Source organism: Schistocerca americana, chromosome 2 (genome assembly GCF_021461395.2).
Source record: "Schistocerca americana isolate TAMUIC-IGC-003095 chromosome 2, iqSchAmer2.1, whole genome shotgun sequence".
NCBI classification, from domain to species: Eukaryota; Metazoa; Arthropoda; class Insecta; order Orthoptera; family Acrididae; genus Schistocerca; species Schistocerca americana.
In genome coordinates this window covers 565,716,947-565,861,125 of record NC_060120.1, presented here as the reverse complement: position 1 = coordinate 565,861,125, position 144,179 = coordinate 565,716,947, and the positions used below count along the sequence as shown (strand labels likewise).

The following is a 144,179-nucleotide window of genomic DNA, read 5'->3' as shown; positions in this document are numbered from 1 at the left end:
CAGCGTCGTCGGCACAATTTACGGTAGCTACGAAGTGCTCATAGCATTGGTGGTGCCAGAACAAGTGGAGAGCATGCTCGTCACCCCGTCCTTGAGCTTCTCCGCATGCTGGCTGGTGCGACACGTGTTTGAGCTGTTGGCGCTGACACTCTCATGCTCGGCGTTGCAGGACCAGGAGGCACGGGCAGCGACTCTGTTACGCAGGGCTGCGGGTCTCACAGTGGGAGAGCCGGAGGTAAAGGCCTTTCTCAGCCAACTGGAGCGAGGGCCTACCGTGCGGTTCACTGCATCCGGTCTGCTGCCGATTGACAGAAGGCTGCTAGTGTCTGCCATCTCTGCCACCGTTACCCACCTCGTTCTGCTGGGCCAACTCGGACTTACTTCGTCTTCCAGGTACATTTATTCATTTATTCACAAATCGTGTTCCTTATATCTTATTCCATCCCCTTTAAGAAATGTGAAACAAGTTAGACTTTAACAGACACAAGCTGGTACTACAATTTATCACTGGCGCTAATCTAATCAGACGATAATTACGTATGTATTAGGGGAAACACTACAACTTCGAAAAAATGGCACTGATCATCCTCTCGCACTAGATAAGACTGTGAACAAAGCACATCAACAACCCTACACCGACTACTACCATCTGTCTACACAGGTTGAGTCACATAAGACGAGACACGCCTTTACCTACGAAACTAGAACGAAAACAATGGCCTTTATTGCTGGTTATTAAAGCTGTCATTAACTGTGGAAATATTTCAACATGCATATTTTTTTTTATTTTAACAGGTATGATGGTGCCTCAGCGATGCAGATCTGAGGGGTATCTGTTAAGAGGGCAGACAAACTTTTGGTTCGTCAAGAGGAGCAGCAGCTTTTTCAGTAGTTGCAGGGGCAATACTCTAGATGACTGACTGGTCTTGCCCTGTAACATCAACCAAAGTGATCTTGCTGTGCTGGTATTGCGAATGGCTGAAAGTAAGCCGAAACTTCAGCTATTATTTTTCCCGAGGGCATGCAGCTCTACTGTATGGTATCCTCTTGGGCCACATATTCCGGTGGTATAAACGTCGCCTCTCCAGATCTCCGGGTGGGGACAACTCAGCAGGATATCGTCGTCAGGGAAAACAAAACTGGTGTCCTACGTATCGGAGCGTGGAGTGTTAGATCTTTTAATCGGGCAGTTAGGTTACAAAATTTGAAGGGGGAAATGGGTAGATTGAAGATGGATATAATGAAAATTAGTAAAGTTCGGTGACAGCAGAAACTGAAGTTTTGCTCTGGTGGATTCAGGGGTATAAATACAAAATCAAATAAGGGTAATGCAGGGTTAGGTTTAATAATGAGTAAAAGAGTAGCAAAGCGGGTAAATATTTAAAATAAAAAATCATACCTGCTTCTAAACATCTGTTGATACAAAGAGCTACGATTATACAACAGGATTACATGCCACTTTGAGAACTACCATTTGCCGAATCCTCGTTTCGATATCTCGAACCATTTACAAAATAAAACGACTGTTGTGTCTCACGTGTTTCAACTTGTACACTGGCAAAGTCAAAAAATCTTTGACACTAACATTAAAGTTGTGTGGACTTTCCGTCACTGAGTTTCTGCTTTCTGAAATCAGGTACTCATTAACTCTGTCTTTGAATATCTGCGGACTCTCAATTTCCTGCCTGATGTCTCCTGCCAAGCTGTTAGTTTCTCACCAGAATATGAAATCCTATTTTATCACTGTGTTTCATTCATATTGTTCAAGGAGAACACACAGTTACCACAACAGGCATTTCTTTTGGATCTTTGTCCTAGGTACTGATCTGTCTGGTGATACGAAGTAAGCTGTGAAGCGGTACGTAAGTGCAGGTCACGCACAGTTACCATTGTGCATAGGATAGTATGCAAATGAAAAGTAGATCTCAGAAAGCAAATGTAGTGCATTCTTAATCTATTCAGTTAGGCAATCAGTATTCCGACTAATGGAACAAACGAATATAAAGCCACAAAGCACAATGGGCACCTTAAAATTTTCAAGTTATTCTTTGTTGTTAACAGAAGTTACACGACTAAGGATACCTGAAGAATCGTATGAGATACTTCCTGCAAGAAACGTGATTCAGTAATGATTTTGTAAGTGTACCATGGAAAGTGGTGTGAAAACCGCTTACCACTTGGTGTTTTTATTTGGGATCACTTTACAGATATTTGTGAGAAATTTTGAACTTTCAATGCATTTTCGCAGTACTTAAGGCTGGCACTGAAAAATAATCACTACTCTGTTAAGTAGAATCTTCACTGTCTCTATGGAAATAATAATTTCTAAGGATATAATATCAATTGCAGTGTTCCAGTTTTGGGTTAATAGAACACTTCGCCACACAGCGTTCTCACTTAACAGAAATCAGTAATTTTAATAGACTGAGGAATATCAAAGCATGCGGGAGGACGATCTATAAATATCACAGTAGTTGATGGATGACACCAATGGCACGCTCAGACGTGATTACATTCTAGCACGTCTTGTTAAAATCACAAAGAGGCATAACAGTTGAAAATGGACTGGAGAGTACAAGAGAGATACTCTGCATGTGGTACAACTGCTAGTAATGGTTGACTGAATGTATTTTCAAACATGTAGTTGAATTTTTTATGCACTGTGCAGTCACATTGATGTAACCACCTGTTAGAAGCCTGAATAACCACCTTTGGCACCGCGGACACCAGCGAGACGTGCAGGAAGAGAGCCAATGAAGACTGAAAGGTACAGACATTGCCAAGGCCACCTGTGCTTGCATTCTCGGATGGGGTGGTCCGACAGATTCTCGACTGGGTTTTGAATCCGAGGTGTTTGGTGGTCAGAGGAGTGCAGAATACTCATCCTGGTGCCCTTCGAACCTCTCACGTACACTGCGAGATGAGTGACACTTTTCATTATGCTGCTTGTAGATGTCATCGTGCCGAGGAGAAACTAACAGCATGTAGAGGCTAATGTGTTACCCAAGGATAGATGCGTACTTGCGTTGATCTGTTGTGCTTTCCAGAATGACGAGATCACCTAGGGAATGCTCCGAAAACATTCCCCAGACCGTAACGCTCCTTCATGGTTGCAGGGTGTTAGCTCTCAGATGTTTCACGCCGTACACAACAAGGGCCTTCGATGGGTTGGAGCATAACACGTGATTCATTTGAAAACACCATCTGTCAGCACACAATGTATGTCCAGTTGCAGTAATGACGTTCAAATTGCAGCCTACGTCGCCGATAAACAGCAGTCAGCGTTAGTGCATAAACAGGGCGCCTGCTGCATTAGCCCTAACGCAACAACTTTCGCTGAACGGTCGTTGAGGAGACGCTGTTGCTAGCCCCTTGGTTCATTACATACTTGGGCGTTCGCCGGCCGCTGTGGCAGAGCCGTTCTAGGCGCTTCAGTCAGGAACCGCGCGACCTCTACGGTCGCAGGTTCGAATCCTGCCTCGGGCATGGGTGTGTGTGCTGTCCTTAGGTTAGTTAGGTTTAAGTAGTTCTAAGTTCTAGGGGACTGATGACCACAGTTTTTACGTCCCACAGTGCTTAGAGCCATTTGAACCATTTTTTTTAGACTTTGGAATTTTGGAAATGCCCTCGGCCCGGAAGCCAATGATCATGCCCTCTCTTTTCGTTTCCTCTAATTTACGTCTATGGTCACAAACTTTTTGTTAACAGATACCGGTTTCGGTCTGTAATGACCGTCACCAGATCTGTTTTACAAAAACAAAGTCCTAATGTAGTGCAAGACTGCAGGACTTTGTTTTTGTAAAACAGATCTGATGATGGTCATTATAGACCAAAACCGGTAATGTGTTAACAAAAAGTTTGTGACCTTAGGTGTAAATTAAAGGAAAGTTATTGTATATAAGAGTCACTGTTTTATTCACGACAATGCTTGTGCCCTCTCTTTTTGATGTCATATAAATCGCCCCATTCCCGCATTACGATTAGGACTGCACTGTCTTCTGCGTCCCCCTGACGCACTTCATATACCTTCCAATGCTCGAGCTGCCACCTGCTGTCAGTGAGTGGTAATCACACGTAGACATCAAACATAGGCGTTGGTCGCACTGGCTTGACTGGATCATGTATAAGATTATAAGGAGACAGAATGCACAGCTACCACTCGTTTTCAGGAGTCGAAGCTGCCAATACCGTCAACAGACACAACAGTCCAAATCAGCATCCTAGCATGTGGAAACCTCACTCACATAGTAATCGAAGAAGATAATAAATCTACTTTCCAGTGAAATACTGTACGCTCTCCAAATTCTGTAAGTCCCTCCAGATCCTCGAGCGTCATGCACTGCACCTCGGCTTCCATATACGCCTCCTGTCCGCCACGCGGATCCTCTATAACCTCATTCCTTTCCCCCGTCTGCTCCTGTTCCTCAAACATATCCGCATACTCTACATCTCCCGCCGCCTTGATCCCCCTCACCCCCTGGTTGCTCCTCTCCTCTCCCATTACCGACCCCTGCCACGCCTTCACTGTTGTGTCCCCCCTACCCTCCATCCCTACACCCTTCATCTCCTTTCCCAAGGTGGCTTCCATCAACTCCCCCTCCCGGATGATTCCCTCTCTCCCTCCATTTATCCCTCCTATCAACTCTGGTCCTCACCGCCCTCCTTTCCTCTGTCCTTTTCCTGGGCTCCCTCTCCCCCCCTTCCATCCTTTTTTCCCCACCTACCCTCTCTCTTTCCCCCCTTCTCTCCCCGAAATCCTTTTGCATTTTCCTCCTCTGCCTTTTCCCATTCCCTCTCGTGTCTGCCCAGCCTTCCCCCCCCCCCCCTTATGAGTACACTCCCTCCTTTGGTTCCCCCCCTTTAGTTTTTCCTCTCCTCCCTCCTTGTTTCCCCCCCACCCCATCTGCCCAGGTCCCCCCCCATCTGCCCTCGGCTATGGTGGGTTATCTTTGTGCCGACATTTTAGTACAGTGTTTACAGTGAGTGTTCAGTGTTGTGTGTCTTGTCCAAAGTGTTGCGAACGGACATCATACTGTCGCTGGATGTGATTTTTATATCTCTTGCGAACAGAAACCAGACTGTCGCCCTGTTTTTTAATTGTTTGTCTACTATGTTCCCTGTCTGCTTTCTGTGTTTTTTTATTAGCTTTGCCAACCCTTTGCTTTATGTTTTAACTTTCCACAATTTTCCGCCGTTTTAGAATTTCAGTCGCCTGCTTTTATTGTTTCTTATCTTCTTTCTTGCGTTTTACAAAGTCTGTAGGCTGCAGAGCAGAGTAACAAACTGCAGGGGAATCGAAATACAATAAAGGAAAAGAAAATAAAATAAAAATACTGTACAGCTATACCGTTGTCTCTAGACATAATGTCACAGACATTGGAAAGTAATATTCTCAGTATCATAAACGCTGTAACCGAGGAAAATAATAAAACCAAATTTTACTTACTGTTGCGCACAAACTTAAGAGGAGCAATACGTGATTTACTTTTTGAATAGTTCAGGGGTGTACAGGGAGTAAACTTCAATGCACAGAGCTAACACTTTTGGCAGCAACGACGGCTCAGACCCGGTAGGGAGCTGAGTCGAACTGAGATTGAATGACATATAAATGTACGTCATTCTATGGTGCTTCCATTCTTTGCCAGGTCACCTCAACCGTATTGGGTGGCGGAAGGTATGCCAGTCTCTCGACAACCAACAACCAGATATTCTCAGTGGGTGAGAGATCTGGGGCAAATGATGGCAAAGATAACAATCGAATACACTGTCAGCACGGCATGGGTAACGTATAGTTTTGCGTTATCTTGTTGAAACATGGCAACACAAAGCACTCGAAGATAGCCGCTGGCCTTAACATTCAGCCATTTCTGCTCGTTACATGTTTTACATCTTCGTCTACTGGCGCAGTCCGTTTCTGTCTGGTCGCCGAGTGGCGCTTCGATCACCCGTTAGTTGAGTCTTTGTTGGTGATTTCTTGGATTGGCTTATTGACCACAAGAGCAGGCAATCGGTCGCAGTCAGGGAGGCAGAAATAAGAGGTACATGTGACGTACAGTGAGCTGTTCACGTAGCCTACGGACGCACGATTGTCCAAGCGGCCGGTGGTTGGTAGAGCTGTGTTGGTCGGTAATACCTGAGCACAATGTCTACGCAGCCGGTCTAGTCTGTATTAGCGAGTATTAAATTGCCTACGGCCTTAGTAAGCAGGCGCTAGCGAACCAATTAATCTCGGCTCATTTGGGTATTTAAGTCCCATAACTCTGGTGGGACTTTGCCCCTTTAAAAAAATTAATGTTCAGTGTTTTAAGTTTAATTACTATTGTATTTGTTTGAGCGCTAGCTCTCAATATATGCTGTACCTTTTAAGTCTCTTAGGATGCGCAGGGTAGCCGCGCATTCTAAGGCGTCTTGTCGCGCTCCGCGAGCCTCCCCCCGTCGGAAGTTCGAGTCCTCCTTCGGGCATGGGTGTGTGTGTCGTCCTTAGCGTAAGTTTAAGTTAGTTTAGATAGTTTGTAGGCTTAGGAACCGATGACCGTAGCAGTTTGGTCCTACAAGACCTTACCACATATTTCCTAATTTTTTAAGTCACTTAAATTAATGTGTTCGTGTACACTGTGATGTCTTGGATATTACATTAACTTGTTGCTATGTTTCATTGTAAGATCAACCGGTTAATCCTCTTAGTAATTCTTATTGTAATATTCTTGTTGTAATACGTAAGGTTTGGTTGTACTTGGGGCTACGCTCACATTGAGTTTCTTGTCTTGGTCTGAGCATTTTCATACATCCTATGATTATTACGCATGACCCATATGTTTTGTTGTTTGATCTCGGCCTTCCTAGCTGTTCGTAGCGTTTGGAGGCACTGGCGCGGTGTGTTAACTGTTACCCACCGATTCATCGGGAGTAGCCTGTCCGCGTAGGCTGTGCAAAGAAAGGCGCGTGGGAGGCCCGCCACTTCCCGTCTCACCGTAGCCTCTGAGACGTTGCGGCCTCCTGGTTTGCTATGGCATCCCTCGCAGCAACCGGACGTTAATTTAATCAGTAATTCTCGTTATTCTAAACAATCTTATTCAGACCTGGTTTGCCGTACCTGCCCCTTCCATGTTTTCCGTGTTTGAAGTTTAGTTATAACGTAATAGTTTCAATATTTGTTGTGTAATGCTCAATTTGATAAATAGTGTTCTATTGCTTCTTCACGTCAGTGTCTTGATTGTGCCCAAGGGGCCTGTCTGATTGCTGACCAGGGTGGCCGAGCGGTTCTAGGCGCTGCACTCTGGAACCGCGCGACCGCTACGGTCGCATGTTCGACTTCTGCCTCGGGCATGGATGTGTGTGATGTCCTTAGGTTAATTAGGTTTAAGGAGTTCTAAGTTCTAGGGGACTGATGACCTCAGAAGTTAAGTCCCATAGTGCTCAGGCCCATTTGAACCATCTGAACCTATCTGATTGATCAAATATTGGATACTAGTGTTGATAGCAGACTTGGGTAATTTTATGTTACTAAACTTGTTGTAAGTTATATTCATTAATGTCTAGCACCCCCTTTGGCTCATCAGATGTTGGAATTGCAATCTTTAGCATCACTGCTGTTACTGTTTGCCAGCGCTAAGCGCGTGCCTGAGTCATATTTAATTGTACTACTTGTTTGTCAGTTCTCCATAAATTGGTGCATTTTATTCGTTTAAATTAACTAATTAATAATCAATTGGTTCAATTAAAGAAATTTTGCAATTTTGTTAGTGTTTTTGATCTCTCGCAATAATAGACTGTTGGACTTTTGTGAAGTAACAAATGACTTGTAATAGATGGTCGGCACCTTTCCCATGGCTTTTTTTTCTGACACTGGGGCGTCCCTTGATATTTCAGTGGTAGCCCCAGAGCGTGGTCGTTGTTTTCTGACAAGTTTAACCTAAATATTGTGCCTAATACATTGCATTGTAATTGTCCCAGTTTTGAGTTGGCGTGTTGGAGAGCACGACTTATATTGCAACATCTTCGGCGCGAGCAACTTCAATACGAATTACGTCTAAGGAAACTAGATGATGGCGGCGGTGGGGGTGGGGATGGGGGAAGGGAGGACGGGGAAGGGTTGAGAAGGAAGGGGGGAGCGGTGTCCCAGAACTTGTGGCTCGTTTGCACGCAGGTTATCAAGATTTAAGTGAGTTAGAATGTGGTGTTATCATCGGCGAACGAGCGATTGGACACAGCGTCTCCGAGCTAGCAATGAAGTGGGGGATTTCCCGTACCATTTTATGAGTGTACCGTGATTATCAGGAATCCGGTAAAACATCCAATCTCCGACATCGATATGGCTGAAAAAAGATCTTGCAAGAACGGGACCAACGATGACTGAAGAGAATCGTTCAACGTGGCAGAAATTCAACCATTCTGCAAATTACTGCAGATTTCCACGATGGGCCATCAACAAGTGTCAGCGTGTGAACCATTAAAGGAAACATCATCGACATGGAATTTCGGCGCTGAAGGCCCACAAAGGTTTATGCCTCGCTTCGCCTCGCCTCGCCTCGCCTCGCCTCGCCTCGCCTCGGCCTGTCAACACCGACACTGAACCGTTGATGACTGAAAACATGTTGCCTGTTCGGACGACTCTCGATTTAAATTGTATCGAGTGCATGGACGTATACGGTTATGGAGACATCCTAATTAATCAATGGACCATGCATGTCAGCGGCGGACTATTCAAGCTGGTGGAGGCTCTGTAATGGTGTGGGAATTGTGCAGTTGGAGGATATGGGACCCCTGATACGACTAGATACGACTCTGACAGGTGACACGTACTTAAGCATCCTGTCTGATGGTCGGCATTCATTCTTCGGTCTTAGGCAATTCCAACAGGACAATGCGACACCCCATACGTCCAGAATTGCTACCGAGTGGCTCTAGGAAACCTATTCTGAGCTTAAACGCTTCCACTGGCCACCAGACTCCCACACACGAACATTATTGAGCATATCTGGGATGCCTTGCAACGTGCTGTTCAGAAGAGATTTCCACCCTCTCGTACTCTTAGGGATTTATGGACAGTCCTGCAGGATTCTTGGTGTCAATTCCGTCCAGCACTATTTCAGATATTATTTGAGCCGTGCCACGTCGTGTTGCGGTACTTCGGCGTGTTAGTTGGGGCCATACTCGATATTAGGCAGGTGTACTGGTTTCTTTGGCTCTCCACTGTACAAAGAAATGCCCTTACCATTACCCGGCGTACTCCAACGGTAGTATTCTCCCTAGATCAGCAGATGACGGAACACTGTGCTCGAGACTGTGGAAGCGGCATGAGTGTTGCGTGCCGGGCGCCAGTCTTTCGGGAAATTAGGTGTCCTTCCGCCTAAAGGCTCTTTTTGATGGCTTACGTTTCTCACAAAAAGACCTGAAACCTGGAAATCCCTGATTTTGTCTTTAAAATTATATAGCTTAAACACCTGACGTCATTATTCTTAAAGTTTATGGGATGACAGAGAAGGTAGTGGGAAATCTATGAAGATTATAACATGTTCTGAATATGCACCGCACTCATGCCTAATTAACTGCTTAAGGTCGTGCACTTAATCACACTGACGAAAGAAAATCACAACACCAAGAAGGAGGCGTGCGACATAGACGAATGTTGGTAGGCGTGTTTGTTCATCTGAAAGATGATGTCTATTCAAATGTCGCACCAGTAGCATAAGAGTGGCGCTAGTAGCGCCACTATGATGATACAAATCAGGTGTGCTTTAAATACCCGCCGTAACGATCGTGAGCGTTAATTATCTTTGAGACTAGAGGTGGTGAGTTGATGTTAGTCAAGAATGTCTTAAGGCTTCAAGAACAGCTCCGAGCCAGACGTCCTGTAGCTAGCATTCCATTAGCCCCAAACTACCGACATTTGAGGCTTCAGTAGTTTCAAGCAGGAGTTCATTAGAAGTCACATGGGAGTTCTGTTGTGTTTTCTTATGAAAGCCAGTTCTGACTCCGTGCCAGTGATGACTGTGTGTTAATTACGAAGACTGCAGTTGAAGGCCTGCAACCAACCTGTCTGCTTGCTAAACACACTTGACCTACACCTGGAGCTATGGTGTGGGATGCGATTTAGTATGACAGCATGCACCCTGACTACAAAATTGTACGTCAGTCTGGTGATTCGAGTTGTTATGCTGGTGATTCATGAACAGCATTCCAGCAGGTGCTTCCCAACATGATAGCACTCGCCCCCATACAGCTGTTGTAACCCAGCAAGCTCTACAGAGTGTCGACATGTTGCCTTGACCTACTCGATCATCAGACCTGTCTCCAGTCTAACACATAAGGGAAATTGTCGGATCACAGCTCCAGCGTCGGTCACAATGAGAATTAACCATCCCCGTATTCACCGAGGAAGTGCAACTGGTAAGGAACTTCATTTCTTCAAATTGGCATCCGGCATCTGTACAACACGATGCATGCACATTTGCATGCTTGCGTTACACCTTCTGTCGGTTACACCGGTTATTAACGTACCAGCATTTCGTATTTGCAATGGCTTATCTCGTGCTTACATTAACCTGTGATGTTGGCATGTTAATTACTTAAATAGGTTACCTAGACAAATATATTCCCGAAATTCCATTTGAGCCTGTTTACTGAATTCATGTCTCGGTCTCCCTCTAAAATTGTAGCCACTCACATTTTCCTATAATTCTAAAGTGACGATTCCTTGATGTCTCAGAATGGGTTCCATCCACTGATTCCTTCCTTTAGTCAAGTTAAGCCACAAATTTCTTTCGTTCCCAATGCCATTCTTTACCCCGCATTAGTTAAGCTTTCTACCCATCTAATTTTCAAAATTCTTCGGTAGCACTGCAGTTTATAATCTTATACTATCGTCTTGTCTGAACTGTTTATCGTCCACGTTTCACTTCCGCATAAGGTTACATTCCAGTCAAATGCCTTCAGGAAAGATTTCCTAATTCGTAGACATACATTCGATGTTAACAAGCTTCTCTTCTACAGGAATACTTTTCTTGGCAGTGTCAGTCTACATTTTGTATCCTCTCTACTTCGGCCATTGTCAGTTATTTTACTGCCCAAATAGCAAAACTCATCTAGTACCTTTGGTGTCTTATTTACTAACCCAAATCCCTCAGCATCGCCTGATTTAATTCGATTACTCTCCATTACCTTTATTTTTCTTCTTTTAGCATCCATCTGTCTCTTCTCCTTTCAAAACACTGTCCGACTCTATCGCCGTCTATGACTGAATTACATAGTCATCGGAAAACCGCAAAGTTTTTATTTCTCCTTCGTGAACTTCGGTTCCTTCTCCAATTTTTTCTTTGGCATCGTTTACTGCTTGTTCAATGCATAGGTTCAGTAACATCGGGTATAAGCTACAATCCTGTCTCACTTCCTTCTCAACCACTGCTTCCCGCTCATGCCCTTCGATTCTTATAACTGCTGTCTGGTTTCTGTACAGGTTATATACACTCCTGGAAATTGAAATAAGAACACCGTGAATTCATTGTCCCAGGAAGGGGAAACTTTATTGACACATTCCTGGGGTCAGATACATCACATGATCACACTGACAGAACCACAGGCACATAGACACAGGCAACAGAGCATGCACAATGTCGGCACTAGTACAGTGTATATCCACCTTTCGCAGCAATGCAGGCTGCTATTCTCCCGTGGAGACGATCGTAGAGATGCTGGATGTAGTCCTGTGGAACGGCTTGCCATGCCATTTACACCTGGCGCCTCAGTTGGACCAGCGTTCGTGCTGGACGTGCAGACCGCGTGAGACGACGCTTCATCCAGTCCCAAACATGCTCAATGGGGGACAGATCCGGAGATCTTGCTGGCCAGGGTAGTTGACTTACACCTTCTAGAGCACGTTGGGTGGCACGGGATACATGCGGACGTGCATTGTCCTGTTGGAACAGCAAGTTCCCTTGCCGGTCTAGGAATGGTAGAACGATGGGTTCGATGACGGTTTGGATGTACCGTGCACTATTCAGTGTCCCCTCGACGATCACCAGTGGTGTACGGCCAGTGTAGGAGATCGCTCCCCACACCATGAAGGCGGGTATTGGCCCTGTGTGCCTCGGTCGTATGCAGTCCTGATTGTGGCGCTCACCTGCACGGCGCCAAACACGCATACGACCATCATTGGCACCAAGGCAGTAGCGACTCTCATCGCTGAAGACGACACGTCTCCATTCGTCCCTCCATTCACGCCTGTCGCGACACCACTGGAGGCGGGCTGCACGATGTTGGAGCGTGAGTGGAAGACGGCCTAACGGTGTGCAGGACCGTAGCCCAGCTTCATGGAGACGGTTGCGAATGGTCCTCGCCGATACCCCAGGAGCAACAGTGTCCCTAATTTGCTGGGAAGTGGCGGTGCGGTCCCCTACGGCACTGCGTAGGATCCTACGGTCTTGGCGTGCATCCGTGCGTCGCTGCGGTCCGGTCCCAGGTCGACGGGCACGTGCACCTTCCGCCGACCACTGGCGACAACATCGATGTACTGTGGAGACCTCACGCCCCACGTGTTGAGCAATTCGGCGGTACGTCCACCCGGCCTCCCGCATGCCCACTATACGCCCTCGCTCAAAGTCCGTCAACTGCACATACGGTTCACGTCCACGCTGTCGCGGCATGCTACCAGTGTTAAAGACTGCGATGGAGCTCCGTATGCCACGGCAAACTGGCTGACACTGACGGCGGCGGTGCACAAATGCTGCGCAGCTAGCGCCATTCGACGGCCAACACCGCGGTTCCTGGTGTGTCCGCTGTGCCGTGCGTGTGATCATTGCTTGTACAGCCCTCTCGCAGTGTCCGGAGCAAGTATGGTGGGTCTGACACACCGGTGTCAATGTGTTCTTTTTTCCATTTCCAGGAGTGTATGTGTAAAAGTTGCATAAGTTGTAAGTCGTATAAACTGAGTTTATTCACATTAAAGGATACAGCATTCAACATTCATTCATCCTTCCTCGTCGTCTTAGAGTCGTAGTTTGCATACTGTGGTGATAAAAATGGTTCAAATGGATCTTCGCATTATGGGACTTAACTTCTGAGGTCATCAGTACCTTAGAACTTAGAACTACTTAAACCTAACTAACCTAAGGACATCACACACATCCATGCCCGAGGCAGGATTCGAACGTACGACCGTAGCGGTCGCGCGGTTCCAGACTGTAGCGCCTAGAACCTCTCCGCCACCCCGGCCGGCGACTCTTCCGAGCCGGCAACATGTTTCCAATCGTCAATAGTCCAATGTCGATATTGGCGGGCCCAGGCTCCGAAAGCCCCTATCGACGATGTTACGTTGATTCGTTCGCTCGCTGACACTTGTTGATGGCCCAGCACTGAATCTGCAGCAATTGGCGAAATGGTCACCCCGGCCGGCTAATGTGGTGATAGCACATAAAAAGTAGGAGGGCATCTACAGTATCTCAACGCACATCTCGGACGCTGTTCGCAGACTTTACTTTATGAACTTCCTCCCTCTGGATTGGTAGTGAATGCGTAAAGGTATTGTCCCACATTTTATCTGTTGTGTTTACGGTATGTAGCTAACCTGATGTTCACGAGGTTAATTCCTGTTTGTTTAAGTGCGTGCATACCTTGTCTTAGAGTTCCACTGCATTTCTTAGAGATATTAGTTCGTAATTTCAGATGCTGATTTGTGTGCTGAGGAATCACGGAAGAGTGTTCTGGCTGCCGAGAACTGACTCGCCCTGCGTCCTGTACACGTTCTGCTTCCGACGCCAAACGTGACGACGACAACAGGCGGCATGAAGCGCTCCCGCTATTGTTGCGGCTACAGCATCGGCAGCTACTGCAGACGACGGGGCGTCAGCTGACTGACGTGTCCAGCGGGTTGTTATCCGTACAGTCCGGTGACATCTAGTTACAGTTCACCGCTAACGCAAAAGCACCGGAAACACTGCTGTACCTGGAGCTTATGGTAAATCTGACTGGCCACGTAAACCGTCGTACGCGCTTTGCTTTGTCTTCGTTTAAGATAAAATTTAACATACAACAGATAGAGTGAAATTGAATGTGTCTGACTGCTGTGAGGTCCTAAAACCGAAAGGCACAATAAGGTGTCATCGATAGGCATGTTTATAACAGAGAATACAGTTAAATGCTGCGATTCATGTTATGACTTACGAGAATGCGGTTGGTCGCCTTCGGAAGTACATAGCAATTGTGCTTAATTCATTTTAGTTTCCACTCATTACAGACGAAACCAGCTGAGACGTATAAACGTCGTTGGAAGTGTACAGCATAGATGAGGTGTGGAAACTGAGGAGGGCAAAATTTCATTCTGCTTCACTATAGCTGGGAATAGTTACGATAGTACCAGGCAATACTGAGTCAACAGGATTGAGAATGAAGCGAAGAATGACCAATGTAGTACGAAGACAGTAGAAAGGTAAGGAAGAATTGTAGAATCAGTAGTGCAGTCGAATACTAGTTTCCCTTAAGCCTATGCTTAACGATTTCACTTAAAGCATATGCCAAGGTGCATGTGGTTGTAATGTTCTTTTAAACCACCCCCATAAAAATCACTGTTACTCTTTCACTGTTTTACAGTGTACGATGATTTGCACAAAAGATATTAACGTCTATTTGCAAAGAAGTACGCCATGCACACTGTTCTGAACAACCAAGTAACGACGATGTGGTAGAAGTATGTCCTACAGTTCTCGCTTTCTGAATCTTCAGCTCTTCTTTGCGAGACGTCCTGGGAATAACATCCATAATTAGAAAGACAATTACTTTCGCTTGAACGCTTCAAGCATCGCGACCACTGACCGAACTTGTGCGGCTTGTAATGTTATGTGAGCCTCACCGTGCCCTTTTTTTAACTAATTTGTGTCTGATTTTGTTCTGAGAAGCTCAGTAATGTATGTAAATACCGTAAATGTAAATTTGATTCAAAAAGTACTTGAAGTGAAGAGCTGCTGGACAGAAACAAATTCTTTACCGCGCATTCCCCCCAGCGATAGTAGTTGTGAATCTTTGAGTATGCACTCTGGAAAAAAAAGACAATTGATTTATTAAAAAAAAGGGAACTCTTAATTTGTATCTTGTGGAAAGAGGACGAGTTGCTAGGCCGTCGCTCAGAACGTATTGTTACATTTAATGATAATTGATATTTTAGTGGTAAAACCGAGTAAAGTATGTGTAAGATTTGCCAAACATCTATGTATACAAATTTTCTGGAAGTGAAGAATAAAAATATCTTGTTTTTGGAAAAGGAGGTGAACTTCATTGTCGTTGCCGTCTATCAATCGACAGAATTTAATTGGATTATGTTCTTGTACAATAGCATGGTGCTAAACTCCACTGACCAATTTTGATGTAGCAGGACGTGTAGTTTGAAGGAAGTTTGTGTGCTAAGCAATCTCCTTTTCTAACGTAAAACAGATTGCTGTTTGATCTTATTTACTTACAACAGTGGTCCTTTAGGTATGAAAAGCTACGAAAACTTGGTCTCAAAACTATCCACAATACGGCCAAGTAACTGACAGAGTCGTATTTTAAACCTTAAAGAACAATAACTTCCTCCAAATTGTAATACGTCACCAACTGGTGCAGAATCTGATCATTCAAGGAGGCTCTCGCACAGTCCGCCGAAATGCGACTGAATATTGCAGCAATCCCGTGAAAGTGTGCTAAGGCACAATATAGACTGGCGTGCAAAACTTAAGGACTAAAGTAATTTTTGCATGATGCGTGTCTGCCAATTGACATAGCTCGATGAAACTTGGACCATACATATGAAAAACTTCTACACGGTAGGACAGAAGTACGCAATGAGACGAACAAAATGTCACTTTTATGCAAGTATCCGCGCTTCGAAACGGTTCCCCGGATATTGCAAACGACGGGACATGGTGCTTAATAGTGTGTGCGATTACCAGGGACAGCAGTCTGCAACATGCTCCCATGCTGGTCACTAGGATAAGCAGTTCTTGTCGTGTGGCGTCCCATTCCTTCACTGATGCCCTTGACAACTGCTGGGCGCTCGTTGGTGCATGTGGACGTGCTGTATTAGGTCTCCACAAGGCTTTGCACACGAACCCGATGGGATTTAGGGCGGGGAAACGGGCAGGGCAGTCCTTTCGGCAAAAACCCTCTCGTTCCAAGAGCTCCCCCGCCTGAGCTGTCCGATGCGGTCGCGCACTGTCAACCATAAAAATGAACTCTGGGCCAAATACACTCGTGAAAAGACGTACATAGAGAAGAAGTACAGTGTCACAATAACACTGATCGTCGAGCGCACCGTGTTCAAAGGCGTGGATGTCACTACGCCCACGAAGGATTACACTTCCCTACAGCATAACACATGGACCACCAAATCGATCATATTCTATAATGCTGGACGTACACTTTTTTGGTGAGGGATAGGAACACTAAATCCACTCGGTAACACCGTCTGACACGATCATTTTGTGGTCCAGGTGTTGCGGTGTGGTGAGGAATAATGGTGTTGAACTGCAAATCTTGGAACACGGTGCTCTCACCGGTCATCGTTATTGTGACGCAGTAATCCTTCCAAATATCAATCTTCTCAGCGACTTCATTTTTTATCGATGACAACGCTTGACAGCATCGACAGCTCAGGTGATGCAGCTCTTGGGACGAGAGCATGTTCAGCGAATAGACTCGGCTGCCTGTTCCCCCAAGCGAAATCCTATAGAGAACGTGCATTCTGCGTTGGGGAGACACTTTTAATAAAAATTCAGAGGCAGTCTTCATCGCATATTGACATTTATTTAAAAACGGTGATCGCTTCCAATCTGTGTTACATTATTATCAACAAGAGTATAGTCAAAGACTTAGAGGGATGTCTAGACAATAACTGTAACTTAAATCTAAAAGTAAAAGCAGTAATTAATTACAAATGTACTTAAAAGTAGCAGGTGGAGGCGGTGATACAGGGCAGGAATCGTTTGTGCGAGAATGTCAATAGTTGGTTAGCATAAGGGAGCGATGGGCTGAATAGAGGAGGCTCTGCCTTCCCTCCCCTTCTACCGCCTGACTTCAATTACAGCCAGTGAGGTACAGTGTACAGAGAAGAATGACAAAATTACTGTGCCTTCGTGGTTATAATACACAATATGAATACCAACAGTATAATTTTTTATATAATGACAACAGAATTTACTTTTGTACAAAGCAGTTTACCAGAACTCTATAATTAATATCAACAGTGAACCAATGGCAACAGGTTTTACGAACAATAGCTGCCCTCATTGGGGACTTAATGTTATTACGCGAATCGGACGACCAGAGAGGATAATGTAGTTGAAGCCATTGGTATCAAAGGCGACGCCGACGTCTGTAAAATTTGGTTGCCATAAGCGGTGAATCGTGAGAAAATGTTGAAATGGCCTTACAAGCCGCGCCGTGACTGCATCGAAACGAAAGATCAGCCAAAGATCGTCGGACACCATGGAAGCACAAAGCTGGAAGCTTAAAACGTTGGAACAACCGAATGGGATAGGAATTAGCATAAAATGGTTGAACGTAATCAACTGTAGTCCATAAACATATAAAACGGTAATGAACAAGTAAAGCAATGGATAATACGCATTCAAAATTGGATAAAGGTGACCTACGCCAAAGCTAATTTAGCACACAATTGTGTGTGGTTGTGAAGTATATCGTGAAATATAAAAATTATCCAACACCGTAGCTTAGAGGAAAATACCTTCAAATTGTTGCATTGACGGTCAGAAGATAACCACATTAACAAGTAACATAAAACAATTACGTACAGTAGAATGTAATACTACAAAAAAAAGTCAGTGACAAAATCCAGATATAAGAATAGTGTAATACTGATTATCTGGTAGTTAACTTGCACCTTAGCATAAAGAAATCTTTGAACGAACATAGTAGTCGAAAGAATAAGAATGGCTGCTTACCAAGCATTTTGGTAGAATTTGTGAATAATGTACTTGTGAACTGAGTCACATAAGCGTTAAGAAGATAGCAAAGCAGCAGGTGAGTTCAGAATAACTCATCAAATAAGTAAAAAATCCAACTGTTCCTTCAGTAAAACCAAAGGCATGCTTTTACGTTGTACGAAAATTTCTGTGTCTTCTAAAGTATTCAACAGAAATCCTTTGGAGGTATTGTGAAAATGATTATCAATGATCTCAGGAGAATGATTACTTTGCATTATGTCCTGGCCAAATAATGATTTGCTACAGGTTTCCTTTTCAATTCTCATCCGACTCAAGAGGAAGTTTTCTATTTCTATGAATCACAGATTGGAAAACGCTTTTGTGCATCTGCAAGAATGACAAGAGTTGTCTCTAGCCTTTGGACTCCTATAAATTGCGAAGCGATGTTTCCAGTGACAGTTGGAATCTTAAGGTACAAAAAGTTGATGCTTCTATGATTTTCGTGTTCCACAGTGACTACACGCTTGTGATGCACGTTATTTAAAGCTCCTGATAATGAGTCAATCGCATCTTTGGAATCATTATAAATCAGCACGATGTCGTTAACACACATTTTGTAATGTAAAGACTTATTTGGAATTTCCGGATTATGTTCAAAAAATTTTTATTTCGACATTTATTATTGATTATTTTAAAAGGCAGCATTTTCCGTTGATCTGAGACGTAACATGTGGAACACATACTCTGGCTTTATGTTAAATCAACAATAACACAACTACTCAATTACAGAACGTAACGATTTAGAATAAAATACTGTACTCATACAATCGGGTTTGAAAGAAAAATGCAACATAATGTTTTCCACATTAAGATGATTCTCTTACATATTAGACTAGTGTGTTTCTCCTAAATTTTATGTTTGTATTTATCACTACACAGTGTAACCCCCCAAACAACCGTTGCAAAGAACATAAACTTGCAGTACATTTGCTATGTGAGGAGCGCTATTATGCAGTTCACCACACTCTCTAGGATTTTCTGTATTACACTTAACTTACAGCTTATAGCGAAAAATAAGCAAATAGATCACAACTATTGAGGCTAAAAATTCAACTCTCAAGACCCATAGCACCACCTGAACAAACATGCCACAGCGGCCACTATTTTCAATTACTCTTCTGCATATTTTTGTAAACAAATGTAATTAGATTTCATAGCTATTCCTGCATTCTTTTACAATGTGTTCTGAACACACGACCCCCCCCCCCCAAAAAAAAAGTTCTTTCGCTAGTAAGTGAGGTAGCCAGAATAAGATTGACACAGACCCATGAATTACATTAATGACACAGCGCGCAAATAGTTTAATAATAAAAGAAAGCAACTTAATTTGAGGTACATGCAAGTGCTAGAAATCATATTAATTTTATGTTTGGCTTTATCGTATGGTAGGACGATAGGTCTGCCGGAGAGCAGAACGGAAGTACAAAACATTCAGATACTTAGGAAATGGTGGCTGACCGCCAGAGAAGGTACAGTTGATCATCAGCTGCACAGACGGCTAACGGTTCGCGTCGGCAATGCTGTAAAGATAATTATTTAAACTATATTGAACGATCATTTTGTAATGATTGTGAAAATACTGGACAAAGAAAACAAGGAGTTGCGTTTACATCAAGTTTTTTTAAATTTTATTTTAGGCTTGTCATGTGCTAACTACAATGCAGAACACTCTGTTTATAGATTTAGAGTAAAATAAGACATTAGCAATTCATATGTAAATCTGAAGTATGAATACTTGACTTAAAGAACCTCTGAATTTTCGAGGAAAGTATGATTTTTGATGACACCTAAATAAAGGTCGAATCAGAAAAATGAACTACACTGACGGAAACAAAGTCGCATCACAAAAAGTTATTGTAGATTAACGAAATTTCGGGAATACATTTTTCTAGGTAGCATAATTAAGTGATTAACGTTGCGGCATAACAGATTAATGTAATCGCGAGATAATACATCGCAAATGTTAAATTCTGGTATATTAATAACTGTTGTAGCCGCCAGAATGTTGAATGCAAGCTTGCGACGTTCATGCATTGTGTTGTACCGGTGGCCGATATTGTGTTTCATGCCTGTTGCACTTGGTCGGTCACTAGAGAGACGGTTGATGCTATTGTGGATGACGCTAGAGTTGTCGACCAATGATGTCCCATATGTGCTCGATTGGAGACATATGTGGTGATCGAACAGGTCAAAGCAACTTCTTGACACTCTGTAGAGCATGCTGGGTTACAGCAGCGGCATGTGGGTGTTAGTCTGTTGGAAAACACCCTCAGGTGGGTTCACCAGATTGACATACAATTCTTGGGAAATTCACGACACTGCACCTGCTGACATATGAAATCGCACCCCAGACCATAACTTCAGATGTAGGTCCAGTGTGGTTGCAGGTCCTTAACTGCCCTCCTTCAGACCAACACATGGCCGTCGCTGGCACCGAGGCAGAACCACCTCTCATCAGAAAAACACAACAGACCTCTACACTGCCTTCCAATGTGCTCCCGCTTGACATCAAATGCTGCGGTTTGGTGTCAGTGGAATGCGCGCTACAGGACGTCTGCTCAGAGCTTTCCTTGAATTAACCGGTTTGTAATAGTTCGTTGTGTCACTGAGGTGCCAACTGCTGCTCGAAGTGCTGCTGTAGATGCAGTGCAATGCGCCGGAGTACGCTGCACACGATGGCCTTCCTCTCTGTAATGCCACGTGGCCGTCTGGACCCCGGTCTTCTTGTGATCGTGCATTCTAGTGACCACCGCTGCCAGCAGTCACGTACAGTGCCTCCATTCCTGTCTAGTCTTTTTGTAATATTGCAGAAGGAATATCCAACTTCTCGTAGCCTCTTTAGAGAAGGTGAGGTATTGATAACCACAACACTCATGACAGTTACAGGGTGTACTTAGAGCTTACCTGTTTTGCACCCTCATAGTCACCCTACTCCGCCACTCTCATGCGAATGGCATGAAATCTGAACAGACATCACCTTTCAGAAACACGGATACAAACTTTCGTTTATGTCGCGCAGCTCCGTCTTGCTTCAAGATGGTTCAAATGGCTCTGAGCACTATGTGACTTAACATCTGACGTCATCAGTCCCCTAGAACTTAGAACTACTTAAACCTAACTAACCCGAGGACATCACACACATCCATGCCCGAGGCAGGATTCGAACCTGCGACTGTAGCGGTCGCGTGGTTCCAGACTGAGGCGCCTAGAACCGCTCGGCCACAGCGGCCGGCTCCATCTTGGTGTTGCGACTTTTTCCCGTCAGTGTATGTTGGTTTTCAGTCCAAATTAAATTACGTCGTACATTGCATGGGCGTAGATATCAAGGGATACGTTTCTTTGTAGAGAATAATCAATGATCGATTCTATATCCTCCTCTGTCTAGATAAAACACCGAGTGACGTGAGACTGAGTGGACGTACAGACTCCTCCCATGGTCAGTAATGGCAGGGTTCACGAAGTAAACAGTTAGAAAAAAAGTCCACAGCTTAGGGAGAATTGTCGTAACTGTGCGCGAAACAGTTCAGGAAGCGACCTAGATCATAAAGTATAGACAATGTCAGCCAGTGTACTATTAAGTGGTGGAAACCATATGCTTCAGACAATTGTGAAAACCACTGTATGAGACCGAGGTCACGGTACTTTCACTTCAGTAGACGGGCTCGCGTACGTTGCCCAGAGCAGCGTCGTCCCCTATGGTAGTAAGTTGTGGCCGAACTATTGGCGGGGAGTTGAGTAAGGATGAACAGTAGTGCTGGAATTCTCGCCAAAGGCCCCCACGGCATTTCCTCGTCGTGATCGTCCGGAGGTCTCTGTGGGATTTCCGTCGATCGACGGCTCCTAGGTCGGTCCAAAGTCCTGCCTGCAAGGGAGTGAGTGCTGGCTATGTTTCAGGTGGAGACAATGGTTCGCATCCATGAACAGCTCCGGCTGGAACTGCTCATTCTCCAGTGATTGATTGGTGAGGGCTTATGGAAGCAGTTTCACCCACATTGGACATTGTCGATCTCTTCCTGGAATCTGCAATGAGGGCGGCGTTTATAGCGGTGGCAGACAGGCAGTTAGGCAGGATTGTCCCCGGTGTGGTTGCTGGTTGCTCATTCGGCTTCTGTGGACGATCAGTGGGGGGGGGGGGGGATGGGGGGCAGAGCTGCACGTTGTTGCGGCTGGACCTGAGTGTCAGTGCACTCACCAACCATGGGACTCATTGAATACCACCACAATCAACCATATTATCAGGTCGAAAGCCCGGTACGCACATGTTGTAACTGCATCTGTTAAGATGTGTAACCACACTTACCTGGGTTGATGAAAGCCTGGAATTTTAACGGTAGGGCTGCCAATAAATTTCTGGTTCCCAGCTTCCACGACTTGCTACTTATTTTTCCATTCAGCTTCCCAGCTGAACCCAGTGGAGAGAATTTGGACTCCTGCTTCACCCGCAGGTGTTCTGGATTTGAGGCATATCCTAGTAAGCGACAGTAATTCTTCATGAAGAGGGGTTGATTCATTTTTAGAAACTCGCTAGTCAATTTTGTAGAGGGCCGCCATTCTAGTAAGATGACAGATGTTCGAAAGTAATGTTAGCCAGAATGCAGGTGTATAACTGTGCCATTAATTGCTGCCATATGTGCATTAAGCCGGCGTCGTAATAAAAGAAACGTGTGTGTCATGTCGAGTCTGCGCTCTCAGCCATGTGATCCGGTTAAATTAGAAAACACCCCGCGGGGTAGCTGATCACCTGTTTATGTGGCTCCTTCACGCGCCTTATTTGATAATTGGTCGAGGGTGTGTCGCTGATTAGCGTCTAAGGTGAAACGCAGTGCTTCATACTTCTCAGACTCCTTATCTGGGCTGCACAGTAAGTAAGAATGTGCTTCCACATTTAAGTGCTGCATAGCGAGCCTATAATGTATCTCGTAGTTACAGTCACAAAGGAACAGCGGCCACCACTGCAGCCCCTGCGCTGTCTTATCGGTAAGTTTAGAGTGGGGACAGAATAGCAACATAACTATAGAGATATACATGAAACATCTTAACGCCATACATGATGACGAATGCCAGGGAGGCTCCATCAAGAACGAAACATGAGTTTTTACACTTGCTTAAATTGGTCCGTACTCCGTCTTTTGTGATCTCTACGTCCTTCTCCACAATGATAGGCACAAAAGGTATGCGTTACGAACGCTATATAGCTAGCGATAAATACATATTGTTGAGGAAGATATCATGAAACATACGAGCTACACACGCACCTGGTTTTATCTCTTTCCGTATTATAGGTGTGCATTAGCAAAAGAAAGCTAGCGGCAACACAGGAATTAAATGGTATACTGAAACATATTTAACTAATGAAGGGTAACTGCAGAATTTCGTATAAGTTACAGGTTGTCGTTATGGATTTATCTACACAAACGGAAATGGGCAATGTTAGATCATGAAATATCGATCCTATATTTATCAACCTTTGAGGATATATTAATGTCTAACAGATATTAAATGATTTTATGCCATATGGAAGAGATGTCTGTCAGTACAAGGGGTAAATACACACGCCAACAAAATGATAAGTTCATGACGATTGCTGGGTGCAGGCCGGTACGAAAGTATCTGTCTACTCATCGCACTCCAAACTATTCATGTCACCGCACAGGCCAGTCAGTTATTTGAACGTATCTCAAGGCGTTTGGGATGTGCAGTGCTGAGCGGCGTATTACTTTAGTTTGCTGAAACATTAAATTTTGTACCGTCACAACAGTGTTTAGCATTCTTGTCACATACTGGCGAGCATTTAGCCTCTATTCAACAACTGCCACATCAGTCCTTTTGTCACATGAAACAGTTACACCACGACTCAACGAATTGAACAGGAATGTGTCTCGTGAGCAGGCCCTTCCTGTGGTCTCCATTAGGTTCGACTCCATAAAGAAGATCGCTAAAGCATGCCTTTGCAGTGGCGTTCGACGCGAAGGTAAGCTGATTCGAATCATGATGCTGGATGAAGGTTTCACTGTCAATATTTGTCCGTCAAAGGGGTGGAGAGGTGGTGACTTAAAGCTCCTGATCGTCAGCCCTTGCGTCATTGTCCTGAATTAAACTCCAAACCTCTCCGCAGCGACTGAAGAGATGAAGGAAAGCGACACCGTTATGGTGATCCACTCGTCGGATGGGGACGTTAGGCTCAGAGATCCAGTTGGTGTTACTGTAAGTAGGCTGTTTAGGTTTTTATGTTGGTAAAACCACGTAGCGCTCTATATGAAAATCACTGACTGTGCTGTGCGTAGCTGTGGTTGGTTTGCATTGTTGGAGTATATGCTATTGTAGTGTTGGGCAGTTGGCTGTTAACAGCGCGTAGCGTTGCGCAGTTGGAGGTGAGCCGCCAGCAGTGGTGGATGTGAGGAGAGAGATGGCGGAGTTTTGAGAGCGGATGATCTGGACGTGTGTCCATCAGAGGCAATAAATTTGTAAGACTGGATGTCACGAACTGCTATATATATTATGACTTTTGAACACTATTAAGGCAAATACATTGCTTGTTCTCTATCAAAATCTTTCATTTGCTAACTATCCCTATCAGTAGTTAGTGCCGGAGTTTTGAGAGCGGATGATCTGGACGTGTGTCCATCAGAGGCAATAAATTTGTAAGACTGGATGTCACGGACTGCTATATATATTATGACTTTTGAACACTATTAAGGCAAATACATTGCTTGTTCTCTATCAAAATCTTTCATTTGCTAACTATCCCTATCAGTAGTTAGTGCCTTCAGTAGTTTGAATCTTTTATTTAGCTGGCAGTAGTGGCGCTCGCTGCATTGCAGTAGTTCCAGTAACGAAGATTTTTGTGAGGTAAGTGATTTATGAAAGGTATAGGTTAATGTTAGTCAGGGCCATTCCTTTGTAGGGATTGTTGAAAGTCAGATTGCGTTGCGCTTAAAATATTGTGTGTCAGTTTAGTGTTGATCAGAATAGGTAAAGAGCGGAATGTCAGAGCACGTTCAGTTCTGCTCAGCTGTTTGAAAATCAAATAATGTAAGAGGTTTATCATACAGTAATTCATTAAATTTTCTAAGGGGACGTTTCATTTCTAGTGAGAAATCGCCTTTGTGCTGGCCCAGGTTTTCATCCTATCCCTTCTCTCACAAGCATCACACAACTCAAACATATTGCTACGATGTACAAGCATCCACTACACTCGCTCTCACTCCAAAAACACACAGATGACACAGCCCTTACAAACCCGCAAGGAAACGGGTCACTGTGTGCGGAGGCAGAACATTCTTTCCGACAGACAGCTGAAGCCTCCCCGTGGGGTTTCCCATCCAACATTTACATTTACATTTCTCACCAGGCCATCTGCGCCCACAGTGGTGTCTACCTCATCCCACAAAACAGACCAAGACTCACCGGTTAATACCACAAAATTCGTCTCAGTGTCCCCGTTGATTTTGTTTTTACACTACGCAAGTCTCCGTTGTGGTAAGTTGTCCCCGGTAAACGACGCATGGCAACTTGAGATCTCAACCCAGCTGCCGGTAATGAATTCCCGATAGTTCATTGTCATTCTGTTTGTAACCTGTGCCCGGATTTCAGCTGTTGCCAAACGAACACTCCAGTGATGTAATCCTTCTGGATGAACGCGGTCCTACTCGCCTTGCTACACTACGTTCTTGAATCCATGTCGTTACCAATCGCTCTGCAGCCATCGCACGAAATCCAACCATCCGTGCCATCTGTCGGTTTGATGTTCTCATGTCCCTCATACCAATGTTTCGACTTCTTTCAAAGTCCGAAAAATGGTGACAAGTAGGAAGAGCGCTTTCTCTGGGCATGTTGGGGTGTCATCCCCACAAGAAAGCTTCTAGTAATATTAAACTCACCCAATAGCCCTCACGTAGTCACACCAATTTTATCTAGAAGAATGGCTTTCTTCTCTACTGAAAATAAACTTGCATAATGATGAATATTAATCAACTCGTCCCACAGGTATAGAAGCATCACCTTGGTAGCATTCGGTCATGGTGTTCATCGTGTAACACCCTCCATGTCCGTCAGTGTATAGTTAGCGATGAAATGTAAAACCAGAGTTGTAACATATTCTGGAGCCATGTCAGATATCTTATTTGGCCTTGTATTATCTAATAGCGCTTAGGAACCAGTTACGGCATACTTGGAGCCAGTGGTCATAATGTTACCATATCAGCCTGACAACTATCATAATCTGCTGTCTTATCGCAGCTCTCCTTTACGGCAGAAACCCAGTTATAAAATATGTTTCGTTTTAACACTACTTACTGGTGAACGATACGGCTGTAAAGACGTGAGTATACTACAACACTTGTTGGGCCGTGCAGAGAGAGATGCGAGAATATGTACAAACATTCTACGTAGTATGTTTTAGGTGTAAGTGCTTCTTCGTATGTATGTTACTGCAGTGTGCTACGAACCTATATTTATACGAGATGGTGCTGAAAAGAAATGCCTCCCAATTTTTTGTGTGAAAACTCTTTAAGTTGTTTAAATAAAACATGCGTTATTTTTTTTCATTTTACATATTTATTCTTCATGTCTACATATTTATTTCTCAATGTAGTCACCTTGGCGACGAAAACATCATTCCCAACGTGAGACTAGTTTGTTGACGTCACTGTAGAATGTTTGACATTGTTAGCGGAGCCACAACCTCACCTCTGCTTGCTCCGCTTTACCACTATCAAATTGAAGTCCTCGAACATCTTTTCTAAGAATGAAATTTTCACTCTACAGCGGAGTGTGCGCTGATATGAAACTTCCTGGCAGATTAAAACTGTGTGCCAGACCGAGAGTCGAACTCGGGACCTCTGCCTTTCGCGGGCAAGTGCTCTACCATCTGAGCTACCCATGCACGACTCACGCCCCATCCTCACAGCTTTCCTTCTGCCAGTACCTCGTCTCCTACCTTTCAAACTTTACAGAAGCTCTCCTGCGAACCTTGCAGAACTAGCACTCCTGAAAGAAAGGATATTGCGGAGACATGGCTTAGCCACAGCCTGGGGAATGTTTCTAGAATGAAATTTTCACTCTACAGCGGAGTGTGCGCTGATATGAAAGTTCCTGGTAGATTAAAACTGTGTGCCGGACCGAGACTCGAACTCGGGACCTCTGCCTTTCGCGGGCAAGTGCCCTACCAACTGAGCTACCCAAGCACGACTCACGCCCCCTCCTAACAGCTTTACTTCTGCCAGTACCTCGTCTCCTACTTTCCAAACTTTACGGAAGCTCTCCCGCGAAAGGCAAAGGTCCCGAGTTCGAGTCTCGGTCCGGCACACAGTTTTAATCTGCCAGGAAGTTTCATCTTTTCTAAGTTTTGAAAACAGACAAAAATCGGATGGGGGCAAGTTGGAACGGATGATCGATGAGAGTGAAACCAAGGCGTCGGATTGTTGCAGATGACGCAGTGCTCGTGTGTGGTCTGACATTGGCATGCTGGAGGAGACGGTGTTCCATGTGTGAATGAACCCTTCGAATTCGAGACTTACTTGCTGCACGCTATTTCTCGGGCACTGACAGTAACGTTACACACTGGCAGGTTACACGCTAGAATTCTGAACCCTCTAGAGGCAAAGGGCTTTAAATATGTAGACATGAGGAATAAAGATGGAGAATGTTAATAACGTTAATTTTATTTAAAAATCTTTAAGAGTTTTCACATGAAAAATTCGGAGGCATTAATTTGCAGCGCGCCCTCCTATAATGCGTGATGTCTGTTATTAATGGTATAGCTAATGTTGTACTTTGAGATAGCAGTCAGTGGAGGAATAGATTATCTTTGTTTTTCCTGGACTTCACGTAGTCGGCGTGTTAGTTATTGGATTTTCCAACACTAGTGGTAGAGGGTCGCTGGATTGGATTCCTGTCGTTACCCCTTCCCCACCCCCTTCCTCTTCCCCACCCCTCCCCGCTGGAACCGGAATTTGGTTACCCCATCTGTCTGTTTCCACTATTAACCGATGTGAAAATGTGCGTTCGTTTTCTAAATGTTTGTGAATCGTGCAAATGAGATGGGACGTGCGTACCAGCCCGGTATTCGCCTGGTCGGACGTGGGAAATCAGCCAAAAACCATTTCCAGGTTGGTCTCCTTGAGATGAGACTTGCGTGGTAGCTGCTGTAGACGTAGACGCACCGACAGTGGTACGTCCAAAGACAGTAGACCGGAGAGTCCAGGTTCTGCGAACAGCGTCATGATGGATGCATTCGTCTGGGGCAGCTCCGAGGAGAACTAACGTTGCTGTCGTCATCGTCATAGGCGTCCAGCTCGCGGTGTGATGGTATGGAGCCCCGCTGGATGCACAACATGGTCACTTGTCATTCTCACGGTTTGTAGTCTGGATGGCACTCATTATAATTATCTGACGTGTTAAAGCCGGTGTTTGCGTGCTTCATTAATGGTTTCCATAATGTTGACATTCAACAAGATACCGCTACAGGCTGTTTCTCGTGCATGATATCTCGATACAGAGTGTGTTGGAAGGTTTCCCAGGGAGGCAAAATATTCAGATCTCTCATTCAATGAAAATATCTGGACTGTCACAACACTGCAGCCACTATAATTGACGAAAGCTGGCACGGAGTTGAAGCTACATAGAATGATGTTCCCAACATCACCTCGACTCAATGCCCAGCCGAATTAGAGCCATCGTAGCTGTGGTATAAGGTGGCTCTGTCTGCCAAATTTCGCATCCTGTATACTTACGAATCAACTACACAAATGTCATATTGCACTTTTCGTACTACACTGTATGCACAAAATACGTAAAATGTTAATAAAAGCTATCCTGCTGGTGTTGAAATTCCAATAGCCAGCAGTACATTCGCTCTTTTGATATTACGAAAATTACTAACAGGTGCTTATTTACTGTGACAGTTCAGTTGTAGAACAATGAGTCTTTTCATTACAGTATCAAGAGCGAACCGCAAAGAGGTCAGCGAATAGTAAATGTGCAACTTATCACTCTTCGTAACATGCCAACGCCAAACCTCGTTGCTGATTTTCTGCAATACATTTGAAAAGGATGTGCTTCTTATTCCTATAATGGCTGCATCTGTCTAGGAAAAAGATCTCCAAAACGGAGTCCCGCAAATCGTCGGTGTCGATACGCACTCTAAAGACATCGTCCCCACAAAGCCAGTAATTTGAACAGTAGCCGTTTACTTCTGACATCCTCCAGATCTCCGTGAAGTTATGTTTCAGTGAGATAATGCAAGACCGCATGGTGCTGCACACTGGACTCGCATTCGGAAGGAAAACGGTTCAAACCCGCGTCCAGCCATCCTGATATACGTTTTCCGCGACTTCCGTAAACTGCTTCCGGTAAATTCCGGGATAGTTCATTTGAAAGGACACGGCCGACTTCCTTCCCCATCCGTGCCTCATCCGATGCGATCAATGACCTCGCTATTTGGTCCCCTCCCCCGAACTATCCAACCAACTGCATGGTGCTTGCGTTATCCTGACCTACCTCCATACCGAGGGTGTTCGATGGTTGCCATGGCCACCATTCCTCCAGATCTCTCAGCGACTGAAAAAAATGGTTCAAATGGCTCTGAGCACTATGGGACTCAACTTCTGAGGTCATTAGTCCCCTAGAACTTAGAACTAGTTAAACCTAACTAACCTAAGGACATCACACACATCCATGCCCGAGGCAGGATTCGAACCTGCAACCGTAGCGGTCTCGCGGTTCCAGACTGCAGCGCCTAGAACCGCACGGCCACTTCGGCCGGCAGCGACTGAAAACATGTGGTCATGAAGTACTGAGAGATAGGCACATGACCACTTACCAGCAACTTTGACTGTTAAACTATATCATCGAGTTGAAGCACTATGGAGTGTCGTATCAGTAACTGTCATCCAACCACAGTAAAATTTATTATTTGCTTTATTTCCTGGTGTAGCAAATTCATTGGACAAAAATGAAGACAGTATGTTGTACCTAAAAAGCTTACAAAAGATCATATTTAACAGTATTCCCTATGACTCAGGAGCTGTGTGGTCAGCGTAGATACCATTCAGAGGACCCGTGTTCGATTCCGAGTAGCGCCAAGGATTCTCCCTTGGCGGAGGGCAACTATGTGGTGCACGCACCTTCATGACGTCAACTGAGGAGCTACTTGACCGACTAATAATGGCTCCACGGTATGGAAAGTCTGCAAAATCGACAGGAGATCGGTGCGCTGACCACATGTCCCTCCATATCGCATCGGCATGATGTAAGGTAGAGGAAGAAACGGCGGCCGGTAAACATCTCTCGACCCTCCACCGCCTCGACGAGGGGCTCGTTGATATGACCCAGAAGGCAAATAAAGAGCTGCTAGCCATTATATTGCCGCTACATTTAGTGTTCTTCAGGTCTGTCTCTAATGAAGTATATCCATCTCTTTTTCAGTTTCTTTGCTTCATGACCATGGATGTCAGTAATTTTTACAGTATTAGCTATATGACATGAATCTCCAGGTAGGGTGTGAAAGAGAGTACTTTAAATTCTAGTACACTTTTTCTCGATTTAAGTCATACCAACTGGCTCGTGACTGAAAGAGATTACAGCTCCTTTCCCCTGTTTCCAACATGATATGCAGGATATAATGATTTGGATTTTTTTAGTTTTGACTAGTATTGCCCCCGTAATATTCTGTTAGACCGATTTTACACACCCCACATATGCTATTTAGGTATGCTTTCCTCGGTATAAGTAATATGTGTATGCGCCAAGAATAATTCTTGGAACATGACAGCCTCCTTGATTTTGTGTCAACAGGCAGTATGCAGATTGTGATGGTGGATAGCATGTCGCAAATTTTCAGTGGACCCACGATTATGTAGTGGCTGCTGACAGTTTTACATTCTGCGCCAGTATACACTTAATGAGACATATACTGTGGCATCAAGCTGCAAACAAAGTCACCATTGAAAACATTCTTACTGGTAGGCCATGAAAGAAACCTATAACAATTTCTCTCTTCGATAAGCTTTCATATATTATATATCAATAAGATAGTTCTGTGTATTGTCTTGTTCGACAGCAAAATCGGTCCCTGCATCAAAATTTCTTTCAAAACCGACACGTGTGCCTCAGTAAATGAATCTGAGGAAAATAATGTATTTAAGTGAATACCTTCAGCAGATCATCTCTCTTTCTCCTTTGTCAGAGTGTAACAAAGTTCTCCCTGGTGTCCGCCTCCTTAGCTGGGTAGTAACGTGCTTGCCTTCCATGAAAGCGGGAACGGGTTCGATTCCCGGCCGGGTTGGAGATTTTCTCCGTTCGTGAACTGGTTGTTGTGTTGTCTTCATCATCATTTCACCCTCATCACCGGCGCGCAAGTCGCCCAATGTCGCGTCGAATCAAATAAGACCTGCACCTGGCGTCCGAACTTCCCCGGATGGGGCCTCTCGGCCAACGATGCCATACGCTCATTTCCATTTCTCCCTGGCGTACATTTTATTGAGAATGGCCGGTTTCCTACTTCTAGTTCTGTCAACGAAACGTTTATTGCAAGCACCTTAAAACACGTTGCTCTCTACTGTAGAGAAAAGTTGTTACGAAATTCCTTGTGACGCGCCTAGCGGCAGTACAACATTTAAGGGTGACTTTTTCCCGTTCTGAAGCAATAGCTCGCTACACCATTCTTGTTATTTTGTGGAGAACACTAGATCCTATAGAAATTAAGTTTTATCAGTTTTTCTGAAGTGAGAAAGGACTCTAAGTAAGCACTGTAGCCTGCAAATGAGACGGAATAATTTGTTTTGTGGATCAGTTCCCCTTAACAGTTTGTAGCTCGCTTCTCCAGTCCTGGGCAGCCTTTCACTCAGGCATAGGCCGAGTAAAAACTCACTTAGCAATATAACCGTCTTTATATCTCTTTGGGGACATCCCAGTCCACCGTGCTTACCAATTGCCACCGATGACCAGTGTCACAGGGAATAACAATACAACATATGGCTATAGTCGTATACAGCACTAGTCCATTCACTGACTCTTTTGTTATTCACTGTGTATGTCGTTATCCGTTGACAGTATTGGAGGAACACTACAAAATACTCAGCCCAACGAGCCTTTAATAAATTTCCACAAGCGGAGTCACAATTTATGCCATAGGTGCCTATCCAATTGGCGTCAGCAGGCGTTGTAAACCTCACTCCATTCTTCCTATCGTGGAAACTTGTAATAAGATGTATTGACTGCTGATACAATGATATGGGGCACATTTCTTACAAGTGCAGTAAGAAGCAGCAGTGGGATAATTCGCAATGTATTTCTCAAGGAGTATTCAAATATCACCAATAGGATTGGCTCTGGTTCAAATGGCTCTAAGCACTATGGGACTCAACTGCTGAGGTCATTAGTCCCCTAGAACTTAGAACTAGTTAAACCTAACTAACCTAAGGACATCACAAACATCCATGCCCGAGGCAGGATTCGAACCTGCGACCGTAGCGGTCTTGCGGTTCCAGACTGCAGCGCCTTTAACCGCACGGCCACTTCGGCCGGCACCAATAGGATTAAATACTATTTGGAACCACATAATGTTTTGAAGGAGAATTAATGCTGGATGTATTGAAAAGACTGCATGCCAAATATAATGATTGTGTACGTAATACAGTATTAATGCACGAAGAGTAACAGTAAGACAGCTGCAAGATAGATGTTGCCCTTGAGTTTTATTCTCCCTTTTTCTCTGCCTCTCTCTCTCTCTTCTTTTCTTTCAATAAGTGATGTTGAAATTTATCTTTCCTCATTTTGCGGACTCATTTTACTTAGGAAAGTGAATAAAATGTCTGCATAAAAGACTCTTGAAATTAAATGTTGCTGTTATGCTGCGGAAACTCTAACGCACAATAAAGAAGAGTGGTATTGTGTGTAGCAACAGCTTTATTGACCCAAGTGGTAACCATCAAGTTATTAAAAATCGGTAGAAGCGTTCTTTTCCTTTTTAATGTCAAGTGTCTTTGCTGTAGAGGGTTACGGCGTACCCTGCGAAGAAGCTGAGTCGCTGAAAGACTTGTTATTAGACGCCACACGTAAGGGTACTGGCAATATTGTAATCTCCCTCGTCGAAAATCATGATCAGTGATAGAAGAGGGGTGTGAGAGTGAAACTGCTGGCATCTGCAATATATAAGGCCATAACAGAAAACTGAGATGACTGATGTAAATTTCTGCGTTACTACGACTACGTCTTACAGGCTGTGGCAACTGCTGGGAATAGCGCCAAATTTCAGCCTGAATGACAAATATGTACGATGTCTCAAGACAGGTTTTGCCAAGTATCTGACTATTTCGTCAGCGTGGCTGATCCTCACCGTAGCGATAAGCATTTTGGATTTTTACATTGTACTTCAGAACGTTTACCCTAACATTCCGAAAATTACAGTGTTTACAGACGTACTGATTAAACAAATGGTCAGTCTCAGACTTATTACTGGCCTCTTTACATGTTCGCTCAATAAGTTAAAATACTACACAGCTTTCTTGGACTCCCTGGACTATATTGACGTCATGATCACTCCAAACAGCAGTCGCGACTCCAGGAAATTTGCTATCATGATGTTGATAACAGATACATTAATTGTGATGACCCTTATCTTCAACTCAGTTCTCACCTTCAGAAACAGATTCGGTCTATTGGCCATGGCTCAAGTGCTCGTAGGCACATATTCGCTGTTCTGTGACTTCGTCCTGAAACAACAGTTCCTACTCTCTGTGCTGGAACTGTGGTCTCGATTCGGGACGCTGAATGGTGCGCTAGTGGAGTCGCTGTCTTCTCTAGGAGACCCCAGACTGTCTCAGCTGCTGCTGGGCTGGCGGCAGAAACCTCCGCACGTGGAGCTCAGCAGTAGACTACGCAGGCTGCAGCACGCCCACCTGGTGTTGCAACGCGCGGCTGAGCTGCTGCAGTTGCACGTGTCTCCCACCCTCACCTTCTACGTGATGTACAGCATGCTGGGCTGCATCTACAGCAGCTACGAGCTGCTCGTCATGCTGGTGGCGCCTAACGAAGCCGATAACCTACTGGTCGTAACATCTGTAAGTTACTCCGCATGCTGGCTCTTGAAACATGTGTTTGACCTGACGGCTCTGACGATGGCGTGCTCTGCGCTGCTACGGGAGGTTGAAGAGACGCCGGAGCTGTTGAACAGGGCTGCTGGACTCGCAGACACCCCGCCTGAGGTTGAAGTCTTCCTGAGGCAAGCGGAGCGTGCGCACCGACAACGTTTCACAGCATCTGGACTGCTTCCCATCGACAGGAGATTGCTGGTGTCTGCCGCATCCGCGACAGCAACGTACCTCGTCGTACTGGGCCAGATTGGTCTCCAGTCATCGATTCTTAGGTACGGTATTTAGGTTTCACTGAACGACTTTTTCACTCACTGGTGCATAAATGTTTATTCCAGTTTTCTCTACTTTATATGATGAAATTACTTAGCTTTAGGTATCCAGGTATTTTTTGGCAATTTATTGATTACATAGTTTGATTCTTAGCACTATTAGCCAAATAGTTAACTTCCGTATTCCATCTTCCATCAGTTCCTATTGTTATTAATGTCCAATCCATTTCCATATTAGTATCCTAAGAATCACTGTAACTTCTCATTCCCACCTATTCCCTCAGTGTTTATTATTTCGTCTCGCCATTCCTACCTAATTAGCTCTTTTTGTTTGTTCCATTAAGCAACTAAATATTTCCTTGGATTCTTCATTTAAAGCTAGCCTTCACTCTCCCACGTCAGAGCTGGCAGGTAAGTCTTACTTGTTATATTATGCAAAAATGTATTTTTCGTGAAATGTGAGAAGTTGTGTGGAGGCTCGATGATCAGTGCAACGCCTGAACGTAAATAAGTATGACGTATTACGCTCAAGTAGCTGATGAAATCGATTACTAGTTGATTAGGCTGTTAGCGATAAAGCACTGCAAACAATAACAACCACTAAATGCCTCTGAGTAACTGTCCAGATATACCTAAAGTGGAACAGCCACATACAACAAACTGTAGTGAGACGCAGGGTTGTCATTCATTCGAAGAATCTTAAGTAAGTGCAAGCCTGCCTCGAAAGAAGTCGCTTACAGAACTGTTGTAGAACCGATTTTTGAGCACTGATCATCAGCATGTTGGATGAATAGATAAAAAAGATCCAATGAAGAGCTGCAAGTTTAGTAAGGGCGTGAGCGTTACAGAAATGATCAGCGAGCTCTAACGGCGGAACGCTGAACGATAGGCGTTGTGCTTCAAGGAATAGAAGCATACAACGCTTCTTGAAATACCAGAAACTTCGGGTATATTTGTTACTGCTCTGCGACTAAAATGGATCTGAAGATGTTTAGAATATGAACGATACCGGAAATCATTGCAAACACAAATGCAAAAATAGACTGTAATAAAAAAAATAGTAAAATTAATAATTCAGTTTTCGAGGAGCTATATCCAGTTAACATTCTGTCAACCTAGCGTATTTCCAATAGCCTGTCATATTTCATTCATTTAATACCATATTTGTTTTATGTCTACGTAATTGTTTAAGCTAATAGGTAAATAGAACAGAGATGCAGACGAATCTGTTGTGCAGCTTTCTGGTTTAAATAAATCGATGCAAGATCTCATTCTTATGAACTTTCCGTACCACCTTAAGCCATGTTATGATGCTTCCCGTAATTGAAGAGAGTTACTCGTAAGAGCTTGGTCCTCGTGAACCACTGTGCATGATTAAGTGCCCACATATACATTGCACATTATAATGACAATCTGTAGTTTGAATACACACGTGCATCGTGTACGTGACTACTCGATACGTGGTTTAGTTGTTGTAGTAGTAGTAGTAAATAAAAAAGAAAAAATTAACAGGCAGTTTTCCATCTCAGGGCTTGTATCGAAGTGTTAGTGTTTGTACTGTAGTGCTTATCACGATAAACGATAAGTGTTAGTTCTTGAATATGTGTTAGTCTAGTGTATCTTGGTGCTGTGTCTTGTGACAGAATTTTCTGCACAGGACCACAAATGCGGTGTCCCCACGGACGCCTGAAATGCAGCAGAGGACAACGTCCCCCAGTGTTCAGAATCTGGCGCCGCGTGAGTTACCTTGGAAAGGAAGCTAAGGGTACAGAGAGAGAGAGAGACAGTGAGAGAGAGAGAAATGTTTGGAAGATCTTTATTTGATAGCAGTTTACATCAAATAAAAGCGCACAAAGAACTCATACACGCATTCTAGGTCTAACAGAATGTTTCCAGAGATATTCAAAGGAAAGTTAGTACGAATATGTCACTAATTAGAGATGTTTGTAAAGCGAAATAAATGAAGCTAAAACATTTGAAGCCCATGAGAAAATCATATTCACGAATACAAAAGTAAACTGCTTTTAACATGGCACATACAGTTATCGGCATATACGTCTCTAAACTTTGATAGCGTTGCCATTCTTTCTCCGCTGACTTTCATCTCTATAAATGAGCAGGGAGACGTTCCCTACTTCTAATATTCACATAATCGCTGCAATAAATTTACACCGATGCCTTGTAAACATTGCATTTCGCAGAGCAACTTCAGCTACTTAAATCATGATATAGTTTCTTTTTTGCACTCGTAGAATACAACATTTCTAGCACTGCCATTCTTTTAGAAATGGGAACCACACGTGAAACAGCAAGCTAGGAATTATGTCAAGGAGTAGCTTATTCACTTTCTGGACGGTCATTTAGCAAAGTGTGCCCAGACCATGAACGCTGAAACCTGCGAAACATGATATTCTTCTGCTTATCACGAAATTTATAATACCTGGATGTTAGTAACTTTATTACCCCTTACTATCAACAGATATGTATTTCCTCAAACTATTTTTAGGGTATCCAAAACAGTAGATAAGTAGTTATAGAAACAGACTTTATCCAAATAGAATCATTGTTTTCTTTTGTGCTGATATGCCATGTTGTACTGATAAAATAAAATTCATCTTCAGGTAGATCATCTCCTGTTACAGATAAATGAACAACAATGCCATACATATTTCTGAAACTATTTAAAATCACTGCAGTGGTTAATAACTCCACATCATTCCATAATCGTAACGAAAAATAATAGATATTGTGTGGTTCCTTGAAGCGAAAGTCTCCGACAAACTAAAATTCGCTTACCTGTTCAGATTCACAACTCTAGACTCTGATGTATCAACCAATGACATTGTGATCACCTGATGAAAGAGACATACGCCAAGTGATGTATGTTGTCAAAAGTCCTGTTCAACGTATGAAAGAATTCTCAACTGTTCATGATACTTGGGTGAAAGTTTTCCAGTAAAGGAATGAGTGTGAAATCTGGGGACAAGGATTGATTTTTATTGACAAAAAAATAATTAAGCATTAAGTAAAAAGACTCCATTTGTATTTCAGTTTGTTTCAGCAACATATTAAGACATGAAGTTTTGGACAAAACAAAGGCTTCACTAACATGTCCAGAAGCCTAAATGGAACCAAGCGTAAATTGTTAAATAACTTAAAATTCAGTTTTTTATGAAACCACTAATCAAACATACACCCTAGAAAAGAATGCAACACTTAAATGGCGTTCAAAGGCTCTGCACACTAATTACAACTTTTCCTAATAATAAATTTTTATCATGTACAATAAACAGTACATTTCTATTGGACTAGATCAGCAGGCCACCCACAAGGTCACTTCAGTGAGAATGCCCCATATACATGTTAATTCAATGGATAAATTCAGATCTATAATTAAACGTGTCACTGTTACTTATATATTAAAATCATATAACCCAACATAAAACTACTGATGATATTTTAGCTAATTTTGCATTTCTAGGTAGGAATCACTGTCTAGTGTTAAAGAATTTCAGTTACTGGTATACAACACGAGAAACATATATGTAGGGAACTGTGCAGTACCACAATCAATTTACAACACAAGAAACAGCAAATACTACGAAAATATATTTCTTATAGATTCGTTATTAATGCATACCTGTAAGATTTCAATTGCAACACTCAATCCCAAGTTAAAATTAATATTTTTGTATATTTTTTAAAAAAATAATTTATTTATTTTATTAATCAGATATTCTGATTAGTAAGATGTTTGATCAAAATTGTGAATCAGACATGCCACACTAGTTTGTAAGTTTTATTCTAAATGTTAACAGAACACATACTAATGATGGTGATACTGTTACAGTAACATTAAAATTATTAAAATGTTTTGCACTTATGAACAAACCATTCAGAATATTGAAGAATAAAAATGTTTCACATGGTTTCAGAGCTTTCTTGTATATTCACTAACTACAGCTATATTTAAATTCAACATTTACCCTATCTATATTACACACTCATGTCAAATTACATTATATTTGCTCATAATCAAAAAATTTGTGCATATAAATAAGACAATCATTCAAATTGTTGAACATAATTAGGCAACCTAGATAACATGAACTTGGACATTCAACTCATGGAAAAAAGTACATTTAGAACTTATTATTTCCTAACATTTTCTTTCAGAATTATTTTTATTTACAGAGGTTGCCTCACTGATAATTCTGTAAGGTATCTTGAAAGTGCTGATGGAATTTTTAATTGACTGTCATAAACTGTCTCTTTCTCTTGTTGTTGTAAATGTTGTATTTCTAATAATCTGTCTAACCAAATTTGCGTTTGAAGACTGACATGAGGATATTTGGTGATTTCAGATGTAATTAGTTGCATGAAACTAAATTGTTGAACACAGTGTTCCATTACCAATCCCTGTGACTAATAACATGCTGTTTCAGCAGAAAGCTGGAATGAAATTGCAATCCTGTAATCATTAAACATCTCAGATTTTAGTTTTTATATATGAGATATAATGGAAGTTATTTGAAAAAGTATTGAGCAGTACAGAAGTCTTAGAGATTCATAATCAAATTAAATCAAAAGGAACTTTTTCTTGCAGTTTGAACAAAATTCTACAAACTTTGGAATCTTCAACAGATGGAATTTTCCTGCACATACAGTCACACACTGTAATGCCTTTATTTCTGTTGTTTTAAGTTTGGTTTCAGCGTCCAGCAGAGCATTAATAAATAGCATATTGGTTCGCTTAATCCCTTGAATTATATTACACCACAATTATTCCTGTTTACAATATTTCAGTCAACAACATTGGGCTTTTATTTTCCATAGTATTTGAAACGATTTACTCTTTTTGAAGACAGTGACATAATGAGCAGTATGTTGTATGAAGATACCTTAACAGCTAAATGACTCCCCAACCTATTAAGTCATTTTACATTGTTACATAATATTACACTCTGACAGAGGTAGAACATTTTCTCATCTTTTTTAAATTGGTGTATATATATATATATATATATATATATATATATATATATATATATATATATATAGTGCTAAGAACTGTGAAACAGAGATCACTTATAAGGCAATTATATTCATATGGCAATCACCTAACCATTCTAATAACAATAATACAAGCCTGAGTTGTTTATTTCAGGTAAATATATTTAATTAATGTATGTCAGTATCACTTTAATGTTGATATTTCAAGATAATACTCACTGATATACAACATTGTTAAAGAATTTTATATTTGTTCAATCCTTGATTTGCAATGACAAGTGAAATGTTACTAGATAATCAAGTAAGAAGTATTTATTATTGAATTAAAATACAGCAACATGGTTCCACTTATATTTAGAAGCCCACTTGCTTTCACATTTGTAAATGATGTCTAGATGTACATTGTACAGCATATCCTTTATATCTCTTCAGGCTCTTAAAATACTTATTTAAGGATGTAACAGAATTACAGTATCATAATATCACTTTAAGAGTAAACTATGTGTGTATGTCAGAAGTTGACAAGCATCACTGAATTCGTTGCAGAGTAACATATTGTTTGATAGAACCATTTTGATACTGTAAAGTTGTCTTAACATACAAATTCTCAAAGCTGAGGAGACAGTTTAATGAAGAGTTTAAGAGCACTATGGCATCAAATTTAATTTTTCATATTTTTCCACTTCAGTTTTTGTTTCAAAATAAATTTTCAAGTTCAATCTTAAAATTCCAGGTAAAAAGTATATCTTAAAAGATAATTCCTGTGTACACATTTCATTGAAGCACATTCATTACACTAGTCACAAAACAAAAAATGTTTTTCCAATGTAGTAATCAGAGTGATGAATTGTATCTGTGTCCAGTTACAATTGACTCAGACATTACCTGTTAATGAATATGTTTGGTAAAATGACATCTGATGGTGAGAATGAAACTAGTGTAAAAAAAAAGGTAGTGCAGATATTCCTCTCGTCAAGATTATTACATCTACAGCAACAAAGTTGAAAGAACATTTTGACATGTATGTTTTATTATTATTAACTTTATATCAACTGAATGAATGCTGGCGAACACATTAACATTTTAGGTTAAATGAGCATTTAGAATTTTTGGAGTTTCTGCATTCTTTATTGTCAGCCAGAAAGAATATTTAAAGACACCTTCCTTAGTGATGTAAGTACTTTCATGTTCAAAATATTCAAAATCATGTGAGATGCATTAGGCACTGTTTTACTTATTATGAGTGAATGAATGAAATCTCTGCTTGTATTAGATTTATATAAAAGTGATGAAGAAATGATTATTGGCAAGATGAAGCTACTTAAAGACCATAAAATATCTAGCAATTACAAATTGATTGATCTGTACACAACACATCTGTGTATGAATCTGACACATCTGCCTTAGAATATAAAGTTTTTCTGATGCAAAACTGCTTCTCAAAAGCTGTTTAGTAGAAAAAACTTGAAATTATTTTTGTGATACTAATGGAACACTCGAATAATGGGCATGAAACTAATACCAGGTTATTTATGGGATATGTTCAAAGGCTACTTTCAAATCATGTGTGCAGCTGCTGAATAAACGGGGAAACAAATGAATAAATATTGCTACAAAGCTGAAGAACTAGTCCCATCCACCTCAAAATAAAATCTAAAACCAGTGATTTGATTAGATCTTATTTCTTTCTTTCAAGTACCAGATGCCTATCACAATATAAAAATAGTTTACTTTTGAATACATTATGGGAGTGACAGTGATCAATGTGTTACAAATATTTACTATTAAAAACAGTCTTGATCACGATTTATTTATTAAGGTGGCCGTTTTCGACCACTACTGTGGTCATCTTCAGACCATTGAGGAGATACCTCTTTCTGCTGGAGAATCTCTAGCAGGAAGAGGTTCCCTCTCAATGGACTGAAGATGACTAGAGTCACCTTAATAAACAAATCGTCATCAAGACTGTTTTTAATAGTAAGTAAATATTGTTGCTTTTTCAATTAAAAGAGAAATGGATAAGGAACTCATATCTCTTTGAAGAGGACTGTACTATTGCTGGTGTTTTAAATAACCAACAGTAGCATTACTTACACAGTAAGAACTACAGATGTCGGTAATACATATGATGTAAAAAAGTGTCTTCTACAAGTCGCTACAAAGTCATCTGCAAGTACAAAGCACAGTAGCTTATTGAAAATACTTCCTTTTGTGAATCATGAAAATCACCAATTTCATTTTCAGGTTTTGCCAGTGTTTAGCTGTATGTGCAATGGTGACATCTTTTAAGACTGCTGGGTTCATATGGTCAGAGGTAAGGACATCAGTTTTTAGACAGTAAAAGAATAAAGCAGGTACCAGAGTCAAAGTGAAAATTGGCTTAACAATTTGAACACTAATTGCGGAATGTTCTCAACTGTGTATTTTGAGATGAGGAATCAACCATCAGAAATGTATATTTCACACACTTTTTACATGTATATAAAGTAAACAGGAAGGGAAAGAGATCCTTGTGCATCTTGTGTCGCCAGGAATATCAGTAAGAAGGTGTAAAAGGACATTCATGAGTCACTAGGCGTGGAATCAATGTTAAGAATTGTTTTCTTCAACTGTTGCTTCTGCAGAACAAGTGATTCAGCTGCTCTCTGATTCCACATTCATAAAGCTGTAGCTAAAAACCATATACGCGAAGTAGATGCTGCCTGAAACATATGTGAAAAACTCAACTATGTTATAGTTAGATCACCAAAAGGTCTTTTTATTTTGTAGTCAATTTCGGTGTCATTTTGCGCCAGTTTCTTTGTCTTTTTTAACTAATTTTGATGCAATTTTCTGTCACATGTTGTATTACTTTTTGCCAGTTTTACAACTATGTTTTGCTAGTTTTGGTAGTCGGTTCTGATGGTTTATTTTTGAAGCACTATATGTTCCTATTTTTGTTTTACTTGTTTCTCAGTGTTATGCTCAAAATGAAAAATGTATCTATCAATTATGTTGCATTTACTAGCATAAAAGGTCATATAAATTTACATTATTAAAAGAAACATTTATATTAAAACTCACTAAATCAAATGAATTAAAGCAATAAAGAAAAAATAATTTTGCAACCATACACTGTTGAACGTTTTTCAAGAGAAAGCATGTCATAACTTCAATGCTCTCTTCTGAGAGTTCGTATTACGAATCCATAAATACTTCATTGTTGTGTGGAAACATATGCTGTGAGTTTAAATTTTAACATGGAAGACAAACTTCCTTCAGCACAACACCAGACAACTGAGATTGGCCATATATTCCACTGGCATGAAAAGTTACGTTTCTACTAAATTTTGAAAGGATTTTTGTTCCTTCAAAAGATCTTACATGGCTGAGATCTGCAATTCTAGGTACACATAACGTATTCTTTGTCATGTCAGCATTATTAGATTCAATTATCATCCCACGGTTGAAACAAGAACCTAGAACTGTGAACACAGACTTAATACATTGATCTTTAGCCATAAGGGTTGTCAGGGTAATTAGAATGGGCAGCCCAGAGCTTTTCAGATTTTCCTTTAACTCACACTGAAGTATTCGTACTTACATATTTCTCAAAAGATTACTGGTTAAATCACCAAAAATGCATTTTCCCGAAGTAGTAATAAGGCACTCTTAATTTTTAACTATGAATACAGACAGGCAGCGTTAAATTTATCGATATTTTTACATAACAAATTGTATCAAAAACGACGCGGCTTTGAGATATTTTTATCATGGTGCATACACCAAACTGCATGTTTTTGTAGTATGAAATTGCACATACGAAAATCACCAAACACAGCACTTCAACTTCACACACACACACATACACACACACACACACACACACACACACACACACACACACACACACACATATATATATATATATATATATATATATATATATATATATATATATATATAACACTGACTATATTTATTCTAGGTAAGTTTTATTACTTTATGACTGAAATTTGTGATGGCAGCATGACCTGTCTCATAAGCCAGGGACTACAGTAGATTGAAAGCAATCAGGCGTCAATTGGTTTACGCGTTTTCAAAACACAAAGTGCCGTATCTAGTGTTTTTGCTATTTATACTTGCGTGTTAAAGCTAGTTTAATTAATGGACTGCATTAAAGATCTCTTGAAGAGATACAGACTTTCTCTCATAACTACTGAGTACCACAAGCTGCTTACTACTACTGCATAACGTTGGCCGCTTCCGTTCTTTGTTCCATTCATTTCTCAATAGTCATTTATATCTTTGCAGGAAATCGTCTGCAAGTAATAGTACTTTAAAATGTTTTTTTTGGCTATCGTACCTTGGCTACTTCGCCATGCTGTCTTTGTTTCGTTTTATTCCAGTACGTTTTGCACCAGTACATCTTTACCCGGCATTTATTGTTCTGATTTTATTTCAGTGTGTCAATTATCCTACACACTTAGGGACATTTATTTTCCTGGCGAGTGTTGATTTGGAATCTGACAGAATGATGTTATTGTTGTTTACGGTATATACAATACAGAAAAGAACTTCCAGGATTGCTTGTTATCTTTTACGAGTTTAATTTTTTTACTATCTTTCCGTGTATCATCCCAATATACACCTCAGCCCCATCCTCATTCTTGAGCTCTGTCTGTATATATAAATGTAAGAAATCATATAGAACATGCCGAGAAATATTGGTCAAAATAGAAGTAGGTTGTAAATTTTAGTTTGCCAAATTGTATTCGATAATTACATCTGTCTCATGTAGAATCTAGGCGGCGTATATCTTTTTATTACTTACATCGTATTTTTAACTACATTGTGTGTAGCTCAGAACACGTTTTTTCTGTATCTCTTTCCTTCTTTAAATCATTTAACTCACCTAACGTGTGACCGCATAATGTCTGATTCTGAGCTTTCTCTCTAACTCATGCCACTCCGTGCTGTTAACCAAACGATGTCATATCAGACCCTCTTAAATCAATTAATAAATCTGCTAAGGATTTTTATGAGTTAAACAGGCCACTGAAGATAAAAAATTGTGTGTAGATCGCTATACGATAAAATCTTAAAGGCCACTAAAGAAAAAAAAAATGCATCTTGGTATTCTTCTTAACAGTTTTAGGGAGAACAATAAAAGGCGGAGGGTACTGTACGATGAGAATACACTGAGTCATACTGTAGTAAGAATAGTAATCCTTAATCCACGGTACCGTTTAATGTGAGATAATTTGTCTGCAAGCACTTAGAGCCGGCTAGTGTCAAATAATGTAAAATTGATGCCAACAAACAAAGAAACTGCAGCAATTGTAGAAAGGCAAACGTTGGAATGTGTTGCAAGAGAGGCAAATTAAATGACTGTGGATGATTAGGAAGAAATGTTCTGAGCTGTCAGTTAGTTGTTTGAACAGTATGTGATTGACTCAATGGTAGGTGTAAGCAATTATAAAAGAAAGCGAAATTCCATAGACATCATTTCATATTGTACAAGACTGCCTAAAATTGACTTCTCATTCCTCTGGAAAACAGCCGTCGGACGTGTTCACGATATCCCAGTCCTCCTATCTAAGTGTCAGACATCACCTACAATTTTCCTTCCTGCTAACTGAAAATTCTCTATTACCATAAATGACAATGGCTTATCATCTTCTTAATCACGGGGTGGCCTACAGTATCTGCAACAAGCTGGGGTGCCCAAGCAGCTGTGGGGCGCCACCCGGGGTTTCTTCACGAGTGCCTGTTCCCTACCTGAGGGCATAAGACGAAGCAGTCTCAGCAAGTCAGTGTAGCCGTACCTCCGCGCGAGATCGTAGGGCGTCTCTCCCTGAGCGTCTTTGGCATCCGTTCTGGCTCCAGCCTCCAGCAGCGCGCTTACAGTTTCCAGCGAGCCTCTGGAGACCGCGCGGTGCAGTGGGCTGTCTCCGTCGTTGTCCCTCAGGTCGTGCCGAGCCCCGGACTCCAGCAGCAGGCGGACAGTGGGGATGTTCCCCGTGCGCACCGCGTAATGCAGCGCCGTGGAGCCGGTGGAGTCAGCGGCGTCGATGTCGGCGCCGGCGGCGATGAGGGCGGCGCTGAAGGCTGGCGGACGCCTGGCGGCTGCGATGTGCAGCGGAGTGTTCCCATGCCTGTCACTCACGTTCGGGTCCATCCCCGCAGCCAAGTAAGCGTTCAATAGAGTTGTGGTGCCCCTTATAGTCCCCCAGTGGAGATGCGTCCACTCCCCGGGGCCTGCCTGAGTGCTCAATGGCAAAAGCTCCCGCACCGTCTTCACATCTCCTGCCTGACCTGCCCTAATCAAGTCACGCATAATCTTGTTGACATTTCCTCCGTGGATTTCCATCGACTTAGCAATGTGCAAATGACCATTTTCCGTTGCTAGCTGCATGGCAGTCTTCCCATCTCGATCTGTCTCCCTCAAGTGGGCTCCATATTTTAACAAGATGAGCACAGTGTCTGCAGCACCCACCGATGCTGCGGCGTGCAGTGGTGTCCGACCGTTGCCGGTTTTGCAGTCGATATCTGCGCCTGCATCGACGAGTACACGCACCACTGCGACTCGTCTGTGGGCGGCGGCCACGTGCAGCGGCGTCGTACCTTCTGCGTCCAGTCTTACCTTTGCTAAAGAGGGATCAACTGAGAGGGCGTACTGCAGAAGATGTAACAGACCTGCGACACACGCTGTCCTCACTACATCTGTTGCCGAGTACACATTCTGGAGCTTCCTCCTTGTTGCTTCCAAATATCTCAGAGGGACGCCTCTCTGGAGAAACTTCTCGACCCACGTCCAAGCGCATGTTTCCTCAGCAAAGCGTAGGGGCGTCCATTGTCTCACTTCTTCTATAGACAGCTGATCCTCTGATATCTCCATCTCCCTTGTGAATCTGAAAAATAGAATGCAAAATAATGACATCTTTTAGCATTTGCTGTTCCCTATTCACATTATTATATCATCTTTATGGCTATGTTGAAGTCAGTAGGTAATTTCTTTCATTTAGTAAAGTTACTTGCGAGAAGGGCTCGCAATTTGCAGCATTGTTTCCAAAGTAGATCAGGCTCCTTTGGTTTGGAGTCGAGCAGAGGGTGTCAGCCAAAGGCATCGTCGACTCTCTGACAGTCTGGCTGCGGATTTATACTCATGCGTTATCGAGTGGGCATTTGTAGTACTTTCCTTCATAGATTATGGGTGCACTACACAACTACTCCAGTAGAAGAGTGGCTGTGGAGTGCATATGGATGTTGTTTAGGTAGGCGGTAGTTTTGAGGTTCTGAACACTTGCCAGTCGATGTGCAGGAAGAAAAGTCATACCTTGTACAAAATAAAGACATTGCGACTGTCAAAATTTTGTCAGTTATTTGTCGAAATATTCGTAACAAGGTTCCTGAATTTAATGCCCTCCAGGAAAGTGCTCGGGCTCACATTATTCTTGGGATCGAGAGATAGCTGAAACCCAAGGTAGAAAGCTCTCAGGTATTTAACTAGTCATTGAACGTATATGGGAACGACAGATTAGAGGCCATAGAAGGTGGACTGTTCCTCGCAGTTGACAAAAATATTGTCTCCATTTTGGTCGAAATTAAGTGTGACAGTGAAGTTATCTGGTCGCTTATAACGGGACTAGGCGAAACCAAGTTAATTGTTAGACGTTTTCACTGGTTACTGGATTACGCTGTAAGAGTTCTAGAGTTATTCAAAGAAAGTCTACTGTCAGTAGCGCCTAAATATCCAGACCATGTAATACTGGTAGAGGCGACTTTAACCTAAGGACTATAGACTGGGGCGTCAATGGATGCATTGCGTGGGTTACAGACTGACAGTCTTGCGAATTACTTGTGAACACGTTTTCTGAGAACTGTCTTGAGAAGCTAGTTCGACAGCCCATGCTCAGTGAAAATAACTACAAGCATGCTACACATTATCGACAGCGTCAGTATAGAGACGGGGATTAGTGATCATGAAGTCATTGTAGCAACTACGGTTAACAATGTTCTAGAAACAGCATTTCACTTAGTGAACTGACGTCATTTAGTGCCAGTACGATGGACGTATAGCAATTATGGGCGAAGTTTAAAAAGATTATAAATAGTGGTCTGGAAAACAATGTGCCTAGTATGTGGATTATGGACTGAAAAGACCCGAAATGGTTTAACAACGAAATTCGTAAAATGCTCAAATAACGACAGGCAAAGTTTACTAGAGATAAGTGCATCTGTGGAACAGTCTACGCGCGATGCATACAACTGCCACCGAGAAGGTTTCTGGTTCTATGTAAGATGGCTAAGAGTGTCTAAGGCTTCCGTCCAGTGGGTCGTTAGCCAGTTTGGTTTGGCAGTTGAAGATAACAAAGTGAAATCTGAAGTTTTAAATTTCAGGTTTAAGAAATCGTTCACACAGAAGAATCGTACAAACAATCGTACAAACTTACCGCTATTTGTCTATCAGACAGACTCCTATACGGATGACATAGTAATAAGCATCCCTGGCACAGAGAAAGAACAGAGAATGTTGAAAACAAATACGTCGTCAAGTCCGGATGGAATTCCGATTCGGTTTTACAATGAGTACTCTAAGGAATTGGCTCCTTACCTAGCTTGCATTTATCCCGGATCTCTCACCCAACGAAAAGTCGCAAGTGACTGGTTAAAAGCGCAGGTTACTCCCTTATTTAAGAACAGAAAAGAACGGTCCCACAAAATTACGTGCCAATATCCCTTACATCGATTAGCTGCAGAATCCTTGAACACATTCTCAGTTCGAATTCAGTAAGTTTTATTGAGACCGAGAAACTTACGGGCATGAAGCAGAACGGCTTTAGAAAGCACCGCTCGTCCGAAAGTCAGCTTGCTCTTTTCTCACATGATATACTGCAAACTCTGGATAAAAGAAGACTGGCAGATTCAATATTTCTAGATTTCTGGAAGTAATTTGATACTGTTCCCCAGTGGAGACGTTTAACCGAGGTACGAGCATACGGAATAGGTTCTCAGATATATTAGTGTCTCGAAGACTAATTAAGTAATAGAATCAGTATGTTGTTCCCGATGGCGAGTGTTCATCAGAGACAAGGATATCATCAGGAGTGTGCCAGGTAAGTGTGTAGGACGCTACTGTTTTCTATATATATAAATAATCTGGCGGACAGGGTGAGCAGTAGTCTGCGGTTATTTGGTGATGATGTTGTGGTGTACGGTAATGTGTCGAAGCTGAATTGCTGTAGGAGAAAACAAGATGGTTCAAAATAGTTCAAATGGCTCTGACCACTATGGAACTTAACATCTGAGGTCATCAATTCCCTAGAACTTAGAACTACTTTAACCTAACTAACCTAAGAACATCACACACATCCATGCCCGAGGTAGGATTCGAACCTGCGACCGTAGCGGTCGCGCGGTTCCAGACTGAAGCGTGTAGAACCGCTGGGCCACACTGGCCGGCAGGAAACAAGATGACTTAGACAATGTGTCTAGTTGGTGCAATGAATCGCAGCTAGTTCTAAATGTAGAAAAATGTGCGTTATTGTGGATGAGTAGGAAAAACAAACCCGTAATGCTCAAATACAGCATTAGCAGTGTTCTGCTAGACACGTCACGTCGTTCAAATATCTGAATGTAACGTTGAAAAGCGATGTGAAACGGAAAGAACATGTGAGGACTGTGGTAGAGAAGGGGAATGGTCGACTTCAGTTCATTGGGACAATTTTGGGAAAGAGTTGTTGATCCGAAAGGGAGACAGCACTTAAGACGCTAGTCCGACCTATTCTTGAGTTGTGCACTAATGTTTCTTGTCTGTACCAGGTCGGATGAAAGAAGACATCGAAGCAATCCAGAGGCGGCTGCTATATTTGTTACCGTTAGATTCGAATAATACACAAGTGTCAAGGATATGTTTTGGGAACTCAAATGGGAATCCCAGGGAGGAAGGCGACATTCGTTTCGAGAAACACTATTGAGAAAATTTAGTGAACGGATATTTGAAGCTGACTGCAGAACGATTATACATTTCGAGCAATGACCACAAAGATAAGATACGAGAACAGAATACGAGAAATTAGGGCTCATGCGCAGGCATAAGGACAGTCGTTTCCACTCGCTCTATCTGCGAGTGAAACAGAATAGGAAATGAGAGGTAGTGGTACAGGGTACTCTCCACCACGCACCGTACGGTGGCTTGCCGAGTATGTATGCGGATGTAGATGTAGAAAGTTCTCAACTAGTGCGTGGAACTCTTTGTGAGGTTTCAGTATCCTCAAACGTTGAGTTAGGGTAGTTTTGATATAATTTATTTTACGTTTTTATTTATTTGCATCGCTGGTGAGTGCTGTGCCATACCTCCCATGTGTTGTTGGTTTAACAGTAATGGAGTGAGGGTCGACAACGTTGTGAGCGGCTATCCAGAGAGTAGTAGCGTCTTGCAGTACAATATAGTGCGAGTCTGTCAGAGAAAGTGATAGGGTTCAGTGTGGAATGGAAAGCCATGTTGTATGGTGCAAAATATATAATTCCGTGCTAAGTTGTTACACTCTGTATCGTGAGTGAATTCAGGAGTTCATCACTTGTAAAACTGACTTTAAATTCAACTCAGAGGGCGGATATGCGAGGCCAGACGGGCAGCCTTCACACTGTACCTCCGCCTCGAGCGACGCAAATGCGTTACCACGCACCACTCACCCTGCTGCGAGGATGGATTCACCGCGTAGAGTACATTTAAGTGGTGGCTCGGCAGCAGAGCCCGCGGGCGAAGCGAGCGGCACTTGGGACACAGAATAGAGAGGATACGGAATAGAATCTCGACTGCAATTCATGTACCAAACTTCATTGCACATGCGCTAAGTCTACCATACTGAAAAGAGTAAGCCGGCCGAAGTGGCCGAGCAGTTCTAGGCGCTACAGTTTGGAACCGCGCGGCCGCTACGGTCGTAGGTTCGAATCCTGCCTCGGGCATGGATGTGTGTGATGTCCTTAGGTTAGTTAGGTTCAAGTAGTTCTAAGTTCTAGGGGACTGATGACCTTAGAAGTTAAGTCCGATAGTGCCCAGAGCCATTTGAACCATTTTTTTAAGAAAGAGTAAACAGCTTTGTTAGAAGCCAAAGGTGGACGACAAATACGTTTCGATTATTTTAGCTCCTGGGCTTACCTACGAATTAACGATTGTCTGAGGTACTGTTAGAGTCAGAAATATATAATGAGCAGTAGTAAGAGGAAAGACGACGCAGGTAAGTAACTAGCGGATCCACAAAGCGGCTGAAAGCAGTGCACGAAAAAAGTGAGTTTTCCGATATTCTTGCTGTAAACAACAAAAGCTAATTAAACTGTAAATAATATTGTACGTAAATCAAACAAAAAGACATCAACTGCAGTAGTTAGTTTTTCGGTAGAGGTTCTCCCTTTCCTTTAAATAATTAGAAACTACTGATTTCGCATCTACTCAGTGTCTTCACTTTTCTGTGTAATGCTTCTCATTCTATTCTGAGGAAACTAATTGTGGCACAAAACTGATTTCTTCCCTATCTTAGTTTCATATCATAGCTCGATGATGAAGTTTCTATTTTTTCGATACTGGTCACAGTTAATGATTAAGTTAATTATCTATTACTCTGCAGCATAAAATTTCAAGTGTTTTCATTGAAAAATGTAGCTGCTGGCTACTTTACATTTGATTAATTTTAGGTGGTACTTTGCATGAAACTATCAAAGTTGTTTTTGAAGTTGGAAGGAAAGCCACATCTCGTCTCAGCGCAAGTAGACCGCAGCTCGGTAGTGAACAATCGTAGATACACGTTTATTCCAATTAGGGATCGCGACTTGTTGTTGTACTTATTGCTGGTAGAATATGATGATCAAGAAGAAGACATTCTACACCAAGAGTTACGTGATGACAGATCTGAAACTCGCCTGCCATTTAGCAGAAAGCCTTACCAAAGATTTTTGCCACACTTATCAATCGTCAGTTATTAAAAAAAATGATGCATATTACATAATACGTTACAGTAAACTTACAGGGTCGGGCCAGTTCGAGACATTTGTATACGTTAAACTTAACGCAGCCTATTGTCTTCATGTAAAGTACACTGACGTGGCATAAGTCATCGTATAGCAATATGCACATATACAGACAATGCACACAAAGCACGAAAAGGCTAGTAAATTGATGGAGCTGTCATTTGTACTCAGGTGATTCATCTTAAAATGTTTCTGACGTGATTATGGCCGGAAGCCTGGAATTACCGGACTTCTAATGTGGAATGGTAGCTGGAGCTACACACATGGGATATTCCATTGCGGAAATCGTTACGGAATCTAATCTTCCGAAATCCACAGTGTCAAGATTGTGCCGAGAATACAACATTTCAGACGTTACCTCTCATCACGGACAATTAAGTGGATGATGGTCTTTACTTATCAACAGAGAGCAGCGGCATTTGCACAGAGTTGTCAGTGCGGACAGACCAGCAACACTGCTTGAAATAATCGCAGAAATCAATGGGAGACGAGTGACGAATGTATCCATTGGGACACTGCAGCGAAATTTGGGTTAATGAACTATGACAGCACTGTCTTTGTTAACACCGCCACATCCACTGCAGCGGCTCACCTGGGCTCATGACATTTCGATTGGATCCTAGATGGATGAAAAAACAGTGGCCTTGTCAGATGAGTCCCGATTTCGTTGGGTAAGGGCTGATGATAGGGTTCGAGTGTGGCGCAGGTGCCACGAAATCATGGAACCAAGTTGTCAGTAAGGCACTGTGCAAGCTGATGGTGGATCCATAACTGTGTGGGCTATATTTACATAGAATGGGCCGTGTTCTGGGCCAACTGAACCGATCATTGACTAGAACCGGTTATGTTCGGCTACTTGGAGACCATCTGCAGACATTCGTGAACTTCATGTTCACAAAAAACTACGGAATTTTTGGGGATGACAATGCGCCATGTCACCGGGCCACAATTGTTCGCGATTGGTTTGAAGAACGTTCTGGACAATTAGAGCGAACGATTTGTCCACCCACATCGCCCGAAATGAATCCCATCGAACATATATGGGGCATAATCGAGGGGTCAGTTTGTGCACAAAATCCTATACTGGCAGTACTTTAGCAATTATGGACCGCTACAGAGACAGCATGACTCAATATCTCCGCAGTGGACTTCCAACGACTTGTTGGGTCCGTTCCCCATCGAAATTCTACATTACTCAAGGCAGGAGGACGTCCGACACGATATTAGGTGACATTAGTCACCTCATTGTAATACTTTCGTCAATTCTAAATAAATTCACTAACTGGGAATATCTTGGCATCAGCTATGTTACGCATAGACGTGCTACCTATTACTGACATATGGAAATTTGTGTTGGATTGGGACCCGAACCAGAATTTTCCGCTTCGCGAGAAGTCGCCTTAATCACTTCGGCAATCCATGCATGTCAACTTATTTCGAATTAAATCCGGATGGCTGTCAATCGTTGTCAATGACTGTTCATCCAGACATGCAAGTAAATAACACCTCAGGCTGAAGTCGTGAAAGAAAATTGCAGCACAAAAACTCCTACAGAGTGCCACATAACAGCTGTTTCTGTTGGAAGTGAAGGGGTTTAACAGCTGAAAATCTCAGAACATAGAAATTAAGAAGTGAAATAAAATTGCTGCAAGGAAAAACCGATGTATACAAAACAAAGTAGCTTCATTGTCATCTAAAGCTAATAGCAGTGGCAGTTCACAGCATGCACATCTGAACGGTAATGAATTTAAAAGAATATGTGATAAATTTTTAATTAAAGACTTTCACGACTTGTTTCATTGGCATGTACTTTAGTAAAAGATTTCATTTAGTCGGTTGGATTAGTTACGTTTCGAAAGAATGACCATTTCGAGCCGTAGTAGTAAGCAGCTTTTGTTTCGCATTGGCGGTCTCAATATGGCGTCGAGTGCAACGCTTCACTTCTGTAGCGGCCACATTCTGGTACCAGACAACACTTCATACAAAGCAAAGGAGCAGCCCTCTACTTGCCGTTCTGTACACTCTCCATTTTGTTCCTGGGGTGTCCAATTCTACGCGGCAGATTCTCCCCACCGCTATATCCCGAAGCAGCAGCCTGAAAGCGGATGACCGCGTCCAATAGCTCGTTCAGATGTTTGCGAACTGTGGCCGGCTCCCCCTGCGTCCGCTCAGAGCATGCACACATCTTACCGGTACTAGCAGACCAGCTGAAGAACTAAACCTAAACTATAGAAGGCCGGGGTGGCCGAGCGGTTCTAGGCGCTACAGTCTGGAACCGAGCAACAGCTACGGTTGCAGGTTCGAATCCTGCCTCAGGCATGGACGTGTGTGACGTCCTTAGATTAGTTAGGTTTAAGTAGTTCTAAGTTCTAGGGGACTGATGATCTCAGAAGTCCCATAGTGCTCAGAGCCATCTGAAGTTTTAACTAAAGTACAAAAGCACACAGAGGTCTAGGTAAATCCAGGTACGCAACTTGCTACCCTCCTGATATGCCACAAATGGACGCTGATGCCTTAATGAGCTGTGTAGCTGGCTGTTCAGAAGAAATGAAAACTAAGCTACAGACTACCTGAATTTACACTTACAAAGCGCGAGAATAAACCTCTTAAACAGAAAAACACGCATGAAGTTTAAGAAATATACTATTAGTAAAACACAGGAAAAACTAAGCACTTAACTTGATGCTCTGGAGATATGAACAGCAGGGGGGCTGACTGACTGGCTTACTACACGAACGGGCGCTTGTATTAAAAAACAAGAGAGCAACTACTGTGCTACGCGAAAGGCAAAGGTCTCGAGTTCGAGTCTCGGTCTGGCACGCAGTTTTAATCTGCCAGGAAGTTTCACATCAGCGCACACTCCGCTGCAGAGTGAAAATCTCATTCTGGAAACATCCTCCAGGCTGTGGCTAAGCCATGTTTCCACAATATCCTTTCTTTCAGGAGTTCTAGTTTTGCAAGGTTCGCAGGAGAGATTCTGTTAAGTTTGGAAGGTAGGAGACGAGGTACTGGCAGAAGTAAAGTTGTGAGGACGGGGCGTGAGTCGTGCTTGGGTAGCTCAGTTGGTAGAGCACCTGCCCGCGAAAGGCAAAGGTCCCGAGTTCGAGTCTCGGTCCGGCACACAGTTTTAATCTGCCAGGCAGTTTCACTGTACGACTGGCATGATGAATTCACACGTACAAAATGCAAGATTAAATCTGTAATATAGAAAAAAGGAACTTAAAAAATATGCTAATAATAAATCACAGGAAATGTAAAAGTACATGTCTTGTCATTCTGTAGTACTCGTATGTTATTCATTCATTCACTCCGTCACAATTATTTTGTTTTACTAATTTTTTAGTTTTCTCTCTTCACAGATTGTTAATCATCATTCTGTAAACCAAGTACTAAATTGCCTATGAAAAAGTACTTATGGTTCATATGAACGTACGCAACGTGATAAGTACATAAATAAAAAGAAATAAATTACTCTTTGTGAAAATGTGTAACATTTAGCATAGTTCTCTGAGCAAGGTTTTAACTGTTATTTCATATTTATGGATAAACGTAGTTAGACAAGGTGTCATGCAACATCCTATTTATGTTCTTCCACACAATTAATGAAAATAAAAAATAATTGCAAAGGTTAATGCAGCTTCTTCAAACATACAGTGTACTTTCCTGGAGTGACGCTAAAGTAAGCATCCTTAACATCTTTATCAGGTGAACACATTATTATGAACTGCCGTATCATGCAGCCGACAATATTGGCGGGCATCCTTATGAACGGGATACCACTGCTACACACTTCTTTTTACTGACAGCGAATTTTTGTTTACAAATGCTACTTCCATTAGTACACTACTGGCCATTAAAAGTGATACACCACGAAGCTGACGTGCTACAGACGCGAAATTTAGCCGACAGGAAGAAGATGCTGTGATATGCAAATGATTAGCTTTTCACACCACTCACACAAGGTTGGCACCGGTGGCGACACCTACAAAGTCTTGACATGAGGAAAGTTTCCAACGGATTTCTCATAGACAAACAGCAGTTTACCGGCGTTGCCTGGTGAAACGTTGTTGTGATGCCTTGTGTAAGGAGGAGAAACGCGTACCATCACGATTCCGACTTTGATAAAGGTCGGATTGTAGCCTATCGCGACTGCGGTTTATCGTATCGCGACATTGCTGCTCGCGTTGGTCGAGATCCAATGACTGTTAGCAGAATATGGAATCGGTGGGTTCAGGAGGGTAACACGGAACGCCGTGCTGGATCCCAACGGCTTCGTATCACTAGTAGTCGAGATGACAGGTAACTTATCCGCATGGCTGTAAAGGATCGTGCAGCTACGTCTCGATCTTTGAGTCAACAGATGGGGACGTTTGCAAGACAACAACCATATGCACGAACAGTTCGACGACGTTTGCAGCAGCATGGACTATCAGCTCGGAGACCATGGCTGCTGTTACGCTTGACGCTGCATCACAGACAGGAGCGCCTGCGATGGTGTACTCAACGACGAACCTGGGTGCACGAACGGCAAAACGTCATTTTTTCGGATGAATCCAGGTTCTGTTTACTGCATCATGATGGTCGCATCCGTGTTTGGCGACATTGCGGTGAACGCACATTGGAAACGTGTATTCGTCATCGCCGTACTGGCATATCAACCGGCGTGATGGTATGGGGTGTTGCTGGTGACACGTCTTGGTTTCCTTTTGTTCGCACTGACGACACTTTGAACAGTGGACATTACATTTCAGATGTGTTACGACCCGTGGCTCTACCTTTCATTCGATCCCTGCGAAACCCTACATTTCAGTGGTATAATGCACGACCGCATGTTGCATGTCCTGTACGGGCCTTTCTGGATACAGAAAATGTTCGACTGCTGCCCTGGCCAGCACATTCTCCAGATCTCTCACCAACTGAAAACGTCTGGTCAATGGTGGCCGAGCAACTGGCTCATCACATTACGCCAGTCACTACTCTTGATGAACTGTGGTGTCGTGTTGAAGCTGCATGGGCAGCTGTACCGGTACACACCATCCAAGCTCTGTTTCACTCAATGCCCAGGTGTATCAAGGCCTTTATTACGGCCAGAGGTGGTTGTTCTGGGTACTGATTTCTCAGGATCTATTGGTGTAGCAATTTTAATGTACAGTAGTGTAGTATTCTAATGAATTACGTCATGGACGAGTGAACCCAACATAACATAGAATGTGTAATAAAAGTATCTAGAAACCATTAAGTAATGCGGAATTAACCGTTAGATATCACAAGAGGTGCATCCGTCAGCATGAATGGAGGAGGGAGCATTGTGTTGTCGCTGAAGAAGCAGTAGCAGCAGAATGAGTTGGGAAGGAGCGATCATTGGCTTCGAATTTTGGCTAGCCGTTGGTTGTCACCTGGCTAACGGATCAATTAGCGACATTTCAACATTTCTAAAATCGCCCATTTCGACTACTGGTGATGTGACTGTGAAGAAGAAACTCGAAAGAAAATCTCATTTAAACCAAGAACTATGGACTGTCGGGCAATGTAGTGGATGGTTGTATACAACAAATGGAACCAGTTGAAGGCATCACTCGTTAGTTGCGAACAGTTCAGCTAGCACAATGCTTGTGCGAAGGTAGTTCAGAAGAATGGAGTACAACTGTCGAGCATAACCTCGTAATCCACACATTTGTGTAGTGAATGCGCTGCAACGCTTCAGGTTGCGTAAAGAGCAGCGCCACTGGACATTGGATGACTAGAAGCGAGTGATATGATGTGATGAACCACGCTATAACCTGCAGCAGTCTGATGGGAGTGTTTAGGTTTGGCGAATGCCTAGGCTACGTCACTTGTCCTCATGCGTAATGCCAGCAGTGAAGTAAGGAGCAGATAATTAGATCATGCTACACTATGGTGGTTTTTCTCGTGGTTATGATGTCGTCTCCTGACTGAGCTTTAGGAAACGTTGAATGCGGAAGTATATGGACACATACGCATATTACAGCTTTGTGTACTGGGGAGGGGGGGGGGGAGGGAGAGGGGGAGAAGAAAAACTCAGAGACGATAACTGTCTGTAAGACCACGATACAGCAAGAAGCAGCATCTGTGAGGGGATGGTTTGTGGCCAATAACATTCCTGAAATGGACTGGCTTGTCCAGCATCCCAACCTGAAACCAACGCACCTCCTTTGGTATGAGAACTTTTCTCCAGAGCCCAGCGTCCGACGCCACTACCTTACTTTGGCTCTTGTGGAAGAATGGGCTGCCATTCCTCCACAGACATTCAGACACCTCATTGAAAGTGCCTTCAGCCGAGTTCAAGGCGTCATAATGCCGAAAGGTGGGCAAACCCCATGGTAATGTACGATAATTGATGTCCAGATAGTTTTGATCAGATAGTACGTATTAGTGACCTGGGATACGCTGGCAGTGATCCAAAGGGTAACCAATCACCTGAGAAATCGATATCGCTAACGCACACAGGTGCAGTGCCACTCAACTCGGAGGTAGCTCGCTCGTGTCCCAATGGTACCTGCTTAATTTTGCTGGCAAGGGGAGGAAATGCGATTGCGTGAAGTTGCTGAAACCAGACTTGGCGCTCATGTCGTAATTCCAAACCTCTCCGCAGTGGAGTGAGGGCATATGACACTGTCAGATGGAACTCGGGGAGCATTTTGGTGCTAATCTAGAATATTGGTATACGTGGTGGCATCGCGTTTCACGATCTCCATTCTCTCATCGTCTTGCAACACAAATGTCATGGTACACTATGCACCTCAGAGCACAGTATCCTGGTTCTAGCTCCTATACAGAATGATCCAGGAGAGCAGAAAATAGTCATGATGAATGAAAAAAAAATTTCAACTGTGTCTGAAAGACAAAAGATATATTAAAAATATTTTAAGTAACAATTCAGTTGCAGATTTCTCCCGTGAGGAATACGTCGGCTAAGATTCATACACACTGTCAGGTCACATTAGTGTGACCGCCTGTTATAAGCAAGCAACGCGGACAACTGTGAGACGTGCGGTAAGAGTGTCAGTGAGGTTCTGAAAGGTACCTGCAGGGATGTGGAGCCATGTCAACTCCAGTGCCGCGACCAGCTGGGCTAGATTTCTCAGTTGAGGACCCATGGCGCAATCAGCCCTGTCGAGGTGGTCCCACAGATTTAGGGAAATCACAGGAAACCTAAATCATGTTAGCTTGATGCATGTTTGAAATACTATCTTCCTGAACGCGAGTCCAGTGCCCCACCTACTGCACCATCCCACTCGGTACACGTTCAATTGTCTTGCTGAAAGATACCTCCATGTTGAGGATCAACAAGCCGCGTATAGGGTTGGACATGGTCCCGAATGACAGAGGCATACTTGCGTTCATCCGTTGTACCTACCAGAATGATGTCATCACCCGGCAAATGCCATAGGAACATTCTCTAAACCAGCAGTAAAGCAGCAGCAACCGGCCTAGACAGAAGCAGCCGTGGGGAAGTAACCGATTTTGTGACTTTTACGAATTTCTACCCAGGGAGGAATTGTATAATTTCATCTGTGGGCTTTGATAGTTTACTTACTTGTGTTTCTGCGTGTTAACTTAATATTTAATAGACACAGTCCTCGTGTTTTCATTTGCGTCGGGATGTAAACCGATTTTGTGACATATTATAAGTTCTTAATCGTCACAGTTCTTGCGTATTCGTCACGGTTTACAGCAGAGTTCCGCAGCACATATCTGAGTAGGGTAGTTTTCCACGGTCATTAGTATAGATAGGGACTGTGATTGTAGTGGGCGGATGCGAGCAATGTTGGTGACATTCCGCTATTAGCTCCAGGCTGTGATGGCTTTGGTTACACAGCTTGAAGCTACAATGTACGGGCATCACTGTTCTGGGCCAGCTCTGAGGCTCCAACAGACGTCCAGCACGTCCGAGTCCTCCGATAGGTCCTCACTGGTAGCCATCCCAGTTGTAGCTCGCACTGAGGTTGACCACTCACCCATGATCGAATGGGAGATTTTTTTAGGTTAGAGGGTCTTGGGATAACATAAAAAGGGCTTCAGTTCCAAATGGTGCAGGCCAAACACAGGAAGAACATAGATACACGAACCGTAGGTATGGTATAACAGTCATAAATTGCCGTAGCCACGTTGGAGAAATATCAGAGCTCCAAACGCTAATAGAAAGCACTGACGCTGAAATCGGCATATGCACTAAAACTGGCTAAAGAAAGAGATGAGTTCAGGTAAAATTTTTGTAGAGACCTAGCAATATTCCGAAAGGCTAGGCTAAACACAGATGGCGGTGGCGCGTTTGTTGCTGTTATAAGTAGTTTATCTTGTAGTGAAATTGAAGTGGATAGTTATTGTGAATTATTTGGGCAATGGTTTATCTTGGGAACCGGAATAAAAAATAATTAGATCCTTTTACCGACCTTCTAATCCAGATGATACAATTGCTGAAAGGTTCAAAGGAAACCTGAGTTTAATTTCAAACACATACTCGACTCATACAATTATAGTTGGCAGTGACTTTAGTTTACCCTCGAGATGTTGATAAAAATACTTGTTTAAATCCGGAGACAGGCATAAAACATCATCCGAAATTGTGTTAAACGCATTCTCTGAAAATTATTTCGAGCAGTTAGCTCATGAGCCCACGCATATAGTAAATGGTTGTGAAAACACACTTGACCTCTTATCATCATATAATGCTGAGTTAATAACGAGCATCAAAACGGATACAGGAATTAGTGAACACAGGTTTTTAGTAGCGAGACTGAATATTACAACTCCCTAATCCTCCAAAAATAAAGTAAATATGTACCTATTCAAAAAACCAGATAAAAATTCACTTCACACCTTCCTGAGAGACAATCTCTGCTCCTTCCAAATTAACAATGTAAATGTAGATCAAATTTGGCCTGAATTCAAAGAAATAGTATCGACAGCAATTGAGGTTTCTATCAAATAAATTAACAAATGACAGTGCTGATCTTCATTGGCGCCCAAAACGGGTCAGAACACTGTCGCAGAAACAACTAGAATATCGTGCCAAACTTAAACTGACACAATATCTCAAAGATTGGCAATCTTTTACAGGAGCTCGAAATTTAGCGTGGATTTCAATGCGAGATGCTTATGATAGTTTCCACAAAGAAACTTTGTCTCGAAAGCCGGCAGAAAATCCAAAGACATTCTTGTCGAATTTGAAGTATGCTAGCGGCAAGACACGATCAATGCCTTTTTCTGCACGATATCAGTGGAAGTACTATCGACGACAGTGCTGCCAAAGCAACAGTGCTGCCAAACCTCCCCCGACGAAAGCTGGCTGATTCCCCTTATTCCGCCTCAGCTACTCTATGTCGGCGATTGCTCCGCAAACAAGTTCTCCACCTACGCGTACACCACCATTCCTCTACGACGCAAACATAGGGGTTACACTTGCCTGATGTGAGACGTTCCCTGGGGGAGGGGGGGGGGGGGGGTCCACCGGGAGCCGAACCTCTCAATAACCCTGAAAGATTGGTTCGGTGTGGGGCGGTGGAGTGGTGAAGTGGGCTGCGGTAGTCGTCGTGGGATTGTGGACCACTGCGGCTGCGGCGGGGATGGAGCCTCTCCGTCGTTTTCAGGCATTCGGCTAACATACAATACAATACAGTACCATTTCGGTTCCTTCCAGAGTATACTGATATAATAGCTCCATTGTATTGTATTGTACGTTAACTGGGGACCTAGAAACGATGGAGAGGCTACGTCCCCGCCGCAGCCGCAGTGGTCCACAACCCCACGACGACTACCGCAGTCCACTTCACCCCTCCGCCGCCCCACACCGAACCCAGGGTTATTGTGCGGTTCGGCCCCCGGTGGACCCCCCCAGGAACGTCTCAGACCGGACGACTTTAACCCCTATGTTTGCGTGGTAGAGTAACGGTGGTGTACGCGTACGTGGAGAACTTGTTTGCGCAGCAATCGACGACATAGTGTAGCTGAGGCGGAATTAGGAGAACCATCCCGCATTCGCCGAGGCAGATGAAAAACCGCCTAAAAACCATCCACAGACTGGCCGGTTCACCGGACCTCGACAGAAATCCGCCTGGCGGATTCGTGCCGGGGACCAGGCGCTCCTTCCTACCCAGAAAGCCGTACTTTAGATCGCACGGGCAACCTAATAGCACCATAATTAACACTCATATACAACCGTTCGTTCAACGAAAGATCCAAACCCAAAGATTGGAAAATTCCACACGTCAGACCAATATTCTAGAAAGGTAGTAGCAGCAACCCTCTAAATTATAGGCCAATATCATTAACGTCGATATTCAGCGAGATTCTGGAACATATATTGTGTTCGAACATTGTGAATTACCTCGAAGAAAACGGTCTATTGAAACACAGTCAACACGGATTTAGATACATCGTTCTTGTGAAACACAGCTAGCTCATTACTCACACAGTGTTGAGTGCTATTGACAAGAGATTTCAAATTGATTCGGTATATCCAGATTTCCAGAAGTCATTTGACACTGTACCACACAAGCGGTTTGTGGTGAAATTGCGTGCTTATGGAATATCGCCTCAGTTATGTGAGTGGATTCATAATTTCCTCCTGTCAGGGAGGTCACAGTTGGCAGTAACTGACAGAAAGTCTTCGAGTAAAACAGAAGTCATTTCTGGCGTTCACCAAGGTAGCGTTACAGACCCTTTGCTGTTCCTTATCTACACTCATGCTCCTAAATTATGGATAATGGTGATACATGGTGAAACAACGCTCTGGTGGGCGCTTTACGGGTTTAAATCACCTTGGAGTATGACCATGCGGTGCATTTGACCTGCGGTCGTTGCACAGTGGCGCTGGGAGCAGTAAACATACGCAGAGGTGTGTTGGTGCATGTCAGAGTACGGTACAGGGAGTAAGTGTGCAGACGTCTTCAGACGTGCTAATGGTGACTGTGTGTTGAAAATGGCTCAAAAACACATATTGATGACGTTATGAGTGTTAGAATACTAGGGTGACTAGAGGCCGGTCAAACACAGCAGGTCGTTGCACGGGCCTTCCGTGTGCCACAAAGTGTGATCTCAAGATTATGGCAACGACGCCAGTAGACAGGAAACGTGTCCAGGCGCTACAGTACGGGACGTCAACAGTGTAGAACACCACAAGAAGACCGATATCTCACCATCAGTTATCGCAGACGGCCATGGAGTACTGCAGGTAGCCTTGCTCGGGACCTTACTGCAGCCACTGGAACAGTTGTCTCCAGAGACACAGTCTACAGACGACTGAACAGACATGGTTTATTCGCCCGGAGACCTGCAAGGCGCATTCCACTGACCCCTGTAAAGCCTGGTGTCAAGAAAACAGTACATGGCCATTGGAACAGTGGTCCCAGGTTATGTTCGCAGACGAGTCCAGGTATAGTCTGAACAGTGATTTTCGCCAGGTTTTCATCTGGCGTGAACCAAGAACCAGATACCAACCACTTAATGTCTTTGAAAGGGACCCGTATGGAGGTCGTGGTTTGATGGTTTGGGGTGGGATAGTGATTGGTGCACGTACAGCCTGCATGTCTTTGACAGAGGAACTGTAACAGGTCAGGTATATCGGGACGTCATTTTGCACCAGTATTCCGCCTTTTCAGGGGTGCAGTGGGTCCCATCTTCATCCTGATGGATGGTAACGCACGGCCCCACCTGTTCCAGAGGTTGCCCCTCAGTCTGCAAGATCCGGGCAGTGCAGAGGGTGGGCTTACTGTTAGTTGGGAGCTCCAACGTCAGGCGCGTAATGGGGCCCCTTAGGGAAATGGCAGCAAGAGAGGGGAAGAAAACCAATGTGCACTCCGTGTGCATACCGGGGCGAGTCATTCCAGATGTGGAAAGGGTCCTTCAGGATGCCATGAAGGGTACAGGGTGCACCCATCTGCAGGTGGTCGCTCATGTCGGCACCAATGATGTGTGTCGCTATGGATCTGAGGAAATCCTCTCTGGCTTCCGGCGGCTATCTGATTTGGTGAAGACTGCCAGTCTCGCTAGCGGGATGAAAGCAGAGCTCACCATCTGCAGCATCGTCGACAGGACTGACTGCGGACCTTTGGTACAGAGCCGAGTGGAGGGTCTGAATCAGAGGCTGAGACGGTTCTGCGACCGTGTGGGCTGCAGATTCCTCGACTTGCGCCATAGGGTGGTGGGGTTTCGGGTTCCGCTGGATATGTCAGGAGTCCACTACACGAACATGCGGCTACACGGGTAGCAGGGGTTGTGTGGCGTGGGCTGGGCGGTTTTTTAGGTTAGATGGCCTTGGGCAAGTACAGAAAGGGCAACAGCCTCAACGGGTGCGGGGCAAAGTCAGGACATGCGGGGACCAAGCAGCAATCGGTATTGTAATTGTCAACTGTCGAAGCTGCGTTGGTAAAGTACCGGAACTTCAAGCGCTGATAGAAAGCACCGAAGCTGAAATCGTTATAGGTACAGAAAGCTGGCTTAAGCCAGAGATAAATTCTGCTGAAATTTTTACAAATGTACAGACGGTGTTTAGAAAGGATAGATTGCATGCAACCGGTGGTGGAGTGTTCGTCGCTGTTAGTAGTAGTTTATCCTGTAGTGAAGCAGAAGTGGATAGTTCCTGTGAATTATTATGGGTGGAGGTTACACTAAACAACCGAACTAGGTTAATAATTGACTCCTTTTACCGACCTCCCGACTCAGCAGCATTAGTGGCAGAACAACTGAGAGAAAATTTGGAATACATTTCACATAAATTTTCTCAGCATATTATAGTCTTAGGTGGAGATTTCAATTTACCAGATATAGACTGGGACACTCATATGTTTAGGACGGGTGGTAGGGGCAGAGCATCGAGTGACATTATACTGAGTGCACTATCCGAAAATTACCTCGAGCAATTAAACAGAGAACCGACTCGTGGAGATAACATCTTGGACCTACTGATAACAAACAGACCCGAACTTTTCGACTATGTATGTACAGAACAGGGAATCAGTGATCATAAGGCCGTTGCAGCATCCCTGAATATGGAAGTTAACAGGAATATAAAAAAAGGGAGGAAGGTTTATCTATTTAGCAAGAGTAATAGAAGGCAGATTTCAGACTACCTAACAGATCAAAACGAAAATTTCTGTTCCGACACTGACAATGTTGAGTGTTTATGGAAAAAGTTCAAGGCAATCGTAAAATGCGTTTTAGACAGGTACGTGCCGAGTAAAACTGTGAGGGACGGGAAAAACCCACCGTGGTACAACAACAAAGTTAGGAAACTACTGCGAAAGCAAAGAGAGCTCCACTCCAAGTTTAAAAGCAGCCAAAACCTCTCAGACAAACAGAAGCTAAACGATGTCAAAGTTAGCGTAAGGAGGGCTATGCGTGAAGCGTTCATTGAATTCGAAAGTGAAATTCTATGTACCGACTTGACAGAAAATCCTAGGAAGTTCTGGTCTTACGTTAAATCAGTAAGTGGCTCGAAACAGCATATCCAGACACTACGGGGTGATGATGGCATTGAAACAGAGGATGACACGCGTAAAGCTGAAATACTAAACACCTTTTTCCAAAGCTGTTTTACAGAGGAAGACCGCACTGCAGTTCCTTCTCTAAATCCTCGCACAAACGAAAAAATGGCTGACATCGAAATAAGTGTCCAAGGAATAGAAAAGCAACTGGAATCACTCAATAGAGGAAAGTCCACTGGACCTGACGGGATACCAATTCGATTCTACACAGAGTACGCGAAAGAACTTGCCCCCCTTCTAACAGCCGTGTACCGCAAGTCTCTAGAGGAACGGAGGGTTCCAAATGATTGGAAAAGAGCACAGATAGTCCCAGTCTTCAAGAAGGGTCGTCGAGCAGATGCGCAAAACTATAGACCTATACCTCTTACGTCGATCTCTTGTAGAATTTTAGAACATGTTTTTTGCTCGTGTATCATGTCATTTCTGGAAACCCAGAATCTACTATGTAGGAATCAACATGGATTCCGGAAACAGCGATCGTGTGAGACCCAACTCGCCTTATTTGTTCATGAGACCCAGAAAATATTAGATACAGGCTCCCAGGTAGATGCTATTTTTCTTGACTTCCGGAAGGCGTTCGATACAGTTCCGCACTGTCGCCTGATAAACAAAGTAAGAGCCTACGGAATATCAGACCAGCTGTGTGGCTGGATTGAAGAGTTTTTAGCAAACAGAACACAGCATGTTGTTATCAATGGAGAGACGTCTACAGACGTTAAAGTAACCTCTGGCGTGCCACAGGGGAGTGTTATGGGACCATTGCTTTTCACAATATATATAAATGACTTAGTAGATAGTGTCGGAAGTTCCATGCGGCTTTTCGCGGATGATGCTGTAGTATACAGAGAAGTTGCAGCATTAGAAAATTGTAGCGAAATGCAGGAAGATCTGCAGCGGATAGGCACTTGGTGCAGGGAGTGGCAACTGACCCTTAACATAGACAAATGTAATGTATTGCGAACACATAGAAAGAAGGAGCCTTTATTGTATGATTATATGATAGCGGAACAAACACTGGTAGCAGTTACTTCTGTAAAATATCTGGGAGTATGCGTGCGGAACGATTTGAAGTGGAATGATCATATAAAATTAATTGTTGGTAAGGCGGGTACCAGGTTGAGATTCATTGGGAGAGTGCTTAGAAAATGTAGTCCATCAACAAAGGAGGTGGCTTACAAAACACTCGTTCGACCTATACTTGAGTATTGCTCATCAGTGTGGGATCCGTACCAGATCGGTCTGACGGAGGAGATAGAGAAGATCCAAAGAAGAGCGGCGCGTTTCGTCACAGGGTTATTTGGTAACCGTGATAGCGTTACGGAGATGTTTAATAAACTCAAGTGGCAGACTCTGCAAGAGAGGCGCTCTGCATCGCGGTGTAGCTTGCTCGCCAGGTTTCGAGAGGGTGCGTTTCTGGATGAGGTATCGAATATATTGCTTCCCCCTACTTATACCTCCCGAGGAGATCACGAATGTAAAATTAGAGAGATTAGAGCGCGCACGGAGGCTTTCAGACAGTCGTTCTTCCCGCGAACCATACGCGACTGGAACAGGAAAGGGAGGTAATGACAGTGGCACCTAAAGTGCCCTCCGCCACACACCGTTGGGTGGCTTGCGGAGTATCAATGTAGATGTAGATGTAGCTGCCATCGTGGAGGAGTACCTTGAAACAGAAGATAACAGGCGAATGCAGTGGCCTGCCTTTTCTCCAGACCAAACCCCATTGAGCACGTCTGGGATGCTCTCAGTCGACGTATCGCTGCACTTCTTCAAACCCCTACGACACTTCAGGAGCTCCGATAGGCACTGGTGCAAGAATGGGAGGCTATACCCCAGCAGCTGCTCGACCACCTGATTCAGAGTATGCCAACCCATTGTGCAGACTATGTACGTGTGCATGGTGATCATATCCCATTAAGATGTGGGGTACATGCACAGGGAGCAGTGGAGTTTTCTAGCACATGTGTTCCGGGACGGTTTTCTCAACTTATCGCCAATATCGCGGACTTACAGATCTGTGTCGTGTGTGTTCTCTATGTGCCCATGCTATTAGCGCCGGTTTTGTGTAGTGCTACGTTGTGTGGCACCACATTCTGCAGTTATTTTTAATTTACAAGCATGAGTATATAAACGATTTAGGAGACAATCTGGGCAACCGTCTAAGGTTGTTTGCAGATGATGCTATCGTTTATCTACTGGTATAGTCATCAGAATATCGAAACAAATTGCAAAACGATTTAGAAAAGATATTTGTATGGTGCAAAAATTGGCAATTGACCTTAAATAACGAAAAGTGTGAGGTTATCCACACGAGTTCTTAAAGAAATCGGTTAAACTTCGGTTACACGATAAATCAGTCGAATCTAAAAGCTGTAAATTCAACTAAATACCCAGGAATTACAATTACGAACAACTTAAATTGGAAGCAGGACATAGAAAATGTTCTGGTGAGGGCTAACCAAACGCTGCTTTTTATTGGCAGAAGATTTATAACACGTAACAGATCTACTAAAGAGACTGCCTAAACGACGATTGTCAGTCCTCTTTTAGAATACTGGTGCGCGGTGTGGGATCCTTAGCAGATAGAATTGTCCGAGTACATCGATAAAGTTTAAAGAAATGCAGCACGTTTTGTATTACCGCAAAATAGTGGAGAATTTGTCACTGAAATGATACAGAATGAGGGGTGGACATCATTGAAACAAAGGCGTTTTTCGTAGCGGACGAATCTTCTCACGAAATTTCAATCACCAACTTTCCCCCCGAATCCTAAAATATTTTGTGGACGTCGACCTGCATAGGGAGAAACGGCCACATATTAAAATAAGGGAAATCAGAGATCGCACGGAAATATATAGGTGTTCGTTTTTTCCGCTGCCCACTTGAATGTGATTAGCGGAGTATCCATGTAGATACAGATAACGCAACCTCCTCCGACCTGAACCCTTACGACGATTGTTGTGGGATGTTTACTTTCAGTCTGATGGAGGATAAAACGTGATTCATCTGGAATGACCACCTGTCGCCACTCTGTGGACGTCCAGTTTTGGTACTAGCGTGCAAACTCCAGCCTTCGTAGTCGAAGAACAGCAGTCACCATGGTTGCATGAACCATGCGCCTGCTGCGCTAGCCCACACGCAGCAACTTCCGCTGAACGGCAGTTGAGGAGACATTGTGGCAGCCTCTTGGTTAATCTGGGCGGTCAATTGCTCAACAGCTGCACGTCAATTCGCCCGTACACATTTCTGAAGCTGTTGGTCACCCCTGTCATCTACTGCCCGTGGTGCACCATGGTTGCCTTCTCGCAGATTTTCGATAGCGTCATTCTGCCACGCATGGCATACTTTAACCATGGTAGCACACAAACAGTTTATCGACTTAGCCCAAAAGCCAGTGATCATGTCCTTTTGGACGTCAGATAAATCGCTCCGATTCCCCAAGATTAGAACGACTGCACTGTTTTCCGCGTCCCCCGAATCGTTTTCACACCCTCCATTGCTAGTGCTGCCACCTGCCGTCTATAAATTATTGTTGCACGCTGGCGCCGAACATAGGCGGTGGCCATTTCTATGTGACCAGCCCGTGTTTGAAATATTTCACTGAATGTATGTATGGGGTATTTCTATCCAAAACAACCGACATACTACAGTCGACTCATAGGTCTTATTTTATATTTCTCTTTTTGGAAAATTAATATGCATTAGCCTTAATAGAGAGACCAATATCAGCAGCTGCTCCCTATACAGCTCCAATGTAATCTACTGAAGGACCATCTACAGTTCTTTATGAGAAACTGCAATGTTTTCAGATTTTCCACTACATTTACGAAGCACGAAAGCGTGTAGGGCTCCGTCATAGATGAAGGTCAGCGGCCATGTTTCTTGCCTGGGACTCCAATGATGACATCAAACTTCACTGACACCTCCCCTCTTCTGTTACGACTGTCCATCTGACAAAGGCACGATGCCTCCCACGGCGGCGGGCAGGATATTACTCAGAATACTCACTGTTGCCTGCGATATTTCGATAACTGCTGCTTTATTGGGACACGAATGACTAAGCATTTCAGCAAAGTGCCTTCCAGGTACGAATGTCTCCTGTCGCTTGGGTTCCGAGGCCTAAGTTCATTATTTGTAACATCGTACCCACTGTCGACCCTGATCCTCTGGTTTGGAGCAGAGTGGAAGGACTAAACCAGAGGTTAAGACGATTCTTCGTTGATATCAGATACAAATTTCTCGACCTCCGGTACAGGATGGAGAATTATAGGGCTCTCTTTTAAGTGGATACTTGGTTAGCGGGTTACGTGTAGTGTGCGGGTCAGAGGAAACCCCCTTGGGATCAGAGACGAACTGCCTGCCAATATCGATGATACATCAACCACAATGTCCCCAGAGAATGCTCGTCCTCGCAGATGGGCTGTAGAAAAGGTTAATATTAGTAAATTGCAGGAGCGTCCAAGGAAAGGTCCCAGAATTAGTATCCCTTATTGAAGGTTGTAGCAGCCACGTAGTATTAGGAACAGAAATTTGGTTGAAACCGGAAGTGAACAGCAACGTAATTCTAAATTCGGATTAGAATATTTGTCATAAGGGTAAGTTAGTCGCCAATGGTGACGATGTATTTATTTCAGAAAATAATTCGATAATATTTAACGATGTTATCACGGATTCCGAATATGAATTAATCTGGGTGAAGTTAAGCATCAAAGGTCGCTCCAAAATGGTAATCGAAGCTTTTATAGACCGCGTGGTTCAAGAGCTGCAGTTTTAGAGCTCTTCAGAGAAAACCTGCGGAATACCGTTAGTAACTTTCCTGCTCATGCCGTTGTAATAGGGGCAGACTTCAACGTGCTTAGGCGTAGACTGAGGGAATCATGCTATCAAAACTGGTACCAGAGACAGGGATTCGCGTGACATTATTCTGAATGTCGTGTCCGAAAATTACTTCGAGAAGATAATTAGAGGACCAGCCTGAGAAGGTAACGTCTTAGATCTCCTAGCAAAAAACAGACCCGAACTTATCGAAAAAGTTATCATAGAAGAGGATATCAGTGATCATAAGGCTGCAACAGCAACAGTGACTACGGTGACTACGGGTATTACAAAGAATGTTAAGAAACGTAGCAAAATATTTTTGCTCAGCAAGAGTGACAGGACACAAATTGTAGCGTATCTGAGTACTCAACGTCAAATAATCAGTGCTGAGGACAAAGATGTGAAGCTCAAATGGAAAAAAAACCTTCAAAAAAAAGAAAGAAGTGCTGCAATCATGTATTTGAAACATAAGGGGATTGCATGATTGCACGCTACTTGCATCCGGTCAAATGTCAGATTATAATATAGTGGGTCCTATCTGTCTGTCTGCAGTATTACTGACTGATCCACATTTTATATTGTTCTAACCGTCTTTGCCGTCACTTTACTGTGACTCTTTGTCTTTAGTCTGCATTACCCAAATACTTAGCTGCTACTTAAATCGCTTCCATGACCCTATTGATGTCTTTAATATTATGGTTGTGAAAAAATATACCTGTCGTTGCGCAATTTTTTTAACTGCATACTTATTTTGACTGCGTAATTTTTGGGTCTTTTTGCATACACTTCTTGATGTTAACAGAATGAAAGTTACAATTTATCTTCCTGACAAGTAACTTTTTATAGCATCATTATAGAGTATGGACATTGTATTTCTTAAACAATTTCGCTTTTACAGCTATTATTGTACATGATGGTCTCTATTAGACCTAAAAATTTTCTTGCTCATGTGTTCGCACCGCGTGAGAAATGAAGAACGACGTATTACACAAATTCTCCCAAGTTTTTGCTGCTTTTTTATTGACACTTCGTTATTTGTGTGTCAAGAGCTCGCTTATGTATTTCTGATATTTTCAGGTGATTCTGCAATGAAGATATAATTTTTCGTAAATATGTACAGTAAAAGTGTTTTCCTTATGTCTATAGCCAAATATGTTATATGGTTTACTTGGTTCACGCGATGTGATATTATTACATATTCCACCCTGCAGCGTCTTTTGCAGTCCTACTGGTCACCTTTATAATAGAATTTACGTAGCACTTACGTATGTTTGATAGTTTTCTCCGGTGATGATTCTATGTTTACAATGAATTTTACTTGCGTAAAATCAGCGCTAAGAAGTACATTACAAAGATAGTAGAGCTATAATTTTTGGTTTCATGTACAACGATATTTGTGTTGAGCATTCTATTGTCTTTTAACTGTCGTGAAGTGTTGAAAAATTATATTTTTCCATTAAGGATGTCAATAAAGTTTCCTACATTTTCTTCATGTTTTATTTCTGTGCGCTAATTAAGAATTTGGTTTTTGTACGTGACTGTGTGACTGTGCATTTCCAGCTCTTCCGGGATATTCACTGTATGTCGTTTGGATACCCTACTTAGAACCTTTATTGCATTCTCCATTTCATCTGCTTTGTGTTTTTGGTTTCGTAGGTGCTTTTAAAATGTAGACTAATTGCCCTCACAGTTACATGTGTATTCCTTGAACCTTGTTCTGACATTTCTACCTGTTTATCCGACGCAGAATTTGCTGCAATCGTCTCAAGAGATTTTGTACATTTCTGGATTTGAGAAGTGAAGATTATTATAATTTCCTGATTTTATTTTATTATTTTTTCAAATTATAATTGGTACAGAATAATAGCTTTATTTTCGTCTTTTTAAATGGACTGTTTAGTTTCCTTGAATTATTGCCAACGTATGGCACTGCGACGCGGATTGGTTTGTTAACGGTTCCTTCCTGTCTTTTTAGCGTTATTTCTCTATGTATTTTGGGTGTGTATACTCCTCATATAGTCGGCGCACCATTGTGGGTTTGAACGAATTCCGCTGTGCTTTGTATTGAATGTTTTTATTTCCTTTTGTAGAACAAATGGATCAAGAGGTAAAAAAATAAAATAATCTCTTTCAACGATTGCAGCATATATATATATATATATATATATATATATATATATATATATATATATATATATATATATGCCAGAATAATGTTCAAGTAACATATCCAGGACTGTGAGAACAATTACTCTATATTTTACACGCACCAAAGCAACCAACAACAGAGAGAAGAAATAGAAAAATCAAAGAAAAACTCCATGTATGGTACCCAGAGGACAAACGATGAATATCGTGGAAGATCTAGAAATTTACAGTCACACAGGCTCGTATGCAAACGAAATTCAAAATGAGCAAACAGAACTAAAGCATAAAAACAGTCTAGAAAACTTTGTTGACATCCTAAAAGGAAAAGGATTAATTTTTACCACTTCACGCCATATAAAATATACTCAACACAAATTTATTTATACAAGAAACATAAAATTGCAGCTATACTGTATTATTTCCAATGTACATACTATTGCTGGTTTTCCGCGAATAAAATTCATTGGAAACATATAAGCATCACCGGAGAAAACTGCCAAACATACGTAAGTGTTATCTGAGAGATAATGAAAAAGACGCTCCAGGGTGCAGTATGTAGTATTACATCACACGTCTCAGGCGTAAAACAAGAAAGTACTAAGATACACGTAAGCCATATAATTCTATATTGTACCTTAGACGTAAGCAGCTTACTTTTACAGTATATTTTTACAAAAAAATGTACCTTCATTGCACAATCACTTGAAAATGGCAAAAATGCCGAAACGCGGAGGGGGAGATTGGTGTTTAACGTCCCGTCGACAAAGAAGTCATTAGAGATGGAGCACAAGCTCGGATTATCGAGGGATGGGGAAGGAAATCGGCCGTGCAGTCTGTCAAAGGAACTATCCCGATATTTGCCTGGAGCGATTTAGGCAAATCACGGAAAATTTAAAACAGGATGGCCGTATGAACCGTCGTCCTTCCGAATCTTCCGAATGCGAGTCTTGTGTACTAACCACTGCGCCACCTAATGCCGAAAGGAGCTCATCGAATTAGGCATATAACGAATTAATAAAGTGTCGATAAAAAGCAGTACAAATTTGGAAGAATTTATGAACAAAAATAGAGAATTTCGTCTGTTTCTGCAGGATACAAACGTGGAACACAAGAACTTTTCTAAGATGGCGTAAACTGTTTCTCGGTATTTGTAACTGAGGCAGTAATTTCTTTTTTTACTGCTTTCAGCTTTTCTTGCTACAGCTGAAAGCATAGCGCAGCGGCTCCCAAGGGAATCATCGAGCCTTAAAAAGCTATATACTGCAACACCTTCCTCGAAATTTTGTCATTAAGACGCTTTAGCAAGTATTATTACAGTGAGAAACTGTGTGTTTGTCTTGAGCCAGCGTAAGTGACGAGGCGCTAATACTACTAATTCTATTCGCAAAACAATTAGTAGATAGTATCCACATACACCACTGAATGTGTCTGAAAAATTATGTGACAGTACGACATATATATTTCAGGTGAAAGCACGTTACAAGCATTGAGATCCGTGAGAAACTTACTTTTGACTAAAATGGAACGCAATTTACCGATACGACATTCATCCAGTGTTTCATAACTACAGACTTTCAGGAAACCTTAAGTATAATTTCAACTCATATCTAAAATTTTTCTCGCTTAGATGTTTAAAGTCAAATATTGAACTAATTAACTTATCTGTGAAGTAATCAGATATCTGAGGCTGTTTTACATATGAGAGTTAGATTCTTTAAACAAATGGAGTTTACAGTTGCTACTAATGAACATAAACGCTTTGGACTTGTCTTTGTCTCAGAGGAGTAATGTGAGGTGCAAGTTTGCTGTAACAAGTCACTGTTTCTTTAATTCCACCGTCAGGTAGATGGTAGATTTATATAGACCAATATGGGATTTATGTGTTGTGTCACGAATTCGGAACCTCCACCCCCCGTGAACCGTGGACCTTGCAATTGGTGAGCAGACTTGCGTGCCTCAGCGATGCAGATAGCCGTACCGTAGGTGCAACCCAACCGGAGGGATATCTCTTGAGGGGCCAGACAAATGTGTGGTTCCAGGAGAGGGGCAGCAGCCTTTTCAGTAGTTGCAGGGGCAACAATCTGGATGACTGGGATGACTGACTGAACTGGCCCTGTGATATCAACCAAAAAAGGATTGCTGTGCTGGCACTGCGAACGGCTGAAAGCAAGAGGAAATTACAGCCGTAATTTTTCCAGATAGTTTCGAGCTTTACTGAATGGTTAAATGATGAGGGCGTCCTCTTGGGTGAAATATTCCGGACGTACAATGGTCCCCAATTCGGATCTTCGGGTGGGGACTACTCTAAAAACGGTTCAAATGGCTCTGAGCACTATGGGACTTAACATCTGAGGTCATCGGTCCCCTATAACTTATAACTACTTAAACCTAACTAACCTAAGGACATCACACACATCCATACCCGAGGCAAGATTCGAACCTACGACCGTAGCTGTCGCGCGGTTCCGGACTGAAGCGCCTAGAACCGCTCGGCCACAACGGCCGGCGGGGGGACTCAGGAGGACGTCGTTGTAGGACGATCGAAGCAGAGAGAATACAAAGTGTCAGGAAGTCTGTTCTGAAAATACAGCGTTTGTATGGAGTGTAGCCATGTATGGATGTGCAACATGGACGATGAACAGTTCAGACAAGAAGAAAATAGAAAGTTTTGAAGTGTGGTGCTACAGAAGAAGGCTGAAGATTAGATCGGTAGATCGCTTAGCAAATGAGGTGGTACTGAATAGAACTGAGGACAAGAGGAATTTGTGGCACAGCTTGACTAGAAGAAGGGATCGGTTGATAGGACACGTTGTGAGGCATCAAGGGATCACCAATTTAGTGCTGGAGGGAAGCATGGAGGGTAAAAATCATTGATGGAGACCAAGAGATGAATACAAAAATCAGATTCAGTGTGATGTAGGATGCAGTAGTTACTAGGAGATGAAGAGGCTTGCACAGGATAGAGTAGCATGGAAAGCTGCATCAAACCAGTCATTAGACTGAAGACCATAACAACGACGACTTCGGAGTAATCTGTCGCATTGTACCATCATATTTTGTTAACTTGATGACGGACGTTTAACTCCGAAATTTGTTACGTAATGAAGTAAACAGTGACTGGTAAGATTAAACGCGTTGTTATATTCGTTATTAATAGCCACGGTAAAGCATAAGCAAAAATTTTCGCATTTCAAATGAAGTCCGTAAGCATGGAGCTGTTTGGCTGATACCAAGTAGTGATATTATTTTGAGTAAACTGACCAATGAATTTCATTACGAAATCGTTGCTGAAGACTGAGACAACTGCTTTTTACTGACGCACACGATACGCATCAGTGTTACTGCAGGTTGCAAGTTTTTTTCTGTGATAATGGCTTGTTTAGCTATTTTAATGCTCCCTGGATCATGTTACGTGACATCTCACTATGCTGTACTCGTATTAAGTTCAGCGGGTTTACTGCTTTCAGTTGGAAAGAATACACACTGTATGCTCATATACGAAGTATATCATTTTGTACCTATGTAATGATTACTGTTAGTAATAACGAATGTTCGGAAACATACAAGTACGTTGGTGGGAACTGTATGATTACACTTACGGCTACGGCCATGGTTTGAAAACGACGTGATGGTCCCAAACTAATCACCACGAAGAAATGACTTACAGCAACAGTGACGGATATTAAAGGAACGAAAAGGAAATATCTCACATGATGTTTTCAAATAGACACATTTTATTAGTGATAATTGGTCTACACGCTGACAATTTACTCGATGTCCTTTCGGCAACGAATAGTTTGAGATAGGAAACCAACGGAAGGAGAAACTGTATGTTACATGATTTGAACTGAGAACAAGATAGGCAGGACAGTCACTATGGCATATCCTGAGTCTCGAAAAAAAATATCGTCACCGACATAGCTGAGAAAAATATACCCGTTATTTGCTACTTTTACATGGTACAGAAGATGTGTATCATTTCTTATCACCTGAACACAAATTCACACTGGCATGAAGCCATGTGAGTAGCGTTGGACGTCACAGATACCAGCAATAATTCTCTGACTCAAAATTACCAGATATTCTGAACGAAGAAGTAGTAGCAGCGACTACTAGTCTGCAGTGTGGTTCTGTAAGAGACACTGAACTCAGATTGCATACCTCCTAACTGCTTCGAATTTTTACGAAGAATTAGTGTACTCACATCGTTGCAGTCGTGTTGCTGTTCTGAAACTAATGTCGTACCGTAAATCGTGCATCTTCGTGGAAGATATTTTGCGATAAGATACAACAGCTTAAGATAGGAGTCAATGAGCTGTTTTATCACTACCTGAAAGTAAACTACTGTGGCAGCTAAATGTTTTGCTCTACTTTAAAGAAGATTATATCCAATGCAGTGCCTCTTTACAAAGCAATAAGTCATAACGCTTTTCTTTTAAATTATATGCAGCATGACAACCAGATTCACAGTTTAGCGGAACTTCTTACGATTGTCTCCAAGCTTTCACACCACTCAGGCAGTTGCATATCATTTCAGTGCCGGTTCACCCAGCCTCCTATGTTGCACAAAGGTAGGATGAGGGCAGAAGCGAAATCAGAATCCGATGGAGCTCTTGAGCGACGGGTCACCACACCTATGAGACTGAACTCGTATTAGGAAATGTCGGAGATCAGATATCCGTATAGCCATCAAAGCTTAGATTCAGTGGCTTTTTAATGAGCGCCACACACACGTTAAGTCATCACTGAATGCTTCAACTTCACAAGCTGTTGTTATCTCTTCAGTCAACCCAATAAATTAGCCATGACTGCTCTGTGCATACCACACTCTCGGAAGTCAGCATCGGAAGATTCTGCTACCACCGGGGATATTTTTAGCTGTAAAATTAACTCTGCTCTCTGTACTGGAATGCGAGGGTAGTTTGAAAAGTGTGAGAAATGCGATAGAAAGTAACGACTTACCACAGTCCAACATTTATTTTTCAGTGCAGCTCTCTAAACACTAGTGCACTTGGTCCAGCGATGTTACAATGCCTCAATTCCATCTCACAAATTAGATTCGACCAGACCTGCAAAATATCTGTCAACTTCGGCTATCAGTTCGTCGTTTGAAGAAACTCTCTATTCACCGATCAAAATTCTGAGACTGGGGAAGGGATGGAAGTCTAATACAAACAAATCATGAAAATAAGCAGGTGTGGCAATAAATCATATTTTAGTTCATGTACTTTTGCGATGGCAACGACGTTTGTGTATGGACTCGCGTTGTCTTGATGACAGATGACTTTCCTCCTTATCAAACCTTGCCTGTTTTGCATTTATTTTGCTGTCGTTGATACATGAAATTAGCATGGAATTGCCCCATAGCTTTGTGACCAATGGGAAGACAATCTATCAGCAGAATCCCTTTCGCATTCCATAAAACTGACGCCAAGACATTTCCGGCCGACCATACTGCCTTTGCTTTCTTTGGCGGTGGTGAATCAACAGTTTTCCACAGCTTTGGTTGTTGATTTGGCTCTGTAGTAAAGCAGTGGGCTCCAGCTTTCATCTGTGGTCACAAACCACCACAAAAAAAATCATGTTGGTTGCTCTGAAATCGGATCAACAATTTCCATTCTGATGCGTTTCTGATCCTGCGTTAAAGGTCTGGGGCCCCAGGCTAGTAGATAATTTTCTCATATCCGGTTCCACTGTCCAAATACGATGTGCCCGTTCAGATGACATCCGTACAGATTCAGTAATTTCTCGTACATTCTAGCAGCAATCCTCCATAACCGTTCTATGCGCTTTTGCAATAATTTCTGGGGTAGTGGCACAACTTGACCGACCACTACGCTGATCATCATCTAAAGCCTCCCTACCAAATTTAAACTCGCTTCTCCACTCGGCTACAATTGAATATGTAGGAGCAGGTCCTCCCCCCTACCCACTCCCCACCCCACCCCCCAGTGTGTTCTGAAAATCGGTATGAATTTCTTAATCACTGCTCGAATCCTGTTTCTCTATCTTCACAAATCGCTAAACGGGAACAACAACAGAGAAAGGTCAGCGCCAGAGTTCTCTACCCAGAACACTGACTTTTCAACTGTTTATTCATAAAGCATAACCTATAATAATAGGTAATAACGCGGGAATCTCGTTGCAATATCACTGACATCTGGTGATGATCCCATGAACTTTTAAAACTACTCTTGCTAGTTATAAGTTGTTCATAAGTATGGTGAGTAGCTGTACAGAGAGAGACAACAAACCATTGAATAGTGGAGTGACATTACTTGTGTAGAAAACAACTACGTCACTGGAACACCAGACTTACTACCGCAATGAGTCGAACAAAAGTATTTGTAACAGTGCTGTCTCCCGTGGCTGCATAAAAATCATTAAACAGTTGGAGGCTCTGCAGCTCATTAGCAGTTAGACGAACGTGAGATGCTAATTTCCTTTTCTCTGGATACTTACACGCTACTTCGTCCCTCTACGCATCGGAATAAGATCTTGTTGGACAAGAATGAGGAATAAAATACCCGGTGGCCTTTTCCAAGCGACCATCCCGGCATTTGCCTTCAGCAATTTTATGATACGGTAGGACCTCTCTATCCGATCGGCAGGAGGTTGGTTTCAATCACGCTCCACACTAAATGCGAGTCTACTGTCATTACGACAGCCACCTCGCGGTGATTCATCCGAACTGCCAAGATGGCGGTCGATGCTGTTACTGTGACGAGTCACTCTTTCATATTTTCAATAAGCACACGCTCACGGAATTGAGTGACAAAACCTTATCACGTCGTACAACACTTCGTCACGATTAGAATCAGAGATACGCTGCGTATTTCTTATAGTTTTTCCCTTGTTTGTGTTTTTCTTCAAGATATCTTGTAGTTTAATTACATCAACATGTGGCATAGTGTAACACTCATGTCAGCACATTTGAGCTATTGATGATGAATGAATCACTCATTCCTTTTCTGACCTAGCCAACCGATATTTTGCCGAAAAGTTTAGAAAAATTGTGGTGAAGTTATATCTGAATTCTGCAAGCAAATTTATAATGATGTATGCCATTGTTCTCTTAAGTAAACAGACCCCACCATGGCTTTATATCATGGAATGGAAGTAGGAGAAACGTATTTACGAGGTACAGAAACTACCGTCGAAGGGTCAGGGAACGGAAAGGAGAACTATAAAGCTGACAACAATCAGTCGCCGAGAGGGCTATCAGTGTCTCTAACAACACACATGATGAGAAACGTCAGAATGCACCTATGGACTTGCAAGAACATGTGGAGATGGCAGCAAGTGTTAACGAAACAAAGAAAAATTGAAAAACAGAGATACTAGATAATCTGAAAATGAAAATTAATGCGTTGACTGATACTGAACCGACGAAGGCACCATCCTAGAAAAAATCGCAGAAGATAGATGCAGTACAAAACCACTTCTACACTTCGTCGCTCTTCAAAATTATCAATGCCAAAGTACAAAACGACAAAAGTGTCTTCTTAGAAACCAAAAAGGACAAGCAGCAATGAAGCTGAGGATTGAAATCCAAAAGCCTGTTTCGAAAATATACAAATCGTGCCAAACCTGTGTTGCATGTCAAAGAATCTCATGAGCTGCAAAAGAACAGCTGGATTGCAAAACATTAAATCCTGGGCAGACGACCCACTTGATCCATCGATCTAGGCTTAATTTGGATTGTACAGTTATAATTTGATGTAGAATGATACAGACGATGAAGAAACCTGTGTAACAGAAAGAAATGCTAAACGACCATTGATACAAACTGGAATTAAGAGCTAGAAATTTAGATCCTGACTGACAAATCGTTTTCTTATACGAACGTCGATGGAGTTATTACCAACCGAACACTCAATATTTTTTTTATTATCACGTCTTCCAAATTGGAAGTTTGCGGAAATTCTCAAAAACTAATGGCGTCGCTGTTGCAGTTCTGGAGGAAGTACACTGGTGTGCAAAACTTAGGGACGAAAGTAACTTTCTCATGACATATCCATGCCAAGTTACAGAGTTCGATGAAAGTTGGACCAAACACAGAAGAAGGCCTGAGATGGGAACACGTAATGCATACAGGAACATTGCCGAACATGATTGTTTTGGTGATCCAGGTGTTACGATGAGGGGGGGGGGGGGGGGGGCATAATGTTGCATGGGCGTAACGACTTCCCTATTAATCCCGTTTATAAAGGCAAACAGATACTTAAAAGGAAAAGCAGTGACAGTACATAATAGACTTTTTCCTTTTTGAAAAATATTCCGGAGACTTTTGCCGATGGAAGCACAACTAGAAAGTGAAGGGAAAGCCTAGAAGTGGTGGCATGGAGCCCCGAAAGAAAATAAAAAATAGCTCAACATGTAGCTCAGTAGCTTTCAAAACAGTGGTATGGCTCTGACCTGGATCTAATCTACGTCATGAAAGCTGACCTAGTACACTGGTTAGCGTGCGTCTTTTCTAGGCAGTTATCTAAGCTCACTTTGACAGATACTAGATTCTTTCCCGATTTGGCAAGGGAAATAAGACACGGAAATAGTTGAAATACGATAACGCGCAGAACAAAGTATAAAAGATTGGCAGACGGATGGTGCACACGACTTCTATATTTTAGTTTAATTGATGACTCTGACGACAAGGAGATATCCCCTCAAAAATAGAAAACAGAAATTCGTCAAGTCACAAAAACTGCAGTTCCAGTGCAAAGCATAAACACAAGGAAAGAAAAGCAATCGTAGCGTTGTGGGATTAACCTGTAACAAGGTTGATATGAGAGTAATAGTAACATCTTCCCATTCTGTCTCGTGGTGGTGGTGGTATGCATAGGGCGCCCAACAGTGAAGTCTTCATCCCCCGTATTTAACTGATGGGAGACGAATGTGGTTTTATTTATGAAAACTATGCAAGTCATGTTAAAAAAGGAAAACTAATCCTCAGCCACCCTGGTACAAACACTCCCACGCACACTCACACTTTTACGCAAAACAACAAAATATGTACGCTTCAAGGCACTTTGTGATCGAAATACGCAGACCATAACTACACAGCATCTAAAGTAGTGTATCAAGGAATGGTGCCTGCTCGAGCAATTGGAATATACAAGATGAAGAAACCACTCTGGAAACTCTTCACACTCTCCTGCCTAAGACGCCACTAAGAATACCAGACGCCACACAGAATCTTAAAATACGGACCACATTCGATTCATCGTCTACTCTACTTAAACAGGGGGCGGATCAGCTGGTAAGCTGGTTGCAGCTCTCACCGCTTGGTAATAGAACACAGTCTGTTAAACTGGGGTGAACACATACCTGTATACGCCAAGCATTGCATACTGCCAGAGGAGGAATCCGAGCGACAGAGGACAGTGCCCTATCTGGAGGCACGTTAAGAGTACTTCCTTCAGCCGCAGCGAAATGAAGGTGGAACGCCACGGTCGTGCCGCTGGTTTGACCGACCGTACCTCCTCCCACAGACGAATGATCGTCTCCCTCAACACTGAGGAAACTGCATGTATGGGGGCAGCACATTCAACAATCGTATTTTCCAAACAGGCCCTGTTAGCTGCATCATCTGCTACTTCTCTCCACTGGACGCCCACGTGCCCTGTCGCCCAGAAAATGACAACTCTTTGCCATGTCTCTGTAAGTAGAGAAGGGTGTCGTGCATCGTCTGCAGATACCTTTCTGCTGGATACAAGTGAAGGATAGTCTGAAGGGCAGTCGCTGCCAACGAGGAATTGGGTAGTAGAAAAACACCACATCTGCTCCAGTTCCCTCAAGATCGCATGTATTTCAGAGTTATATATTGTCAGTGTACCAGATAGGCGAATGTTGGGAACCCATTCGGGAAATAACACAGCACAGCCAATGTAATTAGCCTGTATAGGCGCATCAATGTAAAAAATAACACAGAGTGCCCAAATGAAATTCTGTAAAACATCGATTTACAAAATTGCCTGCAGTGAAATACATTTTTTACACTGATAAACCCAAAAAATGTATGGGTCTTCTTATTAACCAGGGCAGCGAACAAATTCAGCCCCGATGAAGCACAGAAATATGGTCTGCATTGAGAGGTAATAAGTCCTGCCGCACACGAATCCCGAAAAGCTTCATTGCTTGCGGCTTATTTCTGAAGAGTCCCTCCACTGGAAGGCGAGAAACGGTATGGAATGTCGGGAAACGTAAAGTGGAGATTAGGCTGCATACGTACCCTAATTTTTAGCATAGGCCAGTTAAAGTGCGACAAAAACGACTAAAATTAACACAAACACATTTCTCCGAGGAAAATTTGAAATCTGTACTACCAGCCCACTCCTCCAGCCGTCGTATCGTTAGGTGCAACTGTCGAGTGGTCTTTACAAGGCTGGAGGAGGTGCAGAGTGTATCAAGGTCGTCCACAAACAATGAAGTAGAACCGGAGGCTTAACCGTGGACTCACTGATGGCAATTCCAAATAACTTCAAACACATCTCTGAGAGATGGCATCACCGACTCGATATAGAAAAAATGCCCGGTAAGGAAGGACCGAATGAATATTGGTAGCAGTCCCCGAAAGCCCCACTTGTGAAACTGTCCAAGAATATGATGCTTCCATATAGTGTCGTAGGTCTTCTCAGGATCGAGAAAGGTAATAGTCAGGTGTTGACTGTGTAGGAAAGATTATTGTGTTTCGGCCTCCGGCATGGTAAGGTGAGGGTCGAATGATACCTCCGAAACCCACACTACGAGCGACAAAGTAGGTCCCGCTAATACGACGGTTGACCATGTATTCTAGCGTCTTTCCTATGTGGTTACTGAGAGCCAAGCTACAGTAACTGAGCTAAGCGCGACCCTTCCCTGGTTTCAGGAGCACTAAAATCGCCTCCTTCCGGGAATCGGAAAAGTCTCCACTCAACCAAATTGTATTAAAAAGCAATAGGAGATTTCCTTTACATCCTGTCTGAATCACTGTAACGCGCTTCTGGGATTCAATCGGTAACTGGTGCATTCTTATTGACTCGAGACAATGCACTCTCAAGCTCCCACAAAGAACAGCTGTAATTATATTCCTCGGTGTTGGTGGAATAGAAATTCCACCACCCCTCTCCATCAGTGACCGATAGCGGTAGAAAGCTGGATCTAGATTATCAGTGGCAGTAACCGAAGTAGAGTATTCTGCCATTGCCTGTGTGGTGTCCCCAGACATAGACTAGAGACACCTCAGCCTCAGTACAGCAGTGCTCTGACACATTTGCTGCAAATTCTCCTTATGGCTTCCCATTCCTTTAAAGAGCTAGTGCGTCGACTTATCGAGTCCAGAAACATTTGCGAAGACCTCTTCTTCGTCCTTTTTATTGTTTTCGAGCCTTTGTCGGTGCACTCTGAAAAGCTGCGAGGCTCGTAGCAGATGGTTGGCATTTGAACCGTCGCAATGCCATGCGTGTAACCTTAATTCCGGAGCAACATTCATCATTCCACCATGGCACATGTCACCTCCGAAGTCGGCCTGAGGACTTTTGGGATAGATGCATCAGCAGCACAGAGGATCACGCTAGTGATGCACACTATTTCGGTGTTCAAAAACAGCTTACTATTCACGTCTTTCATGAATATATAAGGATGGACTCAATCTGAAGGCTGATTTGAACATCGCAATACTTTCCTTTGCATCTCATCTACATCTGTCCTCAGGAAAACCATGTGAAGCGCCTGGCAGAGTGTACGTCTCATTTTACTACCTATTAGGCTTCGTTACATGCAGTCGCACATGGAGTGTGGAAGAATGATTGTTTAAATGTCTCCTGACCGCTGCAGTTAGTTTTACCTTCTCTTGGTGATCCCTACCGGGCGGTTATAGCATATGCTAAAATTCGTCAGTTAGTACTGTCTGTTGAAACTATGTAAGTAGGCTTTCGTAGGTGGGCACTTATAGGTGACCTACTGCCTAACGTAGTCTCCGAAGAATGGTACAGGCGCTACTTTTCAGGTTTTCATAGCAGAGCCACAGGTTAATAAAGACAATAACCACAGGACCGATTCAGGATTGTACCCCGTTCCTTTGTGTCTACGGTCTGACACTTACCCATTTAATCATCACACTATAACGACAATATTTCGAAAAAATCCCGTACAGGACGATATTTAATAAAGAAGCAAAAGAGTTTAGCTTCACTACGAATTCGTTAGGTACAGAAATTTAGTTCGGATTCATCGAGGAGATCGGTCGTGCCCTTATTCAGAACAATACCTGCACCTATCTGAAATTATTTAGGGACCTTGAGAGAAATGAACTCTTCTTTCAAAATCAGGTGAAAAACGTAGCTGCGTGATAAATCACACGAAATGAAAAACTGACGGTTTCTTTTTTCGTTATTAATGGCAATGCATGTTTCAAAAACTAACTCCAGAAACAAATGTCTTCATACACTCTACACAAGGAGGAGGAGGAGGAGGAGATTAATGTTTAACGTCCCGGCGACAACGAGGTCATTAGAGACGGAGCACAAGCTCGGATTACGGAAGTACGAGGAAGGAAATCGGCCGTGCCCTTTCAGAGGAACCATCCCGACATTTGTCTGAAACGATTTAGGAAACCTAAATCAGAATGGCCGGACGCGTGTTTGAACCGTCGTCCTCCCAAATGCAAATACAGTGCGCTATCCACTGCGCCACCCCACTCGCTCACTCTACAGAAGAACGTTGTTACAGCAATGAAGTTTAATTTTTTGTCAGAAGAAACCCAAAACCATGTTCCGAAACAGTGTCTGGTTTCTCCACTAGACAGTGCCACAAGTTCCTCCTAAAAGTAACACAACACACACACAAATGTCATACTAACTAATGTAAATCCACTCGATGATGGAGGTTTAAACCTTTGAAACACGTCGTGGAAATAAATAAAACGGTGACTGGTAATAGTAAACTCGTTGTTTCATTTAATGTCAATAACAGTCACGGTAAAGCCCAACCTAAAATATTCGCATTTAAAGCAATGAAGTAGGACAAATCAACATCTGCACTGCCTGATAAAAAAAGTGAAGGACCCAGAAGACAGACATGGAGGTCAATGTAACTTCGTACACGTACACATTATCGGCGCGTATGTAAGTAATTAGAGTTGTACTTCTCTGTGTCAGGCAGAACGGCCTGTAGTGTGCATTAGTGTTCGTGTTTAGTGGTATTACCAGGCCTGGTATGGTATATAACGGACGTTAGCAGCATCAGATGTCGAGTGATCACTGAAAGGGCAGGGAAATGCCGCATACTAGTGTGAGAAAGCATCATCAGCAGCTGACAGTGTTTGAAAGAGTCCTCACTACGGGTCTCCATTTGGCCGGCTATTCAAATAGTGCAACATCCAGACTAGTGCGGCATTCGATTGCGACAGTGGCCTGATGCTGGAATGCATGGGGTGTTTAGAGGCAGGATCGCCGTGTTGTAGAACAAGCACGTCGCATCCCCTTCGCATCTGTCTGTATCTGCTGTCCGAGAACAAGTAATTGTCTCCCTGTAACAATCTATGTCATTCCGCAACAGTGGTCGGAGGCTAGCAGCACCGGGACTATGAATTTACCGCCCCATACGTTGGCTGTTGTTTGCAGTGCAATGTGAACGGCTGCGTATGGAGTGGGTGCCGCGACCGTGAAGCATGGACTGCTAAATGAATGGCATCGCATTGTGTTCAGAGGTAAATCGTGGTTCTGCACTACCTCGGACGACTGTCGGCGAATATGGCGACGGCCTGGGGAGAGGCCCCATTCTTCCAGTGTTTTGGAGAGGCCAACGGCGTTACTCCGGCCAGCTTGGTGTGGGAAGCCTCAGGGATGATTTCAGGTCACGGTTGGTAGTGGTTGAGGGAACTCTGACGGCACAATAGTACGCCTCCGAGATGTCTTGCCACGAAGGGCAACAAAACAGGGCGTAGAATACCGTTGACGTATCGCTGTACTCTAAGGGTCCCGCGGATGACAACTAAAGGGATCCCGCTTTGAAAGGGAGTGGCACACCTGACCGTCGGTACTGGTTGTTGGCTATATGGCGTGCGGCAGTCACGTTGGTGTCCCACCGCTGTGCGGGCAACTCCAAACACGTCTTGGGCCTGAAATCTCATTTACTGGAGTAGAAGGTCTTCATTGATGAGTCCCGCTTCCAACTGAGCCCCGATGTCCAGCGAAGACGTATCTGAAATCTCCCAGTCAGAGGTGTACAAATTAGTAATATCGAACTGTATTATTTTCGTCTCTTGGTGACATTCCAAACTTTTAATTTTAAAAACACCAAAATCTGACTCTTAGCAACTGAATAATTATTTTTATGATTTTTTTCGTCTTTCCATAAAGAAACCTAGCTAATTCATGGAGCCCACTGTTCACATCGGACTAATTGGATGATTAATTTTATGGACCTTGAACGGAGAATGTAGCCTGGGAACTTGTGTATTCATGTTAATCAACTGTTTCCTATGAAAAGGCCTTAACAGGTGTTTGACGTCGCCTACATACTTTTTTTTTTTTTTTTTTTTTTGATGAAGTAGAAGTCGAATCCTCCTCCAGTTCGTAAACTTAGTTTGTTTCAAGAAATTTTAAAGTTTTAGAAACGGATTGAACCTTGTTGGCAATAACTACAGCATTAAATTTATTAGATTTTGCTACAAAGTCTTCATTTTGCTTTAATTTAGCATTAATATTTTTTAATCTTTATCTTGTGGACACTAACCATAAAAATTCAATTTTACTAAAAACATTACGAACATTATGGGATATTCTAACCTGCTGCAAATTTTCCATTTTTACACAATCAAGACCATTTTTAAGATCTACCGTAAGGTTTACTACTATATTTGGGTTTGTAACATTTGCCGTTACATTATACAGGATGTACATAAAGTTCGGGAACAAACGGTTCAAATGGCTCTGAGCACTATGGGACTTAACATCTGAGGTCATCAGTCCCCTAGAACTTAGAACTACTTAAACTTAACTAACCTAAGGACATCACACACATCCATGCCCGAGGCAGGATTCGAACCTGCGACCGTAGCGTTGCGCGGTTCCAGACTGAAGCGCCTAGAACCGCTCGGCCACCTGCGGCCGGCCATCCGGAAACACTTTCAATTATTTATTGCACAAAAACCAAACGTTGTACAGATATCATACATATGTCATTTTGAAGAGAAAGCCTGAAAGTTTTTTTGCATGTATACCACCACAGTGTAGTTTTTTAATTTTCCGATAGTTAGCACTAGTCGCAAACATGGCGGCCAGGCTACAGAAGGGGACAGCTGTTTCATGAAATGGCCTACCCGGTCACCAGATCTCACTCCGTGGGGCTTTTTTCTGTGGGGACACATTAAAGATCTGCTGTGCGTACCGCCTCTACCGCGTGATGTAGCACAGCTCCGGGAGAGAACACAGGAAGCAACAGCCACAGTCGACGATGCCACGCTGGGACGGTTATGGCAAGAATTCGATTACCGTACTGACGTCTGCCGGGTCACTCATAGTTCGCATATCGAATAATTGTAAAAACCTTTCACAGTTTCTCTTCTAAATGCAATATGTATGACATCTGTGCAATGTTTAGTTCTTGTGTAATAAATAATTGAAAGAGCTCCCGGTCCTTAGGTACACCATGTATTTGAGCCCTTCTTCAAGAGATTATTTTCCTCTTCTGTAAATTTTATTTGAGTCTTACTTAACATTCGACTGAAATATTTGTGATTAGATTTTTGAAATCCAACGTCATTACAATACCTTGCTACGGGAATAACTCTTTTGAGTTTAGCTAATTTCTTTTCATGCCTTTATTCCACGTATTACATTTCAACGTTGTAAAATGTTCAGTATTTGTGTTATAATACGTTTGAAACATTAGAAATGATTTTCCTTCTGAGTAAGATACCTTGGTCAAGGCTTTTACAGAAAAGTTAAGCAAAAAGTAAATAATTTTCACTGTTTCCCTCAGAAATCTGTGATAAATCATTGCCAACTAACACATTTTAAGCTCCTTCGGTATGAAACCACTTGATTATATAATCATTTACACTAAATTTAAATCTAGCGCCCTTTAGTGTTATACTCTACATCAAATATATCTTTTATCATCTGGCAACAGTGAGATGGCGTATTTCCGGTTCTGTTAGTTGGGACGCAATAGCTGTACTTGGTCTAGGCTGCATGCTTGTCACAAAAGAATGTTTTCTTCCTCTATAAACAACGTACGGTGTTCTTCCCTTAACAGTACGCCTGCATGCTCTTTCCATATAGTATCATTCAGATCTGACGCTGATAAAATCATACCACTTCAGACCATGTAAATACAATCTCACCCAAAGCTACACGGTATATAAGTCAACATGTGCTCATGGAAAACTGTTGCTGACTCGTGTTGAAGAGCAGATGTACCAGGACCGATCCTCACCTCTGTCCATTTCCGGACTGAGCGTGGAATGACAAGCATCAGCTCTTCTCTGTATTCATTGCAGTCATTCCTTAAGGTATACGATGAAGCATGCAATATTCGGTTTTTAATTTACATATCCAGCTGTTCAGCGCAAGCCACTTTATGGTGTGTGGAGGAGAGTACTTCTGGAACGGGTATTATACCCGCTTCGTACGTCCCTACTGCATGCGCGGGGAGAACGACTAGCGGTAATCCCCCACGTGACCTGTACTTCCTCTGACTCTTTTGTCGTACTGGGTACGTATGTGGGAGGCAGTAATATGTTTTCTAGCTTCTGCGGTGTCTACAACTGCAGTTTGTTAAGTATTTCTGTACTCTTCTCAAGCTTACAATAACATAAGCGACGAAATGTGACGTTCTGCGTTGAATCTTAACTATCTCTTCTATTAATTCAACCTGGCACTTATTGTTAACACCCAGAAAGAATGTTCGTTTCATTGGCTGACTTTACTTTCGGTTTTAGACAAATCTACAAGTAATATTTTGCTTTCGAATCTATAGTACGTTTCTCGGATAGCTATTCTTACGCTTGTATTGAATTTGATTTCCTTACTACGACTGGAGCCATTTTCTCATGTTTTAGCGAGTAGAAACGGCGGTCATCAGCTGCTGGTCGCAGCAAAACTGCGACGATACTGAAAAGAGCAGCAGAAAGCTTACCAACTTCTTCCCACTTCAAGTGTACTCACTCACACTTCAGCCTTCAGAGTACCGATCCATCGTTGTTTACTTATTCCTTACACCTATACAGAAGTTCTGATCCTTCGACCCTGTGTTAATCGCTTTCAGCCTGCCGCTGTGACCGAGCAGTTCTAGGCGCTTCAGTCCGGAACCGCGCTTCTGCTACTGTCGCAGGTTCGAATCCTGCATCGGGCATGGATGTGTGTGATGTTCTTAGGTTAGTTAGGTTTAAGTAGTTCTAAGTCTAGGGGACTGATGACCTCAAATGTTAAGTCCCATACTACTTAGAGCCATTTGAACCATTTAATCGCTTTCATAATACGAACTTACCATTTAACTTTACAACCTGTTGTATCAATGAAAGAAACCGTAATGTTATAAGTAGCGATCAAAATGTTTCCGTTTAAGGACATTGCTGCAACATATATACAATATACCGCGACCCCAATGCGGGTATATAAGCACCGACGTGTGCAGTAGGCAAGAGATGAGTACGGCATTCGTGTCTTTCTAATGTGGAAGCGGTAAATGTGGAAACGTGAACTATTACCAAATACGGCCCAACAAGACCACCACGCTGTTATTTTTGTCTTAGCTGCGAAGGACAAACACCAGTATACATCCGCCGGAAAATCAAGAATGTGTATGATGCAGCATATCTGTAGAAAACCACCGTTGCGCAACGATGCCCCAAATTCCGTAGTGCTAGAGATTCGGCACAAGACGACGGTCGATCTGGGAGGCCAGTCTCATGCGTTATGGGCAATAACAATTAATCCTAAGTGAGAGCCCTATTGCCCTAATCTCTCCCCATGCGATTATGAATGAATACCTCAATACTTACGGCAATTTTGCCTTATTGGCATACCCATTCGGCATTGTATGTCTTTCGAACGGAAATTTTTTGATCACCCATTATAAGTCTCATTCACGATTTTTATGTTCTTTTCTTCTTTTGATCTTTAGGCTCTTATTTATGGCTAACTTCATCTTTAATGCTCGAACTGTGATTTATCGTTTTGGTCTCTACGAAGTAATTTCAATAAAACGTATGTTTAGCACAAAAAAGTATTACGAACCATAGCAGTGGAGGGAAAGGGGCTACTCGGAAGCGAAAGAAGAACAGATGTAAGTTAAATTTAAATCTTCCGTGTACTGCAATGTCACTGGTTCGGTGAGTGTTGTTTGAGATCTCCCATAATATGCTAAAAGCTTATTTCTTGCAGAGTGATGTATGATCACTGATAAGTTATTGACTCTTGTTGATGCATTTGTAACGTAAATAAAGTTTTGCCTGTGTTCAAAATTTGAACGCATGTATTTATGTTTACAGACCATGGGCGGAGATTGAGGAGGAGGGAGTGTGGTTCCAGTTTTGAGATGTTCAGCGAATGTGCTCTGCATGCTTACAATTCCTACAATTCTGCGACGACCTGAGTGCTTTATTCTGAACTTTTTGCGTATTTTCCCCACACATACCGACTCGATCTCTTTATAAGTGAGTTATCGTACTGCTGCTACAAGAAAAAAGGAAAGGATCTTTCCGGAGACTGTTCTGAAATGTAGTACAAGAAATAATCAACATTTCACCAATAGATTTTATTTATTGCTGTTTCATCCTTCTTTGCCCCTTGTGGTTCGTCATGGGAGCAATTATACAACTGTTATTCGGCCAAGTTTTTTTTTAAAACTAATTACAACATATGTTAAAAATTTGAAACATTGGTATAAATCCCATACATTGGATTGGTTCAAATGGCTCTGAGCACTATGGGACTTAACATCTGTGGTCATCAGTCCCCTAGAACTTAGAACTACTTAAACCTAACTAACCTAAGGACAGCGCACAACACCCAGCCATCACGAGGCAGAGAAAATCCCTGACCCCGCCGGGAATCGAACCCGGGAACCCGGGCGTGGGAAGCGAGAACGCTACCGCACGACCACGAGATGCGGGCCCATACATTGGAGTAAAAGTAATTCTTATTTTGTGATTTACATGTAATATGTGGTGATTTTATTCATGTATGCATTACATAATATGATTCAAATGCAGGATGAGAGCAATGTTGATTTGTGTGTCAACGTAGGGTTAAGGACTTGCACAGAAAGCATAGCGAGTCGGAAGAAAAGAAGTTTGCGTCTAGGATTTGACAGAGAAAGAGAGGGGGTGGGGGGGGGGGGGGGGGTGAGATATTAAGTTAACGTCTAAACATACGCTTTATGAACAGAAGGGATTGAAACAAGACCAGGTGCGGAGAAAGAAACACACTGCGTTTTATGTGATACGATGTGTTGATGCAAAGACGAATTTAATGGTCCTGAAGCGGCTGTTAGTTGGATTCAACTGCGGTAGGGCATGGATTGTGGAGGTGTAGAATTACCGGCATATCTTGTTAAGTGTTAAATTATTTTTCTTGATTATTATTAAGTTGTAAGCGGCTCAAATGTTCCATTCATAGCCAGAGAGAAGCTTCAAATCGGAAAAAATTGCAGTAAAAGTCTGAAATGAGACATTTATTTACTTCACAAAGTGGACAATAATATATAATATGTATCACATGTTAACCTATTTGTCATTAGAATTCTCACTATCGACATTTACAAGTGATGAAGTGAGTGGTATTGCTCAAATGATAATGTAGCGACGTAATTTCACCAAGAAAGTGTAGATGTAGGGCACAGACAGGGAGGATGCTATGCTGCGGTTAAGTGTGATGAAGTACACGGTGTATCTGAAGGAATAGTCAATAATCTGGGATATGACAGGGGCGCTCATTTAAAGCACATAAGTTCATATGGGCATATGCCCTATTCCGGGCCGTTTCTGAGATAGGACACATTTAATGTACACTTATATTTGGGTCAGTGGCGCGGACATTTGTGTCTTACTCCCCGAACAACACACTTAATAATCATTGATGGTCGCGGGAAAACCCATGCGCTACAGTGGTAACCTAATTCCAAGTTCGTTTTTGGATCAATGTTAGGTGCGACATGATCAGTAACATATTCATAGATCCGGTCATTCTGGAGGAGCGAATGACTGGACAGAATTACTTGCATTTCTTTTTTTTTTTTCAATTCGTTTGTTATACACCTCGAGAGGTATCTTTGGGTACGCGGACTGCGATGTACTTTCAGCATGACGAAGTCTCTCCACATTTTACCAGATGTTTGCGGGAACATCTACACCAACAGGTGGATTGGTCGTGGTAGTACAGTTAACTGGCCACCAAGATCGCCAGATCTCATGCCATTAGATTTTTGTTCATGGGGCTGGATAAGGTATATAGTGTACAAACGACACATGAATATGTCAGATAAGTGCTTGGTCGGATCATGGACGCTACCGGCCTAGTTAGGCGAAGTACAGATGCACTCAGACAAACAAAACAACATGTTCTTTCAAAAGTGCACAAATTCATTTGAGATACTTGAATATTTATTGTGAATTGTACAATACGGTATGTACGATAATCCTTGAAGGTGAATTAGTTAAAATACGTGTTTTTCAATTATTGCTTTGTAAAACACATGTTTTATATTTACTGATTCTTGTACGTGTGTAAACCTGACAACGTACTGAACAGTATAGGAAATAAATAACGACGTACATTAAATGGGCTATACCTCTCGGAAACAAGTTGGAATAGAGCATATGTCAATATGAATTTCTTTTTTTTTTTTCTTTTCTTTTTTTTTTTTTTTGCGCTTGAAATGATTGCTTCTGTCACATCCCTGAATGCTGACCATTCCTCCTGTGACACCCTATATACGGGAAGAGGATAAGATACACGGCGTAAGATGCCATGGACATAAACGAGATCCGAGTTGAGAAAGACTATTTTAATACGGCCTGAAGTGGGTAATGATTTGAGGAGAGAGGGTACGAAAAGATGAGATGAGATACAAAGTGGCACGTACGAGAATGTAGGAGGCCAACAAGAACAGGAGGAAACTAATATCATAAGATGGGTATATCTCATGAAGTTTCGAAGTGTGAGCCGAAGTTGCTTTGTGACTGGATGCGAAGTGTTTGTACGTCATGGGTTGAGAGGATTTATTGGTTTTGGTGCTGCAACATACCAGGAATGCTATTTAATTTGAAGCGGTGGGATTGATGGATAATATTTAGGTAGGAGGAAAATTTTCGAAGAGGGAAAGGTTGGATTTCTAATGATCAGTGTGATAATGGTTTCGTAGAGATAAGAGGAGCGTTCAGTAAGTAGTGCAGTACATTTTTTCTCGGTCAATTTCTGTTGACAAACTGCGGTATTTGTTGCGGGACATCGTGGAATTTTCCCGCTTCAGCCTCTATAGTTTCATGAATCTCCAGTAGGTGACAGCACAACACGTAGCCATCAAAATAGTGTTGGTACAGGAGGTACGTTCCGAGCACAAAACTGTCATTGAGTTCCTCTTGGCAGAAAACCACAGAACCACAGATATTCATAGGCGCTTGAAACATATCTACGGAGACATCGAAATGAACAAAAGCATGGTGAGTCGTTGGGCGAGACGTCTGTCATGTCACAATAAGATCGCGCAAACCAGTCCCTCATGCCGCCCTGCTGCACACAGCTGTGACTCCTGCAATGTTGGTCTTCAGTGAGTCCGTCACCACTAAAAGGCAAAAAACTCCTTCTTCTCCACAAGACCGCAAGTCCTCACACAAGTCTACACACCTGAGAGGAGCACACAAAAGTTCATTGGACTGTTCTTCGTCATCTGTCCCACAGCCCAGATCTCCCACCTTCTGACCTGAGCCAATAAGGGATGGACTCCGCAGGAAGCAGTGCGTGGATGACAGGGAAGTTGTTGATGCAGCAAGACGTTGGCTGTGACGACGTCGACCTGTAGAATGGTACCTCGCTGGCGTACAGTCCATTCCAGTATGGTGACGTGGGGCGTCGCACTGATCGGAGATTATGTTGAAAAATAGGGTTTTGTGGCCAAAGGAGTGGGGAATAATATGGTGTATGGAATCCTGAATAAAGCCAACCTGCTTTCAGAAAAAGAATGTACTGCCTTACTTGCTGAACGCCCCTCGTACATAACAATTGCGAGAAGGTGCCAATCACCAACTCTGTTTTAAGACACATCTACAAGTCCCTCTGTACGCAGGATCACATCGGCAGCGTTCGGCGCTTTATCGACGGCGTAAGGAATGCGGTTGTCAGCGCGGTCCAGCAGGGCGCTGATGAGCCCGTTGTAGCCGACCAGTCTGGCCACCTGTGCGGCGGTCCTGCCGGCGGCGTCAGTGGCGTCGGTCCTGGCACCGGCGGCGACGAGTGCGGCCACGGCGTCGGCGCAGCCCCTGGCGGCGGCGCGCAGCAGCGGCGTGTCGCCCTCGGCGTCGCGCGCCTCCACGTTGGCGCCCGCGGCCAGCAGCACGCGCGCCACCCCCAGGTTACCCACGCGCACCGCGTAGTGGAGCGGCGTCGAGCCGCTCGAGTCGGCCGCATCCACGTCTGCGCCGGCCTCCACCAGGGCCTCCGCCGCCCCCGGACAGCCCGCGGCTGCCACGGCGTGCAGCGGGGTGTCGCCGTTGGCGTCGCGGGCGTTCGGGTCGACGCCGGCAGTCAGCATCGTCCTCACAGCCGTGCCACTGCCCTTGATCGCCACGCAGTGCAAGTCGCTCCATGCGCCGCCCCAGCTGGAAGTCTGCTTCAGAGCGAGGCGCACGCCCTCCACGTTGCAACTCTCCGCTGACAAGAGCAGCTGCAACTTGACTAGACAACGCGACACGCCCCTGCCGTACAGCGCCTTCAGGATACCTGTGTGGCCAGCTTCGCTAGCGAAGTGCACCGCCGTGTTTCCTTCAGAGTCCCGAACCTCTGGGTCAACCCCGGCATCCAACAGCAGCCGGAAGGCATGGATGCTGCCACTGGCGGCGGCTACGTGGAGCGGCGTGCGCCCGAGGCCGTCTCTCTCCTCCCAGTCGGCGCCCGCGTCCAGCAGCAGCCGCACTGCAGCGTCTCTCCTGTTCGCGGCTGCCACGTGCAGCGGCGTCGATCCCTTCCCGTCTAGACTCGTCGATGACAATCTCGGGTCCACTGACAGTGCCAGCCGCAGCAGCCGCAGGTAACCGCCCGTGCAGAAGACGTGCATTAAGGCGACTGCCGTCTCCAAATCGGACAGCTTTCTCTTCGTGGTTATGAGCTCCTTTGCTGACAACCCGTTTTCCAACATTCTCTCTATCCATTCCCACGCATTTGTCTCCTCTGCAAAACGTATAGGAGACCACTTGAAGACATCTTCCAGTCTCCACTTTTGTTCTGAGGTCATTTTCACGATTCTATCCTGAAACAGCAACAAAAGAAAGTGGGCTAGAGGTAAATAAAATCATTTGTTTATATTTCAGCAGCTATTAAGGTTTATAACTGTATTTGTCCAACATTGTACACAGGAGCTCAAACATATTTATGCATGATTTTACAGTTCAATGACGGCACAATTTGTAGCTCGACAGATACTGTAACAGTACTCCACTTCTCGCCACATGCTTATAAGCATGACAGGTGTTATGACCTCTACTGCGGCGTAGATTCGCTGTCTCAAATCTACCATACGATACCTCAAACCCTTGGCGTCTTAACAATGTCCCCTTGCACTAAAATCCAGAAATCCAGTGGAGTGACATTGGGAGACCGAGGGGGTCAGGTAATGGGACCCACCACTTCCAACTCAATGCTCAGGAAAGGCCTCATGGTGAAATTTGACAATATCCCCATGATAGTGAGGTGGGGCATCATCCTGCTGCAAAATTGTGACTGGAGGCATCTGTGGACCTGTGGGGTTCGGCAACATAAAAAAGTAAAGTTTCTGATCAAAATACTGACACGAATTGTTTACAGAATAATGGCAAAACTAGTAGAAATTTACCTCGGAAAACATCAATATTGGTTCTGGAGATATTTAGTGACTCGCTAGGTTCACTAACCCTACTACTTGCCTTAGAAGGTACACTAAAGAACGGCCTATATACGTTTATAGCATTTACAGATCCTAAACTCCTTTCTCAAGCTAACATTCCAAGTACCAGCAAAGTTAGGCATCGTTATCGTCACTCACCCATGAAAACCGGAAGAATGTTAGATGGGAACGGCTTTAATATGGATCACTGCTAGAGACACACTTGGCAGATCAATGTTGTGATGCGAACAACTTAAGATACCTTGCGTACCAAAGCACCTGACTGAACTGCCCGATCTGGTCGGTTCTTAACCAAATAACAACCAGCACTGGAAGGTAGGCCGATTCTTTGTACAAGTGGACGAAAATAACTTCTGCAAGTTGTGGTTGTGCCACTGAGCCGTCCGGAGTGGCCGAGCGGTTCTAGGCGCTACAGTCTGGAACCGTGCGACCGCTACGGTCGCAGGTTCGAATCCTGCCTCGGGGATGGTTGTGTGTGATGCCCTTAGGTTTGTTAGGTTTAAGTAGTTCTAAGTTCTAGGGGACTGATGACCTCACAAGTTAAGCCCATAGTGATCTGAGCCATTTGAACCATGTTTGTGCCGCTGAAAAGCAGACTGTTAGCCACGTAATCCAAGAATTTCCTAGGAGAGCTTTCGCTGGCGATTCCACAAAGTTGCTAGGGATGGCTAAAGGATCAAAAAACTATATTCGTGGCACGCATATGAGTTTGCAGTGTGAGACAATTGTAATATAATTTCTTTTGTGAAGTACCCATACCCTACATAAATATAAAGTTGCTTTTACAGTTTAGTGGAAGCTTTACCCAATGTTCACTGAAATACACTGATTGAAATTCTGACGGCAGCAGGGATAAAATACCCAGAGCGATAAAATACAAAGAATGAAAGGTTATCTCCAACTTTTACAGAAACCAAACTGCAGTTATAAGTCGAAGGACATGAAACGGGAGCAGCAGTTAAGAAGGGAGTGAGACAGAGCTGTAGCGTACCATCGTTATGCAGTCTATACATTCACCAAGCAGTGAGAGAAAATCCAAGATAAATTTGGAAAGCGAGACGAAATAATACGTTTATGTTTGCCAATGACATCGTAAGTCTGTCGGAGATGGCGAAATACTTGGGAGATCAGCTGAACGGGTCAAATAGCTTGAAAATAAAATAAAACAAGGATGACGCATTGTCGCCGATTTGCCCAAGATGATGCAAAGGGAATCATATAAGTAAATGAGGCACTAAATTTAGTAGATGATTAGTATCTGGGCAGGAAGGTACACACTAAGACAAAAAAAGGCACACTACGAAGGAATTATCCGAATGGGACGGAAATCAGCAGATGTGATGTACATGTACAGACCACAATTTCAGAAATAATCAATGAATTATTCAAGAGGGAGAACTTGAGCAACTCAATAACGAGAGGGTCCACCTCTGGTACTTATGGAATCAGTTATTAGGCTTGGCATTGATCGACATGGTTATTTGATGGCCTCCTGAGAAATATTGCACCAAATTCTGTTAGATTGTCAAAATCCCAAGATGGCTGGAGGGCCCTGCCCAGAATGCTCCAACCGTTCTCAACTGGGATGAGATCCGGTGACCTTTCTGACCAATACAGCATTTGGCAAGCAAGAAGACAAGCAGTAGAAACTCCTCTGGGCAAGAACGTCGCTGGATCTCTCCTCAAGTGAGAGCGTTTGGCGCATTATGGACAGAGTCCTCCAACCATCTTGAAATTTTGAAGATCTAACGCCTCAATTGGATACAATTTGGGGCGATATCCCTCAGGACGACACCCAACAACTCTAGCAATCAATGCCAAGTCTAACAACTTATAGAGTAAGGGCCAGAGACGGGCCAAAGTGTTATTGGCTTGCTCAGTTTATGAAGCTCTTTCTCTTGAACAATTCACTCATTTTTTCTAAAATTCTAATCACATGTTCGTCTGTTCATGTAAATCATATCTACCGCTTTCCGTCCTATGCGGATAATTCCTACGTAATGTGTCTTTTCTTTTTTCCATTTTTTTCTCCTTCGAGTCTAGTTGACGATGGCTGAAGCAGGGAGGGTGTTAAATGCAGATTAGTATTAACAACAGAAGCGTTTCTGAAAAAGAGAAATTTGTTAACATCGAATACAAACATAAGTTAGTGGAAGTCTTTTCTGAAGGTATTTGTCTAAAATGTAGCCTTCTACAGAGTTCCAACAAGAAGAGAATAGAAGCTCTGTACGTACAGAGGAATGCTGCGAATTAGATGCGTAGATCGGATAACTTCTGAGAAAATACGAAATGGAACTAGGAAAAAAATAAATGGACGGCACATCTTGGCTAAAATAAGGGATAAAATGATAAGACATATTTTGATGCATTAGGGACTAGTTAATTTAGTGATGGGGGATGTGTAAGTGACTGAAATTGTAGAGGGAGGCCAAGATGTAAGCAGGTTGAAGTGGATGTAAACTGCTGTAGTAATACAGAGATTAACAGGGTTCCGCAGGACAGAGCAGCATGGAGAAGCGCATGACACCACTGTATTGACTGAAGATCACACAAACAGAATCAGCAACACCAATAATAGCTGCTTACAGTGTATACCACATGGACTCTTCGGCTTTGGCTTCATACTTAGCACGCATTTATCGATTCTCTTGTGTTGTGGAAAGAGATGAAGAGCCTAGAAAAACGGCAGCTGACTACCTTACATAGGATAAGTAAAAGAAAGCATCCGCAAAATTACAGACAAATATCTTTAATGTAAGTATCTTGCAGAATTCCTAACCAAATTCTGAGTTCGAATACAAATAAATATCACTGAGAGAGAAAAGTTTCTATTCGCAAATCAGCACGGATTTAGAAAGCAACACTCGTGCGAAATTCAACTTATCCTTTTATGCACGATATCTTTCGAACTACGGATGAAGGAAAACAAGCGATTCCAAAACCCCAGATTTATACAAAGCGTTTCTCACAATGCTACGCTGCAGACGAAGGTCTAAGAATACGGAAAACCTTCCCAGATATTTGAGTGGCTCGAAGGCTTTAAGAAATAGACCCCTTATGTTGCTGTAGATGGCCAGCGTTCATCACAGAGAAAGGAGTTAACAGGAGTGCTCCAGGGAAGTGTGATGGGACCGCTCTTGTTCTCGATATGTGTCGGATAGGGTGAGCAGCAATCTGCATTGTTTCCTTATGACGCAGCGGTGTACAGGAAAGTATGGTCTTTCAGCAAATCAAATGGTTCAAATGGCTCTGAGCACTATGGGACTTAACAGCTATGGTCATCAGTCCCCTAGAACTTAGAACTACTTAAACCTAACTAACCTAAGGACATCACACAACACCCAGCCATCACGAGGCAGAGAAAATCCCTGACCCCGCCGGGAATCGAACCCGGGCGTGGGAAGCGAGAACGCTACCGCACGATCACGAGATGCAGGCGGTCTTTTAGCGACTGCAGGAAAATACAGGACGGCTTGGACAGGATTTCTAATTGGTGTGATAAACTCAGCTTGCAATAAATGTGGAAATACGTGAATTAATGCATTGGAGTGGGAAAAGCAATATTATCATGTTCGAACACGGCATCAGGTGAGTGCTGCTTCACACAGGTCCGTCGATGAAATGCCTACATGTAACGTTGAAAAGTAACATAAAATGGAACGAGCAAGTAACGTCGATTGTAGGAAGACGAGTAGTCAACTTCGGTATACTGAAAGAATTTTAGGGAAGTGTAAGTCATCTATTCTTGAGTACAGCTCGAGTGTTTGGTTCAAAAAAATGGCTCTGAGCACTATGGGACTTAACTTCTGAGGTCATCAGTCCCCTAGAACTTAGAATTACTTAAACCTAACTAACCTAAGGACATCACACACATCCATGCCCGAGGCAGGATTCGAACCTGCGACCGTAGCGGTCGCACGGCTCCAGACTGTAGCGCCTAGAACCGCTCGGCCCTCCGGCCGGCTCGAGTGTTTGGGATGCAAGATCGGAATGAAAGGGAAATTTTTTAGAGCTTGTAGCTACAAACTGGCCTGACCTTGTCAACGGTGTCATTACAGAGACAGGGAAACCACGTCGTCATCGTAGCAAAAATGGTTACTGGAGTTAATAAATCAGTCAAGAAGGCTTGGAGAGTATTTTTGCTAGAAAGAACAGATAAGCGGTTGGTAGCATCCCACGTACTGTTAGACAACGAATGGAGACCATGTAGTTTCAGTATACTGCAAAGTGCAGACGGAGTCTAAATCGCGCTCTGGAAAAGTATGTGCCCATTAAGTGGATTAAGGACGGAAAAAATTCACCATTGTTTAATAACAAAGTTCATAAAATACCGAGGAAGCAAAAACAGTTGCACTGTCGCTTGAAAACAAAGAACGCAAATGACGACAGCCCAAAGTTATAGGAGATTCAGGCGTTTGTAAAAAGATCGAAGCGCTAAGCATAAAGCAACTACCATCATCATTTCTTAGCAAAGGATCTAGCCGAGAACCCGAGAAAATTCTCAGCCTACGTAAGATCGCTAAGCGGCTCGAAGGCTTCTATCCATTCACTCGTTGTCAAATACTGAGTGGTAATAAACGATAACAAAGGGAAAAATGAAGTTTTCAATTTCGCATTTAGGTAACCTTTCACGCAGAAGCATCGTACTATCATACCATCCTTTGACCATCTCACAGGTTCCCTTTTGGAGGACGTATTAATAGGCATCTCTGGCGCAGAGTAGCAACTGAATGAAAACAAATACGCCACCAGGTTCGGACAGAATTCCAGTTCAGTGTACAAAGAGCATTCTACGGCTTTGGCTCCTTACTTAGATAGAACTTATCGCGAATATATCGTCCAGCGCAAAGTGCCAAACGACCGGAAAAAGGTGAAGGTGACTCCTGTATAGTACGGGTCCGCAAAATTACAAACAAATTTCCTAAATATCGATTTGCCGCTGAATCCTTGAACATATTCTCAGTTCGAATATAATAACGTTTTCTGTGTCGGAAAAGCTTCTGTCCACGGATCACCACGGATTTAGAAAGCATCGCTCGTGGGAAACTCAATTTGCCTTTTTCTCACATGACATCCTGCGAACTAAGGATGGAGGGCAATACGAAGATTCCACATTTATAGATTTCCGAAATCTAAGGAATAGGTTCCCAGGTATGTGAGTGGCTCGAATATAGGACCGCTGTTATAGTCTACTCAAGGTGAACGACCTAAAACGTGCACTGCAAATACTGCGGACATGGAAAGTGCCATTCATGTGCGGTTTCCACAGAATGGATTGGTAGTCAGGGGCTCGTACTGTTAGCCATTCAACAGATTGCAATAATACTTTTTAAATGAAACAATACCTACCGATAATAACAAACTAAAAATTGGATAATGTAGAATATCATAGATGTTTGTTGCACGATTCTAGTCCGAGTCGCTTACAAGATATCGTGTTTTAAAAAGTGCCAAAATTGACACACTGCTATATATCATATAGCTAGAAGGTATAATGATCCAGAATCAGAGAAACGTTATAAAAACTACTGCACTGTATTAAGGAAAGTTATTAAAAATTTCAGAAATATGTGTATTGTGTCTCACATTAGCACCTCTGATAATAAAATTAAAACAATTTGGAATAGTGTTAAAAGGGAAACAGGGCAACCAATGGCAGAGGAAGACTGTATTTCTATCAAACTCAATGAAAAGTTGGTTAACAAAAGTAAGAAGTAGAAAACATTTTTACTAATCATTTTTTAAGTGTTGTACAGAAAATTGGATCAAGATATTCATTAGAAAATCAAAGCAGTATACGGAAGAGGCAATAACTATGCACTCTGATTAAATTGAAATTCAACCCACCTTTCACATTGAAATTAGGAAAATATAAATGCACTCAAACGTAAAAGCTCACGTGGAACTGATGGCTTCTCCAACAAATGGTTTCTGGAGTTAATAAATCAGTCAAGAAGGCTTGGAGAGTATTTTTGCGAGAAAGAACAGATAAGCGGTTGTAGACAATGAATGTTCCCAACAGACAAGTAGAATCCTCAGCCATTTGTGTAGTAGATCACTGAAATGGGGCATTTTTCCAGACAGACTGAAATATCCTATTGTTAAACCATTGCATAAAAAAGGGCATAGGTCTGATGTTGACAACTGTTTCCCAGTCTCACTTCTGACAGCTTTATCCAAAATTCTTGAAAAAGTAATGTATTCAAGAATATCATCACATATTTGTAAAAATGAAGTACTAACAAAATGTCAGTTTGGTTTTCAGAAAGGTTTTTCAACAGAAAATGCTACATACACTTTCACTAATTAAATATTAAATGCTCTGAGTGACCGAACAACACCCACTGGGATATCTTGTGATCTCTCAAATGCTTTTGACTGTGTGAATCGTGAAATTCTTCTACATTAGTTTAAGTATTGTGGTATGAGCGGGACATTGCACAAATGGTTTATTTCATATTTAACTGTAAGAATGCAGAAAGTTGAAATTAACTGTACAGATAGTCTGCAAAAATTAGCAGAGTCCTCTAACTGGGAGGTATCAAGAATGGTGTCCCACAGGGTTACATCTTGGGTCCCTTATTGTTCTTAATATGTATTAATGACTTGCCACTTTAAATTCATGAAGATGCAAAGCTAGTTCTTTTTGCTGATGATACAAGTATAGTAATCACACCCAACAAACACGAATAAGCTTAGGATATTTTAAATTGTGCCTTTCAGAAAATTATTAAGTGGGTCTCTGCAATGGACTTTCACAAAATTTGAGAAAACACATTACATTCAATTCTATACTGTAAATGGCATAACATAATTGACAAATATAGACTTTGAATAGAAGTCTGTTGCTAAGGCAGAATATTCAAAAGTTCTGGGTGTGTGCACTGATGAGAAACTGAATTGGAAGAAACATGTTGATGATCTACTGAAATGGTTAGGTTCAGCTACTTATGCTATTATGGTTATTGCAAATTTTGGTGATAAACACGTCAGTTAATCAGCCTATTATCCCTATTTTCATTCACTGCTTTCATATGGTATAATATTTTGGGGTAACTCATCATGAAGAGAAAAAATATTCATTGCACAATAGAGTGTAATCAGAATAATACTTGGATCCCACCCAAGATCACCCTGCAAACATTTATTGAAAGAACTCAGGATATTCACAGTACATTAGCAATAATATATTTGTTTATGAAATTTGTTATTAATATTCCATCTCTGTTCAATAATAATAGTGAAGTGTAGAGCTACAACACTGCAAGAATGGATGATCTTCACTATTCTGGGTTAAATTTGACTTTGGCACAAAAGGGGTCAATTATGCTGCCACAAAAATCTTTGATTATATGCTAAGTAGCATTGAAAGTCAGACAAAGAGCCAATCAACATTTAAAAACAAATTAAAAGAATTTCTGAATGATAACTGCTTCTACTCAATAGCTGAATTTTTAGATATAAAGTAGTAACTGTAAAACAATATGAAATTAAAAAATAAAATGAAGTGTACTGTGTAAAGAAAACTTATGTTAAACTGACATGTTCCACATCATTACGAAATGTCATATTCATGTTCCATGGGGCAAGTATTGACAGAATGTTATTCAACCTAGATAGTTGGAGAGTAAGATATTGTTATGTTTACTGACAGTGTTCTTGTGTGTTCATTGAGTGCATTGCGACTTACCAGTCAGTTAATGTGTGACGGTCCAAGCAGTAGGTTGTTAGTGGACGGTGGAATTTACAAATACAGAAAAAGTCGATATGCTCATGGTGTATGGTGAGTGCAAGAAGAATGCACTTCGTTCTAGATGTCTATCCCAATAGACATCAACCATCTTGGAAATTATTTTGTAACACCTAGACAACGTAATAGAAGGAAACAAATGGCGACAGAACAGCAGTTGTTCACCACGTTAACTACTGCGCAATTGGACGAGAAAGTGGCGTGAGTCAGGCAAGTGTCCTACAAATTCTTCATCGACATGGATTCCACCCCTATCACATCTCTCTCCCTCAAGAGCTGCATGGAAACCATTATGAGAATCGTGTTAACTCCTTCACATGGTCATTACAACGGAATACTCCAGATGTGTCACGTATCTTGTTTAGCGATGAAGCCACATTTACCAATCATGGCCAGGTAAACCGCCGAAACAGGCACTATTTGTCTGTTGACAATCCTCGTTGTATTCCTCAGGTGGGATGTCAGCGTCCACGGAAAGTAAAAGTGAGAGTTGCGGGAGAGTGAACCATCACCTCCCAGACCCATTTTTCACAGACGGAATATTGAACGCGCACAAGTATCGGAGCCTCCTAATAGACCATTTTCCATGGATGCTAGGAAACGTTCCTCTGCAGACTAGGAAGAACTTGTGCTACCAACATGATGGCTATCCAGCCCATAGTGCACGAAGCACTACACTATATAGTCACGAACTGTTTCTAAATCGTTGAATTGGATACAGCGGATCTGCACTTTGGCCAACCCGTTCCCCAGATTTGATGCTGTAGACTTATTTTCTGTGAGGAAAGCTGAAAGACGCTGTCTACAAGGACATACCAGCTACACCCGACGATATGCAACGATGCAGCCTTTTCGAACACCGCTGACATGCTAGCATGTGTGCAGAAGTCGTTCCATACTAGACTGGAAGCGTGTGTTGCTGCTGCCAGTAGACATTTTGAATTTAACCTATGATGGTCAACTGTCTCGTTACTGATCAGAATCCACGTAACTATTGTGTGCTCTTGCTTTGTTCTTTAGTATATGCGATCACAGGTCTTGTACAATTGTCGGTGTGGAAATTTTTTCAAATACGATATCTCGTAATTGACTCGCACTTGAACCCCGCAACAAACACCACGGACATTCTAATTTATCCTATTTTTAGTTGTTACTATCTTAGATTGCATGTTTTCAGAAAAAATATTCGTTCTAAATATTACTTTAATCTGTTGACTTGGTAACATTACGAGCCCCTGACTACCATCCCATTTTTTGAAAACCACACAGCAATAGCAATTACCATTTCCGCAATATTTGCGATGCTAGTTTTAGGTTATTCACTCGGTATGCATAAATGATCTGACGGATATGCTGAGCAGCAATCTGTGGCTGTTTGCTGATGGTGCTGTAGTCTATGGGCAGATATCGTCGTTGAATGACTGTAGTTCGATACAAGACGACGTAGACAAAAATTCTACTTGGTGTGATGAAAGGCAGCTGGCTGTAAATGTAGTAATATATAAGGTTATGGAAAACATTCCCATAATGTTCTAATACAGCATCATTAGTGTACTACTTGACACAGAAAGGTCGATTAAATGAGGCATACCGTTGCACAGTGATATAAATGGAACGAGCATGGAAGGATTGCAGTGGGACAGGCGAACGGTCGACTTCGTTTTATTGGGACAGGTTTAGAAAAGTGTTGTTCATCTGCAAAGAAGACCGGTTATAGAACACTAGTGCAACCCATTTGTAAATACTGCTCGAGCGTTTGGGATTCCCACCAGGTCGAATTAAAGGTGAGGCATCGAAGCAATTCAGAGTCGTGCTGGCATACCTGTTACCGGTAAGTTCGGTCAACACGCGAGTACTTTAATTTCAAATGGGAGCCCTTGAAGGGAAGACGAAGTTCTTTTCGCGAAACACTATTGATATAGAATAGAGAACCGGCATTTGCAACAGACTGCACAATGATTCTATTGCCACTACCGTACTTCACACGTAAGAACCATGAAGACAATATAAGAGAAATCAGGGCTCATACGGGAGCATATACGAGTAGACAGTCGTATTTCGCCAGCTCCATTTTCGAGTGGTACGGAAAGTGAATGACTAGCAGTGGTGCATAATGCCCTCCGCCATACACCGTGTGGTTTCTTGCGTAGTATGTAGATGCAGAAGTACCTTCTGCGCTGGGTCTCATTTCCTGGATATAAGTGAAATGTGTATTTTCGATAACTACTTTGCCAATCATTATTTTAATTCGTCATTTTTTGATGCGCTGGAAAGGAAGGGAACATTCACTTCAGTAACGTGACCACACATACCACACTGTTGCCCCGACAAACTAGTGAATATTCGGCAATATAATGTCTATTGATAGTTTTCAGCAGCTGTACAGTACACAATTTTATCTCGTAGTCGTAGAACAACTAAAATAATTGTGAGGTGTACACATTTCTTTTCACTGAGGAAAACTCGCGCGAGACCTAGTTGCATTAAGGGAGCCACTAGACACCAGACTGGGCAAGGTCTGTTAGAAGTCGTTGTTATTACTGATATCCAAGTCATACAAGTTGTGTACTTTGGCGGGAAATAACCAGAAACTCTAGCAGTAATAACGAAAACCAAACATTTACGTGCTGATGCACACCATTCATATTTTACGCCTCAATATGGATATGTTCATAAAGACGTCAAATAACTACAGACCATACTAGTTAGCATGATTATGACGTCAAACGAATCCTTAACCAGCATTTGGCAGGTCAGACGCTACAGACTGCTCACAATAGGTAAACTTTTCTCATCAATGTAAATTGACTGAGTTACAACCCGATAAACGTAGTAACATGTAACTAAGTTTGCACTACACATGGTTATTGTTGTTGTGGTCTTCTGTCCGTGCTATTTAATCCTGTGCAAGACTCTTCATCTCCGAAAAATTATTGCAGTCTATATCCTTTCGATCTCTTGATCTCCCTCTCCAATTTTTGACCCTCACACATCCCTCCAGTATTACACTGGTGATCCCGTGATGCCTCAGAACATGCCATACCCACCAGTACTTTCTTTTAGTCAAGTTGTGCCACAAATTTATTTTCTTTCTAATTCTATTCAGTACCTTCTCAGTAGCTACATTATCTACCAATCTAATCTTCAGTATTCTCCTGTAGCACCACATTTCAAAAGCTTCTATTCTCTCCTTGTCTAAACTATTTATCGTCCATGTTTCACTCCATACATGGCTACACTCCAGAGAAGTGTCTTCACAAAAGAGTTCCTAACACTTAAATCTATACTCCATGTTAAGGAATTTCTCTTCTTCAGAAACGCTTTTCTTGGAATTGCCCGTCTACATTTTATATCCTATACACTTCACCATCATCATATTTTACTGTCCAAATACTAAAACTCATAAGCTACTTTTAATCCCTCATTTCCTAATCTAGTTCCCTCGGTATAACATGATTTAATTCGACTGCATTCCATTATCCTTGTTTGCTTTTGCTGATACTCATTTTATATCCTGCTTTCAAGGCAATGTCCGTTCCGTACAACTGCCCTTCCAAGTCCTTTGCTGCCTTTGACAGACTTACAATGTCATGAGCAAACCTCAGTGTTCTCGTCTCTTCTCCCTGAGCTTTAGTTTCGTTCTCCTATATATATATATATATATATATATATATATATATATATATATATATATATATATATATATATATGTACACTCCTTACCCAACGTATAGCGTGAATAACGTCTGAACATGACTTATGAGCCCAGAAAAAGTCAAGCCATTAAGTACACACAATCAACAAAGTGACGTAAGAATCCGCTTAATTTTACAAGGAATTCCTCAACAGAAAAGAAGCAGTGACCCATGACGAAACTCTTCAGTTTGCATTTGAAAGCTCGTGGATTACTGCTAAGATTTTTGAATTCATGTGGTAGCTTATTGAAAATGGATGCAGCAGTATACTGCACACCTTTCTGCACGAGAGTTAAGGAAGTCCGATCCAAATGAAGATTGGATTTCTGCAGAGTATTAACTGAGTGAAAGCTGCTTATTATTGGGAATAAGCTAATATTGTTAACAAGAAATGACAGTAAAGAATATATATATATATTGAGAGGTCAATGTCAAAAAACCCAGACTAGTAAACAGTGGTCGACAAGAGGTTCGCGAACGTACACCACTTATTTCCCGAACCGTCAGTTTCTGAGCCAAAAGTATCCTTTTACAATGGGAAGAGTTATCCCAAAATATAATACCATAAACATAAGCGAATGAAAATAAGCAAAGTAGACTAATTTTCGTGTCGAACGATCACTTACTTCAGATACCGTTCGAATAGTAAAGAACTGCAGCACTAAGTCTTTGAACGAGATCATGAACGTGGGCTTTCCACGACAGTTTACTATCTATCTGAACACCTAGAAATCTGAACTGTCCAGCTTCACTAATCACATGCCCATTCTGGGTTTTGTTGAAATGTGTTAGAAACTGTAAAAACTGAGTCTTACTGTACTTTAGCGTTAGTTTATTTTCTACAAGCCATGAACTTGGATCATGAACTGCACTATTTGAAACCGAGCCAATGTTGCACACAACATGCTTTACTCTCAAGCCAGTGTCATCAGCAGAAATAGATATTTTAAAGTTACGCACAATACTAGAGGGCATATAATTTATACACACACAAAAATATGTTTCGCATCACCTCGGTTCCGAGAGTTCCGGAACCTGTACAGAAAATTGGAATAGAGATCGACTTGAACATCATTTCCGCCCTTTTTATTGCTCATGAAAACCGCAAATTGCATGTTTTACCACCATATAGCGAGACCTTCAGAGGTGGTGGTGCAGGCTGCTGTACACACCGGTACCTCTGACACCCAGTAGCACGTCCTCTTGCACTGATGCATGCCTGTATTCGTCGTGGCATACTATCCACAAGTCCATTAACGCACTGTTGGTCCTGATTGTCCCACTCCTCAACGGCGATTCGGCGTAGATCTCCCAGAGTGGCTGGTGGGTCACGTCGTAGATAAACTGCCCTTTTCAATCTATCCCAGGCATGTTCGATAGGGTTCATGTCTGGAGAACATGTTGGCCACACTAGTCGAGCGATGTCGTTATCCTGAAAAAAGTCATTCATAAGATGTGCACGATGGGGGCGCGAATTGTCGTCCATGAAGACGAATGTCTCGTCAATATGCTGCCGATATGGTTGCACTATCGGTCAGAGGATGGCATTCACGAATCGTACAGCAGTGCCGGCGCCTTCCTTGACTGCCAGCGGCGTACGTCGGCCCCACATAATGCCACCCCAAAACAGCTGGGAACCGACCTTGCTGCACGCGCTGGACAGTGTGCTTCTTACCCGCCCAAGTATCAAAGGCTGTCTCAAAGTACAAAGAGATCAGAAAGAAGATCCTAAACATAGGTAATTACCTTACCTTCTGATGAAGTCACCCTTATAGGTGACGAAACCTGGTCAAGGTATATAGAAAACCTATGCAACCGGTTGGCAGAGTCTTACATATTTTTCAAATTTGTGTATACAGTTGCTGCAAACGTCAGCCATGTTCAAAGTTGTAACCAAATTTTTTATTTAATTCACCAGCAAAGCTCAGAAAATGATTGTTAAATACTGTACATATATCTGATTTATCAGTAACAGAAATATTTTTACTACGAACTAACTTTATATCGTCGACCTTGGGCTGCTGACTAAACACTTCCTTCACTACTGACCATATGGTTTTAATTTTATCCTATGAATTAGCTATTCTATTTACGTACCACATACTCTTTGCATTCCTAACAACGTTTTTAAGCACCTTACAAAACTGTCTGTAATGCGCTACTGTAGCTTGATTGTGACTACTTCTAACGCTTTGATATAATTCCCACTTTGTTCTACGTAATATCCTTATCCCACTAGTAAGCCACCCGGGCTGTCTTTTACTGCCAGCAACCCGCTTAGAAAGTTCTAATGGAAAGAAACTCTCAAAGAGCTTAAGAAATGTGTTAAGGAAGGCATTATATTTATCATCTATGTTACCGGCACCATAAACGTCCTGCCACTCTTGTTCCTCGATGAGGTTTAAAAAGCTCTCTACTGCCGTTGGATTAACTTTATTACATAGTTTGGAATTATATGTGACATCTGTTTTGAGTACAAAAGTCTTTCAGTATTAAAATTTGTGCATCATGGTCTGAAAGGCCGTTCACCCTTTTACTAACAGAATGCCGATCTAGTACTGAAGAGTGAATAAAAGTATCGCCTGTAGCTGTCCTACTGTTCTCCTGCACCCTAGTTGGGAAAAATACAGTCTGCACAAGATCATATGAATTTAAGAGATCTATAAACATCGTTTTTCTTGCACAATCATATGCAAAATTAATATTGAAGTCACCACATACAATTAATTTCCGGTGCTTCCTATAAATTGAATCAAGAACCCTCTCTAGCTTGAGCAGTAATGCTTTGATGTCAGAGTTAGGGGCCCTATAAACAACAACAATTAGAAGTTTGGTTTCACTAAATTCAACTGCCCCTGCACAACATTCAAATATATGTTCATTGCAGTGCCGTGATACGTCTATGGACTCAAATGGAATACTGTTTTTTACGTAATGGCCACTCCCCCACCCTGCAAGTAACTCCTTGAAAAATATCCAGCTAATCTGTATCCTGGTAAAGAAAGCCTCTGAATTGTCAAATTATTTGAGTGGTGTTCTGATATAGCAGTAATTTCACAGTCAAACTCTATAAGCAGTTCACCATCTTTATCTCTAATACCTCTTACATTTGATTAAATACGCTAATTCCTCCTCTACTTGGAAACACGACGTCCTTGGAAAGTGAGCCCTTAGAGGGATTTCCTTTAAGCAGGTATACCTATCAGGTGACCTCAATCTAAAAAAGGTGCAGCTCTAACACCAACTACTACAGGAATTTTTCCATGAGTTATACCACCACCGCCGCCCACTAAACTGTCACCTACAAGCTTTGTCAGCCTCCCATTCCTATACCAACTGAGTTGCGGTTCATGCCTAGTGAAATCTGATGTACTGATAGACTCAACTGGCACCACTGCAATGTGACCCGTGCTTTATACCATCAGTGCCATTTCCAGCCCCATGTTAACGCATCTAACAGCGGCCTTAATATGAGGCCGATCATGAAGCTGAAACAGTTGCACGAAACGCACATTAGCGCCACCAGTTTGAGTAGCCATCTTTACCAGGTCACCACCTACATCATATTTCCCGTCCCTATCAAGACTGTTCCCTGCTCCACCCACTATCACTACCTGATCCTCCTCCGTAAAATTCCTACATAGCTCCCTCATGCTATCAGTCACCTGAGCCAACCCTGCACTAGGCTTCACAGTGCTGGTAACCTGGTGCTCACTTCCCAACACTTCTTGCAACTGCTGGCCCACACGACTACCGTGGGAACTACCTAGCAGCAGAACCTTCTTCTTTCTGTTTCACTTTGCAACTGACTTACGTCTCCTAACTGCTGAGGACTGCTGCATGTTTCCTACACCTACAACAACAAGTGGCTCCTCTCCACTCATCTCTGACAGTTGGTCAAATCTATTGCATATACGCAAAGTACGACTATCTGAATACCTTCTCCTCCTAGCCGCCTTCTTCCCAAAATTTTACAGTTACTGAAAAAAAAACTAAACGTTTACGTTACGTAAGTTCAGTTACACCAATAGAGCTATTTATAGAACTAGCAATAGCATCTCGAAATTCTGTCTCTCCTACTAAGAGAGCAACAACTTTTATTAATACTACTAAACCACAACTAACACCATTACCAACAAAACTTCACAAAAATTTACTAACTAAAACAAAAACTTCGAATGGAGACTGGAACACTCAACGAAGTTAAAACAGTGGATGAAAATTTTACTGAAATATTTCACTAAAAACAACAGGAAACGTAAGCTGAAAACTAAAGCACGAATTTTCTAAGCGACTTCAACGCACAGAGCGAACGTTTCCAGAAGTTTATTAAATCGTTATTTCGCCACAAACAGCACGAAACACCGTTGAAAACTATTACACTTAATAACCGTATAACAGTGTACAAACAACTTTGTCAGTACTTAGATTTATAACCGCTACAGCTGCAACCGCACGCCGCGAAGTATAAACACACTGCCTGACGTAAGCACCCTCGCAATTTATGATTGACACGTGGCAGTGGCGTGGAGCATCTCAACCACTGCTTCCCTTTCACACCGCTCAACTCTCGTAACTGTCGTCCGGTTTCTGTACGAGATGTAAATAACCTACCTCAGATGTCTTGTATCTTATATGTTTCCTTATTTCTTTTCTATGTTTAACTAACTCATAATTTTCCCTCTTTTGCCCTTAATTTTTTTGTGCACTTTGCCATAACTATTAGATATTCACCACCCCCATCCCCCAACAAATAATGGTTAGCATTGGGCTTTATAACCTATCACAGCACTAGGAGTTGTGCTTTTAAGTGCACACCTCTGAAACACATATTCACACACTTCTTACGTTGTTTTTACCCCGCGAAAACGGGGCAAATTATATTTCACTACCCACTGCCACGTTTCAGTTTAGGCCATTCGTGTTTCTGTCATTTAGCGTTTTCATTTATTTGTGAAATTAAAACTCGGTATTCTACGCCACCACCGGAAAAACTTTTAAAAAATTTGTTGTGGCGGCTTCTGTTTCTTTTTATATTCGCGTTATAATAATCACTGACATTACTTGTCTTTATGAACACATTACCAGCTCAAGAGCACAAGTGTCTCTGTAGCTCATATAGCCCATTATTAGCGACTATTGGTCGAATACTGTATAGTGAAAAAATATTAATATACGTCTTGGTCGGAGGTCTTTCCTAAACTTTTGTCGGCAGACCAGTTCTGGATCTTCCGCTACGAGTTAGGTACATCTTGTAACTCCAAGTAATAACTGTAAGACAGTTGCTGCTCTTATTGGCTTCTTTCGTCATTTATGGTTTTTGGGACTTCCTGTCATAGTTCTTAACATTATTTTCTGCCTAACGTTTCGTTTCATGTTACGGTAGACACCGTCGGATGCTACAGAGATAACTGTTCAAATCCTATGATGCTTAACAGGTAATGGTTACTTGCAAGATTTTTTACCGCAGTGCACCTTATGTAAATGGTTCTAATGGCTCTGAGCACTATGGGACTTAACTTCTGAGGTCATCAGTCCCCTAGAACTTAGAACTACTTAAACCTAACTAACCTAAGGACATCACACACATCCATGCCCGAGGCAGGATTCGAACCTGCGACTGTAGCAGTCGCGCGGTTCCGGACCGCGCGCCTAGAACCGCTAGACCACCGCGGCCGGCGCACCTTATGTACTTCTATTTATTTATATACTTCTGTTTATTTAAATAAAGGATTCTAGAATTCGATAACTAGAATAATAGTGAACTACTTGTTAAGTTGTTAGTTTAAAAATCTAAGGAATTTAAACAAATAAATGTATGTTTCAATGTCATTTATGATAGCATTCGGAGTCGATTTAAAACTGAACTATTTTTATATTTCAGCAATATTGACAAAGCCAAGTCACTCTTAAACCCTATATTCCTTAGCAAAATTATCTTTTCATGCTATTGATAACGAATTTGCAGTCTCTATTTCGCCAGTTACAGTTGTACATGTAGACATACTCTTGCGTCAAAATATATAGATAGACGTTTGACTTAACCTGCATTAGTTGGCCGAATTTTTAAAGTTGTCCCGCAGAGCACTGCAGAGGTACAAATTTGTCTGATTATTGTAGTATCACTACCTAGGCAGAAAGACATATTAGCCCTCCGGACGAAGTAAGGAACAGATTATACTTACTGTGTGCAAACGTATTTCTCTTCTAATACGCCTCTGCGATCCCGCAACCAACACGCACAACTCTTTCTTTAAACCACCAGCAACAACTGAAAACTAAATACGTAATTAATTCGGCGGTCTCGTAAGTAGACTGCGGAGATTTGCTGCGACCGTCAGCTTAAATAGAAGTGTTTGATAAGATAAGTGATAGCAGATAGCGTTTTGTTTGCTACACGTAATCTTTATTGCCACTGCATCGCTGTTTTTTTTTATTTACAGTTACTATTTCCCCTTGCTTATTCGTAATGGGCTGTCATAAATAGCATTAAACGGCCTGTTTCATATTAAGACAGTACATCTCATTAAATAAATCATAATAGCTTCGTTGTGGGACACAATCATATTTTACTGCTTGAGCAACATGCAGAAATTAATAAAGAGCGTTATGTCGATTCGGAATGCCTAAAGGATATCTACAAAATAACACTAAATTTCCCGCTTAACGTCAGTATTTTTAACAACATAACCAACAAACACTTCAAAATAACTCTTAGTAATTACCCACATTAACATTTAGATATCCTGTTTCATATATGAATCGGAAGAATCTGTAGAAACAGACTTCATGTAGTAATCGAAAGAAACTGTAGAAAAAAAGTCTCAATACAATGTTCCTTCAAACAACAATATGGTTCGAACAGATGTGGTGACCTGGAGCCTGATATGAAAAATATTAAAAATGGGATTAATATTTGAAGATATTTTACGAAAAGTCACGGAGTGGACAAAGAATTCACTTCCAGCAAAACTATTCGCCTTTCCTGTTAAATAGCTGATGATTTGAATGGAAACTGCGACAACTGCTTTGCAAAGTTTATAGAATTATTCATTTGCTAATAGTGTCCAATTACAATGTTTTAAAAGCTGTAAAGCACCAGGTTGCACTTTCCATGCACATCATTCGTTTTTTAATATCAGTCGCAGTGCTCAGCATCCAGAAGACAAACTTTAACTTCTATATGATTAATGGTTTCAATTGAAACCATCGTTTCTGTGTCCATGTATGGAATATACGCAAATTCGTACTAATCGAACGGCTGTTCAAGGCACAGCAGGCATACAGTCTTAAGCTGCATAACTATTGATTGAATGTAAGACAAGAAGTGTATCATGGTATGAAAACTAATAAAAGCGGATATCTGGTGCGTAAAAGGGAGTACTTATCCTTCGATATTGCTTAGCGTCCTATTGGTATTGCTATTACCAAAACTATTTTGAGAACTGTTGAAAATTATCTCTTCATCATGTATTTATCCTCCCATCATAGTGGCGTTTTGTACTTAATGTAAGTACATTCTGTGTTCAAACCATTTAATTAGCTTGACACCATCACAGAATTTAAAATGTAACCTAAAGCACAAATTTGATAAAAATGATCTGTCTTAGCTGATACTCTTGATTTTACCGCCTCGACTTTCATGAAGCTGTTGCAACCACTCCAGAACAAAATATTTTTGTTGTAAGCATATTTTGCCTCTGAAAACGTCTTCATAAATATATTATCAATGAGGTAAATTCGGGACTGTGTGGAGCCAGAGAAAATAGTTTACACTGCCGCTCAACTTGTAGCTGAATAGTTTATTTTATCCTAAACGGTTTGTTTCAGGCCATTAAAATTAATGATTCCATTAGCATTAAAGGCGAAATCCAATAAAACGGCATCACGCTCATTGGTGGAGATAATAATTTAGCTAACTGTTAGAATATTAACAGAATCTTCCGTCGGTTCTTGGTAGAACAACATTATAATAATAAATGAAAAGCACCAGTTTGCTTTTGTTCTACAATATTATTTTTATTGCTAACCGGTTTTCGGCTTACAAGGCCATCTTCAGACATGTCTGACTAAATGTCAGACATTTAGTAAATGTCTGAAGATGGCCTTGTAAGCCGAAAACCTGTTAGCAATAAAAATAATATTGTAGAACAAAAGCAAACTGGTGCTTTTCATTTATTATTAACTGTTAGAACTTTCTAGGTCTACGGATTACGTACTTCCACACAAAGAATATGCGTCGTTTCTTCTAGTCAATGTACCTTGCACACATTGTAGTTTTCATTATACAGAGTGAATATTAATAAAACATAGGAACTGCATCTCGAAAGGAGGCAAAAATGTCCTACAAAAATGTGTACGAAAATGGACAGTGTACTTGCGACAACAAATCATCCCGGAACACTTACAGAGCCGCATTTCAGCCGCGTTACATCATGTATTCAAACTACCCTCCATGGGATTACAGGTGATAAGGATAGTAGCAGTTGTAATGCTGGATACACGTAATCATACTTTCTCTTACACCAAGTGGCTTGTACCAGGGTTCGCCCCAATATCCTGTAGAACACGGTCCTCCAAATCTGGTGGACGCATAGTCCGCCAATTCCCTGCATGTTCGTCTGTCTAAAAGGACCCATGATCACACAAACGCCCAAAACACGGCTTGAAATGTTGTGTGATGTGTCTGGTGTCTGTGGATGTACTTGTTTTGGTACAGCCGTACTGCCTCTCGACTGTTTCCACCCGCTTCGTCGTACACAAACACAATCCCGGCTTGTTTCTGACATGAACACTGGACCATTCTGTTGCTTACAGTACTCTTCGTCAATCAAACAGCATGCAACACACAAGGAATACAAGGCATGTGGTCAGAGGAACTGCCATTCATCAGCATCATCTAAAGTGGCAACGACGCATTTTCCTCCATTTCTAGCCAGGAATCCGTCCCTGCAGTTTGTTGGTTTTATTAATGTTCACCCTGTATCGTATACATGTAGGCATTCTACAATCTCTTTTCATGAAAACTTCATGACAGTGCATTCTTCTTTCTTCAGTGAACCAATACCTGTTATTTAGACTGTTTCAGTTTCAGTTTCGAAAGCTACAGATATTATGCAGTAATAATATTACTTACAAATTCAGCATGTGTTGTCAGATTTGATTAACAATGGAACTGCATTTGACGTATTCTATTGTTACTTAAAAATAAGAAGTACTTCTTTTGTTATAGTTCTGCTCCTGTAACTCTTTAATTTCAATTTTCTCTAAAGAGCAAGGTAGCAGATGCAAAATAAGGTATTACATAGTAACGGTATGTAAACAGTTCAGTATACGGTGTTCCAATCCGCCGACTTCAGGGGTCGTAATCCGACAGGTGGTTTGAGAGAGAGGGGTGAATCACGCCGTGGAGTGCAGAGATATAGAGACAGGTTTTGCATTGACTTTTATTCCGCCGAAGAATAGACAGTGCCTCTGCTGATCCAGACAAAGGCGGCGCGGCATCTGTAAGTGTGTCAGTACGAACACCAATGCTGAAATTTTCTATTACGGCACCCAGCTGCTCCGTCCTTGTGACGTAATAGTTCCTGACCCCGCCCGGGCGGTGTGGCCGGCAGCGTGTGTCGGCAGAGCTGAAAAGCCCGCGGTTGTCCGGATCGCAGCTGGCTATTCCCAAGTGCTTCTCTTGGTCACTATGCAGAGCGCAGAAGGGTAATAGCCAGCAGCCGTCGTTGTAGTAGAGCCTCAGCAGCTCCAGCTGCCCGCCCATGGAGGCTTAGTCGGTGACTGAGCACACCCTCAGACCCGGGAGGCGGCGAGATCGCGGTCTGCCTCCGCCCTTGCAGACGGCAGCTAGCAGTCCGTTGGGCGAAGTCACTCGGAGAGCGGAGGCTGGTCGGCCCTATGCTCCCCGCATCCGTGTTGTACCACGCTGTGCACCTGTCTCGCCACGCCTTACAGCAGGGCTGGACGGCTGATTTAGTGGGCCGCTTCGCCGCCGAAATTCATCACTAGATGTCTGACGTTGTTGGCCTACAACTTAAATAATCGTCACTCCCTCCAGTTCCAGACGCGGATAGTATGGCGATACAACTGCCTGCCTTGGGTCTCTGGGCTCCCTTACTTATATTCCGTTTCTTACGCCTCTGATTTAATACCCACGGAGGGGTCTAGAGTCGAGTCAGCAACACGTCCTTATATTTAGAAATACGTAGACCACATTCAGGAATTTCTTCTTCGCCAGAAGATGATGGGTACGAAACTTATCGAAACGTTGCGACAAGACGACGGCACCACTCGACTGATAACCCGAGAAGAATTCATCACTCATCAGTAGAATACGCCGTGAAAGACTGCAGCCGCATACACATTCAGGGAGTGTCACGGCATGATGCTGTGTAGTATCCGTAACTTGGAATTTTGAGGGCTTATCAGTTGATCAACAACAAAGCCCTGCACAGGAGTTATTTTCATTAATACTTTCTTGTCACACAGTTCCATATCATGTGCTCCAAACCAACTAAGTAGTTCTAAGTTCTAGGGGACTGATGACCATAGATGTTAAGTCCCATAGTGCTCAGAGCCATTTGAACCATTTTGAACCTCCAAACCAAATATTTAAGAGCAAAGCGATTAACACGCTACAGAGAGCGATTCTAACCTAAAACGAGAGCGTATCAGGCCACGACAACAGTTGGTGGAAATTCACATAGGAGAACTCCAATAGAAGGGAAGCTGGCGTGCAACGCCCGTTGCCTAACGTACACTCTTGCAGTTTTAATACAGCAGCAGTTACATCCTATATTTTTGGTAAAAATTAATATGCTCTGGGTCTATGGCGATGAAGCTACATATCTTACAAACTCTATAGCACAGTGTTGTGCAGCTTGACCCTTGCGCTACACGTTTAGTGTGCTTGGTTGCTGCGCGAAGTGGCCGCGTGGTTTGAGGCATCATGTCACGGACTGCGTGACCCCTTCCACCAGAGGTTCGAGTCCTCTCTCAAGCGTGTGTGTGTGTGTGTGTGTGTGTGTGTGTGTGTGTGTGTGTGTGTGTATGTGTGTGTGTTTTGCTGTTACCATAAGTTAGTTTAAGTAGTGTGTAAGTCTAGGGACCGATGAGCTCAGCAAGTTCGGTCCCTTAGGAATTTACACAGATTTGAACATTTGTGCTTGGTTGTAACTATTCATTTAATACTTCATTTCCAGTTGGCAGTATCAAACCTTCACAGGTGCCAATTTATTTACTTTTATACTTAGATAAAAAAAAATATTGGTAATGCTGACACCATGCAGAACAATGTATGACGATATTATGGGAAGTCCAATAAAAATGGCAAAATGATTTGTGCGACGGAAAGTTATTATCTTGAAAGTGAGATGTCATCTTGGTTCACGTAGTCACGTTGTTCTTGTGCAAATCCTTTAAGTGATCATCCAGTTCCGAAAGTCGTTACCCACGTTGTCACGAAAAACTGCAGCATTTTAGGACGCTACGTCTTTATGCCACGGTTTAGTTTGTAAAGTCGCTCTAGTACACCAAGTACTGTGCAGTTACTGTTTCCGTTATTACATGACAATTGATAAGAAAAGGCTACTTGCAGCTAAAACAGAACAGAGTGACAATTTTCCCTGGACTACGGTACATGGGCCTCATTCTTGGAAAGACAGAATATTTTTCTTCCCTTTCACGTAACAGCTAATCCTCTTTTTCTTCGCGGAATTCGGAGATCCAGTGGTTTACTCGAGCATGTAACTCTTCTGCCAGCGACGAGAGATAGTTCAGACACCTGTGTACGGATTCCAGATTTATAACCAGTGTTCACCATCATCAACCAATCGACATTCATGTCAGATAAAGGAATTCGTATGACTTCTCTACGCATTACGGTGTGCACCTAAGCATATATCCATGTTGCGCCTGTAAATTTTGTAATGTAATCTGCCAACCTTCTATTGTGTCCTTTTCACAATTTTTTCCTATCTGTTAGAAATCAGAAAAACGCTTGAAATATCTAACATTCATTTGCCCGACAACATGTTTGTCCACATCCATTTCATTTTCACTACAGTCAGAGCTATGCATTTCATTCCATCCCGTTTTCTGATCCTCTTATTATTTTCGTTTCTCTCCTGCTGCTAGAGTCATCAGTCTACTGACCTATTTCATGCGGTTCACCACGAGTTTCTCTCTAGCGCCAACCTGTTCATCTCAAGAGTAGCACCTGCTCCTAATGTTCTCAATTATTTGTTGGACATATTCCAATCTCTGCCTTCCCCTGAATTTTTTACTCTATACTGCTCCCTTTAGTTCAGGAATTCTCTCTTATGCTTGTGATAGTTCGCTTTGTATGTTCTGTTTGCTTCGTTCATCATGTTATTTTACTTCCAAGATAGTAGTATTTCTTCGTATATTTCGTGGTCACCAATTGTGATGTTAAGTTTAGCGCTAGTTTCCTTTCGGCTACTTCCCATTACTTTCATCTTTTTACGATTTATTCTCAGTCCGTATTTCGTACGTACTAGACAGTTCGTTCCATTCAATAGACCCTCTAATTCTTTTTCACTTTCGCTGACAATAACAATGTTATCTGCAATTCCTATCGTAGACAACCTTTCATCCTGAATTTTAATCCCATTTTTGAAACTGTCTCATTTTTTCATTGTTTCTTCGATCTATAAATTGTGGGGTAGTGGTGAAAGACTGCATCCCTACTTTACACAATTTTTAACTCTAACAATTTTTTTCGTGGTTCTTCTACAAATTGTGTATCACCCGTCTTTCCTTATAGCTTTTCCGTATTTTTCTCAGAATTTCAAACATGTTGCATTATTTTACATTGTCGAACGCTTTACCCAGGTCGACAGATACTCTGAAGAAGCCTTGATTTTTCTTAAATATTGCATTGGACAGGCAGAAGTGGAAGAGGCTCATAGACCAGGCGTATGGTCGGTAAGGCCCTTGCCACATGTAAAGTAAAGTAAAAGTAAATTGCTTCCACTATCAGTAGCAATGTCAGAACTGTCTATAGAGTGCCGTTATCTCCCGAAAGCCAAACTGATGGCCACCTAACAAATCCTCAATTCAGTTTTCTATTATTCTGTACGTTATTATGGTCAGATACTTGATTACATAAGCTGTTAAAATTACTGTGCAATTATTCCCGCATTTTCGATTTTCAGGATTTGAGGATGATATTTTTCCGAAGTCTGACGATATGTCTCCAGATTCATACATTCTCCAATCCAAGATGAATATAGTTTGGTTGCCACTGCTCCTACTGATTTTAGAAATTCCAAAGAAATGTCATATATCCCTTCTGCCTTATTTGATCCCAGGTCTTCCAAAGCTCTGTTAAACTCTGATTCTAATCTCCTTTATATCTTCCATGTCTACGCCAGTTCCTTTCCCTGTCACCTCATCAGACAACTCCTGCCCCGCGCAGAGGCCTTCAGTGTGGAGAAGAGGGTCATACCTAGGAACACGAATGTTTTTCGATCGGTACTTCGTTCCAGTTACTGATTTTAGAGCCATACGAAAGAATGCGCACGAGAGACCACCATAAGCAGTTTTCGCCATTTCGTACGATTTCCATAAAACGTAGACAGGTAAGCCATACTTCATCGGTCGTGAACCACCTTGTACCTTGAAACAGATGTAGGTCTGTTACCACAGAACAAGTGATAATTTCAAACGGACTCGGATTCCTTTATGCCTTAACAATTTTACCTGTCTTGAAAATGGAAATTTGTGTTAGTTTCCAATAACCTTAGCTTCAAAATGTATTTAACTTTTAACTGTGGTTATGATAATACTTCACTTTAATTTACTAACTGCTTATTGGTTTGTTGTAACAGGTACACGATTAAATATAGTGCTGAGAAGATTTCCTCTATTGCAACGCTTTTAAATTTGAATAGAATATTTCTCCCCAGGTACCTGACAACGTTGTACCTTGAAGTGTTTTTTCACATTTGGAAAAATCTTAAGTTTTCGGAGTAATTTTTGTAATTTCAGAAAACCAATATCAAGCAAAACGAAGGTTGCTGAAGTAACTTATGTTCAACTGACGAGTCCTGCTTCATAATTTCCTGTGCTTAAGGATCAAGAGACTTTGTCTAGGACCGTTGAGAATCGTTTTGTTGCGTAGAAGCTCCGTGACTGATTGATTTCAGTTCTCAGTTTCTAACTACCCCAATGGAATTTATCTATAAAGTATACATTCTTCGATACACTACCACGACATGAATGGATGCCTTTTTTCTAGAGGGTTGGTCGTACAGATTTTACTGAAACAGACATGTTATTTTTCGATATCCACAAATCCCCAATTACTGCTTCTTCCTATAATTTCGTTCACGACTCGTAAATAATCCGTCACGCAATAGCCTTTTCCACAGCCTTCTTCATCATTCGTCCGGTTGCAATCGTAAGTTACTTTCTTCACATGCTTGATGATAATTTATAATAAGGTTTTCTACGTTAGTCACTTTTTTTTACGAACAACTCAAATACACCACCTATCTCGTTGGCGAACGAGATGTAATGAATTACAGAACTTTCCTGAGAGCGGATAGAGTAGCAGCAGCACGTATGAGTTGCGGAATCGTTCAATAAATGCCAACGCAATTGGACTTAACACGCAGTGTTTACCGGAGACAGGTTTCTCGTTTTGTCATAGATCAATAGTGAGCCAAACCGACTATTTCACCTTATTCGTTTTCATTTCTGTGGTTTAGCTGGCACGTTTACTAAGTGATGTAACATCAATCATCATAGGAGTGCACGCAGGCGTATGGTGATTCTGTTGTTCTCCTACACACGTCAGAAGTAAAGTAATTGCCAGGTTTATCAGATAACGGCCTACTTCGCTTGTCCACAAGGTGACCTTTCCTCCATCGACGCTTTCCAGCGATAGTAACTATGGGGGAAGCAAATGTGTGTGTGTGTGTGTGTGTGTGTGTGTGTGTGTGTGTGTGTGTGTGTGTGTGAGGGGGGGGGGGGAGAGTGAATCGATAAACGCAGCCCGGAAGCCTGGCTTAGTCATTACTGATCGATAGATATTTCTGTAAATGGACCTGATAGCACACAATCCCTACTTCAGAAGATTACTGTGCAAATTTAATATAAGAACGAAATCTTTGCTGACTGCACAGTTCTATAGAACATTTACGGACTTCTTTGCCCTGTCAGTTCAGGGTAAGACCTCGAGCTTTCGACACGACGATTATCTCTATCGTCCTCGTCAGGAGCAACTGACTGTCGTAACAGCCGCTTTGGTGGCCATATACAAGTATTCCCCAAAGACGGCGTCTGAGTGGTGGGTACTTACGTAATGCTGTAACAGATGGTGTCAATGTCTGAACCGGTGGCGCACAGCTTTCATAATAGCGTAAACATTGAGACGATAATCTCTGCCTATTCTCTGCATCGATGATGATGATGTTTGGTTTGTGGGGCGCTCAACTGAGTCCATACAAAATCCCAATTTTTACACAATCCATTTTTATTTCACAGTCCAATCTAGCTACTGTCACGAATGATAATGATGGTGAAATGATGAGGACAACACAAACACCCAGTCCCTGGGCACAGAAAATCTCCAACCCGGCCGGGAGTCGAAACCGGGATCCCGTGATCCCGAGTCAGCAACGCTAGCCACGAACACGAGCTGCTGACCTCTGCACCGAGAACTCGCTTCCACGCACCGCTAAGATTATATCTGCTGTCGTCGTCGAAGTTCTTCTCGCACCTCTGCAGAATTCTCCAATTCTCGATTTTTAATATGCCGTTAATGTTCTGCACAGCGATCGGAAACGGTACGGATGGACTGAATGACATAATTGCTTGCTCATTCACAAAGGATGTTATAAATCCCTGAGATCCAGAGGATGAGATTGCGCTTAACAGGGCGTAGCATTACCTTTATCTTCTTAGGAAATCGTTTCCGTCTTTCCATATTTCTGTCTATTTTGCTGGATCTATCGTCGCATAAAGGAAGGAATACAGTCAGTGGCTAATCACGATGATGTTCAACATTTTCACGTTTCCATTTCTTGGAGAATGTTGACTATGTATCACGTGAACCGTATACGATACTCCTGAAAGCGTAATTCAGACTATTAATTTCGGTATCTTAGTGTCCTCGTCGGAGACAGCTTTTTGTTCTTCGCACCAATACCCCCGAAGGGTGGCGGGCTGGCAGCAGCTTAGTACGCCGCTCTTCAGCCTACAGAATTTGTTTTAAAAAGATGAAGATAATAAATAACAAAAGCAGCGATAAAATCGGTGACTTAAATGGTAAAATGGCGGAAAATCGTGGAACTTAAAACATAGAACAAAGGGTTGATGATGCTAATAAAATACATATGAAGCAGAAAGGTAAAAGAATAGACAGACAATTAAAAAACACGGTGACAGTCTGGTTTCTGTTCGCAAGAGATATAAAATTTACACCCAGCGACAGCATAGTTTCTGTTCGCAACACTTTGGAAAGACGAACAACACTGAACATTCTCTTGAACACTGCACTAAAAAATTGGCACAAATATGATATACCACAGCCGAGGGCAGATGGGGGGAACCTGGACAGATGACGGGAAAAGAAAGGGGGGGGGGGGGAAGGAGAGGAAAAAAACGAAGTGGGGGGAGGGGGGAAAGGAGCCAATGGAGGACGAGGACCCATAAGAGGGGGGCGTGTGCTGGGCAGACGCAACAGGGAGTGGGGAAAGACAGAGGAAGGGTATACAAAAGGACTCGGGGGGGGGGGGGGGGTGGAGGGAGGGGAGGCAGAGAGAGGTTATATGATGAGAAAACAGGATGGAAGGGGGGGGGGGATGCAGAACATCAAGACCCTTTAAAAATCGAGAACTGGAGAAATCTGCCGCTGTTGAGCACAACCTCACAAACAGATACAAAATACTGTTTGACGAAATGAAAGTTTTGTCCTACATACTGGGATTCTGTAAGTGAATAGGCTGTAGAAATGTGCGAGACGAACTTCAACCGTGACAGCTGATATAATCTTAGCAGTGCATGGAAGCGCTCTCTCGATCCAGGGAAGGAGCAGAGATATTCGTAGCAACGTTTACTCTGGTTAGGGAGGGGTGGCGCCACCAGCGCAGACGTTGACACCATCTTGGGCAGCATTACGTAATTACCGATCAATCAGAAACCGTGTATGAGCTACATAACGCCACTTTAGCACCAGGCCCGACAATTAATTGCTGCTGACGACGACGATAAGGTAATCCTCGAAATATGAATGAACGTAGAAGTGATGCAAAATAAATAAATAAAAGTTTTGTTGTAAGTTATTTATCTTCGTTATTTACATTACATACCTTGAACAATGTTTTAACAACGGGTGCATAATATGCTCACGGAACAAAATGTTAGTCACCTTCTTATGAGAACACACTGGTTATTTTAGAGCACTGTAGATGGTACCTGGAAGTCACCTGACCGTCCATCGCTGCGATACCATGTTGGTCTGTAATATTTGCCAGTATGATAATCGGTATCAGAGCAATAAGACTGGCCGACATGGAGACGTGATAGAATGGTAGATGGGAACTATCGAGTTTGCGCGTGCCTATGACCACAACCTGAATAAAGTTGCCCGATTAGTTGCTTTAGCAATTTGGAGTGTCCAACGTCTCTACAAGGTATGCTGTAGAACTCACAGCCACTTAAAACAGCGTAAAACAGTGATCGTAAGAAGGTCTTAACCGACCGGAAACGAGACTTACGCTTCGTCAACGGCAAATGGTTTCAATCTCATAGGAGGTGCTGCTTTCCTTAAGTGTATGTCTATCTCAACCACTTCCCGAGCGAACATTTCGAAAAGAACTGTATTCAGTGAATACTTGGAGTCTGTACACCGTATAGGGAGCTCCACTTCTTCATTGCGACAAACAATACAGAAATCTGACAGTAGCTGTATGAAAACGTGTAGTGTGGTGCGACGAGTCGAGATTTAGCCTCTTTTCCAATTATGCAAACCTCAAGCGCACCGATGGTATGATGACGAGCTTAATTCGTGGTGTGTGAAGAGTGCAGTTAACATCAGAGGTACTTCTGTGAGGTTTTGGAACTTTTCTCGTAACGTGGCTTGTATCCACTCATTCATCTCACAGTAACATGAACCACGATGTTTATTTCAACCTTGTCGGTGACCAAATGATGCCGTTTCTTCTCTCCGATGGGCACTCTCTTCTTACAAGAGAATAACAGCTTTGTCAGGGCTGCAGACATGCATTCCTGGACTGACGAGCGCTCGAGCATCCCGTCACTCATCGACGACACCTCTAAATCAGCCGATCTTGATACCATAGAAAATGCGGGTAAATACAGCAGTCGAGATTCCCCCAATTTGTTAGCTCGGCAGGATCAAATCGCCAATGAGTGATTTACGCTAGACATGGAAGATGAGAAAAGGTATAAGCGTGAAGTTTCTTGGGGGTACCAAATTTTTTGGGCGAACGCATAAATGACCTCTTTGTTTTCCCGGCGAGTTGAAGTAAGATAACGTTCTCAGATTACCATCTACGTGAGTTTGTGGAAATTTTCTGATGTTTTGGGAGTGGCAGGAGGGTCACGTTGGCATAATCGATCAGGATACACCTAGCTTGCAGTTTGGATGTCTCCGAGGACATCCTTTGAAAAGAAATACGTCAGGTTTGTTGATATCCTGAGCTCACTTTTTGGCACTTTACAAGGTACTCAAAATTTATTTGAAGTTTCATTGACTTCTCTCTTTAGCAATAAAGGTAATTGTACTTCGTTGACGTACGGCGTATTTGCGTTCATAATGATGCTGATGAAACAGCGTGAATGCTGGAGAGAGTAAGAAAGAGGGAACTTCTTTGGAGAGGTAAAAATTGCTTTTTTTAGGGAAATGTTAGGGACATATTGCTGTGTTTTTTGGTGTCTACGTAATAAGGCGTATGATACTATTCATTACTAGGCGTACAGTATGTTAAAAAAATATAACATCCTTACCATCACGACATAAATAACGATTTAACTGGCGCTGTATTTAATACTGAAATCAGAAAAGTTGCCTTTCAAAATATATTGCAAGGGCGCTCAGTAAGCAATGAAACACTTTTTTTCTCGGCCAGTTTCGGTTGAGGAAATGCGGAATTTATTGTGGGACCCTTGCCATCGGTGGGATGGTTTGAAATCATAGTGATACAGATAGCCGTACTATAGGTTCAGCCAAAACAGAGGGGTATCCGTTGTCTGTTGAGAGACCAGACGAACGAGTGGGTCCTGAAAAGGAGCAGCAGCCTCTTCAATAGTTGCAACGGCAACAGTATGGTTGATCAACTGATCTGGCCTTGTAATATCAACCAATACGGCCTTGCTGTGCTGGTACTGTGAACGGCTGAAAGCAAGAGGACACTACAGCCGTAGTTTTTCCCGAGTGAATGCAGCTCTACTGGATGGTTAAACGGTGACTACATTATACTGAGTAAAATATTGCGGTGGTAAAACAGTCTCCAATTCAGCTCGCGGAGTGGCGACTACCCAGGAGGATATCGGCATCAGGAGAAACAAAGCTGGCGTTCTACGGATCAGTTGGTGGAGTGTTAGAGCCTTTAATCGCACAGGTAGTTAGAAAATTTAAGAAGGGAAATGGATGGATTCACGTTAGAAACATTAGGAGTTAATAAAGTTCGGGGGCAGGAGGAGAAGGGCTTCTGATCAGGTGAATACAGGCTTTTAACTACAAAATCAATTTGGGGTAACGCAAGAGTAGGTTTAATAAGACAAAAATCTAATCATGATCGGGGAATGGAATTCGATAGTAGGAAAAGGAAGAGAAGGAAAAATAGTAGGTGAATGTGGACTGAGAGAACGGAATGAAAGAGGAAGCTTCCTGGGCGAATTTTGCACACAGCATAAGTTAATCATCGCAAACACTTGGTTTAAGAATCATGAAAGAAGGCTGTATACCTGGCAGAGACCTAGAGACACCGGAAGGTTTCAATTTCATTATATAATAGTAAGACAGAGATTTCGCAACAAGATTTAAATTATAAGGCAAGATGTGGACTGTGACAGCAGTGTATTGGTTATGAACTGTAATCCAAAAACTGGTTTGATGCTAATCCCCATGTTACCCTATCCTCTGCAAGCCTCATCATCCTTGTATAACTTCTTCATCCTGCATGTTTCTCAATCTGCTTACTGTATTCAAATATTAGTCTCCCTCTATGATTTTTATCCCCCCACACTTCTCTCCAAAACTCATCCAATATCAAATTCGTGATTCTGTGATGTCTCAGAATGTGTCCTACCAAGCGACCTGATCTTCTGGTCAGATTGTGCCACATTTTTCTTTTCTCATCAATTCCATTTAGCATCTCCTCTTTAGTTACGTGATCCACCAATCTAATCCTCAGAATTCTTTTGTAGCAACACATTTCAAAAGCTTCTGTATACTTCTTATCTATACTGTTTATGGATCATGTTTCCATACATGGCTACACTACAGACAAATACTTTCTGAAAAGACTCACTAGCATTTAAATCTACGTTCGACGTTAACAAATTTCTCTTTTTCAGAAAGACCTTCTTTTGCCGTTGCCAGTCTACATTTTATATCCTCTCTACTTCGGCCATCATCAGTTATTTTTGCTGCCCAAATACCAAAACTCATCCACCACTTTGTCTCATTTCCTAATCTGCTTACCTCAGCATCACTTGATTTCATTCGACTACATTACATTATAGCTGTCTTGCTTTTGTTGATGTTCATCTCATATCCTCCTTTCAAGACACTGTCCATTCCGTTTAATTGCTCTTCCAAGTCCGTTGCTGTCTCTGGCAGAATTACAATGTCATCGGCCCAATACAACATTTTTTATTTCTTATCCCTGAGCTTTAATTCTACTCCAGTTTTTTTCCTTTACTGCTTGCTGAGTATATACATTGAATAGCATTGGAAATAGGCTATAACCCTGTCTCTCTCTCATCTCAACTACTGGTTCCCTTCCATGCCCCTCGTCCTTACAACTGCCATATGGTTTCTGTGCAAGTTGTAAACAGTCCTTTGTTTCCTGTATTTTACCCTGATACCTTTAGAATTTCAAAGACAGTATCACAGTCAGCATTGTCAAAAGTTTTCTCTAAGTCTACAAATGCTATAAACGTAGGTTTGCCTTTCCTTAACCTATCCTCTATTGTAAGTCGTAGCGTCAGTATCGCTTCGCATGTTCCTTCATTTCTTCGAGGTCCAAATTGATCTTCCCCGAGATTGGCTTCTACTAGTTTTTCCACTATTCTGTGAAGAACTCGTATTACTATTTTGCAATCATAACTTACTGTACTGACTTACTGTACTTCGGTAATTTTCACACCTGTCAGTACCTACTTTCTTTGGAATTAGAATTATTCCATTCTTCTTAAAGTCTGACAATATTTCGATTGTCTCATATACCGTGCACGCCAAATAGAATAATTTTGTCATAGCTGGATCTCCCAACGCTATCAGTAGTCCTAACGGAATGTTGTCTACTCCTGAGGCCTTGTTTCGACTTAGGTCTTTCAATGCTCTGTCAAATTATTTTTCAAGTATCACATCTCTCATCTCATACTCATTGAAGCCCTCTCCCCTTTCTGTAATATTACTTTCAAGTTCTTCTCCCTAGTATGGAGGACACTAGATTCGCATTCGGGAGGACGACAATTCAAACCCGCGTCCTTCCATCATGATTTAGGTTTTCCGCGATTTTCCTCAAACTGCTTCACGCAACTACCGGGCTCGTTCCTTTGAAAGGGTTACGGCCGATTTCCTTTCCCATCCTTCCCTAATCCGATCTTGTGTTCCGTCACTAATGACATCGTTGTCGACGGGACGTTAAACACTAATCTTCTCCTCTTCCCGCTCCTTGCACGGAGCTTCTATGTGCTCCTTTCATCTTTCAGCTTTCCCTTCTCTCGCTGGGACTGGTTTAGCATCTGAGCTCGTGATTTCGTACAGCTGTTTCTTTTTTCTCCAAACGCCTTTCATTTTCCTGTAGGCGGGATCTGTCTTTCCCCTAGTGAAATCTGCTTCTAAGTCCTTACATTTGTCGTCCAGCCATTCCTCCTTAGCCACTTTGCATTTCCTGTCAATCTAATTTTTCAGACCTTTGTATTCTCTTTCACTTGCATCATTTGATGCATTTTTAAATTTTCTCCTTTCATCAATGAAATTCACTATTTTTTGTGTTACCAATGATTTCTGCTACGCCTGGTCATTTTACCTCCTGCATTCACTGTTTCCTCTCTTAAAGCTACCCATTCTTTTTCTACTGAGTTCGTTTCCGCTATTCCGGCCATCCGTTGCGTAATGAAACTTTCATCAATTTATCAATGTTCCAGCTCCTTAATTTCGTACCTTTTTGCAATTTCTTCAGATACATCACAGCTGCAATAACAACATTGTAGGACATCGGGGAATATATCCAGCTCAGCACCTATAGTTTTATGGAGTTCCGATATATGACGGATATATACGTAGCCTTCTAAACGGTATCTGTAACGGATGTGCGTTCCAAGCACAGAGCTGTCACTGAGTTTCCTTTCTCGGAAAACCAGAACATCGCAGATGTTCGTAGGCGTTTGCAGAATGCCTACTGAGGCCTGTCAGTGAACACGCGAGTCGTTGGGCAAGGCGTCTGTCATCATCGCAACAAAGCGCACAGATCTATCCGATCTCCAACGTTCCAGCCGGCAGCACACAGCTGAGACTCCTGCAATGTTCGAACGTGCGGACACTCTCGTTGAGGTGTTCGATGGATCACAATCAAACACCTCGCTGCTCAACTGGACGTCTCATTTGGTAGTGGTGACACATTCGACCACCAGTTCGGATACTCAAAGGTGTGTGCCCGTTGGGTTCCTCACTGCCTAACTGATGACCACTAGGGCAGCAAAGAACCATTTGTGCGGCACTGCGTGCGCGGTACGAGGCTGATTGTGACAATTTATTCTCGAACATCGTCACGGGTGATGAAACTTGGGTTCACCATTTCGAACCGAAAACAAAACGGTAATCCGTGCTGTAGCGCCACACCACGTCTCCTCCGAAGAAAAACTTCAAAGCTGCACCCTCACGCAGTAAAGTCAACGATCTTCTGGGAGAATGAACGGATTATTCTGTGTGATGTCCTCCCTCATGTTCCAACGATCAACTCTACTTACCTTCAGGAAACTGAAGGAACGACTTCAGCGTGTTCGTCATTACAAGAAGGCAAACGAACTTCTTGTTTCGTATGACAACGCAAGGCTTCACACAAGTCTGCGAACCCGAGAGCAGCTCATGAAACTTCATTCGAATGTTCTTCCTACAGCCCTTGTCTCGAACCTTCCGACTTCCATCTGTTTGGCCCAGTCAAGAATGCTCTCCGCGGGAAGCAGTACGTGGATGCACCAAGACGTTGGCTCTGTCTTCGCCGAGTAGAGTGATACCATGCGGGCCTAAAGGTCCTCCCCGCATGATGGCGTAAGGCCGTCCCACTGAATGGAGGTTATGTTGAAGCAATAGTGTTTTGTAGCCGAAAGAGTGGGTAGTGATATTTTGTATTGGAATCCTGAATAAAACGAACCTGCATTCAGAAAAAATGTGTTATATTATTTATTAAACGCCCCTCGTACCTTAAAGAAACTTGCTACTAAAGTCGCGACACTAGTTTATCGCATGTGTTTCAAACGCATTTGTCCATCCAAGGACTACCATCTTTATCGTTCCGATCATAAAATCAATTATCTTCAGTTTACAGTTATCTAACTTCCAGTAAAATTAAAACAGTGTACTTGAAACATTATCTTACAACTTGAGGCAACTGATATAGGACAACCACGAAAGTAAAAATCGTACGGATCGGTAAAGAATCGTTGCGAAATGTGTTGCAAGTATACGACAAACAGATGTAGTCTTTTTAACAAAGTTAAACAGTGCTATTAGTCTTACAAAAATCTTGACTGAGAGGAAATCTTATAATGATATTCGAGAATCATTTATAAGAACTTTAAGTAGGAAAACACCGAGTAACTATGGAATGTAGAATGCTTAATTCCCTACTCGGTTTCCACCATTAATTAAATAAGTTTCCTGAACATTTTCGAACATTCTTGCCTCGCCCTGTGCTTACAATTTTCAATGTAATCCAATTGAATGTTGCACAAATACTGATTTCAAAAACATTATTAATAAGGGAATGCTATCTCAGATAATATAAGGGAAGTGACTTTCAGTTTTCACCCTGCTAAGACTCAACTGAACATTGAAACTTGAAGGTGTCATTTTAGCGTTGGCTGGATAACCAATTGTCCGTCTGATGATAGGCGCTTGCTATTCGTGCGGCTTCCATGGATAGCATTTTTCCTTCAGTATGGCCCCGACGATACCGTGTGTGTGTGTGTGTGTGTGTGTGTGTGTGTGTGTGTGTGTGTGTGTGTGTGTCACATCGTAATTGTGTAATTCACAAGTGTAATGGTCTTCGGCGGCGCGACAGATATGCTGCTGCAGACTTTTGTATAGCTGCCAAAGTTTTGCACAAATAATCCCATAATATTTCTCAACTGTTCAACTGAATGGCACCCTTACCAGAGTAGAACTAACGGAGGATACTGAACCTACACAAATAAGGACATCGTGAGTGGCCACAGTTTTTTTTTTTTTCTTCTTTCCCTACAGGAAAGCGACGGGGAAAAACCTGATCTAGCAAACGCTTGAAGGTAAATGCCAAACGTCTCACGATAACCTACTTACAAAGTTTCCAGAAGCTGCAAAAAGTGAGGAACCTGGGAATATATTACAGCAAACTACTATCGCTCCTACAAGAGTCGCGAAGACGATATTACGCATATTACAGAGCGCGCAGAGACATTTAAACAGTAATTCCTGACGAACTCAGTACGCAGATACAATCGTACAATCGGAAGAAATACTAATATATGATATAATAAGAAGAACTCTCTGTCATCTACAGTGATGTGGAAATTATTACACTCACGAAGAGTTTTTGCTGAATGAACACTTCTGTATCACACACGATAATCATTTATTTAAATCGTAAATGTTAGATCGATATTATTTGTGCAAGCCTTTCATCTTTGTTAACAACGTAGTTCTTCTCGGTATGATTTGTAACACAACAGTGAAAATATTTTCAATGTTTTCACCAGAATCCCATATTTCAGTTACTTCTCGATGAGTTGCTTTAAGACATTTTCCTGGCTGAGATTGGCGTAAAACTGACGAACTACTGCTCGCTTATCTCTCTTTATTTCTCACTCCACCTTTCTCGCACTATTAGAGTTGCTTTCGCAAAGTAAGTATTATCTTTACGAAGGTGGAGCATATCTGACAAACAAAGGGTGGTGTGGATCACGCCAGCTTTGGGAGTAAAGATCTTAGTTTTAGTATGTCACATGATATAACGTCACGCGGCTTTTCTCTCAGTTTTCGGTGCTGTTGACGGAGTGACACACTGATGTGAGCGGTTAAACGGACGGGACGCCGTCAGCATCGAGTGGGGTCGGCGGCATGCAGCAGGAGTTATCAGTTTCCGTAAAGTTTCAGCAATGTAATTCGCTATGTGTATGTATAATTGTACTTTCACAATTTCGTCCGAGATATTGCTCCAAGTTCCACTTCTGCTTTTCAGACCATGTGTGGGAGGAAAAGATTTAAATGTTATTGATTCATATCGGTCTCTTCTTCAAGGTCAGTCCGAGTTACATGGTCACCATTGTAGAATAAATTGAAGCACACTCGTCCGAAAAAACACTACATTTTTCTTCCTGCACACCAGCGGCATTGTTCAAGTGCTTATTGCAGTCTGAGATGTTCGCGCTTTCTGTACAAAAGGAAGCCGATAAATGACGCACATGCCGTTAGCCTAGCTGTCGAACCAACAATGAAAGAACATTCACACCTGATACAGTTATCTAATGCTGGGCCAGAACGGGACGAAGCTGTACAGCCCATTACGGTCATGGGAACAAGAAGGCAGCTATCCTGTGATGTGGACACATTCTTTGATCCTATAATCGCTTGTTGCTGTAAACGACTTTCTACCATCCACTGGTTCCGCAAAGGTCACACAGCTGCGTTTGCTAACAGTGTGTATAGTGTGGCGGTAAGGCAGACCCTGTGCTGAATGGTTCAAATGGTTCAAATGGCTCTGAGCACTATGGGACTTAACTACTGTAGTCATCAGTCCCCTAGAACTTAGAACTACTTAAACCTAACTAACCTAAGGACATCACACACATCCATGCCCGAGGCAGGATTCGAACCTGCGACCGTAGCAGTCGCGCGGTTCCGGACTGAGCGCCTAGAACCGCTAGACCACCGCGGCCGGCCTGTGCTGAATACAGACTATTCTACGTTTTTCAATCTAACTCTCACGCTATAGGTCTATTGAGCTCCGCAAAGTATTTAATTCAAAACTCATATCAGTTGAATACCAAAACTTTCAACCACTGTCTGACAGCTATTACATTCAACTTTCTAGAACTGACTAATCACACGCAATCATGTGTAATCCAAGGGTCTGTGTTGTACCTTTTTCCCATTTACACCCTGTCATGCCTTCACTAATACCTCTCTTAAAGGTACCTCTTCCTCTGTCAGTCGTTATCTTATGATTCCTTTAGGATTATTGACAAACTCTTGGTCTTAAATCATTTAGATCCCTTCTCCTTAATTTGATACTTTTTACTATCTCTTTAGTTGTAAACTGCAGTCCATAAACAGTAAATTATCGTCAGTCTGTATCTGCAAATATCTTAAAATTTATTATCTAGTTTCAAATGGCTCTAAGCACTATGTGACTTAACATCTGAGATCATCAGTCCCCTAGACTTAGAACTACTTGAACCTAACTAACCGAAGGACATCACACACATCCATGCCCGAGGCAGGATTCGAACCTGCAACCGTAGCAGCAGCGCGGTTTCGGACTGAAGCGCCTAGAACCGCTCGGCAACAGCGGCCGGCGATCTGGGTTAGAAAACTATTCCACATATGCATCTTTCTTCCATGATTCTTAAGCAAAATGCTGGCAATGATTAAATTGTGCTCTGTGCAAAGTTCTACCAGGTGGCTTCCCGTTTCAACCCCTCCCTTGAGCCCATGTTCAAATGGCTCTGAGCACTATGGGACTTAACTGCTAAGGTCATCAGTCCCATAGAACTTAGAACTACTTAAACCTAACTAACCTAAGGACATCACACACATCCATGCCCGAGGCAGGATTCGAACCTGCGACCGTAGCGGTAAACCCGGTTCCAGACTGTAGCGCCTAGAACCGCTCGGCCACCCCGGCCGGCGGGCCCATGTTCTCCTATTTCCTATTGCTACCTAATTCCAGTCTCTCATCACATTTTAAATTTTTGTCTCTCTTATCTACCTACATGATTTAGCTTATTGTACATTCCTTTAATCTGTTTATTATCTGTGGTGTTGTTAGGCATGTTAACATGTACCACTGTGATGGGTGTTGGATTTTTGCCTATCTTGGTTATGATAATGTTTGGCAGTTTAGTGTTGGAATTGAGTATTGTGATACTATTTCGTTGATTGTTTCAATACCTAACACTTACAGTGTGGTAAAAACACATGATCTCAATATATAGCAAATGCTGAGGATCAACTGTCAGACATATTCAGTTACAAATAAAGAATGGCCACCACATAAAAAGTAATGTACTACCATTATAGAAAACTGTATTTAGGTGCTGCAAACTGCAGTACTAGATGCTGTTGTGAGTCACAGCAAGATTTTGTTCTGGGCTATCGGTTTTCTAAATGTTATACACTACATAACGAAATAGGGAGCAATTATCAACAGTAATTCATCAAATTTGATATAAGAAAACATGAGTAATAAAATATGTGAAAGAGTACATCGTGAAGAAAATAAAAAAAAATGGAATGACTTCACCCAGCTTCGTGTTTATTTCAGACAGGTTCACGGTACAGTTAATCAAATGCACCGCACCTGTCAATTGGTCCCGCCCCATACCTCGGCAGCGATCCGTCAACTGGCTACCGCTAGCGTCTGCCATTTCCAGATCATCATCATCATCATCATCATTTAAGACTGATTATGCCTTTCAGCGTTCAGTCTGGAGCATAGTCCCCCTTATGAAATTCCTCCATGATCCCCTATTCAGTGCTAACATTGGTGCCTCTTCTGATGTTAAGCCTATTACTTCAAAATCATTCTTAAGCGAATCCAGGTACCTTCTCCTTGGTCTGCCCCGACTCCTCCTACCCTCTACTGCTGAACCCATGAGTCTCTTGGGTAACCTCGCTTCTCCCATGCGTGTAACATGACCCCACCATCTAAGCCTGTTCGCCCTGACTGCTACATCTATAGAGTTCATTCCCAGTTTTTCTTTGATTTCCTCATTGTGGACACCCTCCTGCCATTGTTCCCATCTACTAGTACCTGCAATCATCCTAGCTACTTTCATATCCGTAACCTCAACCTTGTTGATAAGGTAACCTGAATCCACCCAGCTTTCGCTCCCATACAACAAAGTTGGTCGAAAGATTGAACGGTGCACAGATAACTTAGTCTTGGTACTGACTTCCTTCTTGCAGAAAAGAGTAGATCGTAGCTGAGCGCTCACTGCATTAGCTTTGCTACACCTCGCTTCCAGTTCTTTCACTATGTTGCCATCCTGTGAGAATATGCATCCTAAGTACTTGAAATCGTCCACCTGTTCTAACTTTGTTCCTTCTATTTGGCACTCAATCCGTTTATATTTCTTTCCCACTGGCATTACTTTCGTTTTGGAGATGCTAATCTTCATACCATAGTCCTTACATTTCTGATCTAGCTCTGAAATATTACTTTGCAAACTTTCAATCCAATCTGCCATCACAACTAAGTCATCCGCATATGCAAGACTGCTTATTTTGTGTTCACATATCTTAATCTCACCCAGCCAATCTATTGTTTTCAACATATGATCCATAAATAATATGAACAACAGTGGAGACAGGTTGCAGCCTTGTCTTACCCCTGAAACTACTCTGAACCATGAACTCAATTTATCGTCAACTCTAACTGCTGCCTGACTATCCATGTAAAGACCTTTGATTGCTTGCCAAAGTTTGCCTCCTATTCCATAATTTTGTAGAACAGACAATAACTTCCTCCTAGGAACCCGGTCATATGCCTTTTCTAGATCTATAAAGCATAGATACAATTCCCTGTTCCACTCATAACACTTCTCCATTATTTGCCGTAAGCTAAAGATCTGGTCCTGACAACCTCTAAGAGGCCTAAACCCACACTGATTTTCATCCAATTGGTCCTCAACTAATACTCGCACTTTCCTTTCAACAATACCTGAGAAGATTTTACCCACAACGCTGATTAAAGAGATACCTCTGTATTTGTTACAATCTTTTCTGTTTCCATGTTTAAAGATTGGTGTGATTACTGCTTTTGTCCAGTCTGATGGAACCTGTCCCAACTCCCAGGCCATTTCAATTATCCTGTGTAGCCATTTAAGACCTGACATTCCACTGTATTTGATGAGTTCCGACTTAATTTCATCCACCCCAGCTGCTTTATTGCACTGCAATCTATTGACCATTTTTTCCACTTCCTCAAATGTGATCCTATTTCCATCACCATTCCTATCCCATTCTACCTCGAAATCTGAAACATTACTGATCGCATTTTCACCTACATTGAGCAACTCTTCAAAATATTCCCTCCATCTGCCCAAGGCATCCACAGGATTCACCTGCAGTTTTCCTGACCTGTCCAAAATACTTGTCATTTCCTTCTTACCTCCCTTTCGAAGACTGCTAATTACACTCCGGAATGGTTTTACAGCAGCTTGACCCATAGTCTCCAACCTGTTTCCAAAGTCTTCCCACGATTTCTTCTTGGATGCTGCAATTATCTGTTTGGCTTTGTTTCTTTCTTCAACATAACTTTCTCTGTCTACCTGGGTTCTGGTATGTAGCCATTTTTGATACGCCTTCTTTTTCCTTTTACAGGCTGCCTTGACTGTATCATTCCACCAAGCTGTTTGCTTCATCCTACTTTTACACACTACTGTTCCAAGACATTCCTTAGCCACTTCTAGTACTGTGTCCCTGTACCTTGTCCATTCCTTTTCCAGTGACTGTAATTGACTACATTCAACTAACTGGTACCTTTCTGAAATCGTTTTTATGCACTTGTGCCTGATTTCCTTATCCTGAAGTTTCTCCACTCTTATTCTCCTACATATGGACCTGACCTCCTGCACTTTCGGCCTCACAATCCCAATTTCACTGCAGATTAAATAATGATCAGTGTCATCAAAGAATCCCCTGAGTACACGTGTGTCCCTCACAGCCTTCCTGAATTCCTGATCTGTTATTATATAGTCAATGACAGATCTGATTCCCCTGCCTTCCCAAGTATACCGGTGAATGTTCTTATGTTTAAAAAAGGAGTTTGTGATTACTAATCCCATACTGGCACAGAAATCCAAGAGTTGTTTCCCGTTCCTGGTTGCCTCCATATCCTCTCCAAATTTACCCATAACCTTTTCATACCCTTCTGTTCGATTTCCAATCCTGGCGTTAAAATCACCCTTGAGCAGAACACTGTCCTTGTCCTTTACTCTAACAACTACATCACTGAGTGCCTCATAAAAACTAACCATCTTATCTTGATCTCTCCCTTCACAATGCGAATACACTGACACAATCCTAATTTTCTTGCTAGACACTGTCAAATCTAACCACATCAGTCGTTCGTTTACATACCTTATTGCAACTACGCTGGGTTCCATTTCTTTCCTGATGTAAAGCCCTACACCCCATTGTGCTATTCCTGCTTTGACTCCTGACAGGTAGACCTTGTATGCTCCCACTTCCTCTTCTTTCTCACCCCTTACCCGAATGTCACTAACAGCTAAAACGTCCAGCCCCATCTTACTTGCAGCCTCTGCCAGCTCTACCTTCTTCCCAGAGTAGCCCCCTTTGATATTGATAGCTCCCCATCTCATTACCATTTGTTTGCAAGTCGTGTCTTAGGAGTCCCTGGTTTGTCAGTTAGAGGTGGGATTACGTCACCTCCAAAGGTCCGAGGCATTTTGCTCTGATTGTTGCCAGCATCATATTTAAAGTACCAGGGAAGCAGGTTGCTAGCCTTACTTGCCCCGAGTCCCATTGAGTTTTACCCCTAACGGTTCAGAGACTAACCGGTGGATTTGGTAGTCTTTGCCGTATGAGCACAAAGGTGACCATGACTCAGAATATGTCCGAGATGCCCAGCCTTACTCCAAAGTAACTGGTATCCCGACTGTCGGGACCACTTACTTGGCCACTCATACGTTGCCCGTGGTTCATGAACTAGGACATGACTACAGGAACCCACGCCACGAACCACGCAATTTCCAGATGGGAACGTCAAATCCGAGAGCCACCGCTTCACCGCGGGAAACGCTTGCCACTGGCGTTGCCGCGTTCCACGCCGCCACGCTGCAATGGGAACCGGGCTTAATGGTAATGCGACCGTTCGCAATAAGCGGGATATCCGGGTTTGAGTTCCGGTCGGGCATAAATTTCCACTATCGTCATTCCACTATACGCCTGATGGTTGTCCATATTAGCAGCTGCAAATATAGTTCATGTATTTTAGAATGTCACATTTTACCTTCAATGTACAAAGCCTGGAGAAGAAGCGTTACTGTTGACAGTATTGAACTGTGAGCTATAGTGTGGTCTACAGGGAAAGCTGTGCATCTGCAATGTGGCAGACAAGGAGTAATAAGGTACTCAGACTTAAATGTTGGGGGTTGGCTGCACATTTTTAAAACCAAACTACAATAATCAGAAGCACTACGTTCTGTTTGAGTCGCTTACGTCAAAATTACTGTTACAATTTCGAAACATTTTCAGATACTATTGCCGCACGGGATTAGCCGAGCGGTCTGGGGCGCTGCAGTCACGGGCTGTGCGGCTGGTCCCGGCGGAGGTTCGAGTCCTCCCTCGGGCATGGGTGTGTGTGTTTGTCCTTAGGATAATTTAGGTTAAGCAGTGTGTAAGCTTAGGGACTGATGACCTTAGCAGTTTCGTCCCATAAGATTTCACAAACATTTGAACATTTTTTTCAGATACTATCAAAGATCCTATAGGGCATTAATACCCAATGTCATGCCCTTAAAATTAATAATTATTTAAACACATAATTTTTTTAAAAAAGATATTTACACTGATAAAATTTTTCCAATTTGGTAAGAAAGGAGGAATATCATTCAAGTATTAATGCCCTATATATTAAATTTAGTAGGAGCTGGAAATGTTACGAAATTAAGTAAATGACAAGTAATTTTGACATAAGCGGCTCAGAAAACGAATGTATTGGTTTTGATTATTACAGTCTGTTTATAAAAATGTACGGCAAACCCCCAATCATGCGCAACTTTCCCAGTGGGTCCCGCTGCGGCTTAGTGTTAGTTTAATTGCTGCCACAGCAACGCTTTCTACCCAGACTGACTACACATTAGAGGTAAAATGTGACATTATTCTAAAACTTTTCTTCTCTACCACTTCTCATAAGCGGTTTTTCCGCAGAACGTCTTTACAAATTATTAATTCAATACCCATTACGTTCCTGCTTCTGACGTTTTCATCGGGTTCATTTCTAGACGTCGGGATGGCCATAGCCAATTTTTTTATTTATGAGCGTTGGCACATTTTCGAGTTAGAAGTTTTAAATTCTTTGATGAGAATGTTGGGGAATGTGGTTTTTCCGGCTTTTAAACAGATGTCTTTTATGGATTGACTGTAAGTACACACAAACCTAATCGCTTTTATTTTCCATTGCCTGCCGCGGCCAGAATTCTAATAAGTTGTTTTACACATTTGTATATAGATAAACACCTTACAATGCAAATATAGTTTGCGAAATCGGTTGCGTCTTTGAATAAATATTGTAACAGTCGCAGTGGTTTTCCTTATTCAAAATGGTCGCAGGTTTGTTTAACGCGTGGAAGAGTGTCACGGAGATGCTGAAAGAAGTAAACTGATAAAAGCCTGAAGATAGACGCAGACTAGCCGGTACATAAAGGTGATTATGATTTCTTGTGGTTGGACGGCCTGTTGCAAGTCTTTCAATTAGACGCCACTTCAGCGATTCGCGCGTCCCTAACCTGTCCCAGCGAAAACCTATGTAGTAAGTTCCAAGAAAAAACTTCAAGGGATGAATGTAGGACTAAACTCCAGTCACCTACGTATTGCTCACTTACGCATTCTTACGGACTTTGAAGGAAACACTAGAGTAATTGCGGCACGCACGAAGCGTTTATGGAATCATTCTTTCCGGGCTCCATAAATGATCAGAATGGAAAAAAAGCCTAAGAATTGTACAGTGGCAAGTACCTCTGCATGGGCTTCACAGTGGTTTGCAGAGTACGAATGCAAATGAAGATGTAGGCATAAATGTCTGCACATAGCACGGAATGCCTATTATATTTTAGAGAAATAAGTGGCTTTAATTGCACACGTAGTGATGTTATAGGTTACTGTGACAGTTATTTAAAGATAGATTCGATCACTAAAAAGCTGATTCCTGCACGTGTTGCTCCTGCATAGGTACTTGGAATCTATTTCCAATACTGAACTGAGCGTCAGCATTCCAGAAACAAACATACATTCAATGTAAGATGAGGAAGATGGTATCCAACAATCGAGAAAGGCTAGTACCAGAGCCAAGCATTACAATCATCTTTCTAAACACTGAAGGTTTATCAATGCGTTAAAAAGGAGCTGTCACACAACCTTTGTTGTACACACAAATGCGATCTATTATGCGTCCAAGAAACACATAAAGACATTCATCAAAGACGCCCTAATGAAATTGGTGGCTGAAAGACCTCATGGCCAAAATGGGAGTGCCATCTTTGCCAAATTCGATCTCCAGATTCTCACGAATTCCATCATAGAGCAAAATAGCATTGAAATCATTACTGTAGAAGTTAGTAACCTTGGTATTTCCTCTGTCTACAAGCCTCCTCATGAAGCATTCTTATTTAATACTCCTGCCAATTTCAACAGACTGTAGCGATCTGTAATTATTGGTGACTTCAACAGCCATAGCACTGTTTGGGGCTACTCATATGATGATCCAAATGGAGATGCAATAGTAGAATGGGCAGAACTGCATCAACCATCTTTCATACACGATAATAAACTTCCTCCGTCTTTCAATAGTGGTAGATGGCAACGCGGATATAACACTGATCTTACTTTTGTGAGTGAGAAATTGGCTGAACAAAGTATCAAATCTGTTTGCACACCGATTCCTCACACACAACACCGTCCAATTATGTGTCAGTTGGTACCTGCAGTCCGCCCACACACCGTGCCCTTCAGGTGAAGGTACAATTTCAAAAAGGCAAACTGGCAAACATTCCCCACAATGCTTGATGAAAGGATTACAACAATTCATCCCGTTCCTGAGGCATATGAAGAGTTTCTGGAAGTAATCCAGTACAGCTCAAGAAAAACTATTCCTAGAGGCTGCAGGACCAGTTACATTCAAGGCCTTACCTCCGAAACATTCAGTTTATTGAAAGAATATCAAGACCTATTCAAAAACGACCCTTTCAGTGATGAAACTATCTCTAGCGGGCAGAGTGTTATTTCCCCCATTTCTGAATCTAAACGCAACCAATGGAATAAATTAATGGAAGAACTAGATATGGGAAGAAATAGTTACAATGCCTGGAGGTTACTTAAATGGTTCAAATGGCTCTATGGAAATGGCGCTATGGAACTTAGCATCTGAGGTCATCAGTCACCAGAACTTAGAATTACTTAAACCTAACTAACCTAAGGACATCACACACATCCATTCCCGAGGCAGGGTTCGAACCTGCGACCGTAGCGGTCACGCGGGTCCAGACTGAAGCGCCTAGAACCGCTCGGCCACAACGGCCGGCGGAGGTTACTTCCGACACCTCAGTAATGATACAACAAAGTCCTCACTACGTAGTAACATTTCTGCAAATCAAATTGCAAGTCAGCTCGTGGAGAACGACAAGCCAAGGAAAGCTAGAATTGGACCCAAACAAAACGCCGAAAAACTGATGTGTCAGGAAAACAGCATAGTCTCTTACCATATTACAATGGAAGATCTGAATAGACCACTGAATAAATGCAAAACTGGTAAGGCGGCAGGTATGGATGACATCTGCATTGAACAACGTAAAAGATTTGGTCCTGCCAGTAAGCAATGGCTCTTGGAGTTATTCAACAACTGCATCAACTACTGCAAAATCCCTAAATTGTGGAGAAAAGCCAGAGTTATTGCAATACTAAAGCCTGGAAACAACGCAAGGGATCCCAACAACTACCGACCAATCTCCTTACTGTGTCATTTACATAAAATCTTGGAAAGAATGATTTTGGACAGACTGTCTGATGTGTAGAACAAGCCAGATTTCGACCAGGGAGAAGCTGTACTTTACAAGTACTGCACCTAACACAGTATACAGAAAGCAAATCTGTTCTTTACAAGTACTGCACCTAACACAGTATACAGAAAGCAGCTATGAAAACAACAAAGTCACTGGTGTAGCTTTTATTGACTTCACATCAGCCTACGATACTGTTAACCACCGTACATTGTTAAATAAAGAGCTTAACATAACTGGGGATTACAAATTCATCCAAATGATTGAGTGCTTTCTTCAGAACAGAAGGTTTTTTGTTGCATTTCAAGGTCAGCGGAGCAGATGGAGGAATGTAAAGAACGGCCTTGCACAAGGTAGTGTGCTAGCTCCAATACTTTTTAACGTCTACACAAATGATCAGCCCTGGACGCAAGAGACAAAGAGATTTATTTACGCTGATGATGTCGTTCCAGCAGTTCAAGGAACATCTTTTGAACATGTTGAAGAGGAGCTCTCCCATACTCTAAAAATTCGAAGTGGCTATTACCAAGGCAACCAGCTGAAGCCAAATCCACCAAAAACACAGATTTGTGCGTTCCATCTTGGAAATAAGCATGCAGCAAGGAAATTGCAGGTGTTCTGGGAAGGTAAGTAATTAGAACACTGCTTCACTCCCAAATATCTTGGAGGAACTCTTGATCGAGCACTTACCTACAGAATACACTGCTTGAACAGCAAAAGGAAGATATCTGCAAGAAACAACATTCTCCGGAAATTACCGGGTACAACCTGGGGGACGCATCCTCGCATCTTAAGAACTTCTGCTGTAGTTCTTTGTTATTCAGCTGCAGAATATGCTTGCCCAGCCTGGTGCAGATCTAGTTGTGTTAAACAAGTGGATATCACCTTGAATGAAACCTGCAGACTCATTGCGGGAAGTTGGAGATCTACACCACTTGATAAAGTTTATTGTCTAGAGAGTATCTCACCTCCAGACATCCGTCGTGAATGTGCATCCAGACTGGAAAAGTCTAAGGCAATGAAGCTGAAGACCCTCGCACTACACAGGTATCAGCCAGCAGTACCAAGGCTCAAGTGAAGGAAAAGCTTTCTCCATTCAACTGAAAGTCTCACTGAACCACCTTCGAACTTCAGAGTGAACTCATGGCGTTTCAGATGCAGCCACCTTGCAGGGTGGATGATCCCGACCGAAATCCTCCCATGAGGTCACGAAGAAAGTTGGTCAATATGGAAGACCCTCAACAGGAGTTGGAAGAACGAAGACCAACTTGAAAAAGTGGGGATATGCATGCGACTCCACAGCATGTGGTGAAGAACAGACAATGAGTCATCATCTTGTCTGCAGCCTATATCCAACGTCATGCACGCCACAGAATGTCATCGATG

The 144,179-nt window shown here is 42.5% G+C and overlaps 1 protein-coding gene across 1 annotated transcript; it reads right to left on the bottom strand.

Annotated features, from left to right (window-relative positions):
• Positions 1-41,979: 41,979 nt before the first annotated feature.
• On the bottom strand, positions 41,980-113,651 carry LOC124594168 (ankyrin-1-like). Its single transcript, XM_047132524.1, has 4 exons — positions 113,537-113,651; positions 94,312-95,273; positions 45,106-46,238; positions 41,980-42,047 (listed from the first exon to the last, which is right to left on the bottom strand). Exons 2-4 carry the CDS (start codon positions 95,256-95,258, stop codon positions 41,980-41,982), a joined length of 2,148 nt encoding a protein of 715 aa, XP_046988480.1. The 5' UTR covers positions 95,259-95,273; positions 113,537-113,651.
• Between the last annotated feature and the right edge of the window lie 30,528 nt (positions 113,652-144,179).

Bases quoted from the DNA above. Each gene is read 5' to 3' on its own strand.
- LOC124594168 (XM_047132524.1), bottom strand. From the start codon at position 95,258: ATGACCTCAGAACAAAAGTGGAGACTGGAAGATGTCTTCAAGTGGTCT. The intron at 46,239-94,311 runs GCCGCTGCTGCG...TCTATTTTTCAG, and splicing joins CGCGACGCCGAGGGCGACAC to ATTCACAAGGGAGATGGAGA. The intron at 42,048-45,105 runs GTAGGGAACAGG...CATATGTTTCAG, and splicing joins GCTTCGTCTTATGCCCTCAG to GCAGCATCTACTTCGCGTAT.